The 136,772-nt window shown below is 44.9% G+C and overlaps 7 protein-coding genes across 13 annotated transcripts; 3 read left to right on the top strand and 4 right to left on the bottom strand.

The window, feature by feature from the left end:
• Positions 1–18,408: 18,408 nt before the first annotated feature.
• GSG1 (germ cell associated 1) lies at positions 18,409–26,913 on the top strand (the record flags this gene model as incomplete). Its single annotated transcript, XM_082056619.1, has 6 exons — positions 18,409–18,426; positions 18,566–18,884; positions 21,570–21,617; positions 24,395–24,547; positions 24,671–24,782; positions 25,850–26,913. The coding sequence occupies 6 exons, from the start codon at positions 18,409–18,411 to the stop codon at positions 26,163–26,165; spliced, it is 966 nt and encodes a 321-aa protein (XP_081912745.1). The 3' UTR covers positions 26,166–26,913.
• Positions 26,914–26,983: 70 nt separating this feature from the next.
• Positions 26,984–85,380, bottom strand: FAM234B (family with sequence similarity 234 member B). Of its 4 annotated transcripts, XM_082043170.1 has the most exons (16): positions 85,019–85,380; positions 84,517–84,654; positions 81,118–81,392; positions 64,556–64,663; positions 42,816–43,208; positions 41,754–41,852; positions 39,059–39,247; positions 37,614–37,744; positions 36,814–36,961; positions 36,327–36,468; positions 35,526–35,669; positions 31,947–32,028; positions 31,562–31,717; positions 30,845–30,962; positions 29,464–29,690; positions 26,984–29,047 (listed from the first exon to the last, which is right to left on the bottom strand). In XM_082043170.1, exons 4-16 carry the CDS (start codon positions 64,638–64,640, stop codon positions 29,042–29,044), a joined length of 1,920 nt encoding a protein of 639 aa, XP_081899296.1. In that variant the 5' UTR covers positions 64,641–64,663; positions 81,118–81,392; positions 84,517–84,654; positions 85,019–85,380; the 3' UTR covers positions 26,984–29,041. The 4 variants fall into 4 exon arrangements, with proteins under 4 accessions (XP_081899296.1, XP_081899297.1, XP_081899298.1 ...); XM_082043171.1 differs by lacking the exons at positions 84,517–84,654; positions 85,019–85,380 and having other exon boundaries at positions 81,118–81,671; XM_082043172.1 differs by lacking the exons at positions 64,556–64,663; positions 81,118–81,392; positions 84,517–84,654; positions 85,019–85,380 and adding an exon at positions 49,271–49,326.
• LOC309435204 (uncharacterized protein) lies at positions 56,534–64,651 on the top strand. Of its 3 annotated transcripts, none has more exons than XM_082043178.1 (4): positions 56,534–56,764; positions 61,600–61,732; positions 62,141–62,270; positions 64,047–64,651. In XM_082043178.1, exons 2-4 carry the CDS (start codon positions 61,630–61,632, stop codon positions 64,267–64,269), a joined length of 456 nt encoding a protein of 151 aa, XP_081899304.1. In that variant the 5' UTR covers positions 56,534–56,764; positions 61,600–61,629; the 3' UTR covers positions 64,270–64,651. The 3 variants fall into 3 exon arrangements, with proteins under 3 accessions (XP_081899304.1, XP_081899302.1, XP_081899303.1); XM_082043176.1 differs by having other exon boundaries at positions 56,544–56,764; positions 61,595–61,732; positions 64,047–64,643; XM_082043177.1 differs by lacking the exon at positions 56,534–56,764 and adding an exon at positions 59,357–59,517 and having other exon boundaries at positions 61,595–61,732; positions 64,047–64,649.
• Positions 68,262–74,135, top strand: HEBP1 (heme binding protein 1). Its single transcript, XM_082043175.1, has 4 exons — positions 68,262–68,412; positions 68,576–68,714; positions 70,258–70,438; positions 71,774–74,135. The coding sequence occupies exons 1-4, from the start codon at positions 68,335–68,337 to the stop codon at positions 71,943–71,945; spliced, it is 570 nt and encodes a 189-aa protein (XP_081899301.1). The 5' UTR covers positions 68,262–68,334; the 3' UTR covers positions 71,946–74,135.
• Positions 85,381–89,398: 4,018 nt separating the features above from the next.
• GPRC5A (G protein-coupled receptor class C group 5 member A) lies at positions 89,399–95,888 on the bottom strand. Of its 2 annotated transcripts, XR_014183128.1 has the most exons (4): positions 94,548–95,888; positions 93,526–93,578; positions 91,218–92,769; positions 89,399–89,425 (listed from the first exon to the last, which is right to left on the bottom strand). XR_014183128.1 is itself a non-coding variant. In XM_082043174.1 (3 exons), the coding sequence occupies exons 1-3, from the start codon at positions 95,485–95,487 to the stop codon at positions 92,677–92,679; spliced, it is 1,086 nt and encodes a 361-aa protein (XP_081899300.1). In that variant the 5' UTR covers positions 95,488–95,888; the 3' UTR covers positions 90,804–92,676. The 2 variants fall into 2 exon arrangements, 1 of the variants encoding a protein (XP_081899300.1); XM_082043174.1 differs by lacking the exon at positions 89,399–89,425 and having other exon boundaries at positions 90,804–92,769.
• A 21,411-nt stretch (positions 95,889–117,299) lies between these two features.
• On the bottom strand, positions 117,300–125,194 carry DDX47 (DEAD-box helicase 47). Its single transcript, XM_082043041.1, has 12 exons — positions 125,053–125,194; positions 124,244–124,337; positions 122,659–122,847; positions 122,392–122,463; positions 121,761–121,879; positions 121,197–121,268; positions 120,977–121,093; positions 120,642–120,788; positions 120,217–120,354; positions 118,756–118,826; positions 118,089–118,218; positions 117,300–117,994 (listed from the first exon to the last, which is right to left on the bottom strand). Exons 1-12 carry the CDS (start codon positions 125,143–125,145, stop codon positions 117,875–117,877), a joined length of 1,362 nt encoding a protein of 453 aa, XP_081899167.1. The 5' UTR covers positions 125,146–125,194; the 3' UTR covers positions 117,300–117,874.
• A 4,252-nt stretch (positions 125,195–129,446) lies between these two features.
• APOLD1 (apolipoprotein L domain containing 1) lies at positions 129,447–134,734 on the bottom strand. Its single transcript, XM_082074833.1, has 3 exons — positions 134,640–134,734; positions 134,283–134,454; positions 129,447–132,084 (listed from the first exon to the last, which is right to left on the bottom strand). Exon 3 carries the CDS (start codon positions 132,077–132,079, stop codon positions 131,339–131,341), a length of 741 nt encoding a protein of 246 aa, XP_081930959.1. The 5' UTR covers positions 132,080–132,084; positions 134,283–134,454; positions 134,640–134,734; the 3' UTR covers positions 129,447–131,338.
• Positions 134,735–136,772: the final 2,038 nt, after the last annotated feature.

Here is a 136,772-nt window from a genome sequence, read left to right on the forward strand (position 1 = left end):
CTGGCTGTGCAATGGCCTTGGGTGTTTCACATTGTGTTGGGTCTCTGGGACCCAAACGGGTCCAGCTACCAAAACTTTTAGTGTCAGACCAAGGTACTGTTGCACTCACATTGTATGCCTGTTGGCCTGGAAACATCTGCCTCAATGTTGCTGCTTCTATTGCAAATCTGAGCAGAGAGACTATATTATTCTGCGTTAGTATAATTTGGGAACTGTTTGTGGTTGGTTGTTGAATTTTTACTCTTAAAGTAAGTAAGCCTTATTCTGAGAAAAATAAATGTATGTGTGTGTACATGCACTCAAGAGGTGGAGGAATATATTATAAAAGAGTTGTATCCATTTTCTAGTTCTCAACCCCTGAGAGATTAAAGGCATCCATTCACATTTTTAAAAGTTAATTATTGCAGGGTGTGATTTATGCTGTCCTCTTTCACTTCACACTACTACAGCTTGTGCGTCTTGCCTGAGATGATAGTAATAAACTGCTAAACAAGAGTGACTTAAACCATGACACATTTTACAGGGACTTGTCTGAGTCAATTTAGCTTTCTAGGCTGCCCCATATAATGTAATGTAATGTAATGTAATGTAATGTAATGTAATGTGATGTAATGTAATGTAATGTAGTGTAATGTTCTGCATGTGTCTGGGCCTTATTCAACCTATATGCTACCTCAGTTTGACTCACATGTTGTGACTTTTTCCCTGAGAAGACTGCTGAGGAAACAAGGAGCTAATAGCTCTATGGAATAAGTGACTTGTTTTTTTTTTCCTTTTATTAAGCTAGATTTATTCTTTGTGTGATACAATCACCAGAATATCTGGAATAGACATGTATTTGGGGGAATATGGCTGCTTGTGCCTAGAGTTAAAGTGTCCCTGTGGCTCCATATACCCCAAGGAAAATCTTTGTAGTACTGGGATTAAATTTGCGCTGATGTGAAAGACAAGCACAGTGCTCAATACTCATACTGACACCTTATTTTAGTAGTTTTTAGGAAACAAACCAAACCAAACCATATCATTACTAAATATTATTATTGTTATCTCCTCTATGACAATGCTGAGAAGCTAGAGACCCAAAGTGTTAGGTGCTGGTCAGAAGTATAATGAGACACCACTGTGCTTAGAGATAAATCTGATGCCAAAATGCAATAATCATCACTGGTGTGGCCATGACAGAGAACTTGGTCCCTGTTTCAGAGTGCAAGCGTTGGTGTAGAACGAAGCCATTTTTCTTTTTATGTGCTCTTCTGTTTGGATACCTTGGGGAATATGTGATGTGACACTACATGTGTAATGCTGACCTTTGCAGATTGGTTATTTTCTTGCTGGTGACCACATGGATCTCATCAGGAGCAGTGAGACCTGCCTCTGGAGGCAACCAGTCCTGTCACACTGGGATTGTAGGCTCTTCACCTGCTGTGGGCAGCTGGAGATGGTCACAGCTGCTCTTCCCATAGACTGCTCTGGAATTGTGGTTTCTTATCACTTTTGAAAATCTGTCTCCTGCTCCCAGCATTTCAAGTGGTGTGCTTCCTTTTGGCAGAGGGGAGCCAGAACAGGGCAGGACTGGGTCAGGCAGTTCTTCAAAAAGACTGGACTTGCACATACAGTGATGAAACTTTGTCTTGGAAGGATGGAGGCAAGTGGAATACGATGCTTAAGGGAGAAGATCCTAAAGAAAACAGCTGGACGAGTGGAAAGAGTTTTAAGTGAAAGGAAATTTTAAGTAAAACATAATTAAATCTTTGCTAGCAACTGACTTTTGTTGGTGTGTGGAATAACTTCCCAAGGGAAATCCAGTAATGGAAGCCTAGCCTATCACTTCTGGTCTCCAAAACAGTGGAGAAGACACTTAACACACTGCAGGCCAGGAAATAAACGTGCTTTGGCTGGGACAAAGACTATGGGTGTAACCCTGCACCATAAAAACTCAATGCAAGTATTGCCAGTGACCTCAGGGAACACAGACTCCGACTAAACTGTAATGCAGGGCTGATTTTACATCTCTCTTCCACACTTGAATGTATTTCTTGTCGTTATGCTGGTGGTGGCAGAGTCACCAGAGTATCCAGAGCCATGCCTTTCCATTCAGTTTTGCTGCTCATTCCCTTCAGGCAGATGTTAAGAAACGATGCAAGAGTCTCTGAGATGCACAGAGCATTGGGAAGAGGGAGCCAGATCTACTTCCCACCTGCAGGGATGGGAGAGAGCACGTCCACTCTGTACACTGTGCACGTGGCCTGTAAAGCTGTATTTATTTGATTAATTTAAACTCACCTTGGCCTCTGATCTGGTAGGGGAAGGGCAAGGGGAAGGAATAGATGCCTTTCTACCAGGCCTGGTCTTATTTCACATGTACCCTCTGTTCCCCTGGGACTCCTCTGACAAGCAGAGGCATGTGACACTTTGTTCTCTCATTCTGATGATTGGTCCCAGTGGAAGTCTCTGTCTCTTGCCAGGTGTATCCCCGAAGACGCACCCTCCTAGTATTCTTTTGAGTCCTTCGAGGTGTTCCCCAGTTATGCTAAGGTGTGTTAGTGCTGGGGTGCACAGGGCAGCATGAGAAGGGTGGAGGCAAATAGCTGTGGTTTCAAAAGTAAATAATTTAAGCAACAATAACCTTTCCACCCAGGTAATCACAGTGAACAAACATTCTGCATGTCAAAGGTGTTTCTGGAGATAAGGTTAGCACAATCAGGCTGCTGCTTTCTTAGCTTTATCTAGTGCTCAGCACTTAATGCAACCTAGCTCTCTGCTGAAGATATAGCCTTGTCCCTTTGAGCAGCAGTGCCCCAGTAGAAGTTACCAGTCATTTTTCAAAGGGAAGTTTTTGTGCTGACAATAAGCTCTCAGTGACAGGCCTGGTGTTTTCCAGGGGGTCTGGATTTAACCCCTAAAACTTTGCCTTAGACTCTGAGGGAAGAGAGAAAAGGAGCAGATACAGAATAACGCTCATTCTGATGGCTGGAAAATTCAACTTTGTAGTTGCAAACCACGCTTGTGCTTGCAAAGCAAGCTGAGGCTTTTATTTTCCCTTTTTTCTTTTTTTAATGACACATGCAAATACTGCTTCCTGAAGAAAATCTCTGTTTCCCCAGCTACCCAGCAAAGGGGAGCTCTACAAAAGAAGTCCTGGAGATTGCTGCTGAAGTTTTGGCCTTGTGACCTTCCTGCTGTATATTGACAGGCCATTACCATGTTGTGATGGTTGCCTAGCAAGGTGATGACAGTTGTGCTGAGGCACAGTGACAGCTGTGTCACACCAGAGGGCTGGTGAGGCTGAAACTCTGTAGTATTTGTTTTGCAACAGCTCAGTACTTGCATCAGTGTATCCTCAAGTCATGAGTGTGAGCACAGTGACAGAGTGACACTGTCTACGTGCTCACCTAACTTCTATCAACAAGCGCCCTGCAGTGGCTCCCTGGTTTGGTGTTACTCACTACAAGAAAGACATTGAGGATCTAGTGCAAGTTCAGAGAAAGGCAATGAAGCTGGTGAGGGGTCTGGAGCACAAGTCCCATAAGGAGCAGCTGAGGAAACTGGGGCTGTTTAGCCTGGAGATGAGGAGGCTGAGGGGAGACCTTATTGTGTCTACAACTACCTGAAAGGAGGTTGTAGCATGGAGGGTGTTGGTCTCTTCCCCCAAGTAGCAAACAATAGGATGAGAGGAAATGGCCTCAGGGTGCACCAGGGGAGGTTTAGATTGGATATTAGGAAAAATCTATTCACAGAAATGGTTGTCAGGCATTGGAACAGGCTTCCCAGGGAAGTGGTGGAGTCACCATCCCCGGAGGCATTTAAAATGCGTATAATGAGGTTCTTAGGGATGTGGGTTAGTGCCAGTGTTAGGTTAATGGTTATACTTGATCTTGAGGGTTTTTTCCAACCAAAATGATTCTGTGATTCTGCAATTCTATGATTCTACTGACGTCACTGTGAACAGAAATGACTGAGCCTTGCTGTGCTGATAGAGACAAGAGGTAGAATGGCTGAGTGGCAGTTCATACACCTGTTCCAGAGCAATGCCTGACATACAAAGCCATCCTTTTATTTGTAATACAATTATATTTGTGTTATGACATAATGATCAAGACTGTGGCAGGTGAAAGTCCCTGGGCTGTGATATGGAAACCTTCTTATAGATGGCAGAGTTAGAGGCAAAGATAACCAAAAGCACCTCTGTTGCATGGCTTGAAAACTTATTGATGATTAGACTTCAGAAAGTACCTGCTGGAGGGATCCTGTTGCCAGCAAGTGCTTCTAGTGGGGTTCCTATGGAGGTAAATTTTTAGCCTGATGGTACTGAATTCATTTATCAGGAAAATTTAATTGCTGGCATATTTACAAGTCACACAAATAACAGCAGGGAATGCAACAACAGTAAGGTCAACTCATATTGCCCAGGCAGAGATGGATCTCTTGAGTGCATTTCAACAGCAAAATGACACAGCTACCTTTTGGTATCAGTGTGTATGTGGGGTCGGTGAGGAGTTTGGAGGCAGTATCCTGGAATACACTTCCACTGTAGAGGATATGGGAATCATGGTAAATAATCTTTAGGCTAAAAACTCCAACAGTTTAGGAAAGACATCACTCTTAAATGTATAAGGGGAATAGCAAGTGATACATTTTCATTTTTCCAGTCCCACTAACCTCTGTGTCCAAGCTGAGCAGCACAAGCATAACTTGGCACTGTTTAAAGTCCTGATCCTCTGATAGATCATGTTGGGGACCAGATTAGTGTATATTCCAATTGTCCCACACCTGTAGGATCCCTGACCCTGGAAATGAGGTATGCAGGTGAGAGGACCTGTGCCTTTTCCTGTGCTTATAAGGGGAAGGGAAGGTGGCAATGACCTGGAGTACACACATGGCTGGTGAGTTCATAATGCTGTACTGTCTTCTGCTTTCTTGTTTTTATTTTTCAAAGTATTCTGAAAACTGGAAAGCACTCAAAATTTAGTTTATATAAGAGAAAGTTAAGAATTGACTTAACCACAGTCTACAAATACTTCACTTGGGAGTGAGATTTCTAATAGTAAACAACACTGGCAGAAAAGGTCTTGTTGTAATCTAGGTTACACCTACACTAGTAAATAAAGTGATCCAGGGCCATTTCTCCGAACCTGAGAGGAATTGGCACAGCAACCCTCTCAACAAAATTTCTTCTCCCCAAGAAAGATAACCTTGCCCAAATCACCTGCTGGGAATGATGTCCTGACTTGTGGTGTCAGACTCAGTTCTTCTGTTGTTAGGAGAGTACTCACTGCCACAAGCCCAAACTTGCCATGAAGTATGGTAACACTTTACCAATGCAGAAAATTGCATGCCAGGGCTTGAGTGCATAGCCTGAACTGCATAGCTTGCTAATACAGAAGTCATCTCTGTGGCTAGCAGTTGAAGGCCACCTAGAAATATGGTGTGTACTCAAAATTGTGAGGCTGGTTAGCCAGTGGGGCAGTTTAGGGACAGTAAGTGCCTTGTCAACTGAAGTCTTTCATTCCAGTTTGGATGTTGTCCTAATATAACAGAGATGTAAGAGAAACCACAGCCTTAGTGTGGGCAGGAGAGAGCCTGAAGGTGAATGCTGTGCATGGGGTCAGAGCAGGTATCTGCAGTGCCCAGCAAATGCACCTGTATCCCTGAAGGGTGTGATCATTACAGGGAAAGCCTCTGTGAGAACATCCTAATGATCAAAAAGAAACTCATTATTCTCCATCACCACTGCTAGCAGCCCTAAGCTCTGTGGAAAGCTCTTCATTAAACTCTCCACCTCCAGGTAGGAGATGGAAGCATCACTCCCTGCACTGCCTGCTGCTCTCTTCTGCGGGAAGTCTCAGCACCTACACATAACCTAGTAGCCAAGAGGGGCCATGGGGGCTAAAAAAAAGAGAAAGAAGCTATTTGGGGGTGGACATTGCTATTCAAAGCCATGGCCATCTTCCAAGCAGTGATGTAATAAGGTGGCTGAGATCCTGCAGGCATCAAGTCACTTTCCCTGGATGTACATTTTGGTTATGTGCTAGTGACCTGGGCATCCAAGTCAATCCCTCAGTGAAAGCCTGGGAGTGAGGAGGTGGAGAAGTACAAGAATCTTATAATTTGAAAATACAGTAAAAAAGGCCAGATTAGAGGTATGTATGGCTCCCTTGACATTGGTGACATTGGTAATTGGTGCTGACTGGGACACCTCATGCCTTACCACATTTGATCTACGACCCACTGCATTTTTCTTTAGCAACAAAATACTTCAGTAGCTTTTCTCTCCTGGAGGATCTCAAAGCCTCTTGAGGACCCCATTTGAGTTTTTAAAAGAACAGTCACCAGATCTTCAGTGCAGAGGTTAAGCCAGCTGTAAAAGTGGCTATGAAGGATCATGGAGAAGTTAAATCACTCCAGAGTTTAATTTTCTTTTAATAACCATTAAAAGCATTTTAATGTCTCTAGAGGGGAACAGCAGTTCTGTTCTAGCAAAGCTGTAAAGCACACGTTTAAGGTCTGTAACAGACTATGGGTGGAAAGAAACACCAGTAAGTTCCAGAATGGTTTAGTTGAAAATCTTAGCAGTATTGCACTTCAAACATCATGGTCATCCCAAACCTGGAGCATGACAACTACAGAGGGAGGTGTTAGCCTGGACTGCTGTGTTAGCCCAAACCAAGAGGTGTTCCAAAACTGAAATAGTAAAACATGTGGTCCAACAGGATGGATGTACTTTTCTAGGGCAGACTGAGGATTGCTCAATACAGGTTGGACTTCAGGTACCCATAAGCAGTGTCCTGGGGCATCCTTAGGATTGCAACACAGACAGATCACCAAGGCTGTAGCACAGGCCAGTGAACTGCTTTGAGTCTCATGAAAGGAGAGAGGCTGACCTGTGACTGCAGCCAGTCATGGCCTGAAATGCCAGGGATTTTGAAAGTCAGGATTGTGGTGCATTAGTAAAGCTGCATGTGAGGCTTCAGGACTGATGGGAGTAATTAAGGATGTTTGTTGTGTCCAGCACTGGATTAATGAAGGAGTGCAAGGCCAGCTCTGCAATCTCTGTTTTAATCCAACCCTCTGAAAGCTGATTTCAAACCAAAGCAATACAAAACCCACTTGCTTTAAAAGGAAGGAGAGTAGGCCCTAATCAAATGTTCTGCGAACTCAAAACTCCTTTGGTGAAAACTAGCAGGGGAGAGTCGTGCAGAGAGCTAGAGCTGAGCCTTCCCACTTCTTTCCCAGTGCTGCAAACTGACCACTGGTGACGGCAATATGCTTAAGTAGGGTCGCAGTTCTTTCAAAATCACCCTCTTCACCACTGACCTAACCCCTAATCCTCACGCACAGTGTCCCCAGCATAGCTCACTTGTACAGGCATCTACCCCGTGGGAGCAGCCCCTCCAAGCCACATACCCTCCTGTTCTCTCCAGCCAGCCTTTCTAGTTTTGCAGCCTCTGTGAGGCTTCAGGCTTCTTATTCATTGCTTTTTTGTTTGGTTGGTTTGGGTTTTTGTTATTTTTGTTTGTTTGTTTGTTTGTTTTTGTTTGTTTGTTTTTTTTTGTGTGTGTGTCGTGCAGGAAGCACACCCACCTTTCTCTCTCTAGCCCCATCTTCTGCTTTGCTCAGAGATTCTGTAAATGGTGTGAAGGAATTTCAAGCAATGCCAACCACAGTCTTTTTGGTGTTTTTGTTGTTGTTTTTTTGTGTGTTTGTGTTTTGTTTGCTTGTTTGTTTGTGTTTTGTTTTGTTTTGGGTTTTGTTTTTTAATTCATAGGAACTGGAGATAGGAGAATCTTGCTAGCTCATCCATTCTCACATTCTAGCCCAGCCCAGTTCCTGCAAGATTCTTGCCTACAGTACATTTTTCAGTGCATTATCCAGTCTGGATGTACATGATTTAACCAATGGACAAGCATCACTTCCCATGAGAGACTGTTCCACAGACAACTACTTTTCACTGTTTAGAAGATGTTTCTGGAGTTTTCATTCTGGTTGACCTAATTTCTCTAAACTCTGCCTGTGGTAACACTCTAGCCAAATGTTCTCCTTTCTTTCTTGCTTACCCTGTTCAGGTGATGGCAAATAATTCTTGTTTAGTCAAGCTGTTCGGCCACAATGCTTAATACTTAGTTGTAAAGCTCAGCAATTATAATCCTTGGCTACCTGGGAAAGACTGATGTTGAGATTAGCATGTAAATGGGTGCTCAGAACACAGAAGACAGTTGCTAGTAGCTCTGCCTCTTTATTATAATAGTCACTTGACACATCTCATCACAAGGTCTGGCTTCGGTTGCTTTTCACTTTGCCAAACTTGGAGACAGCATTCTCTAGTTCATGTCTGCTTCAGTTGTTTTGTTGGTTTCTTTTTGGTTTTGTTTTTAATTTCAGTCAAAACCACTTATCTGTTTCTGAGAACAAGGCTGGCAGGAGAATATTCTGTTTATTCACATTAAAAAAAATATTGGCGGCTTCTTTTTAGAAAACATCCTCTGAGTAGTGTCTTGCTTTAAAATAAATCACTTTTATTTTTGTCAGGAATATGTCTTTTGCCATCTATGACAAAGTCCTCCCCTGACTTTGGCTAAATAATGAGTCTTTGAGTAATTGCAGCTCAAGCCTGCTCAGAAAAAAGTAATGGGGGCCAGGAAGGGCAGTCATTTGTTATTTTTTTTATTTGTGGGCCTGATGGAAATAATAGAGCATGATTTTGTGATTAGGGCCCAGGATACAATGCACTTGCAAAAAGGGCCCTGGCTGTGGCTCCACAGTCGCCTCGCCTCTGGCCCAGGATGGTGTCTCTGCTCCTGGACCCCTCCTGCCCACGGTCAGGGCCATCCTGGGGAAGGGATGTCCCCCACTTCACGCATGAGGCCAGGGTTGCCCAAGCAAGTGGAAACCTGGATGTAAGGAAACAGGGAGGTACGGAGAGAGGAGGAGGGGAGAAAACAAAACAAACAAAAACAAGCAACAGCAAAAACAACAACAAAAAACCCCACACAAAAACAGCAGAAGAGAGGGAGACGCCCAAGTTCTCTGTCATCAGTCTCCAAAATATTTCTCGTTTTGGTTTCCACTGACTGGGGCCCTCCCTTCCCCAGGGACATGTAGGAAAGCCCGGGTGCCCCGCACATACATGCTTTGTCTGCTCCCAGCACTGCCTGCTCCCTCTGGGCCTCCAAGGCATGAAGATGGGGGTCCACACTTGTGTCACTGCTGCCCTGTCCCAACCTGTCCCCTCCCCGGTGCTAAGGCAACCCCACTGTGCTGCCCGCCACAGTGTGCGGAGGCACAGGAGGCATGGGCACCCAGGATGGCACTTGCCAGCAGGACCACCTGTGAAGCCACAATTCCAAAATCATAGAATCGTAGAATCATAGCATAGTTTCGGTTGGAAGGGACCCTCAAAGGTCATCTAGTCCAACCTTCCTGCAATGAGCAGGGACATTTTCAACTAGATCAGGTTGCTCAGAGCCCCATCCAGCCTGGCCTTGAATGTCTCCAGGGATGGGTCGTCTACCACCTCTCTGGGCAAAATCCCATGAAGGAGGGGAAAGGAATTTGAAATCCTCATTACATCTCAGAATAAAAGGAGATGCCCTCAATCCTGACTAATTACGAGGACATCCAGAAAGATAAAAGGTGCAATTAAAATATTTAGCACCATTGTTTTCAAAGCACCCACTGTAACATAACCCTTTTGCACAGAGCTTTTAAGAAAACCGGTTTTATTATTCCCTTTAGACCAGCATATTAGACCTTATTTCCTCTGACCTGTGATAACTACTGTGTCTGCTCTGTCAGGGAAGACAGCCTGAGAAACTCTCTTCTGCCTTCTGGCCACCCCGGTAGCTGTACCTCTTGCCATGCTGCCTCTTTATTCATGAATTCTTCCCCTCCCAGTTTTCTCTCCCTCATTTTTTCATTTTGTGCCAAAGCAAGGAGTTTTTAATAGCTAAAGAACGAAAACACCTCCCACACCTCACCTCAAAAAAGCTAACTCTTTCTCTTACTCACTCCTTTTGATTTGCAAACCTCTCCTGCTAGCTTAGAGTCTTCCTTTGAAGCACCCGTTCCTCAAATACTAGTGTGTGAGTATAACTTCAGTAAACCATGTAGTTCCAATGGCCTCAAGGGGACAATCCGCGTGAGTAAATAATACAGATCTGGGATGGAGACCATGGCATTTAGCAGAGATGGAAAAGCTTTCTGTTGAATGTTGTGATTTGGTTGGAATCAAGATATTGCAAGAGAATATAGTGATTTCAATCCAGGATGGAGTTGTTTCTGCCCTGTAGAAAATGTTAACAGTAGACTTGAAGGTCTTTAGGGTGCCTCAGTCGCATCGATGCAGATGGATTGACTAGTTAATCTTTGGAGGCTTCCTCTAGCTCTGCTTATTCACCATAGCGAAATGGAGAAAAAGATAAATCAAAGCAAAGAACAATTGCTTTGAGTTACTCATTTCCATACATGAAACCAAGGTGCAGTGTGATTCAACTGTATTGTTTCAATTATTTTTGTGTTAAAACCAACATTACACATTTCTTTGATTCCAAGGTCATCGGCATATGTGATGTACTTTTTGCACAGAATTATTTTAGATCCTCAAGTTCTGTCATTATGAAATCAGAGTGTCTCTTTCCCACTGGCTTTGTGCTGATTCCAACATCAACAGGGATCAGCTGTGGTGTAGGTTTGTGTCTGTGGGAATGACTACAAAGACCCAACCTTATAGTGTAGGGCAACGAGCTATTTTTTGAACTATTAGTCCAGCCATGGCAGTGTGAAGTTCAAAACAGCTTACTCTACTCCCTTTCTAGACTGAGATTTGTACCCTACATTTTGCTCCATATTGCTGGAGCGAAATTGTTAGCAACACCCAATTAAAGCAAGCACTGAATGTTTACTCCCCATCACTGCCATTGCTTTGACTTCAGTGTAAATGCACCGCTAATGACTTGGCCCATGGGAGGGGAAAATTACGTATCAGAGCCAAGTACAGAATCAGGAATTTGGGCCATCAGCCAGCTTGTTAGATCACACTGTGTGCCTCTAATGAAATGCATTGATTTGCGACTCTTACAATAACATTTTTAGGAAATCATTTCACTGGCTATTTATTTGTTTATTGGAGCAGCCTGATGAGGTTGAAAACCAAAGTAGACACTGTGCTTACAAATCAGGAGCAAAATTTTAAGAATGAGGTCAATTCACCATTGAAATAATTTTTCTAAGGGTGTGATGGGCTTTCCATCATATCCTGTTGCACGGTCAGTACTAGTTATTTGTATAAAATATATGCTAAAGGTGCAGCAGGAGCTCTGTATATCACTAGAAATTATTGTCTGAAGTTCTTTGGGTTCTATTACACCAGAGGTGAGACTATGTTGCTGTAATGATCCCTCCTGATGATGAAAAAATCCCATGAGCTTGTGACAGCCATTGAATTTGGGTGTTTATGATTCTGTGGAGTAACAGACTGAGATCTCATAAGTGGTAGATTTAAAACTGGCAACAATTTTCATAAAGGGGACTACCAAATTACAAGACATATTCTGCAGAAGTGGACGCCCTGCCAATCCTGCGGCAGCTGATATAATGCACTGTGATGAATTAGCAAGCTCAGAAAGAATTAACCCATCAATAAAATGACAGATTTGGTACACTTCAAAGCATCTGGTCAGATCTCATGGAATTTCTTGCCTGCTACATGTTCAGTCAGAGAGAAAGAAATAGTGGGAGAGCCCATGATCACTTTGTAGTATTTCACTGAATGCTTCAGAAGAGCAGGTGGGGATAAGGTAAGCCTTTATCTACTTGGGGATTCATATGGACTCTTTCCTACACTGACTCCTCTTTAATATCCTTATAGATTTATATAAAAATTTTCTTCTTCTTGTCTGCTTACAGTTTATTGTTGGCTAAATTTCATATATAGCTTTTTTTTTTCCCTGTATGCCAGGTGAACACATCCTAGAGTTACCAGAGTTTAAGTATTCTGTGAAAAGCAATCTCCCTTAAGTAGTCTTATGTTGCCTATCTAGAAATTGAGGCATTTAGAATCTCTAGTGATCCTCAAAGTCTGTGTTGCTGCATTTGATTTTTTTTTTTTTAATTTCATGTCTGCTTTCTATGGGTTTTTTTGAATGATTCTTAACCATAAACATTAGAAAACATCTAGCCAAGTAAGACTTCTTCTAAGAAAAAGAAAAAAAGAAAAAAGAGAAAAAAAATATGAGAAAAAAGAGAAAAAGTATGAGAAAAATAAAGTAGCTAGGTCCAAACAAGCTTCTTTGTTCATCTTTAAGATACACTTGATTATTCCAATTCAATCCTTATTTCTGTTATGCCACGGACTTGATGTCTAGCAATGTAAGCTGTTCATGTTTAAAAACAGAATTCACCTTTAAATGTACTTAGACTAGAAAAAATATGCCTGGTGAGGTCATTTGCAGATCAAGAGTTAATGCATCATGCAAACAGCTAAATAAAGGTTACAATCTGAGTGGAATTATTCAGAGCTCAGGGAGAAATCTGGCATTTGCAGTCTGTCACTGAGTTTGAGAAGTCTGGCTCTCTTGGTGTCCCTGCTGCCCGGAGACACCCTGCTTTCTGTGTGGCAGCAAGGAAGGGACAGCGGCACTGGATGGTCTTCCTGTAAAACAAGCAAAAAACAGGAGCACTGGGAAGTGTGATGTGCGAGGAATGTGTGGAATGAGGGGTGAGTATGAGCCCGTCTTCGTCCAGGTTTCACAGAGTGACATTATGGGTGTAAATAGCTGCTCTCCCTCCCCTCTTTTTCCTCTTCAGGACAGCCTAGGAGTCACTGTCGGGATGGCATATGATTCCCAATACCCCTGGGTAGGAAGGCTGCATGGAGGGCTGTGAAGAGCTGTGTGTCTCTCGAGACCTGCTGGTTAATATTGCAATCTTTAGGCCCTATCTGGGTAAGGGCTTCTCGCCCTTGTTTTCCACCAGCCTCTTGGGGAGTTGAGGATGTCTCTTTGGGGCAGGATACACCCTATTTCATGTGATACAGCTGGGATGAAAATGCATCACTTGTAAATGCCCAGGCTTTTGTAGAGTTGTCAGTCTCCATAGAGGTGCTGCGTTAAGATTGTGGTTTGCATTTCGTTTCCTTGTTTTGTTTCTATAAGCCAAGCACTGGGATGATTGCACAGGAAATCAACTGCTATGGGCATTCACTTCAATGGGCAAACTTTAAACGAGTCACCAGGGACTGGCTGCTGCTGAGTTCAAAGAGAAAGAGACATCCAAAACCTCTAGCCAAGCCAAGTTATTGTGGGAAAGGTCAGATACAAAAAGGAGAAAACTGGAAGGCACAGGAAGATTCAAGACAGATACTGCTTGTTTTTTCTGTCCATAATTGACCAGATTAAGGCAAGATTGGAATGGGGATTAAAAAAAAAAAAAAGGGAAATTTGTTGAAAATCAGGAAACGTGCTCTAGTGTGTATGTTCCATGAGGTGTGTGCAATAATCTGGGGATGGAAACAAGCTGAGAAAGTTAATATGGTACTTGATGAAATACTGGAAAAATGTATTAGAAACAATAGTTCTGTGCAGGGAAGAAGGTGGAGCAAATGCCATGCTAAACTCCTCCATTTATTCCTTTATTTTTCCTTTCCTCAATGATTTCAGAAGTCTTCCCAGGCTCAGATAATTCAAAGATTACTCAAAACCCCACATCCCCAGATCGGGGAGTGGGGGAAACATAAAAGGAAGGAATAGAAACCTAAACTTGGGTGTTGCTTTCCTCCAAGAATATGTGAGCAGCAGAGACTCCCAAAAAGAAGACTAGAGAAGATTGCCATCTTCTGGAAGGATAAATATCTGCCATTATTCAGAATACTAAATCTGTTATATGTATGTTTTTGAAACCATTTCTGAAAAAATTATTTCAAAATCTGAATCCTTAGCAATACAAATCTAATTCAGCCTCACTTCATCAATATATATGCGGTGATCCCAGCTTTAGAAACTGACATAGCATGCTGGATTTTAATGAGACTCTCATCAAGCTTAAAATTAGGAACATGTTAACTTTAAGGATTATCAGTAAGAGATGGACTTTATCTATTCTTGAGCCTGGAAAACAGGCTTTTTTTACTGAGCATTTAGAAGCCAAACTTAAGGTATCCAGATGCAGAGAGACTGCATAATGAAAAAAAAAATCACTCTCCTTTTAAACAGCATCATCTGTTATTCTACCTCTTTCAGTAAACTGAGTATATCTGTGTCAAACAGAATCTTTTTATTAATCAAAAAACCTGCAGACAGTCCGTGAGGCACACAAACATTTAGCATTGCTTTCAGTTAGCCAGCCTTAGAAATGATTATCTACATTAGAGGAGCTTATGCAGTGAGTAGGATTAAAATAACTGCGGAGCTACTGACCATTCTGCTCGGGGCAGGAAGGGTCAGGAGCCAGTGATGGCACATTCCACATACGGCACAGTGAACCTACCAGATCCGTCTGTGCTGTGCAGGGGCTGTCACAGGATGTGTGTCACTCAGAGCTGTCCCCACATCTGCCTTCCAGCCTCAGGCTCTGGTGTTGGAGGTGGGGGATGAGAGCAGATGAACCACTGGTGTCCTCTGTCCCAACAGAGCAGCAGGCAGGCATGCAGGGAACCTGACTTGCTCCTTCCCATGCTGGTGGGAGTCTCACCCACTTGGCACTGGGCAGAGCCTTCATGGGGAAGATGGGCTTAGCATCTTTGGGATGCTCCTCTCCCTTGCACTTTGATTCAATGTGGTCCATGCCCTCCAGTGACAGTTTGTTCTCATGAGCAGTGATGCCATTCTCACTTTTCACTGTTCTGATACCAAACAAGGTGTATTGTCACCGTCAGGTATTGTGGGAGCCTTGAAACTTTCAGGACAAGAGCTCAGGGGGAACTTCATAGAATCATAGAATCACTTTGGTTGGAAGAGACCCTTAAGATCACTGAGTCCAATCATTAACCTAACACTATCACTAAACCACGTCCCTAAGAACCTCATCTATGCATCTTTTAAACACCTCCAGGGATGGTGACTCAACCACTTCCCTGGGCAGCCTGTTCTAGTGCTTCCCAACCCTTTCCGTGAAGAAATTTTTCCCAATATCCAATCTAAACCTCCTCTGGTGCAACTTGAGACCACTTCTTCTCATCCTATCACTTGCTACTTTGGAGAAGAGACCAATGCCCTCCATGGTACAGCCTCCTTTCAGGTTAGCAATAAGGTCTTCCCTGAGCCTCCATTTCTCCAGACTTCACTTTGAGTGAGTGTGAATCTTTCTATCTCTCCTTACTAGCTTCCCAAATTCATCCAATGTGAAACTTCTGGGAACTGGGATTCCTGCTGAACTTTGCACCTTGGTAAAAGCTGACACTACAAGGGACCCTGAAAATCTTCCTCATGCTCCCACCTTTTGAGTATTGGACTTCTTTGACTTGTCACTGTTTCATACACCTCCATCATGGTGGTGATGCCGTGGTTCCAGTCTACCACTCTGCAGTGCTTCTGCTAAGGGGCTCCTTTTGTCATTAAAATCTCCAGCACCCGTGGATTGAGGTCTTTTTAGGGCCTGAAATCCTCAGTTCTCAGAACAGATTCAGTTGCATAAATTTTCCTCTCCCCATTTTTTTCTTCTCCCCTTTCTATGACTGTTGGGTCTGGCCAGAAAGATACCCCAGGGCTGTGGGGACTTGCGGCCTTTGCCATTCTGCTGAGACTGTGTGCAGGGTGAGAAGTGACCTGACACCAAGGGTGCTGGTAGTGTCTGAGTTAAGGTCATTTGTTCCCGGAAGTGCTGGCCAGAGAGCTACCAGCTCGCTCCATACAAGCTCCCAAACAGGCACCATATGGAGACGGTTGGGATCTGTCTGTGTTTTAAGGAAACTTTCTGCTCAGTCAATACAGGTCACCACTTCTGCACTTAATCCTGGCCTGTGGCACCAATCACTTCCCATATAATCTCCCAGAACAGCTGTGCTGTGATTGCATTGTGGATTACAAAATGACCATTTTCCATAAAACAGCTGCTGGCTGGAGGGATAGCATTTAATAATCACTAGGGATGGGGGGGTGAGGAAGGAGGGGAGGAGACAAAAGAGAGAGAGAGAGGGTTTGAAGCAATTTGGTTTCTTGGAGTATCTAGAGATGAGCAAAACAGCAGACAAAGCCTAAGTCCCATTTCTGCATTGCTCCTCCAAATTAACAGGACTTCAAGGACTTGCTGCCAAGGTAAATTCAACTCTTCTTTCGGGGCTATCAGTGATTGTCAGTAAGTGCTTGCCTTTTATGGATGGAAACTTTTCTGACAATGTTCTCATGAAGGAGTAGCTCAGATTTGCTTCTCATTCCCCATGTCCTCTTCATCCTTGATCCAGTTCCTTCTTCTGACTCACTTGTTTCTTATATTTTTTTGCCTTTTTCCTTATCACTTGTTCTGAAATTATATGGCCTTTCAGCTACTATCATAAATCAACTGAAGAGAATATTTTTCCCACTACTGAAGATTCAAATTAAAAAAAATGTTTTTTGTCAATATTATGAGTGGAAAGATTTTCTCTTAAAAAAAAGCATGAGCAAACTGAAACAGAATGACAGAAAATCTTATAATCAAGCTTTGATGAAAAACTGAAAAAATTTGTGTGCTGAAGGTTTCTGGTTTTAGGTGAAATATCATGTTTTTGAGGAGAGTAATTATATCTACAGGGTGTTTGAAAAAGATGGACCCAATCTGAAATTACTGTATCTCTGCAACTGTAAACAAATCATGAATGAAACTCTTCCCACTTGAAAGGGTGGGGCATAGAGTTTCAAAGGATTACTAAAGGTAACTCATTAAACCCTTTGTAAGAAATATGCTACTTTGAGACTGGATCCATCCTTTTCAAACACCTTGTATAATTTTCTTTTCAGTCATAAGCCAAATTTTCCACTGAAAAAATTTCAGTGAGGAGTTTGCCACCAACCTTAGGCCGAAACCTTCGTATAATTAAGTGCTCCTAGTACATATCTGCTCTATGAAAATGGTGATATCCAACATGCTTCAGGTCATGAAGTCATTAGTTATGATATCACTAAGATTTTACCATCTCCAGGGTGCAGCATCTCCATTGCTGAAATAAATGCTCTGGTGAAAAGACAATAAAAGCCAGAGCATGAAATAATGCAGGGATTTTTCAGGACCTGGTATTTTCTTGCCTTCAATGAGGATATTTTGGATCAGGCATGCTTTTCTCGCTGTGAGGAGGTGCTAATGATGTCCTGCTTTCCAAGAGGAACTTCAGCACATTATTGACCACAATTTCGAGCTTGCTGGTTAGCAGAACAAATGCTTCTAACTGCACCACTTTTAGCTGCAGTGCAGTCACAAACAATGCAAAGCTCAGTCTCATATAATTTATTTATAGTAGTGTCCACAGTATGCAGGGCCTTTGTCACACATTGAACATTGTGTGAGTCAACCAGTTATGTGAAGAGGACTGGCAGCAGGCAATATCTGTACAAAGCGAATCTATCCATGGGCAAATAGATTTTGACAGTCATAAATAGGAAAGGGTGGGAGTATCTGGATGAAGTTGTGCCAAACATAGGGAGTGCCATGTGGGAAGAGGCATGCGTTGATTATATGTAAGTTGATGTGTGGGTAGATGACATCTAATCAATCCACGGAGCGGTAAGTTGGGTTTCTCAAAAGTCAGTGCAGGGTTTTGCATGAACCATAAAATCTTAAGCTTCCTTGTGAGTGAGAAAGACCACAGGACCCTGGTACACAAACTGCCTTCTGAATTACTTTTTCCAATGAGATGAAGCTGAGAAGAGTGTTTGTGACAATGTTTGCTCTAAAAAAAAGACCTTTGGCACTTTGAGAGCAGAGGCACTGTCATCCTATCACCCTACCAAATTTCTGAATGTGCAGAGCAGTGCTTGCTCAGGTGGAGGGACTGCTCTGAGGCTTGTTCTTGAGCTGCCAGGTCTGGATACCTGGGTGTCCCTCCTGTGCAGGTCACCGCTTTGATGTATGGCCTTCAGTGATCTGGGAGCATTTTGCTACCTTTCCCCACTGTGAAATCAATACAGTTGCTATCTCCCTAGGTATAGTCATGAACTTCTTGAAAGAGTGTTTTGGGATACTCGGCAGCAAGTACATTTAGTTGGACAGAGCATTCATCAGGACCCATCTAAAGGCAACAAATGGTATTTGGGGAAGTTGGTCAACAGTTTTTCCCTACCTCCTCTGAGATGGAGTGAATATGATGTCCTTCTCATTTTGCTCATGTGCTCACACACCCTTATTCACTCAGCCACACTATGTCTACTGGGTCACCGGTACAGATGTTCAGTGTACTTTGAAATGGTTGAAGCTGACCTATTTCTCTACCACCCTGGCTTTCAGGAAATGTTTCTTCCATGCTGGGTGAACTGCTGGGATGTTGTGAGGAGGGCAGAGCACTCATAATCCCTCCCCACGGGTGCACGCTGGGAAGACCTGGGATTCGTAAGGCTAGGTAGGACAAGCAGCTGGTGTGATAGTCCCTCCTGTTTGTGTATTGTAGATGGAGCTGCTGAAGGGATTGCCATGGCGCCGTGCTTTCCTGGCTGTCATCCTGAACCTGCTGGCTCTCACCCTCTCCACCACTGCCTTGCTTGGCAGCTACTGGTGCACCGGGACCCAGAAAGTGCCCAAGCCTTTGTGTGGGAAGAGCAAAGCCACCAAGTGCATCAGTGTCCCCATGCCCCCTGATGCAGAGGGTAGCAATGTTTCATCCCAGGAGGTGGTGCACTACAGCTGGGAGACCGGGGATGACCGCTTTGCCTTCAGATACTTCCACACGGGGATGTGGCTTTCCTGTGAAGAGAGCATGGAAGGGCCAGGTAGCATCTTGCCCAAGCAACCACAACTTCTGCCCTTATATTTACTCCACAGGAGTCTGGAAATGAAAGGCAGGAGGCTGACAACACTTGGGAGAACTTCATTTTCTTAGATGGCATCAGGCCTGTGCACTGCTGTGGTCATTATATTTCTCTCCTTTATTAGCATGTTTACAGAGGGGGACAAGGGAGAATGGTTGTCTCTGGTGTGCCCTTTGGCCTGAAGCAGGAGCTGTGAAGTGCAAGAGGTGGTAGTGGTGGCAGTGACTTTGTGACAGCATCATTTGCCCTGATGTAAACTGGGATGAGCCTCCTTTCCCTTTCCTCATATCTCCATTCCTACACACAGCTTACTTTATGTTCTCCAGGGCACATTTGTGCATGTCCCCTCAGAAACATAAGTGGTGTGATTTTATGCAATGCTGTCAATTTAATCATCACTGTGAGGACTGCAATAGTTGGTGTTCTCCTTAAATTACCAAACTGAGCAGTTTTGTGAATTGAACAGGGACTGGGCTTTTCTCAAAAAAAAAAAAAAAAAAAAAAAGAGAAGTACTGCCTTATAGATACAGAAAACCTCAAAACCTGGAAGATCTGAATCCAGAAGAACTAAAGAGTTTCCTTCTCTGGAGATATTCCAAACCTGCCTAGATGCAGGTCCTGTGCAACCTGCTCTAGGTGAACCGGCTTTAGCAGGTGGGCTGGAGTAGGTGATTTCCAGAGGTCAGTTCCAACCCCGGCCATTCTGTGATTCTGTAAAGCTCAGAGGCAAATTGACCTGAGGATTAGACCTGCAATATTGTAATTTTTTCAGTTGTTTTTGTGATATTGTAACAGGTTTCATTTGTGGTTTTTGACCATGTGGGACTGGCACTGCAAACCCTAGAGTGCCAGGGACCAGTCGCACAACCTGTACTAGACACCTTTGGTGCCTCACTTTACCCTTGAGCTGCTCCCATCCAGCCCTGCTGAAGTCCTGCTGAAAGCTGTGCCACACCAGCACAGGTGGATGCACTGCAGCACACAGATGCTCTTTACAGCCTGGCACACACATCAAGGATCAGAACTGACCCAGAAGGTGGCCAACAGGGAGATTTATATCTAAAGATACAGTGATGAAAGTTGCTTTCATCAGGCTCATTCCCCTGAGCCCACCATCCTTCCTTCAGCTCTCCCCCAGCACTAACATCTCACTTTCTTTAACTAAGCCGCCATTCTAGTATAACATTTCTCATTTCCTTATCGGTTGCTGTCAGAGTCTGAAAATAAAGAACTGGTGAATAAAAGCAGACAGAAGGGGGGTGGGAGCAGGAGTGAATGTGCTTGAAATTCTCGTGTCCTAATGAGAGGGCCGCTTCATTATGAGCATTTCCAGACGTGCTGTGGAAGGACATGTGTTTATTTGGGACTGCTTTCCATGGTGCTTGTGGGAATGGGACTGCATCCCTTGACAGCTTTCTCTGAAAGACTTGTCTGGTCACCAGGCAGTCCTGGAATAACCTTGAGGACTGAAGGAATATAGAGAGTGCATTACATCTGGATCACAGCAGAGCATGGGATAGAGCACATAGCCTTAGTCCACTGCTTCCTATAAATTGAGTGCAACCCAACCACTGCTGTGGGTCTTTGAAGCAAGAGACAATAACAAACAATAAGGAGCTACCATGAGAAAAAGGGGTTTGAGTTGAGCTGGATAAAGGATTTCATTATTGAGGCTAATCTCAAAATCAGTTTAGATGAGCCATTACTGAATAACCTCATTAAAGGTGAAGTAGCAAACCACAAGTTAATGAGGACTGCAGATGGCACTAAACCGGGTAGCATCCTCAGAGCTGTGGATGACGGAAGTAATACAGGAGATTGGGAGAGATTAGAACTGGGGATAGAAATTAAGAAAATGAGATTCTTACATGAAGAACAGCAGGCTGATACTTCTGGGAGAAAACACTGTGCCAAGGAGAGGAGAGGACCCTCAAATGCCGTAATGCAGTATGCAGGAAGAGAGACTTGCAGATAATAATGATGGACCCTCAGCTGAGACAATAGTTTGCATGTGGCCAATATAAAAAGCCAAAGCAAATATGAACACCATTTGTCCAAATAGCATGCCTAAAATCTGAGGACAGAAGACCATATTTCTGTGTGATTCTCTGCCACTTAAGAGGGACTCAACATCTCTGTCATGCAGCATTTCACTTGGGAAGATCTTTTTGTTGTTTTCTTTGGGAAGCAGTGGTAGAACTGCTCTGCTGAGGGTGGAGTGAGTGGGAATTCACATCCTCAGCAGAAGCCGGTGGGTCTGCAGTCTGTTATAAGCTACATCTTTAATAGGTGTGACCAACAGTAATGTTGTGAACAAGTAGCAACAGATTTTTATATTCACCAGAGTCTTGTGGGATTTACAAATTGCTGAAGGTTTTTTTTTGTTGTTGTTGTTGTTGTTGTTGTTTTTGTTTTTGTTTTTTTTCTGTAAAGACTACTTCTAGTTTTCCAGGCAGACATTGCCTTCTCCTACCTTGCACCAGTGAAGGTCTGGAAAGATGGTCAGAAAGAGAGTAGGGGTGAAAAGATCTGATGGGTAGACTCAGGGATGATGAGCTATGCAGTGAAAAGAGACTGAGAAGTAGAGATTTCCTTTATGTACCCTGCATCGTTTTACAAACTAATACCTTTGGTTTTGTGTTTCAGAAGAGAAATGCCGTAGCTTTATTGAGCTTTCACCGCCAGCAGAGAGAGGTAAGAGCAAATCCCCATACCTCACTGTAGCTGCCCAGTGTATCTCCTTGGAAGGGAAGACCTGCAACACTTCACCTGTGTGAGGACACCAGAGTGGCTCTCCAAAGAGCTAGGCATGAAATCCTGGCTTCATGGTTGCTAAAAGAGCCAAGATTTCCTTCAAAATGTTTGCCTAAACCACTTTCATCTGTGAGGTCAGTGCTGGAAACCTCAGACCCTCTCCCATATGAAGTGGGATTTGTCTCATATACTAAGTTGCCCAGTCTGAGCTTGTCATCTTGCTGTAGTCAGTGGGAAGGGGATGGATGTCATCTGAGGACAGTCCCTCCCATGTATGCTACATGTTGACTCGGGGCTTCAGTTTTGGGGTCTAATGTGGTGACTCTGGATGCTGAATCACCTCTTACTTTGTGGTAAGTGTTCAGGACATCTGAACACTTACACTTTCAGGGTGAAGTCCTTGCCTCATCAATGTAAAACTTCATTTGGGTTGGAGAGCTCACCCCTCCTGTCATTGTCACGTTCCAAATTGTGTTGGGGTTATCTTCAGCATACCTGGATGTATGTGTACATATGCAATGGAGATTTTACTTACTGAAAGCTTTTCAGCTGGTGTGGGCTTGTTAAGTATTGCCTGAGGTGGGAGCTGGAGGCAAGTCATTTCAGAGGATGTTCATATGTGAAGGGAAAGGTCTGGGATAAGGAACATGTGTCACTGTTTAAGACATGAGAGCAAGGGCTGGAACAGATACTGGACAATCACAAAAGCCAGCAGGGAGATGAGTAATTTGGGGGAGCTCATCTTCTTTTCATGCCTTGTTTCCCCCATTTTAAAAACACCAGTGAACTCCTAACCTGCTTTTATAAACTGATGTACATTCCGAGATGAGGGGTCCAGTGCGAGTGGTGTGCAGCGGCATCGCTCTGCAGATTAACCTCGGTCATTCTTGGCACAACAGCAGGGTAGAAAAGCCTCCTCTGCTCATTCTTTTGGGAAATAGTTTTCGCACAATTCAAATACTGCCGGTGTTACAAGACCATTTTGAAGTCCACTTTGTCATTAAATGAATTACTTAACTGTATTTACTGAATAACTCTTGCATTTACCATAAAATTCTGACTTCACAGGGAGTAGCAACACATTTTCCTGCTTTCTTACCTTGTGCTTCATTCCCTGCCCAGGCTTCTGCCTCTTTTGCTTCCAATGTCTTATTTATAGACTGTTTTACTAAGAAAGAAGGTTTATGCAACCAATTATGTGTCTTTGTAAATCTTTCTGTCTGTCCCCCTTCACATTCCTCCTACTGCTCCTTGTCTAATTGCAGCCCAACACTGGTAGAAAGGCCTGTAAGACATTGAGCTCCTGCAAATTAATTGGAAGATCACTGTGAGCTTAAGCATGACACTTATAGTGACACTGTGGTCTTAACAGCTCTATCACCTGCTTTTGCCCCTTCCTGCACATGGCATCATCTTAACATGACCTTGGCCTCCAATGCAGCCATCATTACATAGTTGAGCCAGCACTGGAGAAGGTGGTATGGCTACTCATTGCAAGCTGGGCTAGGTGTGTGCAGAGCAGCCCCACATTACATAGGCAGCATTACAAGTCCAGATTACATGGTGTATATGGTGAGCCTGGTCTCGCAGGGAAAGTGATGCAGAGAGCTCTGTGCATGTGTGCTGCCTGCAGCCTCCAGGACACTTTTGTCAGTGACCTCTAATGAAATATTGCTCCTGATGATGCTGCAGCAAGCAAGCCAGATCCTTTAAGCAGGGAATGCAGCTCATCATTTCCTGCTAAAGAGCTGGGTGACTCTATGGCACTAATGATGTTGAGTAGTCAAGTCAGTGCCACATTAATGAGGATTTTCTTCATGCTCCTTTTCCCCAGTTGAATGTCTCTTCCATGGCCATTAATACTTGCTAACCATAGTGTTCACAGTGCTGCTTCATTTGGCAGATTAACATTTCTTCATCAGTGAATCCTGTGCTGTTCCACAGCCCAGCATTGCAGAGTGACTTATTCTCTTCCAAGTCCTACTGCACAGTAAACTCAGATGAGGACCGTGGTGCCACAGTCCCACTGATAATCCTGGTATGAAAGTACTTGTGCTCTGTTCAAGCAGTAGGGTGAGTGGTGAATATTACTGCACTAGCTGGATATTGACCTGAAGGAATATAGTTTCGTTTTAATTGGGGTTTCTGTAAGAAATACAAGCCTGCAAATGGGATAACCTGGATTCCAGAGGCCAGGTCCTAGTCATTGCCACAGGATGCTCCATATTGTTTTTTTTCTTTACCAGTTAAGTTCCAGGTTAAAAGTCATTTGTTTCTACTGTTGTGTTTAGAAACCTACTGTGAAGGTCACTACACAAACAGGAAAGAACACTCTCACATACAGCTCAGATGTGTTCATAACCAACCTATGAACACTAGATCATGTGCTCAATAGCTTTCACCCTGCTTTTTGCCCATGGTGTCTTCCTTGCTGTTTATGAACAATGCTGCCTTGTTTACAAACAGCTGGTTTAGTTCCTCTCAGCTTTCCCAGTGCCAGACCAGCCAAGACATCTTCTGTGATGGACTTTCTGTCCCCTTCAGCATCCTTTAAGCCCTTGCTCAAAAGTTGGGGGGATTGCTGTTGGGTGTTCGTTATTTTCCTTCTTTCCCTTCTTTCCAAAGGATGTCCTTTCAGGGTTGGGTTGGGAAGTGGAAGTATTCTCCCTTGAACAAGCCCTCCTGTATTGATGTGAGGAGTTTCTGGTTCCTGGCAGGAATCCTGTGGCTGTCACTGGGATCAGAGATGCTGTATATTAGCTTGCTGCTCATCAGCTTCATCCTCCTGATGTCGGAAATGCTCCATACCGGCAATCCCGTCTGTGGGTTGAAGCTCAATGCCTTCGCTGCTGTCTCCTCGGTGCTGTCAGGTAAGTGTGTTTCTGCAGATTTGGAATCACAGCAGCAGGAGAGCCTCCTCTTCCACATAAAGCCAAACTATGCAGCTCTGGTTCCCACTGTAAATTCCTTGCTTTCTTGTCTTCTTGTGTCAGGTCTCCTTGGGATGGTGGCACACATGATGTACTCTCAAGTCTTCCAGGCAACAGTTAATCTGGGACCAGAGGACTGGCGACCGCACTCATGGGACTATGGCTGGGCGTACTAGTACGTGAGCTCTGAAGCCATCTTCACCTCCCCAGCCCTTTGAGTTTCATTCATGCTACACCCTGCTGAAACCCACCTCCTCCCTTCTTGACCTTCCGTGTTTCCAAAGACAGGTGTACTATGGTTTTCCTACTGCTAATCTCCTGTCTTTGCCTCATCCCCTGCTTTAACAAATAGTTGCTGAGTTACTTAAATGAGTAGCTACCAAGGACTGGAAAAACAATGGGGTCATACCTGAACAAGTGCCTGCTGACTAATCAGGTTTGCCCAATGCTGGTTTGCCCTGTTTGGTCTCAGCTGTTCCCTGTGTGCAGAGGCCAGTGTCACACCTGAGATGATGTTCTCAAACACACCTTGTTTTTCTGCAGTTTAAATAAGTTGCATGCTGGTTTGGCACCTTCACTAACCAAATCCAAAGGACATATTCCTGCAGCACCATACCTAGACGCATGCTTAAAGATGTGGACACTGTAACTAGGAAGAGCAGCTGCAAAAAGCAGGTGGCTCAGGGTTCCTTTTTCTAAAGGCTAAAGGAGCCATCTGCAGCTGTTATGCCATAACTGACTTGAAAAACAGATGGCTGAGCTTTGCAAGTGCTCATGGAAAGTGAAGGCTCAAATTGTAATGCTGTACTGATGGTGACCACACTGATTCTTAAGACTTAAACACTTCAGTGTCACGTGCCAGCTGCGGACATCAAATGTCAGCACGGTTGTCTGGTTATGCTCAAGTAGACATGCCTTGTGTCCACGAAGACACTGAGCAGCCCTGCAATACAGAACTTGGTTCCAAGCTGTGCAGTTACAGACTTTCCTGCTGCCCTTTTTCTTTTCCCTGCATCCCTCCCTTTCCTGTGTCAAGGATGACCAGTGTTCACCCCACCAATCTAAGCAGCATCTGCTATAACCCCTAAGAACTGTAATGTTATGAGCCGTAGTATTTCTAGTTCATGTCCATGCCCAACAGCTTCTGCCTGGCAAATCAGGGTGCATCACGGTGCATGCAGGTCAATTCCTTACCCTACTTGGCTTCTCACAGCATGTGCTATTCTTGTGTCTCTTCTGCAGCATGGCCTGGGCCTCTTTCACTTGCTGCATGGCCTCTGCTGTCACCACTCTCAACACCTACACCAAGACAGTGCTGGAGTTCAAAAGGACCCACATCAAGGGCTACAACGGGAGCTTCAAGGATCAGCCTCAGCATCACCAGTGCTTCATACAGCAGCAAATAAGCAGCTACTATGAGCCCCACAACAAGCCCCCCCGTTCAGTCTCTGAAGGAATCGACTTCTACTCTGAGCTGCAGCAGAGAGTGCTACAGCGAGAACCAGAGCTGGAACTGGATGAGGTCTTGGGACACACGATCGGGGAGGAGCGCTGTTAGGGATGAGTGCGCAGGGACAGAGCAGTGGGGTTTGGGAGGCACAAGAGCTCTGAACCAAACAGTAGCACCACTGTTAGCAAGTTCTTGAGGAAATTCTTTCCTCTAATGTTTGGGGAGTGAGAAGGTGGGCACAGGGCCAGAACAAAAGCAGTGCCAACAGTAGCAGGGTGGGTCCTCCCTGACTGCAGTTTGACAGGTGTCCTCAGCTGGGAAGGGTAAAACTGGAAGGACATGTTGCTGGTGCCAGGTGCACCCAAGGTCTGTCAGAGTTGAGGTAAATGTCTTAATCCCAGCAGTATTGCACCTGGGAATAAACAGACAGCACCATCCGGCTGGCAAATTGCTGTGCTGGGCCTCTTTGAGTGGTGTCACATTGACCTTCCAGCAACCCTCTGGTTCAGTGCTATGGTGAATGGCATTGTTGCTCATATTGATTGGCTGTAATCCCCTCTGAATACCCTATTTATTCCTCATTTCCAGGCCCAACCTCCTCTTCTCCCTGCCCCCAGATTAAAAGTGCTGCTGCAGCAGGAATGGGGGGTTGCTTTCAGACATATCTCTCATCTTTTCTATCTGTAATGATTCCCACATAATCCCTTCTTGCTTTTTCCCCCAAAACTGCCCATTCTGAGGTACTTCTTGTCTGTCTCTACTGTGCTTCTCCACAACCTTTAAGAATCCTTGGCTTGGCTTTTGCTTTTTTTTGTTCCTCTTCATCTGTCCCCTTCTCCCCATTGTAAAAATATCACAAACAATCCCCAAATCAAGCAAACTCATAATCTCTCAAAGGTGAAACAATGCTTCACATGACACACTGATGCTGTACACAGTATTTATTTGCTCCATTGCAGTTCACAGTTCAAATACATTTTTCCAACAATATACAGATAGACTCTTCATTCACAGTGGGGATGTGTCTGTGTGTGGGCAGGGTGAATTCACATTATGGAGGAGCTAACGTCACTGAACCTGAATATCAGTTCTCTCAGGAAGAACCTCAGGAGAATAACTACTTCACGTAACAGCCACTTCACCTTTCCCAGCAAGGTGGTGGCTAGACAGGAGGGAAGGGGCACTCCTGTTTAATCCTCATATGTTACTGGTCCTCACACTTTCAATCCCTATTATGCAGCTGTATTAACTGACTATATATTATAAACACTAAACCCTGCCCAGAGGAAAATGCCAGGCCTAGAGCCATTGCTACAGTTGTGCTAATATATACACAGCTATTTACACAAAAATACCATTGAACAGATACAAATTGTTCACAGGCTCTGACATTAAGAGAGCAGGGCCCAAAGACCAGCCTTGGGACTTGCAGCTAATCCTGAAGGGCTATCCTGGAAGCTTTATACGGAGATGCAGGGAAGGAGAAGAGAGAGGGTGGCATGGCAAGGAGAGGCGCCAAAAGCCCAGAAGAGCAAACCCATGGTAGATGTACCCATCTGGACAGAGTGTCAAAGTCCTGCCACCACCTTGCCACTCACAGGGAAGTGTGGGGAGACTGGAAGGGCATGTACCAGCAGGAGGACGGAAGAGTCCCTTGCAATCCTCATCTTAGCCTTGCTTTGCCTAATGTCAAAGGTCAGACTTAGAAAGGCATACTGGGGAAACAGTTCCTGTGTTGTTGACCTGCACTGTAGGGAGTTGCTGGGGCACCAAAGTGGTTGTTTTATATGTGCTCATTTTTATTAGAAGAAAATTAATGTAAATGTCAGCAACTACAACACAGGAGACTGGTGGCACACTCAGAGGTGTAGTTCAAAGTACTAAACATAGTGAGAGCAAATGTGCCCTGGGGGTAGTTTGTTCCTCCTGGAACCTAACATAGGGCTGGGCTGGCAAGAGAATGGTAAAGTTGAGCTCAGGATAGAGGTAAAATGCACAGAGAAGCTTTCCAATTCTGCTGCTGTCTGAGCCTCTAAACCCTGAAGCAGTGGTGTGAGAATCAGCTTTGCTGTAACTGAATCCAATGTGATCTTTACATTGCCAGTGGGGATCTGCTGGGAATCTATCCCAAAAGGGCTGTGGTGCAATTGTAAAGGGGAAATCAGCCCACTGGACTGCAGTGTGATGTTACAGTGACACTTCAGGTTCATAAAAAGCTTAGAGATGAAGAGGACATAGAAATAAGACGTGAACCTTTCAATAGCACATGACCTACATGAACCCGTCTTGAACTTGAAATTGGGAAAATAAATATACAAGAACTGGCAAATGCTGTGGGGATCATCTTTCTCTAGACCAGGCAATTCAGCCAGAGAGCTAGTTTGTTCATGAGTTTAGTGACAGAATGGAGAAGAGGACTGAGAGCACAGGAAAGGTTGTGGACATAACTAGCCCTGCAGGACCCAGAGAGAGGCTTCTGTCCAAAAATATAAATATTAAAGCAGGTGGTGTCCTTTAGCCACACCATTTGCCTTGAGTCATCATGGCCTGCTCTAGTCCTAGAGCTTGTTTCACTGCCTGGAAATACTGTTTGGACATAAAAAGGAGTGTCCTAAATCTTGTTCATAAATTAAACATACAAAAAATATACATATATTGTATAAATTGATACATATATATATAAGCGCCTTGCTTGACATATATATATATGTATATAAATTCTAAATTCACATTTCCATGTTACCTGGAAGGAAGCATGCAAGAACAGCATATGGAGGAGGAGATGCTGAACAAAGTTCTGGTGCAGGACAGGTCTGCCAAGGACTAACCTGCCTCCAGCATCATTCCTCAGAGAGCTGACGAAAGGGGAAATGCTTTTAGCCCCCATTTCCTCTACACAGCAGTTTCCCTGAAGATCCACAGAGCAGCTTCCTGTATTTCCCATACAGGCCACAGGTCCAACCAAAATCTGAGGAACCACCAGGCTAGAGCTGGAGAAAGAAAGGCAAACAAAAACCAAAACCTATTATCAACCAATCTGATAGAAAAACGTAATTCACAGGTCAGCAGCTGAACCTGGGCACCAGTATATGGAGGACCCTTGTTTGTCTGCGTCAAAACAAGCGATCTCTGTCCCACCTCTCTATTCCCTCTGTGAGTCTTTCAGTCCTTTATGACCAACACCCCTGGTTCTTTTCAAGATCCCCTTTCTTGTCCGAGTGCCAAAGTAATGGCCTCACAATCTGTCCAGCTTATGCCCAAAGGGGCAGCCAGTCATCTTGCAAACAGTCTCTTTGCATCCCACCAGTTTCTCTGCATCCCAAAGAGCACCTAGCTGTGTCTGTAGCGAAGAGATCAGATGTTTTCAAAGGCCTGGATTTCATTAGGGATTCCTGTGCAATCTCACCTTCTGAGGAAAGTCAACAAATTTCAGCCGGGCAAGAAATCGCCTCACTTCTCCACGGCTGATTTTGGGAGTGGTGGTGTCCTTGAGCCACACCATTCGACCTTGACTCATCATGGCCCACTTCAGGCCCAGCTTGCTGACCGAGAGAAATCCTGGCTGCTTTTCAGAGGTTGCAGTTGTTGTCACAGTGATATGAAATGCATCCTTCTGGAGATCATTAATTCCAACTGGTCCATCAGAAAAGGGAGAGAAAATATTGATGAGGAGTAAATGGTTACGTTTCTTCCAGAAGAAATCTTACAGTCTTTGCTCAATCAAAACATCCACTGGACTGGGGGTATACTCAGTCTGGCTTTACAATTGCATGTACTTCAGTTTATCAGGGAAAATGATTTTAAGTTAAACATTTTCCACGGAAATAAACTGAAATTTAGATCAGAAATTGAAGGGTTTGGTTCCAGGTGATGTGTTTGAGTTTGACATAAGACATGTACATATTTCAATAATGCACTTCACTTTCAGAGAGCTTTCCTTCCCACACCTATTAGCAGATATTGTTTTACCTCTATAGAAGGGGAAACTGGTAAAGCACAGGCAAGTCAGTTCACTCCAGTCACTGCAGAATGATCTGTACAGACTTCAGAAATCCCAGTTTCTACCAAACCTCTCTAAAAATTATATTCTCTTTGTTCTTGACTGAGCTGTTTTTTTGTTGTGTCCCTATGTAGCATCTTTTCTATGCTTCCTGGCCCAGTGGACTCAGTGCTGTATAAAACGATCTTTTCTCACATATTCCGCTATGCTCAACAGGCTGGATGTTGGTTGAAGTGCTTTAGAAAGAGCAAGGACCAAGTCCAACAGGGACTGTACAACCTTGTAGAGATATTAAACCCAGATTTACTTGTTCTTGAAACACACATTTAAATATTTTGGATTCCCCTTTTCAAAAAGAAAGAGGAAGAAAAAGCACAGCTGCTATCCCAGAGAGTAGAAGAAGATGGCCAACAAAGGCAGAAGTGTACCTGAGGTGACAGAGGGAAGTTTCATAGTGATTCTTCATGCACCACCTTAAATCATAAATAGCTCCCTGGAAAGCCAGGGAAATTCTAAGGTGTAGGACAGGTGTGAAACCAAACTCAGACCTTTCTTCACTTAAACATGTGAAGAAACTTGGTGGGTCTTCTACTTGCAAAGTAGGAGTTGGACAGAACCCTCCTTCGGGAAGAAGATGAACCTTATTTCCCATTGCTAGCCTATGTGTGGTGAACCTCAGGTGCTACCTTTAAAAGCACAGCTACACGTAATTATTACACAGCTACCTCTCCCTTCATATTTCTTTTTTTCTTTTAACATAGGTAGTTTCTCCTCCATTTGTACTCACCTGCTGAAGCGATGACTTTGTCTGTGGCATTGGTGAGGTCCAAAAGGACTGTAGGAAAAACAGGATGAAGGAGATAGAGGTGGTGCAGCCCTGGGTGCTCAGGTCTGGGACCAGGTTGCTGTTGGAATGAAGGACAGACAAAAACATTGCAGCTGGCTAGCAAAGAGGGTTTAGCTTTGCCAAAGAAATGAAGAAGTTTTCTGTCACTGTGCTGTCTTTATGTGGATCAGAGAATCAAAAACTCTACGGTTTTACAGAGATGAAATCCTGCTAAGCTTTTTTTTCTAAAACAGAATCTGTTTGGTGTGACTGAGATCTGGCTCTGTCAAAGCCAGCTTGATGGGTGAAGCTACAGTCCAGAAGTGTGAGTCTCCATGCTGACTTGTGTGCCTGCATGCACAGAAGCAGCACTCAGGGGCTGGGAACAAAACTGCAGTAAAAACATCTCAGTGTTGCAGAAAAAATTAAATTCACACAGAAAGTTTTCGTTTTGTGGATGCGAACATTCTGTCAATAAAACTTTCTGGTGAAGAATTTGCACACAAAAACTCCAGTGTTCAGGCTCAGAGAAGGCAGTGTGTCAATGCAAGAGGAAAATATGTCCCTGAAAGCCTTCTTGTATGGCAGGCTTAAAGTTCAATTACATTAGGAATAAAAGACAGCGACTGCATGTGCCTCACAGAGAAACCTCAAAGCGAAGAAAGGATGCTTGCTCACCAGACTTTGTAACAAAGGTTGTGCTTCATCAGCCCAGAAGAGAAAAACAGACTTCTTGTCCAAAGTCATGACTGACAGTGCATCAAGTTGTTGCTTCTGCCATGGAAGTTCCTGGTTCCAAACAGGGAGGCCAGATTTGCCATCTACCACCATCACCTCAAGGCAGAAGAGAGATTTAGCATTAACGAGTGTTCAGGTGTGCGTGTACAGAAAGCCTCCTTGCAGTGGCATGGACTGTGCTGTTCCCTTTCATGCCTGTGGCCACAGTGTGACAAGTGTCAGGCACAGAAATGGGAAGAGCAAAGATGGGCAATGACTGTCCCTTTCTACCCAACCTCCCTCACTCCTACGCTGCCACTGCCCTCCTTGCCTTCACTTGATTTACCTTTTTTTTCCCATCGCCAGTCTGTGCTTGCAGCATGAAGTCCAGAGTTTGGTCAGCACCGAAGTAACCTGGTACAGGCTGGCTGCAAATTTGGAAAAAGAAACACTCAGCCCTATCACAGAAAAACAGGGATTTCAGATGGAGGCAGAACACTTACTTTCATTCTCCATTCTGCCTCTTAAAAAGGCAGGATTTGGCATGCTAAATAGGATCTTTCATACACTCAGAACTATTCTGACTGTCAGGAACCATTTGCTGGTGGATCAGAAAAGTGAAAAATCATCAAGCAGCTCATGGTGCTTGTTAGCCATTCTTCAGAGTTATCTGTGTGGAGGACATTTCTTGCTGGGCTGTGTAGACATCTGTTTATCACCCTGTGACATTAATCTGCATTGTTATTTGCTTAGCACGAGAACTGCGCGGTTTTGCTATGGTCATAAAAAATTACCCAGCCCTTTCAATACGCATCGGCAGATTTGACCTCCTGCTGAAAGTGCATTTCCCAGGCTGCCTTAGCTGCGTGAGACAGCTTTTAATATACTCACCATTAACGTCAGCTCATGATTCTTTGTTTTCTTACTGCTGGCGGTTTTACAAGCCTTTTCATAACCTTCAGCAGTTTAAATTAAGTCCCCTCTCATCCTCTCCCTTCTGAGTGACATAACACTATTACTTTAATATCTCTTATTAAAACTATTTTCTAATCATCTTGCCTTTGGCTGAGTCTTATCTCTGTCTTCCTTACATTCACCACAGCTAGAAACAAGGTTCTAAATATGCACAAATGATTCCTCAAAATTCACAGAATGGGAGATTTTATGGGAAGGCAGGGTCATCAGAAAATTTCATCCCTCTTCTTGTTGATGATGGATTGCTGTATTTCACCCAATTAACCAAGTATCAGTGGGCTGATTTTGACTAGATCTACCAGCCATGCGGCTTGCTACAGAAATACAAAGATGAGATGAATTCATGGACTTCTCATGACAGTCAGTTCTACTGATTCATCTCACTCAAAGAAACATGCCTGCATTTTCATTTCCTTGAACATGAATGGCTAGCACTCCTAGGCACTTGTTCTTACTATGGCAAGATTAAAATGCCTGTTGGTTCCCATTACTTGTACATGCTTATGAACTCACCTTTCAGGCTTCTCTTTGGTTATATAAATCCACTGACTTAAATCTTCCATGCTAAAACAATTTTTTCCATCCCCTTTCTCCAATTTTTTCCAGCTCTCCCTTTAAAATGTGCATAAGAGAATGGTTCCTGACCAGCAATGCCACAGTATAGTAGTGGCTTGACTTCTTACTTTTATACTTATATACTTATATACTTATACTATTTATACTTACTGCATCAAACAATGTCATTCGCTTTACAGACACCTTTGGCAACCAGAACCAGTGCTTTCAAGGCAGTATCATGGGAGACTCTTACAGCCTGAAGGCTCTCCAGTAGCAAAAGGAAGTAGTTGGTAGTTCTATCAGCATAAACTTAAAACCTCTCCTAAGGTGCCTCTTCTTGTGTCCCTTACAGGTTACAGTCAGTGACAGATCCCACAAACTGAATGCAGGCAGGCATGTGTATTTTAGATGCTACCAATCAACTGAAAAATCCCCTTGGCGCTTTCTCAAATGAACCAGAAGGCTAGTAATTATTCCTGCCAAACAATAATCCCCACAGCAACCTGCCATTAATCCTCTCTCATCTGAAACATCCATTTACAACACAATTTTCAACTGCTTACTCAATTTCATGGTCTCTGAACTTCGCCCTTGTTTTATGATTACTGATTCTCCTTTATGGTTTTCCAGGGATCTTGTCAAAAGCTATATGGAAATGCAGCACATCTGCAGTGCCCAGGTTGTTTTTATCAGAGACTGTTCCCAAAGGGCTGGACTCAGTCTGCCTGGCTGGAGTGGTGTGTCTAGGGGCAAGTCTATCCAGAAAAAAAGGAGCTCAGCTAGCTCTGTAATCTTTGTCTTATGAGGAACTGAGCTTGGGTCTGTTTGACTATCTGGTGATACCCCTGAGCTGAATTAGTCCCCCAGCCTGTGTTTCTCAAGCAGAATTTCTCTATGTCCTAAAAAAATACCCTCTTAAATAAAAGCTTGTCCACAATATATTCAGTTTACTAGATATCATCTCTCTTAATTCCCAGAAAACAGGCAGTCCAGGACTTCAGCACAGTGGCCTTGAACAATAACTGCTTTCATTATTTTTCAATGCCTAACTGGCAGCCCCTGTACGCATGCTGAACTCTGTCCCTTGGGAGGTCACAGAACCAGAAGAAACAGGGCTGGAGTGCAGCAACTTGGGATACCAGTTGCCCAGAGAGGTAGTGGAGTCCCCAGCCTTGCAGACAGTTAAAACCTGACAGTGCATAGCCCTGAGCAGTCTGCTTTAGCTGAGCCTGCTTGAGCAGATAGATTGGATTAGGCAATCTCTAGAGGTGCCTTCCAACCTCAGCCTGTGATGATGTGAATGGAAGAGGTAAAGCAGTTTTCAACCCTTCTTGATTTGAACTCATAGAAAATTTCCAATTAATCAGTTGGTCCATTCAGAAATTTCTTGCATATCACTGAAGTTACAGCATCTATGGACTGGCTTTGCTTAGTGAGTACACAGCCCCAGACACATCCAGAAATCTGCAGACTCTGGGCCCAAAACACTTTTAGTTTGTCTTCTTTCCCCATAGCAAGATCAACTAGCCATAAGCCATTCCTAAAGCCATTGCTTATGTTACCCATCAGCCCTCAAGAATGTGGACATTAACTGAATATCAAACCTAGCTGAACACCGATTTTTTTTTTTTTTTTTGCCTAATGAAGTTCCACTGACTTCTTCCTATTGATGTTCTTGACAGTCAGGTAACACTGCACTGAGAGCTGCTTTCTTTCCTCTAGACAGCAGAGCAAGCAATTTGTTTCCCACATAATTTCCCTCAACTGTGCCCAACAGCCCTTTGCAAATATTTCATACTGGGTAAGCTGAAATTGCTGGTTATTATAAGTCCATGAGTTCTGGCAAATTACTTCATTTCCATGTGTGAAATTAGAGGATAAGCAGTATTACTTTGAGATTTACATTTAGTATAGATGGTGTGCTGACTGCCCTCAGAGTGCTCATTTTCAGCTTTCAAGGAATATTAAGATCTGTGACCCATACTCAGACACCTTCTCTAAATACTTAACATCTCGAATGCAACTGGTCCCCTCCACTGAGCTGGCAAATGGCAGCCCTGAACAGCAGGTGGGCTGAACCACACACCAGTAATGCCCTGAATTCCAGTGCCACAGTAGTCATGACAACAATGTTGGGTACCTGAATCAAGCCCCTAATTTGTGATCACTCACAAGCACACAGCTCAGGTTTGCAGCCTCCTGTTCCTTGCCTCCCCGTTCCTGCCCTCCTCACTTGTTCAGTGATGCATTTGCACACCTCCAGTTCTTAGATTTCTCTGCAGACATGGAGAATCCTTCTCAATTGCTTTCTAAGGAGCACATACACTTAAAAGTGAAGAGCAGAAAATGGTACAGGAAGAACTAGGACAGAAAAATGTTTCCACTATGTAACCTGCTGATGTTCTGCAGTTCCAGGGTCCAACGGGGCTCCAGGTCCTGCCCTCGCAGTAGGATCAAGCCCTCTTTGGTTGTGATGAGCAGGTTGCTGCAGTTTGTGTCAGGTGTCTTCACTGTCTGGAGAAAGTCAACACCCCCACTGGGACAAATGGAAAGCAGAAAGGAGATTCTGAGTCTTGTATCTGCATATCTTAGCACTACCTGCCTGTCCACATGGCAATTCATCCCACCTAAGATTTGAACTGTTCTTGGAGAAGCCCATCTTTTCCCCAGAGATGGAGCTTAGCTTCCTTTGGGGGTTCCTGAGTTAAGTGGGTTAAATTCAGGTGTGGGCTCTTCTGAACATCTTGAGCTACTATAAAAAACATGGAGTGTAGGGGTTCACATTTGCTCCCCTCCTTTTATTGCCATCCAGACTGATCTTGACCACAATTTGGCAGCAAAGAAGGAGCAGCTGAGAAATCCACGCCCACAATGCTGGACATAGACTGAGCTTCCCAAATGAAACTCCATCAGCTGGGAACACCTTTTTTTTTCCTCTAGGTATGCATCACGAATTGAAGAAAGGAAAAGAGCAGGAGAAGCAAAGGATTTCTTTTTTACCATACTCTGCACTTCTTCTGCTAGGACAACTGCAGGACAGGGAGGAAACAGTGGGTTCCTCAAAGTACTGTTATCAACTGAGAAATGAGAAGGACAGTATTGAAGTAGGAGGGACCATCTCTAGGAGCACTAAGAAGCGCCCATTCTCCCCATCCTCTCCTGGCAGAAGCAAGATGATAAGTCCATCTCCTACCTATAAATGTCAATGAGCTCTGACAGGTTGACAGATCTGCGCTTCTCCCACTGTGGCTCCTCGTGCTGCAGCATTGCAGGAAAGCTGTCCCGGTTTCTGGCTTGGGTAAAGATATCCCTCAGGGCAACTGCTTGAACATTACCTGCCAGGAAGAGTAAAGATGAAGAGTCCTGCCTGCAAAAGTTATCTCCCTAGTAGCATGGAAGGTCCTTGGGACCACTGTGGTTGTGGTAGAAGTCAAAGAAATGCCCAGAGTTGGAACTTTCTTGGCATGATGTGCCTTTGGGAAACTCCAAGGTATTTCAGGCTAGCAGGTATTGGTGCTCCTGTACTTTTCCACACCATGGCAGTGAGGCTTGTTCCCGTGCCCCCTACTTTTACAGCAGAAGGCATGGTAGAGATAACCCAGGGATGCTCTAGCCCATTTTAGGTAAAATTAATGTTTTCTTAGTAAGGTGAAGTGCTGGAGAGGCAAGGTGCAACTTACCAAAACCAAATAGGATGTAGATGGCTTCCCGGCTGGTGATGTGGACTTGGGGGCCAATCACTTTCCCTTCTCCATTGGTGCTGTACATCACAGGCCCACCCAAAGCAGTCCCAGTCTTTCCTGACACCAAGATGAAAAACACATCAGGCTGCAGAGAGAGAGATGCAGAGATTTTTAGCAGTGCTTTCATCTTTCCTGGTCTCCACAGCAGGAAGCTCCACTGCTCTTTCACCCACAGCAAGGTCTAGCACGTGGTCTTTTTATCTTTGTTCAGTCTGAATTCCTGGGACTCTCACATTCATGCTTTTCCCTTGACTGCAAGTACATCAAAGATGGAAGGGACTTCAAAAACCTGAACTCCTCTAACAACATTAATGCTAGATTTGTGGGGAGGGATAATCACAGAGGAAATCTGCATCTGAATTAATCACATAAGTATTTCTTTCTTTTGGATAAGCTGAATGGTCCTTTCTCCAGAGATCTGTCTCAACACGGCTCCCTATGCTGCTAAACCTTCACTTCAAACCAAGTCTTCACTGAACAAAAACAGGTAATTCTGAAGTCTCAGAAAGGGGTAAATAATGACCCTTCTGTTCACTTCCAGCTGACAAGAAATGCAGGTAGTGTCATTATTGCTTGATCTCACTGCTTTGAAAGAAAAAGGGGGCTTTCCAGGGAAATCTAAGGGAATGGATATTAGGGGCTGTTGCAGCTCCTGTTACAGTTTTCCACATCAGTCTCCCTATTCTTCCTCTAGATAGTCAAGGTCCTTTCAAACCCCAAACAGGGCTATGCTGTACCTGTGTCTCTTTCAGAGCCAGAACAACAATATCCATAGTCCCGTCTCCATCTACATCCGGAAGAATTGCAGCCGGTGCAGCCAAGAACCCACTTGAAAGGTGGATCAAGTTCAGCGTCCAGATGGTCTTGCCTGTGGGAGGAACAGGATGAAAGAGACTCACAACACTTGGGCAACCAGTGGGCATCCCCAGAGGGTTCCAAAAAACCTTCTTGAAGAAGGAAGCAAGAGACGTTGTCTCCCTCATTCTCTGAGGAATAGAAAGACAAGCCTACAAACTGGGGCAAGCTGCAGTGGAAAGCAAACTTCTTCTCCCAGCATTTCTTCAGATTGTCTTTTAGTCATGCCTCAAATCCTGCTGTGCTTGTTGCTTAGAATCTCTCTAGAAAGACCTGAAACCAAAACAATTCCTGAAACAGCAGAGAATATTTGTGGTTCACTCTTGGAAGCAGAACCTAAATGAGAGTGCTGCTCTGCAGGACAGCAGTTGTTTTCCTCAGCCAGCAGTAAAGCCTGTAGGTAGATGCCAGGAAAGGGAACAGATGGGCAGTTCTGATATTCAAAGAGCAAATCTGTGTGTCAGTTAAATTCCCAGCAGCAAATAGCCACTCTAGCATGGCATGCTTGCTCTACCTCAGGGTGAAAGCATGTTAGCAGACATAATGTCAGTAAAACCTGATTTGCAAATTGGCAAATAAACACCCAAAAAAGGCAAAATGAAATTCAATGCTTTTACTTTTCTATGATTCTTCTGCCAACACTTCTGCTTTTTCAATAAGAGTCTAAAAATGCCTTTCTGCTGCTGCTGCTGTGTAGGATAAGGTTTGCCCTTGTGTGACAAAGGAAACCAAAGGCCAGACCTGCAAACACTTGCACACATTAATAACACTACTACTGTTGGTAAAGGAGACAGTTGATGGTCCTGACCATCAATGAATGTACGTAGTAGAACAAACAGCAATCAGAGAACGGAGATGCACGTGATCAAGTGATTAAAAATGCAGTATTCATTCACATCTAATCAATTCTTCTATGGGTCTAATTTCTCTTGAAGGTTTCCTGGCTGTAGCACGTCCTTATATAACTTTTCTAAGGATGGTGCTCAGCTTTTCAGTGCTGTTAGATAAGTGCTGAGTTGTACTAACAGCTCAATGGCGCTGAGAACAGACCTCACATACCCTTTATACCATGGGGATGCTACAGGATAACATGAACACCTTTAAATGTTCTGAGATGGTAAGATGAAGATGCTGCCACAGAGCAGCAGCAGTTTGGATTTTCTTACCCTGTGTAACTAGAAACTCATTAGTGTTTTGACTCCTTCCTGTGTGTAACTAGATAACAGCCACCACGAAGGGCCAGCAGTGAATCATTCATTCTTATCAGTCCTTTAAAGAAAACAAAACAGTAATAACATATTTCTAATATGCTGGCAGTTGACTCTACCTGTGGAGGCACTGAGAAGGCTGAGGAATTTTGCTGTTCCTGTAACAAGGCAGACGGGCTCTCCAGGTGCCCCCAGTGACAACCCTTTGCACTGCACGCTTCGAGTCTCCTCTGGAAGCTGGATGGACCACAAGGTGCTGCCATTCATACCAGAAAGCGCCACCACAGTTACGGAGGGCCTAGAGACACCTGGAAGAGGCAGGAAAGAGAGAGTGAAATCCCTTGGCACCACGGGCTATGTTCACTCTGCCTTTGGTCTTTGTGCTTGAGTTCCAGCTCTAGCTCCTAGAGCTGAGTGGCTCAAGTCAGCCACATTCACACTGTCTGAAAGCAAATGTCAAAACCCACCCCACAGGCGAGTCTCTCTGCCTACAGAGCCCAGCAGTGATCTCCAGACAAGCTCTGCTGTCAGTCAACAGTGCAGACAATCACAGAGGTTGGACCTGAGCTCACAGCAAGAAATGTGGTCAGCCAGGCATAGAGGAACCAAGATCCTGGGGACAACCTGCTCAGTTGTGCTGAATTCCTGGTGTGAAATGTACTGCTGTCAAACCAGACTGATCCTTCTGATCCTCTCTCCCTCCAGATCTCCCTCTCTTGGCTAGCATCAAGGAGAAACCTCACATGACTCCCAAGACAGATGCCACCTCATGTCAAAGTCCTGGGTGGTTTGTCATTCTGGAGCAGTAGAAAGTGACTGGCAATCTGAGAGCTTTTTTCTTTGTCTTCCAAAAGAGTTTTACTGTGAAAAACAGATTGAATGCAACCAGCTGGTGTAACTCAGGGTCCTTTTCCTAATTCACTGGTTAGCACAAAGTAGTTGCAAAAAAAAAAAAAAAAAAGTGCTCTGTGCTGTTTTGATTGACTGTTGGCTCTGATTCCAAATGTCAACAACTGACCACAGACATAACTGCGGTTACTGTAATCTCCACTTGGTATGCCCATATCACAATTTAAGATGAACACATTTCAAAATAACAACAGTCCCAGCTGACTCCAGTCTTACTATCAAAACAACATGTAATATGACTACACAAAGGGTGTATCTGGGCCACTAGCTAAAAGCAAGTCTGAGCCCACTCTCTAAATCAAACTCTCTTCCTAAACTGAAAATCATCTGACTTATGCTAAGGGGCTGCCTGAGCCCTAGTTCTCTTCATTGGGTTGGCAGGGACTAAGAAAAACTAATTTCTGAATGCAGCTCACAGCTGTTGTGTGTACAAGCTGGAGAAACAGCTAACAATGTCATAGCTTACTCCATTAGGTACCTATCCTGACCTTATCTCTACTTGACACTGTATGAGTGCTCTGAGCACAAGCTATGGGAGGGCTGATGTGCAGCTATGTGGTTTTAGGATTGTGATGTGTTTACACCTGCTCTAGTGTCTGCTTTCTGTCTTCCGGCATAGCTATAGACCAGGACGAAGCTACGCATGACTAGTTCTATTCAGAGTGTGCTGACAGCTGTACATATGTCTGCGATGAAAGATAAATACAATGCAAAGGAAATATATAGAACACAGGGACAACCTTGGAGAAGCGGTATTTTCCCTGTCCACTAACTATATTTTTATTACCCAACTCTTCGAACAACCAAGGCATTCTGCTCTCACAGGAGTTGTCTTCATGCTGTGCAATGTATGCTTGCTATCTGAATCCATCTCTGAGACTGAACAGATTCATGTAATCTCAGGTGATGCCAGGCTGGGCAGAGGCCACACAGCAGTCAGCTGGGAACCTCCAGGACTTCAGAACTCAGTGCAATAGGATGTCACTGGACTTGGCAGCCTCTGTGTAACAGTGGCTAGTATCAGCAGGTTGCTGCTATGTTACCTGAGGGGTGTGAGGGCTAACAGAGAAAGCAAAAGCAGCCAGAAGGAGGAAGCAGGGCTAAACAGCTAGGCACAGCAGTTTACCCACCATCAGGCAGTCTATTATCTGTGAATTAACAATGACTCGAAGCCTGGAAAGTATATGGAGTGACTTGGAGAAAAAGGCAGAAAGGGGAGGGTGTTTCCTGCAATGCTGACCTAAGGGGCATTAGGGCAGAGCTGCACTAAAAAAACTCATAATGTTTCCTGTTGGCAAGCAACTGGCTAATTCAGAAGAACCAAAGTGCTCCAACAGTCAGCTCTGCCATCACTGTCCCTGTTACCAACTACCCTTAGTAATGACCAGGACACTAGACCACAGACGAGGAAAGAGTTGAGACTATCACTGAATCTCATTTGTAACCTTTGTCAAGTTGCTTCCCTCCTTTGTGCTTCCACCTCTGTGCCTGTAAAATGGAGGGAGGTAGCCTGAGCTCTTGTGAAGGGCTCTGAAAGATAACAAGAGGGGAAAAAAACCCCACCTTATTTCCAATTGCTATTTGTAGAGCAGTCCTTTCTGATTGCTTTATCTCTGACCACAAGCCAAGTGTGCACAAATACAGGAGAAAAAGATGGACTTGCCCCAATAAGAAATAAGGGGAAATAGATTATATTGACCCAACAGGTATGGAAGCACAGGCTTGCAATGAAAATTATGAGCAACGTGACAAAGCACAGACACAGTACACCAGCCATTTTAAGGAACTCTGAAAAGAGCAATGAAGTAGATTTGCAGAGACAAGAACTGTTCCCATGCATAAGACAAACAAAGGTCTGTACTGACATGTACAGAAAGAGGAATGGAAAGGAGCTGCGGTGCTTACCCCTGACGCTAGCATTCATCAAGGCAGTGAAGACTACAAGGATGTCAGGGAGCCCATCGCCGTTCACATCACACAGTTCCAGTGGGGATAACACACCACCTGCAACAGTCACAGAGAATCACCACACCGTTGTCAAAAAGGCCACCCAGCCCATCTTCCATGCTGGGAGGGGAGGGCCAGCCCAGAAAAAGAGACTCATGGACAGCCAAGCATCACGGAGTCTACTAGGGAACCACCAATGTCAGGCAGCTCACACCACAGCAAGATGTTTCATTGCATGGAAAGGCAGAAATGTAGCATCTGGGTCAGGGAAATGAAAGGGAAAAATGGAGGAGGTAACAGGAAAAGATTTCTGCATTCCACTTCACGTTCTGAGGTGATGTGGGAGCCACATATCTTACGAAGGGCTAGATCTGGAAGCCAGTGGTAGAATGCAAGGAGGGAGAGACATATCTAGACCTGGCAGAAATTATTTCACAAACCACTGTTACTTTACTGCAGAAGTCAGAATAGGAGATACTTTAGAAATGTTACCAGTGGCTTGAATAGGATGACAAAAGATCACAAATGTTGATTTATGGATTCAAGCAGAACAAGAAGACAAAAGAAATAAGGTTAGTTAAGCCAGACAGAAGACACAAAGACTTTAATCCCTCTCCTGCTGAACACAACCACACACTTCAGTGTGGAGGTGCTGGTGAAACACAGGATGTAGAGAGGGAGGTACTATGTTTTAAAGTGGGCTGGGCCATGTCCATCTGGAACAGAGCATACCATCTGAACAAAAAGGCAGGATGGCAGAAGAGTCAGAATGTTTTTTTTGGTGTTGACAGAAACAAGATTTTGTAGCACTGTCATCTACTGATGTCAGATTTCACAGGCCTCAGCTTGAAGAGGGAGCAGGACACAGTTGCTCATTTACTATTCTACTAGGAGCATCTGCAGTGGTGAGGAAGGTCTTCTGCTCTGACCTGGCTCTCCCAGATAGGTCTCTCCCACCGATACCCAGCCTGGGAGCTGCCACCTCCCCCATGCCAGATGCTGTTCCTGAGGCTTTCTCACCTGCTCCCTGACCTAGGTTGCGGTTCCAGGTGTTATGCAGGTCTCTAGGGGGACAGGGAATTAGAAACGCGCACACCAAGACAAGAATCATTGAGACCACCACAGTGAGCAAAAAGATCGCTGTGCGCAGGTATGGCATGAGGGAAGGAGCAGCCTTCTGCTCCAAACTCCCAGCCGTCTCTGCAGAATAACCCTCAGGCGTGCTCTCTGACGTGTGCTGCTTTGTCATCCCAACCTCCACATCAGAGTCAGGGTCCTGCACCTCCTCAGGGGGGCTCTTCCCATTCTTGACCCCCCCATTCTTCTGGATGTTGAGTACCAGGTCATCTTCACTTTCATCACTGTCAGCCTGAGTGAGGGGATCGTATTCCCCAAGGTCTGGGCTCTTCTTTCCTGAGGAAAGAGATGGAGAGAGACAATAAAGCATGAGTTCCTTGCTTTTGCAGCACCTCAGTGGAGAAAAGGCTGCAGTGGAGAGTGATACAGAAGGAACAATAGCGCAGTCCGTGTTTTGCATGGATCCAAGTGAGAGGTACAAGAGAAAAGACAGCGTCTGTCCATGAGTAGCAGCTGCAGGAGAAAAGATGTCAACAGTTTATTTTCCCAAGATAAAGGTGTATTTATATCTATATACATATCCATAAACACATGTATGTATGTATGTATGGAATTCACAGCTGACTTAATTCAAATACTTTCCTGTTTGGTAATGAGACACATTGACGTGAAGTCATGCTTAACAGTCTTGAATACCTAAACTGCAGCACTCTCTTGACTTCAGGTTCTGAACTCCTTTAGCATTTGCCAGCCTCTAATCCCGACACAGCTCCTTTTCACTTGTAGTCTGTGTTCTCTGAGGAGTCCTCTCTCTGCAACTCATTTTTCCCCTGCTCCTCCTGCCTGGTCCAAGTGTACCATATCTGCTGTCCTGTTTCATGAGGGACAAGAGGGATAGAGCACTGCACATGGCTTCTTTGTAGTGCTGTTAAAAATGGGTATTGGCTCCCTGAAGATGATGGCAAAGTGATTTTCTGCATTTGGGCCAGTAACATGCAGGTGTCTGAAGGGATCAGGGCTGCCACTCTAAGACACCACGTCTCTTCATGGCTCAGCACTGTGAGAGGGAGTGCTCCAGCCCCGCAACAGGAAACCACGGTGCTCCTGCTCTGTTGCTGCTCCCACCGGAGCCGACAGCTTGTGCTTGGCCTTGCCAAGATAGATAAGTTAGTACTGATGCCTTCAGGTGGTGGTACAAGAAAGTAGCTTAGCTTTAGGTGTCTCCCTCACAGATGCCTGGCACATGGACTAATTCTCCCCCAAGCCCTAGACAGCCATGGGGAGTGCAACGAGGGCAGGTGCAGAGCCCGGTCATACATACTGCTGCAAAGCCAGGGCCATCTGTTTATGGGGGCAAGGAAGATCACGCACACTCACTGCCCTGAGCTACGAGTAGAGGATCACGTCTCAGGGAGCTGCTCTGAGCCACCAGGCTGGGCATGGAGCCATGGCCCCTGCTCCAATGTTTGCAGGGTCTCAGTCTATTTCTCTCTCTCTCCTGTTCCAAGGGGGGACTTTGCTATCCCAGATATCTGCCTTATTTCCCTTTGTCTAAAGTTGACCTGAGACAGAAGCTAATTTGTGCCCAAAGATGCTTCAAGTGATACATGCAAGGCATAAATTATAAGCAAAAATATGCAAGCTGCAACCACTCTCGGACACTAAGATGATGGGAAGGCTTTACAGAGTGGAAATTTAAGAGCTTTTATGATTATTCTTCCTGCATAAGATAATACATCCTACTTTTGGTTTTCCTGTTAAAGGCACACTCACAGTTACAAACATTGTAGTATCTAGTTAGTGCAACACACCTATTTTGCATCATCTAGAATCCATTTTGCAGCACGTGCATCTCATTTCATTCTCATTTCTCACCCCACGAAAACACCTTCACTTCCCTTTCCTGTACCACTTATAAATGGCATTCAGTGTAAATTTTACAATTAAAAAAAAAAAAAAAGTCAATCCTACTAAAGGCCAAATGCCCCACACTAAGTAGAACAGCCAGGACAACTCACCCCCACTGAACAGAGGGAAATAAAGATATCTGAGATAATGTACATAAATTACACCCTCCCTTTTTGAGCTAGGGGTTTCTACAGAAGACTCACATCAAAACAATCTGGTGCACACACACACACTCCAAAAAGCTGTTCCTTGTGAAGGTAGAGCACCCAGCTAAACAGTATTACATTCCTATGGGACAGTCAGGTGTATCCCTGTGAGACAATGCATTATTTCGCATTGATCCGTTCGAAGTGTGGGCTTTTCAGAAGTCTTCATAACCTTGGGTCCATCCTGTGAGCAGCACAGAAGGCCACCAAACTCAGTGGCACACAGCTCTCTGCTCAGAGATTGCAGTGACAGCACTGTATGAATTTCCCAGATGTCTATACAGTAGGTTGTGCTGATAAGTTGCTGAAGGAGTACTCAGCAAAAACAAGAAATTCCAGAGAGTGGACTCACTGGCAGGGTATTTGCAGCTTCTCACTACAGATCCAGATGTGCCAGTTCAAGCCAGGTCAGAGTGGTATGAAAAGCAAATGCTGCTGGCCCACGAATAAATGGTATTTAGCCTGGGAAATCAAAGTTGGACAGTTATGTTAAGCAGACTGCTCCCAGTTTTGGAAACTGCTGTGCTTTGAGTAAAACAACTCAAAAGCATAATTACATTTCAGATACACTGTGATTTGTTTAATTACCTTAATTTCAGACAGTCAATCCAGAAGACTGAAACCTGCTGTTCATCCTTGGGGCAACTAAAAGCATTGGCAGGAATGAGCTTTATCTTGAACAGTTTTGTTTCAAATCTCTAGGAGACAGAAAGGACCTCGAAACTATGGCTTACCATGGATGGAACTGAGATGTTGGGAACATCAACAGTGGTGTCAACCACCACAGACAACCTGTAACAGGAACACCTTTCCTGCTGAGAACCAGGTAAGAATCCAAATCTACTCATCAGAGGCTAGAAAACAGCTGCTACACAGTAATGACTTACAGCTTTTTGTGATCTACACAGCAAAGGATGTTTTTATATGTAAGAAAGCTATAAAGCCTGGCCAGTTATAGAAGAGCTATAAAGCCTGATCAGGAGGCAGAAACTGGCATTCCTTCTCCATAACCTTCCTCAAAAGGTTAGCTGGCACTCTTGCAAGGCACAGCCACTCAGTAAGGTCTGGCATAAAATGCCCTGATGATTTTTGGTTTTAAGTCAAAAGGAGGGAAGACACTGTCCTTTAACAATGGCTGTTGGAGCACTCATGTAGCACATGGGAAACCCACTTGCATATCTAATCTCAGAGGATTCAAACACTCGTCTCCCACCATTCAGAGAGCCCTAACAATCAATCTGTAGCTGTTTTGGCAATGTTTCTGGAGGGGTGGTGAGGACACGCTCATTCTGGCCTCCTGAGCCTGTTCTGAAGTGCAGAGAATATGTAACTCATGATTCACCTGGCTGGAGAGAGAACAGATGGAACATGTCTCCTCATCTGGGTTTCAGGTCAGTTGCTATGGGAAGGAGGGATACCACATCTTACTTCCTGTAATTACTTCCAAATGCCTTTCCAACAGAAAAGCATAAATAGACAGGAAAAGCAGTATGAAAACAATGGCAGTCTCACACCATTTAGAGAATTCTGATTTATTAAGAAGTGCTCTAGAAGTCAAATTCTTTCCTTTCTGGTCAAGAGCAAGGCTCAGGCTGGGGAAAGACATTTTGTCCATCAAGAGAAAGCTAAAACTGCCTCTGTTGCAAGTGATCAGCTGTCAGAAAATCCAACACTCCCATGCAGTTTTCAACTTTCCATCGTGGAAATGGAAATGCTAAGACCTGAGTTGGCCTCTTGGTGAAACTCTCACTCTGTCTCCTGAAACAATAATCACTGCATAACCTTAATGATAAATTGGTCTCTGCACTAAAGAAAACAGACTCTAGACCTAAGTTGAGCAGCTCTGTGGCCTTGCATAACTGTATAACTCATATCTTATCTGTCTCTTGCATAGCATCTCTAAGTGGTATAGACTTTGCATTCACTTTATAGGGGACAGAGTTAAATCAGTTTCCATGCTGCTCTGTGCTCTCTCCTACAGGTATAGTAAATAAACTGTTTCTGTTCTGACCTGCTCGAAATTGTCTTTTGTTTTCTTCCACAGCGTCAGCAATAAAACAGAGGTTCTCAGTCAGTGGCCTGTGGTTACCATCAACCTGAGGAACTGTTGCTCGTAGTCTGTGGCTAAATTACTGATCATGTTGCCCTAGTGTTTTTTGGTTTTGTTTTCTTTTGCAGCCACTGGAAGAAAAAGCAAATACTAAAGAGAGAGGTTTTCAAAGGCAGAAGAGAGAGAAAATGCCCCAAATGTATCAACTTTCAAAGGCAGCTGGACTCTAAACTGCACTTTAATCCCCTGTGCATTCTCCTAACAGTACTTTCTGCATAGGCAGCTCTTGCGACTATTGCAGAAGAAGAATGTGACCTCTTATAGAAGATGAATCATGTGATCATGATTTGGAAAGGAGGCATCTGTGAGGTGATCTGTGATGGAATCAGGTCCCACTCATAATGAAATACTAATTTCTAGTGCTGATGGCTTGAAAGATATTAATTGTAATATTTTTTTCTGGTTTTGACTTATTGGAAAGGCTTCTTTGAACTCACTTTGGAGTGAAAAGGGCCACTCTTGGACTTTAGATAAGTACAATTTTCATTGCATTATTCCAATGATGACATGCTGGTTCCAGTATCCTTTGTACTCACTTCATGTTCTGTTTATTTTTCTTTTTCTTTCCCAGCTGGCAGTTGGCAGGCACAAGTCACTGGGTACTGCAGACATATCTCTAAGCCCGCAGGGAGATAAGTTGCCACATATTGATGTAATTAATTTAATGAGATGGAGCAGGAAAAACCAGCTATAGCAATAGGCTCTCTGCTTTCTCATTGATGTTGAAAGCTACATTTTTCAAGAGTTAACCACACAAACAAGGTATGATACATGCAATTTAAATGAAAGACTGATGCAAGAACTGTATTCTTAACTGCAGTGGCAAGGCCTGTGCTCTGTTCAACATCAGTGTGTCCCAACAGCAGATATCAAATATATCACGCTGCTTCCAGAGGTCCCAGAAGGTATCTGTACATGTTATCATATAGTTCCCCAGTGGCTACACCCCAATACACACACAGCCACCAACTCACACTTTTTCTAAACTTAATATAAACTGTATTCCTTTCAATTTAAACAAATATATATATATATATGTATATATAAAACCTGGAAAAAATGCTTTGTAAACAAAATGTCTTTGAATGACATCTAACAGGCACTACATAAGCTAAAAAATAATTACTCCACGTATAGGTTACTAAAAGCTGACAACAAGGCCCCTGAAGACACTACTGTGATCTTTATGGACTGATGGTGTAGAGAAGTATGACCTGCCCACTGAGTGCAGCTTCACAGAGTGGTGCACTGCAGGACCACAGTGATGTGTGGTGCCGGGGAGGAGTCCCATCTCTGTCCCATGGCTGTCCCAAAGGCAAGACATGGTCAGGAGCAGACAAGAGGCACTTTCCCCCTGGGTTAATGCAGTCAGGTGCATTGGCACCCTCTCCAGTCCACCCCACAGCAGCTAGCACGCTCTCAAGATCTGGTTTCCAATGTGTTTTCATTCCCTTTTAATCTCCTCGCTGAATAGAACGGTTGTTGGACTGCTGTTCACTGCCTAATCTTAGAAAGATCTGGTTCCCTGACACAATAGTCCCTTATGCTTGAATATCCTTTCATCTCACTGAAGATCTCTGGCTGGAAGGTATGCAGGGTTGGCAAGCAGGCTTTAAACATTTACCTAAGGTAATTGCAGTGGCACAAGCAGTGGCTTGGCTTTTGGGGGCAAAACCCGGCAGGAGTGGATAAGAGAGGGTCTAACACTGTTCCGCGGTGGTGGCGGCTATCTGGAGCCCTTCCAGCCACAACCGTTCTGTGATTCTGCGATTCTGTGCCCGCTTCTGCGCGGCCTGCGGGACCCGGCGCCTCCTCCCGCGCACCCCCGGGCCCAGCTCCTCAAAGCGCCGGGGCCCCTCGCCGCCATGCAAGACGCCCCCGGAGCCCCGAGGTTCTGCCCCGTCCCCTGCAGCCTTCCCTTCGCCACGGGACCCGGGTGGAGGCCGCCGGCCCCCTCACACTCCCCGCGCCTCCAGGGCAGCCGGGCCTGCCCCTTCCCCCCAGCGCCGGGCCTCGCCGCACATCGCCACATCACCATGGCAACGCACCCTACCGCCCCCGGGGAGCGGCAACCGCGCCTCCCCATTGCCGAGGGCTGCCCCAGACGTGGCTGCCCCCGGCCCTGCTCGGCGCGGCCCGTCACTCTCTGCCCGCCGCGGGTGCAGACCCCTTACCCGGCAGCTTCAGCGCCCGGGACAGCACCGTAGCCATGCTGGAGAGGCGCAGTGCGCATGCGCACCGCCCACCCCCTCCCAGCGCCTTTCCGCGGCCTGCCGGGAATTGTAGTTCTGCGGCCTGAGGCTCCCCGGGAAGGGCGCCCGCCCCCCCGCAACCCGGCCGGGTCCGGGGACGCGTCGCTCCTCGTCGGCGAAGCCTCGCTCTGCTGAGGCGGGGGACAGCCCCGCAAGTTCCTGTCATGGGGAGCTGCGGGTGAGAGCCGCTCGTGGGCAGCCAGGGGGTGCGAAGGGTACGGGCCGCTGGCCCCGAGGTGTTCTCGCCATGGGGCTGCCCCTGCGGGCGGGGCTCCAGGTGTGATGGTACCCGGGCCATCACCTGGCAGGTGCCGCTCTCCCTCAAAGGTGGCCATCCGCCTGGCATAAACTTTGGGATTCCTATCAAAACCGAGGCTCTTCGCTGGCTCAGTCGTCCTTCGTTTGCTCCCTTTTGTTTCACAGGGGCAGAGACTCACAGGGTGGTGGGGGCTGGTGGCAGCGAGCCATGGCCAGGGACAGCCCAGCTTTATACAGCCTGCGTGACTCTGCTGGGCACACACACGTCAAAAAACACACTTGTTGTCCTAAGTGGTTTATGCAGAACATGCCAGTCCTCCAAGTTATTCTTGGTATAAATACATGCCTTCATTCTTAGGAAGTTTTTGGTTGGAAGGAATCTTATTTGTTGATATGATTTTATTTGCAACTGTGTGTTGTTTTTTGTTTTGTTTTGTTTTGTTTTTCTTAATTACAAAAGACCACCAGGAAGTTTTCCAAAGCTGTCCTTGATCTTCACCACAGCTTTCCGAGGCAAGTGAAGAAGTGAACTCTCCCTTTCCCACGATGGGGAAGTTGACCAAGGAGGGTTTTGTGGCTTCCTCAAAGCCACAAAGTTTCAGCTTCTCAATTCCCAGACCCGGCTCAGGCCACCTAACACCACCAGTTCTTTGAGTCATGATTTGTGTGAGAACTCTCAAATCTGACTCCTTTGTCACAGAAGAAGGGAAAGGAGTATTGGCTCCATAATCAAAAGAGAATCCCATTGGCTAAAGAGCACATCATGCTTCCTCAGCATCTGCTGCTGCTTTCTCCTGTTTCAGGTGCTGTTCCTACAAATAATGTACTTACTCTTGCCTTTCAGGTCTGTCCTGAAACTCTTTAAGTAATAACAATAAAGAAGGAGCAGAAGAGAGACACCAAGTGGTCTAGCTGGTGAATTATTTTTTTTTTTTTTTTCAGATTCAAACAGGAAAAAGAGTAGTTCTGATCCAAAATCTTTTGGTACCAGAGGGACTTTTTCCATTGATGTCATCAGGCTTCAGATCAGGACTGTCCGGAGAACACAACACTTGCAGGTGGCAAACTCTGGAGAAGCCATTAGTTTCGTCATTGTTCTTTCCCTTCCAGGTCTTCCTGAATACAGAGTCTTCCTCTTTTTTATGCCATTTCCTCTCCTCCACTTTTTGATTTAAGCACAGTGATAATCCTATATCTATGTAAATATTTACAGGAGAGATCCCGGATCATTTTCAAGCCTCAGTTAGCAAAGCCCGTGATACACAGGGACAAGAGCTGTCCAGCAGAGTGGTTCTTTCTAAGAAAATGTTTCTGGCACCAGTTAGAGCTGGGAGTAAAGGTCTGGCAGAAATCAGCCAGAAGTGGGGACTGGAAAATCTGGTGTCCTCATTTGTGATCTTCTAATATCTGGCACACACACATGCACAGCAAGAGCCCATAGTTTACAATGCTGGTATGTTTGCAGTACAGTGCAACCCACTCTTAATTTCAAGCACCTCCACAAAAATGGCTCATTCCCCAAGCCCTGAGATCTCTATGAGGCTAATGGATAGCAAAGACAAGTGTTTTGTGGTGAAAACTGATGCTTTTGAGGAACATATGACTAAGCACAGTGTTCAGAGGGTGTAATGATTTGCAAAGCATGAGAAATGAAATTTTCCTTCTTTACATTGTGAATGTAAGCTGATTTGCATATAAATTGGACCTGTCAAGTGTACTAATATCAATCAAAAAGCTGTGAAAATAAGACTGGAGTTGCAAATACATCATTCATTTATGTGAATGCTGCTGTTCATTTTATTTATTTTTTTCCAAAGCAGTTTGAAAAAGCCAGATGCTGAAAAATGAGATACTTGGGGTTAAGCTTTGAAGTCTGAGAGCTTTGGGTTGGCAGTGTGGTTGTTTAGAAAATGTTACAAGCCAAAAAGCATGAAAATATGCACCTACCAGCCCCTTATCAGTGAGTGCTAAGCCTGTGCAAGCCCTCTGTACCCACCCTGACACCTGATGTCCTGAGCAGGGAGAAGACCCTGCCTGAGGTAAAATTGCTGTGCCCCGCTTTCTGACCTGACTTCTGACCTGACACTTTGAAATGCTGGTCTGTTGGAGTCGCTGTATAAGTACTTAATATTCACCTAACATACACAAATTGTAGTGATATCCAGGGTCCACCTAATAGGGCCAGGGCTCAAAAATGGTGGAAAGCACCATAAGGAAACTTTTCCAGTGTCACTTCTTTCAGTAACTCCTCGCTGTCACTCCACACAAAAGGAGGGGGGTGATGTCCTAGAACAGCAGTAGGAACACAATATGTGGGGACAGCTGCCTGGTCCAGAAATCCCAGATAACACACTTTAGCCCTGCCCCCAGGTTGCAGCTATTTTCTCTTTCCTCCTCCCTTATTTCTTTCTGGGACAGGTCACGCATAACACCCCTCATCCCTTGCAATCATTTTGTTCCATGGCTTTAGCCACTGGTCCAGCCTACACCAAATAGCCCACAAGTGAAAAGTGCTGCCCTTTTTGTATGGTGATTCACCCTATACAGGTGCCAATCCCTTTGAAATGATGAGGCTAATGCAAACAAATGGAGAAAGAGGTTTAAGTTGGGCTGCAGTGGGACAGGGTTAACTGGTGAGGTTCCACATCTCACTGCCTTGCTTCTTTGCCACCTTTCTGCCAGAAATTATAACCTTTTCCAGGCTGCCTGTGCAAGAACACCTGTTTGTTCATTGATACAGAAAGGACTCACATTAAACACTGCTGTTGAAGGTTCTCAAGGTAGAGCAGGTCACTCAGGCAGAGCTGCACAATGGTGTGATTGCACATGCAGTTCTGCCTGTAAGATCAGAGAATCAATTGCCTCCTGATGAGATACTGGGACAGGGAGCTATTCTGAGCTGTCCTTTCCTCCAGGTGTCTGGAGGCAGAATTAACCTGCATCTTTGCACTCCTACTAGTGCTACTCTAATGCTTTTACCTGTTGTTCTTGTCCTGCCCTTCTTTGCATGGCTACATGGAGAGGGTCAGGAGCACCATTCTTTCCTCCCATGCCTGGCTGAGTCCCTCCATGACAGACGACTCACACAGGAGCAGATATTGCAATGAATAGGAAAGTAAGTAAAAACCAGTAGAATAAAACAGTAAAAAAAGCAAGTAAAACCAGGAAAAGTTATGATAACATTTCTAGAAGATGCAAATCACGCCAAGTTTGCTTGTACCTACAGCAAGCACACGTCAAGCAATTTTAAACAGTGCAGAAGACTGTAGCTTCTAATGAGCCCAAGGAGTAAACCCAATGCCAGCCCTTTGTACACCTCAGCATGAGCAAAAGGCCGAAAGATGGTTGGACCTCTTCAAAGGTTTCAGCTGTGCAGTCCCCAGGCTGTGTGGTGTGCCCACATACTCTCATGGGGCAGGCAGGGCGTATGTCAGCTGAGGGCGTTACTGTGGGGAGCTGCCCCAGCCAAACCCCCAATGGGTCCATCTCCAGAGACTCTTCCAGTCCTAGTGTTGTTCTGCCAATGCTGGGAGTCCTGTGGCTGTGAGCCTGGAGGGAAGTGCCCAGTGGTGCGTGAACTGAAGAAACAATTAATGAAAGGAAGGAGAGGGTAGATACTAAAGGGATGTGTTATGCACAAAGTGGAGGGAGCATATGCTGCAAAATCCTGCAAACTGTCCAGCATCAAGCATACATCTTGATGCACCCTTGGGAGTTACGCTTTTCCCTCTAACCAGCTGGATCTGACAACTTCAGGTGGATGCATGCTATGAAGAGCTGTGTAGAGTCTCAGTGCCAGAGCTGTGTCCCCTGTTGTTCTTTGTGGCTTCCTCTGATGGCCTCATCTCCCCATGTGACCTTGGGGTGATGCCATGGGAGATCTGAGTCCTCCCGCAGGTGCCTGCGCCTGGAGCAGTGACAGGCAGAAAGCCCTTGCTTTCATCCCAGTGGGGCAAGGGAGGAAGCCTCATGCAGCAGAGATGTTTCACTCACAGATTTGCAGCAGACCAAAGCAGGCATGAAGTGGTTCTGAGGAGAGAGCAGCACTTTGTAGGTGCTCAGCACTTCCCTTGATCTAAAGCGAGAGAGAAATGGCTGCAACTACATGGGCAAGACCTCAGAGCAGTGATGTGGTTTGTGCAGGTGCAGGCAGGAGAACGGGCACAGCGGTGATGGAGGTGACTGTTCCTGTAAGCCAGGCTGGGGAGAGAGGGACTGTTTCAGGCAGGCTGCTTTCTGGCTTGTGTACAGGGCTGAGGCAAGTCAGAGTCCAGCAGTGGCTGGCTGGCCCTGGGGCATCTCCAAAGATGGATGCTCTTAGAAATTTCACAGGAGCATCTATGACACTTCAGAATTCTATTGAAATCCCTGGTGGCTCATGTGTGGACTTTTAAAAGGTCTCCAGCTCTACAGATGCTAACATATTGGAGCCAGCCTGCCCTCTGGTCCCTGGAAGATATCAGGAATTCCTCTGCATCTCCATCTCACTTACAGCACCCAGTTTCTGTGCTCTAGGGGTATTTTGTCTCAGTGTGTGCTTGGCAGCCAGGGCTAGACACAAGCAGCAGCACTGGGGAGACCCTCACAGCTGCTGGTCTCCCACATGGCCTGGGGCGCAAGTACCCTGCAAGGCACAGGGGATTACAGAGAGGGTTTGAGCCCTTTTTGCCCTCAGCTTGCTAAATCTGCACCTGCCCAAAGGCTGCAGGTTAAACCAACATCTGGGGAAATTAGCATAAATGTTTCTGCAGATGTTTTTCTTGCCTGAGGGATTTTGCTGTCTTGGCACTCTTGTGTGTCCTCAGAGACCCACAGACAGGCACATGAAATAGCCTGTTCGCATGTCACAAGCAAGCTTCATGCTGAGGCTATTCAGGTTTAGAAAACTGACTGCAAGCAACAGTTCTCATGCGAGAGAGCAGATCAAACACCTTGTAGCTGCTTATAGTACAGTTGCAGAGATGTGGCAAAAACAACAAATTTAAAAAAAAAAAAAAAAAAAAGAAGCTCCTAATTAATTGGTTGTATTAAAGTTCCCAATCTATGCTTAGTGTGGTCCAGTGATGGCAGAGGGGTGCTAGATGTCCCTATCTGAAAGCAGCCAAGGTAATAATGGTGGGCTGGGCAGCGCTCCTTTCACATCACTGGGAATGTGGATGTCAGGAGACACGGAAGGGAAGTGCTACAGGTCCTTCCTGTCCTGCCTCCTCCACTAATCCCCAAGGAGGCACAGGGAATGGGGAATTTCTGATACACACTCCTGCCAGCGGAAAGCCATGCTGAGGTAGCAGGCTGCTAGCATGAGACCAGAGCATTGGGCACACACGCTGACCCTTCACCAGCCCAGGCTGGATTTGAACGGGGGTTTCGGGAGTGCGTTGCTGTGCCTGTGTGGGTTTCCCCATCAGGTGTGCTCAGCTGGTGTCTCTGTGTCATGCCATTGACAGCTTCTCACTCGGAACGTTCCTCCATCCACCATCCCCATCTTACACCTGATCATCAGCAGTTCATTTCCTCTTTCCAGGGCGATGCTACAGCAACATAACAGGGCTGTGTTTGATGCAAGCTGAATGAGGAACAGCTGGAGACAGATGATTGTTTGGGTTATTTGCCTGTTGCCTGGACATTTTGTTTGCTTGTTTGAGCCCTGAAAAAAGTAGGTTTCCAGTTCCTCCAGAGGCTGGTCTGTGTTAAGCCTGTGTATTGTGGGCAGCTTTTGAAAACCGGTGTTTTATAACTTTGCAAATGAGTGTCCTGATGCTTCAGTGGCAAAGCTCCCTAAACACGGCAGTCTTCTCAGAAATTTCCCTGCCACAGAGCCAGCGTGACTGGGGAAGCAGGGACAGCCAAAACCACATGATTCTGGTGTCAAAGAAACAGATATGCCTGAGTGTGGTCCTGGTTTGACCTCTCTCTTGAGTGGATTTAAGTGGCTGACTAAATGATAGTGCTGGCTGATGTTTATAGACTGTGCTTAGAAGGATGCTACTCAGCTTTCCTCTTGATCGGCTCCTCACCTGGGGCAAACCAGCATCACTCTTTTGCAGTCATAATATTGTGTTTTAACTGCCCTGTCTGTAACACTTGCACATATCCTCTGGCTCCTTACTTCTGGGTGTTTGCTTTTATTCTGAGTGGCTGGACAGTCCTTTACCCTCTGAGAAAACCAGCTTTTCTCTCACTGCTGAGTGCAGACATTTTGGCTGTGGGAAATGGAGTTAAATAAGAATAGGCTGGTCAGGAAACAGAGAGGGTGTTGTTGCCAGCTGATACTGGAGAAGTAATATCACGAAGAATGCAGATTTGGCCAAGGCACTTGCAAGCAGTGCCATGGGTCTAGTCATGAGCCTGGGTGTGCAGCCATTGTGCAGCTTCAGGCTGTGGCGGCAGCACATCCTCTCAAATCACAGCAAAATGTCAGTCTGACAGGGACATGGGACCAGAGTAAAGTGTCCAGCTCCTGCTTCACAAAAAACAATCCCTTTAACACCATGTGTTCCTTTGGAAGTGTCTTTATTGAGTACTGACCAGACCTGAGCCTGTTTGATTTGGCAGGCATGGACCTGGGGGAGGGGGGCAGAGGAAAAAAAAAAATAACAACACTGCAGCCGATTCATCCCTCCTTGTTTATTCCACCAGAAATAGATTTGGCAGGGCGCATCAGGAATGAACTAATCAGCAGAGAATTAATTGGCATGTTTGCTAAAAGACAGGAACAAACGCGGTGAACAAATTAATGGCCGGATGACCAGAGGGTTCAAGCAGCCAGAGAGAAGCGCTGCACCGTGGAAACTGTGACTAGTAAGAGAAGTCATACAGCTGTGCTGGGGAGCCAGCAGTTGAGAGCTGCCCAAAAGAACCTGGGGCAGAGATATACGGGTGTCTGCAGACAGAGCTGCTTTTGATAGTGGCTCCATTGCCCAGGCTTTTCTTCCATAAGGCTCCCATGTGTGGGGGGAGATGGAAGAGTGGGAGGGAGGGGTAGGAGAGGTACAGCTGGAGGAGTCTCCACAGAAAGACTGTGGAAATACGGAAAGCGTGGAAATGAGGAGGGACACGTCACTCATTGCAAGCTGAAATGCAGAGGGGGTGGTGAGGAGAAGAGGAGGCAGAGATTTGGAAGCCTTGTCTACAGAAGGACTGGCCTCAAGAGCACAGGTAACACTTGTATGCAATTATCTGCCTTCTTTCCCAGGAATGTTTTGTTTCCTTATCTGGAGGAGACACATCCATCCACCTCGGAAAGAGCTTGTTGGGTTGAGGGACTCCAAAGGCACCTGTGGGAAGGGCCAGGAGAGAAGGGAATGTGCAGACTGGCATAGACTTGGAGGCTGGAGGTTTGCTACCTACATTTCCAGAGAACAGGGGCATACAGAGTGAAAGAAGGAGGGAGAAAGGAAGAGTGAGCAAATCCTTAGAGACAGCCAGACAGGCAGAGATGGAGAGTGCAAGGTCTGTGGATGCCTATCAAGACAGAGAGAGGAAACTTTTTAAGAGTGTGCACCAAGCTCTAAATGAGGAAGAGACAGAGATAAAACATATCCTGGAAAAGCAGGTACACCTGGAGAGGAGGGAGAAGGTGTATATTATCTCCTCAAAACTACCACTACTTTCCTAATGTTATGATTTGCAGTAGATGTGTGCTTTGCACCTGGATGGCTTTTTTTTTTTCTTCTTTAGCATCAGTATGCCTGCCTGCTGACAACAGCATCATCCTACCTGTCAGTCATTGGAGCTGTCAGTCAGATGCCTTTGTTTAGCAGGATGGTCAGGCTGTTTGAGGCATTCAGGTGCTCTTTGCTTTCACACAACCTCTGGGCAGAAGATGGGCAGTGTAACTCTTAATTACATGCAGAACCACTCAAATATGTTGCCAAGCTTTAAAAAGTCAAGATATTGTTATTCCTACATGACCCAAAGCTGGGTGTGCACATGTACCAACATATGCCCACACACATATAAACCAAAGAGTAATACATTACAATGGATTTTTAACAAGGACTTTTGAAACAGGTGATATTATAGCTGTACCACTGTGGCTGAGTTAATATTGTAGGATTCAATTTTTAAAATTGCTTTGGCAGTTTTTTTGATCTTTCCACCATTACATAATACTACAAGCATATGCTAATATTTATATTACCCTGATTTTTTTTTTTGCTTGGGGAGCTACAAATGTCATCCGCTTTGCAAGTAAAGCTTTCAAATTCTTTGATTGTTCTGGACTCAGAGTCTTGGCAGCTTTCTCCTCTAAAGGCTCAGAGTCTTTTCAGGATCTCAGTCTGGGAGCTCTGGCAGACCTGGCATTAACTAAGAAAGTGTGTGCAGCTCCTATATTTTTTTTTTATGTGAAGCTGTTTAGCTTATAGCACTTAAACCTTCTGTGACTTTATACATAAATCAGAACATTTTAGTTTTGTTATGTAAGTAATATAACCTTAAAATATTCTTAAAATATTGCATATTGAAATAGAGAAATTTCAACAGTCTGCAAATATACCTTTATTATCTATTGAGATCCTTTACAAAATGGAGAATCTTAAATTTACTTTGATGTTTAAATATCCATTATGATTGGAGTGAGAACTACATTTGATGTATTTATGATTTATCTGAGATCAAACTCCCTGATTAATTTAAAAGTATATTTGCTTTCTCTGCAAACAACCCCAAACCCAATATCACTCTTCAGCTTTAGTCTGAAAGTAGCTCAAAGGGAACTTGGGAAAAATATCAGAGGAGAATGGGTCTCAAATGAAAACCACAAAGCTAATTCACTTGCATTCCAATATTGCCACAAAAAATCCTTCATTTTAGGTATCACTACCGTGATTGCTAACTCTAATCAACAAAATCTTCCTCTCAAAACAAACACAGGCTTGAGCTAACACCCTGGGATACTTATATGTGACATCAGGAGAGTGTGTGTGTTTAGAGCCATCCGAAGCACAGGGAAAGGTTTCAAGCCTTCTCGATATACAAGGGGCAATCACGCTCTGAATCGTAATGCAACAGCTCACATGTCTGCAGTAGGAACAGTGTGTTCTCAGACTTCAGGGGAGAGAGGGCTCTCTGGAATGAAGCTGCGTTTGGCACTGGGAGAGGATAACTCAGGCAATTCTGCTATATCCAAGCAGGCAGCACAACCCGTGGGCAATAGTGAACTCAAACCATCTGCTTTCCCTGAGTTTGTCAAAATCTGGGGCAGGTACCAATGTAATCTCAGTGCTCTGGTGTCATTCCCCACTGAGTAATATGGAGTATAGTGGAGCAGCAAGAAACAGAAAGGGTGAATGGGAGAGGAACAGAGATAGGACTTCAGATCCTGGCAGCGCTACTTTACTTTGGGGCAGGGATTCAGGCTTGGATGGCACAGCCGCTGATCCCAGCAGGGCTATGCTCAGGGTATTGAGCCAGCGGAGCTCTTTTATCATGTTTGAGTGAGGAACCGAGAGGTTAAAAGAAGAAAAATATATGTTGTGTAATAATGAGACAAATATGTCTGTCTTCATTGCTTGCAGATGAAGGGACTGTCTGGGGAATATCTAAGCCTTCCCTGCTTGAAGGGCAGAATATGATGTAATTGTCTGACAGAGAGCATGCCATACTCTTGTAATTAATGGTAACAATAAAAAAGCTACTGTGTTATTATTGTTCTTCTCTGGATTTAGAAAAACGCTTCAATCAAAGGATGTAAGAAAGTTTTCCTTGGTTGTCAAGCCATGTTTTACCCTGACAGTATTTTCCAGTGCAACACTGCAACGGATCTGAAGATATATTTGCAACAGGCTTGGGAACTGCTTCCTATTACAGATGACTCTGCAGACTTTTTCTGCTAGAAACCTTATTAGTGAATAACCATTTGCCTTCTACAATTCCACCTACGAGAGGAAAGATAGCTTAATTTCTGTGTAAGTGTCTGAGATTTGGGAATCTACTTCAAAGATTATTGTAACCTGATGTTTAGTATGACAATAAATTACAGTGGGTCCTCAAGAATGCAGGGAGAAACGTTACAAAGAAACTGGTCCATAAGGGGACCTGCAAATAGAGCATGTGGGTCTTGCGATTCATTTGGACACCTGATGTTTTAAAAAGTTTGAGATCAAGTAGAGTGGATTTTCAGTATCAGATGTAGATGGAATTTATCACCAGCCTTCTTTTAACAAATACAGAAAGATCAAAGTATCCCAGCACGGGGGAAATGAAAGAGGTGGGAGGTGCAAAGGGTAAAGAATGAACAATCTCTTCAGGATGTTTTAAAATGAGCTGGGAAGCCACACTGCCTCCTTGATGTTGACAACATTTGCAAATCACTTGCAATTAGAGATGTTGGTGTCTGGTAAGTCGTTTCCCATCAGGGAAGATTAAAAAGACATGTGCAGTGCATAATCATCAAAAGAAAGAGAAAAAAAAGGTCTACACACTGAAGTATTTATCTGGAAAAGCAGAGAGGCAGAGGAGCTGTGGTGTCAGTGCAAATAATTTCAAGAAGGTCCATGAAGACCTTTCCATGATGTGCCTTGGTGATATCATCAAACCGTCTTACAGATGTTCATTTTGGCAGCTCTGGGCTAGGGGGAAGAAGAGGTCTATGTATGTGCAAGGTAGGAAGAAGGTAATTTATTTTTTCCTTTAAATGAGTACTGCAATTAGAAGAAGAATACTGAGTACAAAATACATCCTGACAGGTGGAAAGTAATATTTTTTAAGTAGCATGACATTTTCCATCAGTATGGCTATATTCATACTGCTATTTTAAATACATGGAAAAATAAATGCAGTTGCAATTAAAATATGGTAGTGACTGAATGCAAGAAAGGCGCAAAGTAAAAGGATTTATTTATGTACGGCTTTATCTGCTACAGCTTCTAGTAGGTTTTGAGGTTGCTGAATTCTTCCCAGATGGTGAGGAGATGAGGTTTATATGATATTCAAAAAGCAATTTAATGTTTTCATATTTTTCAGTGAGGCCTTAGACTTTTGAAGCATGTACCTGAATAGGGGAATAATTTGGATTTTGTGAATGTGCCTACTTCTCACATGAGCCCCTCCATCACTGTGACTACAGATTACTGAAATCATCACTAAACCCGATGACTTTGGCAAAGCATTTTTTCTGTTTGCTATGTGCAATATGTGCATAATTGATATTTCCAGCAAGTTTCTACCAGAACAACTGTTCATGACATTAAAAAAAAAAAAAAAAAAAAAATCAGATTCAATACTGAGGGACTACTTAATTAAGACAGAGTAACAAATTAGCAGGAGTAAATTGTGGAAATTTAGAGAGTTTAGGGTTGACTTCTGTTGGCTTGGGAATTATGGTATATTCAAAAAAAGACAAGGAGCTTAGGTAAATGCTCCCATCAGTTCATGTGCCTGTCTTGGCTACTCTGCAGATTTGCTCAAGAGGAACTGATCTCCTGATACCAGGGCAAGGCAGAGAAAATATGTGGCAGCTGAGGTTGCATTTGAGGCTCCATGACTGGGCAGCATCTTACTTATTGCCATTGTTTAGTGTATCAGATCCAAAAGAACAATGTTTTATTCTGGCTTCTGTTAAATCCTTGATTAATTGCTTCACTGTTTTGAATGTTGTTTTCCTCAATTGCAAAGTGAGGATGCAGCTATTTCTATACCTCCTAGTACCTACTCCTGACATTGATAGAACATTAACTAAAAGGTGTTATCCCAACATGGCTACATAAGAAGCAAAGCTACTTTCCTAGCTGCCACCCATTGATGAAACATCTCTGTAGCACTCAATAGCTTCAAAAAAAAAAAAGTAAGGAGGTTCGTACTTGTGAAAAAGAACAGTTCCTGTGCTTCTGTAAAAGTTAGGCTGACCAACTTGAACATTTTAAGGAAACAGATCATCAGAGAGAAATTTGGTATTGGGGTGAAAAGTGGGAGGTGGAGAAAGGAAAGAAAGGAAAGAAAGGAAGAAATGAAGAAAGAAATCAGCATGATTTTTTGTCTCCACAGAGCAGGGGGAAGTCAAGATCCTATGAAGAACCATCATGGTGACCCTTCCTCTTTTCCTCTTCTTCATCCTCTTGCCCTGCAGTAAATCCCAGGAGGACTTTCTGGATGAGCATCAGAAATGGAACTACAGAGAAGGCGGTAAGAGGTGGTGGTGCTGGTGGGTCAGCCTGGGAGGCATTTGGTAACTCAGAGCTGAAGATTTGCCTGCTTTGTCCTTGGACTGAGACACACAGTGCTCATTCATGAGTGTTCTTTCTTGATTCCTGGGTAGCTGCTGAGATTTCTGGAGAGAAAAATGGTTTTAGAAATAATCAGCTGGGGTATCCAGCGACAGCAGAAAACTTGGGTACCTGTAGGCAGAGAATTACACTGTGAGGGAGAGTTATCTGCTTTTTAATTTAGCTCCTCCATATGTTTGATACTTGGCATTTCATTGCAACTCAACACAAGTCATGGGGAGTGGAATCAAACTGAGACCACTAGCTCATGTTTTCTTGTTCTGTCACATTTATTTTCCCCTTTTCCATGGACATCCTGCTAACCTAGCTGACAAGGTCAACATAGAAGGCATTAACAGCATTACTCAAACACTCGAGAAATGGGGAAACGGCATCTTCTGGCAAATGAAGCACACCCTGCTGAACGACCCAAACGCTTTACTGCCCGAGTTCTCCAGGTAATTCCCTTCTTCTGGAGGTGGGAATCAGTCATCTCCTGGGTACCCTTCCTTGAGCAGGATTCATCTTCTTTACCTTCCAGATTGCTCAAGTGTGGGGAGATGAATCCCATTGTCTTGGTATCTGTTGTGCTAGCCACTCTGATTACCCTAGTAAACTGAATATTCTCCTGACTATTTCTTGTGAAATATTCCCAATTGCTATTACTGTATTATAAGAATTATTCTAAGTAAAATGTAGGCTGTCCTCAGCACCTCACTCCAGTGACAACAGGCTGGAAAAATGAATTATGCTACAAATCCACACATTGAATTGGTCACAGGGCAGGATGAAGAAGCTGATTTGGTCTGTGGTATTTTTTATGTCAGCCTCTGTATCACCCAGGTTAGAGAAAGCTGTTAACTGGTCTATGTTCTCATATTTCCTTCTGCATTGCAGGAAATATTAATGTTTGAGTACACTTGCAAAATTTACTTCAAACTTATATTTCCAGAAACACAGTGGGAAAGGCAATGAAAGAGACAAGTAGAAGGGAATACTGGGAATTACTAGAAACCTAATATCACTTTAATCAGAATTGTTCATAAGGCAAGTGGTCCTCTTTCATAACCCAGCATTCTCTTTAGGGAAAAAAAAAATCTGTATGCAACTGCTATACATTGAACAAGTCGAAGAGGAAAGGCTAGAAGAATAAAATGGCACTGGTCAAAAGCTCACACAATATCTGTACAAATTAGGGTTTCAGGAGGATATAGTTGATAAATTACATTGGTCTTTAGCATCAAATAGATTTCTCCCTGGCTGTACATTGGCTGTTGTTATTAGCACAGAATTCATCACAACTTCCACACTGCCAGTCCTGAAATTCTTTGGTGCCTAAGATCATCAAGGCCGATATTAAGTCATGTATTTAGAAAGATCTAACATTAGTCCACGAAGATGTAATGAGACTATTCAGCCATATTTCCTGCACAGAACTTTGAATTAAGAGTTTCCTGTTAAGGACATAGACTGGTCAATTAGAAATGTTGAAGACTGACAGTAATCCATGGGAATCACTGGCCCAGCCTCCATGTCTGCTCCTGGTTAACAGCAAGACTAATTAATATCTGGTAAGATTAGAATGATCATCAGAGCTTCCAAACATCCAAAGGGAGACTGTGAGGAATCCTTCCAAAGGAAGGGTCAAGGATACCCTCAAGCATATTGGTACATCAGCGCAGCCCTCACCTTGCCAAATCCTGATGTAAAATCCATCTCTTCCCTCCCTCAGCTCAGACATAGGCACAGCCTGGAGTGACCGGGAGCTGTGCAATCACAGCTGCACGACGGCACCCAGCAGCCAGCCCTTCATCAGGAAGTCCTCATAAGTCATCCTGCACATTACTGCTCTCTTCTTCTCTAGCCCTAGTAGTCCCAACCAAGCAGAATGGTTTTCATCTCCCCCCTTGAAGCAGGAGTGCTGTGAAGAGCTTCTGGGAGCTCATAAACCAGCTGCAATGAGCCAGCTGCACTTTGGTGGCAATGGAAAGAGTGTGCCACCTGTGCTGGTCCTAAAACTCATGGTTTCCTGGGCTCAGACGGGTGCATCTCAGATAAATTCCCACCACCCAAGGGAGAGGGTGGTTTTGGAAGCATCTTTTAATGGTTGCTTGCAACTCTTTCATCATGAAGGGTCCTTTTGCAGCACGAAACACAAGGCCATGGGAAATTATTTTGCATGCTCAGGAACACTCCCCACACTGAGTTATTCTCCTGTATTACTCTCTCTGTAGTCTTCGCCCTGTCTCTGCAGCTGTGGACAACCTCATGAGGGAAGTCCAGTCAATAAGAAAAAGGCTAGAAGAACTGAATGAACGGCTCAATGTCATCAGCAAAACTGTCCTTCCCATCCGACTGAACGCTTTGCAGAGCCAGAGGCGTGGAAATACTCAGCTGCGGAGACTTCCGATGTATAGGAGAAAGTTGCACGCTCGCAGGAGACCTCAGGGGAATTAATTCTGTACCAGAAAAAAAGGAGGGATTTTTTTTTTTTTTTCATCTGCTTAAACCTTTCTCAATGGGGCACTGCTAAAAAGAATGAAGTAAAGGACATACAGGTCATCTTTATTAAGGAGACTGGAACTTCTACATTTATTTGCTGCCTTTCAAACCTAGGTCAGTAGGTGAAATCTGACCTTGTTCTTCAATTATGGCTGTTTTGTGTCCCATGCAAAATGAGTGAAAAGCTTGGTTTACTTGAGTGTGAATACTTTCAAGCTATACAGTCATTCTTTTTGCTTACCAGAGGAAGTTCTTTCCATAAAGATCAGGTGAATTTCTTTCTCTGTCTTATCTTTACACCACTCCATCTGAAACAGCTGAGACATTCGATCTTCAAAAGTGTTGAATGCTTGATGAAAGCAGAAAGATAGGTTAGTGCTTGGCACTTCCACCTGGGCGGGGATGGGGAGAAGCAGCTATGTTTTAAACTACAGTCTTGACCTGTACTCTATCAGTGCAAAGAATGCCCCATTCACATGTTCCGGTCATGGGTATGGTTGGATAATCTTGTCCCTGCATCATGTTTCAATACTGAATATGAGTCATATTCTTGGGACCAGATTTGAACATCTTCTGCAAAGTAGTGGGTTTTTTTTTTAGCTACCTGGAACTGTGCACTCAAAACCTTGCCATTCAGCAGATATGTTCAGAATTTCCAGCACTCTGAAAGACATTGCACTGACTTCTGTCAAGACCCTTAGAAACCAGGGGATGTTTTTCCGAAACTATTTAGTTAACTAATGGCATAGATAGGTGTCTAGAAGGTTTTTCCAAAATAGCTGAGGCAGTTCAGTCCCCCAAAATCACAGATAATAATTCAATTGATGTCTGATTTGCAGAATGTCTTCTCCACATGCAAGCACTGACCTCCAGACATTTCCCAACATCCTTTAGCACAATTAAAATCCGTAGAAAAAGAACAACTACGCACCCCAGGGACTTTGGTGCCTCGGGGATCACCCAGAATACCATGCCTTCAGCTTGTCTGTGTTGTGGCTTCCTGAAAATAAAACTGGTGATAAAAACCAGTGAAGAAATCAAATTATGCACTAAACAGAGGACAGAGTGGGCTTGCCCTTCAGGTCTCTAAAGGGAAATCCAATACAGAGATTCCCATCCAGTGTTGCAGCCAACTGCATACCTGAAATCTGTTGAAACATATGCAGAACAGTTAGAAAGGAAAATAAACTCTTTTTTTTTAAAGGTCTGGATGGAGCAATTTATAAGAAGAAAAATAAAGAATTATGTCTAAATGGTTGTGGGGGAGGCTGGCATGATGGTTGTTTTGCAAACTCTTTCCAGCCATGAATAGTGAGGATGCAGACCAGCTATTTAAGGATTCCCAAGACCTGGGTTTATGGAAAGAAGTTCAGTGACACTGCAATAATCCCAAGAGGGAAAGGAGAAAAACTAGTTTCATATAAAATCTTTCAGAAGGAACCAGAAGTATTAACACAGGCAGGATTTTGGCTGCTACCTGGGAGTTGAGTAAGGGAGGTAGGAAGAGTCTATGAGACAATCTGATAAATATTTTGCACATCAGAGTCATAGAATACTCAGCTGGAAGGGACCACAAGGATCATCTGGTCCAAACCTTTAGTGTTTTTAGCTTGGAAAGTAGCTACCTTTGTTTGGGCTAAGCTCTCAATAAGATGTTGCAAAGTACTCAATAGCTGTATCTGCACTGATGAAATGACCTAGAAACTAGAGCACAGATAAATACCATACTTCATAGAGTGTTTCTCCTCCAGGAGTGAATGAAGTACACTACTCTCTAGCAATCTTTGCCATAGCCTTGAGGTCAGTCAAAGGCCTTCTTTCTGCAACTCCATATTTCTGTAAGAGGCAAGTTACAAAGATCAAGTTTAACAAGATACATCAAGTCTCCAGTACCACTTCCAACGCAAAAATCTCTTAACAGCTTTGTTTTCTTGGAGTTCAGGTTTTCAGAAAACAACAAAACTCTAGCTTGGAAGGTCTCTCCTTGGCTTTTGCTTGGGAATTTGAAACACTGCTTAGCTAGACAAGGGAAAAATCAAGCCTGTGAAAAAGCTGATAAAAAGATACAGTTGTGCCTTTGGTGAAGTTGTCATCATAATTTCTCAGGAAATGTGGAGTATTTTGATTCCAGAATATATTTACCTAAATTACAAGGCATAGCAGGAAATAAAGGCCCCCTCCTCCTTGTTATTTGCACTCAGAGCTACCAGTCTATGCTGCAGCATCAGCTACATGCTTACATAGACTGCTGGTCCTGCCGGGCGACGCTTCACACACTTTGCTTGTGGCTCTAGGAACTGCTGCTCAGTTTGGCCTATCTGGAGGAAGAATACAACATAAATGTCAGCTTTAATGTTCGTATTTTAGAGATAAGAACTTTATCAGGCAAGCTGAAATTGTATAAAATCCAACATGAAACAGAAATATGAGACTTCTGGCTTGTGTAAGTCCCTCAGTCACAGATGGATGGAGTTGGGAGGCCAGACCAGATCACTGCATGCTTTTACTTTCTACCTAATGTCCACCACCAGCTTCTGCCAGAGAGAGAGGACTGGGCAAGATGGACCTCTGGTCTGACCCAGTTCATGTATTCCTATACTAATATGTGCTAGTTGGTATTCCTGGCAAAACTCCTCAGCTCAACAGAGAAACTCACCATTTATTTTAAAGAGAACAAGTAAGCTGCAGCACACAATGTATATTACAATTTCGCAATTTCTTGCATAATGGTGAATGAACCTAATTATATAAATGGTTAATAAATTACTAGATCTGTGGCCTTGTCACCACTGATAGCAGCATCTGTCATTGACTCTGTGAAAGTCCATGTCAGGCTCCAGCTCTGCTTCCTGACCTGAATGGGGCCGGTTTGATCAGACGCCCATGGCCAGCTGCTTTAACTGCTTTGCCTTTGTACCACCCTCTCTCTCTAGATGGAATTGCTTTGATGTCTCATTTCTTTTATAACTTTCCTTTTTGCTCTCTAAGAGTATAGGAAAATTATGCATCAGCCTGCTTCTGTGTCACTCACCTTCTATCTGAGGAGGCAGAAGTCCAGCTGACCAGGCACCTCAAGGTGTCTTTGTTTAAATCTGCGTGGGGAGGCTGGTCTGATCCATGGCTGCCCAGGAAATCGCATTTGATTCCTGTCTCAGCTACCGTCCTCTTAAACAACCCTGGGCAAAGCCACTTTGTTTACCTGGCACTCAACCTTTCACATGACTTATAGAACTAAAATCCATTTGTTATCATGAAGACCTAAGTCCTCCATGCACATAAAGATATCCATCTATAAAAGGCCTTCTAAGCCCCTTGTTGTGTTCATTTACATGTTTCTGAGAAGGGATGTGGCTGGATTTTTAAACAGAATTGACCAGCTGGGCTGTGAACTCTTGCAGAGGTCAGTGGAGGGAGAGCCAATATCATCAGCGGCTTCTAAGATCTACCCCTTACCTAACACAACATTCACAGAGACGTGGAGCACTGCCTTGAGTTCAGACTTAAAAGACAACTGTGACCACCCTTAGTTCCGTTTATCAAACAAACAAACAAACAAACAAAAAAACCCCCGTTATTATTGTGCAGTTTCAGGAGAGCTGTGCCACCCCGCGCCATATATTACACACTTTTGCCAGTACTTTCCCTCCCTTGTATTTTTATTTCCTCCAGATTTCCTCTCTCTCGGATGAACACCACCTGCCCCTGCACCCTATTTACACTTCACACTTCTCAGAGTCCTCCATGACTTCACCCCCGGGGCCGCCAGCTTTCCACTCCCAGAGCCGGCCGCAGCCAAGTCTCGTCCCGGCCAAGTCCCGCGTCCCCCCGCCCGGCGCCGCGTTCCCCCCGGTCCCGCCCCCCGCAGGTGGCTCTTGGGCGCCTCCCTGGGGGCGGTGCGCGGCTCTGCAGGCGGCGGGGCGCCCGCCGGGTCCTCCCACCTCGTCCGAGCCGAGCCGAGCCGAGCGGGGCCCAGCCGTGCTGAGTCGAGTCGAGTCGAGCCGAGCCGAGCCGACCGGCACCATGCTGGGCATGATCAAGAACTCGCTGCTGAGCACGGTGGAGCCGTGGCCCTACCGGGTGCTCAGCAAGGGGGAGAAGGTAAGTGGCGGGTCGGGCTGCCGGGCTCGGTTCCTCCGAGCGGTTCCGTGGCGGCCGGGACGGATAAGGCGCTGCGAGGGGGAGAGGGTGACTTCCGGGCAGCTCTTTCCTCGCAGCCCGTCCGGGCAGCTGCCAGCTTCCCTATGCCCGTCCCCTTCCCCAGGAACAGCTCAGCTACGAGGAGAGGACTTTGGAGGGCGGGTGGTTCGCGGCGGTGGAGGTGGTGGGGAAGCCGTTCGACGAAGCCTCGAAGGAAGGGGTGCTCAAGCTCCTCAAGTACGTCGGAGGAACCAACGACAAGGGTGAGAGACGCTCCCTGCCCTGTGGGGCTTGGCCGATGTTTGTGGCTGACTGCTGCTAGCAAAGGCTTGGTGAAAGCTGGATGTCTGGAGGCAATGGCACTGTTGGCCCAGCTGGCTTGTGGCTCCTGGCACTGGGGGTTTGTGGTGGGGATGGCCCCTCACTGGGAAGAATAAACTCACCACAGGTTAAAGCATGCCCAGCCAAGTTATGCTGTGTGTCCACTCTTAACCTGTCTCTGTTTCAGGGTAGAATCTCAAAAAATATTTGTTTAAGCAAGACCGGGTTACCTTGTAGCTGGGATAACGTGAGGACAGGCACACGTGTATCTATGACAGCTCCTGGGGATGGCAGTAGCTGATGAAATCTAGGGTATCTGGGGCACTTCGGTTCTATGATGTGCCCTTGTAGGCAGTGAAATAACTTTTATGACCTTGATATTTTTCACATACTCTGGCTATTTTTGTTCATGAAAGGATAATGAACAATGAGCTTGCTTTTCAATGGTACTTTGTAATGTTTTATAATGGTGCTTCCAGGTGATTGCTTCTAATTCTCAATTTACTAAAGTATGCGCATCAGTAATCATCTGTAGCAGGAAGAGAAGACCACAGGGTGGTTCTGAGGCATATACATTTGCTCATACACTTTCCTCAGGCATCTGGTCAAGGGACTTGTATAGTGTGTACGGGGGTAGGAGCTGGATGCAGAAGGAAATGGCATTTATACAGCATGGAAAGCTGATGATTGCTGTTGCTGTAGGAGAAAGGGTACCTTCTACAATACGTGCCACAGAGAAAGGTATGATATCAAAACAAAATAAATGAGAAGGACGGTTTGCTCATAACTGGTTCTGTGGCAGCGTAATCCTGATGTTTGGAAGTTCCCTTACTGCTGAAAGAAGAAGAGAGAAGGAAAATGTTCTTCCATGTCATGTGGTACCTCTCAGCAGTAATGAGCAGAAAAGAAGCACGCTGGAGTGGTGGGCAGCATGGACAACCCTGCTGAAAGCCAGAACAGCACTGAGTTTTGGGGCACTGGAACTTATAGAATGTCTGGAAGTGTTTGAAAGTGTTTATGAGATACCTAACACTGAGTGACAGAAGCTATGGGCTCACCACTAAGTGTAGGTGATAATAATTTAAATACTGATGTGGATTTACATGTTCCACTGACCTGCCCCAGAACTGTAGACCCTGTTGTGTTAGAGGTGATTTGTAAGAGGAACAGAGTGCCTTGGTGGCATGAGCGATATAGTTGAGAGCCACAAAAACAGGACCATTAATAAAACGCCATCCAGAGTTCACCTGGAGCCCTTATCTCCCAGAGTCCTTGTGTAGTCAGTGGAGAGAGAAGTTTGGCCCAAGCAGAAGCCTAACATGGCTCTTCTGCATGCCTCAGAGGACTGCAGTCTTGTCTGACTGTGCAAGGAGTTCAGTATGAGGAGTTTTCCTACACTAAAATTAGCTGTTGTGAATCCTCTGTTAATTTTGTGAGTTCCTGAGAACCTAGATTTCTTCAGTAATGTCTGTGTGCCTCTTTCAGGAGTTGGAATGGGCATGACTGCTCCTGTCTCCATCACTGCTTTCCCTGCTGAAGATGGCTCCTTACAGCAGAATGTGAAGGTCTCTCTGCGGATCCCGAGTCAGTTTCAAGCCAACCCTCCTTGTCCTAGTGATGAAAGCATTAAGATTGAAGAGAGGCAAGGAATGACCATTTATTCCACGTAAGGAACACATCCTGGGATTTCCAGTCCCAAGTGCTGAGGTCTCTAGCGCACTTCGAAGGGGAGTGTTGGTTTTACCAGGTGACTTGGTTGGTGGAGAGTGGGTGCATGTGGTAGAAGGGGATGGAAGGGCCTTTCCAGACTGAAGACAGGTGGTTTAGGACATGTCTTATCGTTGGTCATGCTGCACCGGTTTGGAATATGGATTTTTTTTTTTTCACTGGGAAAACAAGTGTGAAGGTTAGCCCTGAAAGGCTTTTGGTTTCACCTGGGGAGATAAAGAGCAGGGGAGGGTGAATATGAAGGTACTGAATAATTTCTAATCTCTGAAAAGTATTATTTTCCCCACCTTCTGGGATCAAGATGGCTCTTGGTCATCAGGAATGTTCTTTGGTGTGGTTTGCATCAAACTACAGGTGTCAGCTGAAGCCTCATTTGGATGGACTCATGCCAGAGTCCATAATGGAAACAAGCATTGCATTGCTTCAAATCACCTTTGAATGTCTTCAGCTGTTGACTGACAACCCAGACTCCAACTAACATCACAATAGCAATAAGCTCTTCATTTTGTATTTAACTCCTTGGAGGTTCCCCTGTCTCCTTGTTTGAACTATCTTGGCTGACTCTAGACTGTCTGGCTCCTCCCTGCCTGTGACTGCTGCCTGGCCTTTGCTGTGGGCGTGGGCCACTTTTGCAAGAACAGGCTGTTTTTTCTCAAACCTTGACCCCGAAACAGGGTAGTGAGGTGCAGGCTGATGTGGACACAGTTCCTCTTCATGGGAGGTCAACACAGAACAGTCCAATTCCAGCCCATTCCTTTCAGATAGCATTGTGGCATGTAATTGCTAATATCTCTGCTCCTACCTCCCCTTTTCCTTGAGCTAGTGAGAGTTTGGCTTCCATTCATGATCTGGAATCCAGCAGATGGCTGTTCACACCACAGTGAACATGGTTGTTAACAGCACTGGTGTAAGGATGGCAGGCTGAGCAGACTTGAAGATAACCTTGTATTCTAGGAAGCTGTTCCTCTGATATGGCATTGTTTCAAAGGGCAGGGCCATTCTGCTGACTGATATACATGGGTGTGTTTGGGGGGATCTGTTTGAGGTCTGCCAATGGATGACTGGGCCCTGGCTGTGTAACCCTTTGGACTTAACCTGTCACAGGCACAGTGTGCCAGTTCACAAATAACAGCACCTGCATGAGTGCATGTTGGTGGGATCTGGACCAAAATGTGTAGCTAAATATATTGTGGCTATATATTGTTTTCTCTCTCTTCCTTTCTGTGTTTTGCCAGGACTGCTCAGCACCTCTCTTTGTTTGGTTTCTTTGCAGGCAGTTTGGTGGCTATGCCAAAGAGGCGGATTACGTCAACTATGCTGCCAAGCTGAAGTCTGCTCTGGGGAGTGATGCTGCATACCGCAAAGATTTCTACTTTTGCAATGGTTATGATCCCCCTATGAAGCCTTATGGGCGACGCAATGAGGTCTGGTTTGTGAAAGAGTGAGCATCTGGCTCCCTGTGATTCTGGCTTGCACTGGCAACCTCTCCATGCTATGTTTCTGTCGTCTTCAAAATAAACTGATAATTTGGCAGAGGCAGAAAAGCATCATTCCCTTCCTCCACTCCTATGTCTTGGTCTTTTACAGACCAACCATTTTAGAAAGACACTGCAGACCTCCCTCACAGTCCTGCTCCGTTGTTCAAGACCAGGTCCTCAACTACACAGACTCTTGTGATCTCTCCGTGGTTTGCTTTTATCTCTCTTGTGCTGCCGGAGTTCAATGCTGAGTAAGCCGAAAGTACTTAATTAGCAGGAATGATGCCTGACAGGAGTTGCATCCAAGTGCTGGCAGAATATTGGTCTCACCTGAGGCAGGCAGGGGAACATGACCCAAGTGCATACAGGGATGTTTTTATCTTCTTGAGCTTTCTGCAGCTGTAAAAGGCTGCTTTTATCTGTGCCATTCCAAAAGCAGTCTAAAGGGACATGGGCATTGGTACCAACACAGCACAGTGCATATAAGCATCTTTTACATTTGTCATCTGACCGAGCAATCTCATTTAGAGGAAGATACAGGTTTCTGTTTGCAGCTGTCCTTCTGTTTGAAGTGGGACATTTTGGGGTGTGTTAATGTGCTGATCTCAACTCACAGCTGGACAATGTGATGTGGACACCCTAAGATAATTTTCTCACATTCCTGTTACTTGTATGTAAAATTTCTTTAAAACTAGCCTATATAAGGGCCAAAGCTGAAATGTGTATGATAATCTAACTGAATTAGAAAAATACAGGCTGCGAAAAAGCAGGTGCCTATTACTTGTGATCTGAGGGCGCATTTGAAGAATGGTGAACATCTAGTGGAACTACTGTGGGTGCAGATCTTTAAATAACATCTCTTAAATTGTGTTAGTTGCTGAAGGGCTGCTTGGAGCAACTGTCTTTAAAGGAGGAGGAAAACCTGGCTGTTCTTGAAAATAGGGATTTAAGTCAAATAATGAGTAGCCTTTTGGAAACTTAAAATGAAATAGTAAGGGAATGTCTTGTTTTAGGAAGACCGGCAATGTTTAACCATTAGGCATCAAAACAGCATTTTGGCTGTTGGCTCTGCCAGGGAGGCAGCAGGATGCCTGCAGTGGGGACATACTCACACACCATGCCACTGTGTCTGCCTGTATCATTTGTTACCTCTTCTAAAAGAGGTGTGCTCCTCTGATGCTACAGTGCCTCAAAGTTCAGGCACTTTCCAAAAACCATTTTCCTTCTGGCCAGCCAAGCTGTTTGACATGTACCTGCTTTCTGAGAATGAATCTCAGCAGTAAAAGGAGAAAACCTGAGGTTCTGATGTGCTTTTATTTTCTCTCTTGCTGAGCTGTGTAAGAGCTTTGCTGTGGACTTCACAAGAGTCATCTGTGTGCAAGAGCATCTGCTAGATGGGTAAAAAGAGCAGATACCATTCAATTAAAAACAAAACAACTACCACCAAACAACAAGGGAAGAGCTTTTGGCTGCAGTTCGTGACTGCAGTGCAGGCGAGGAGGAATCAAAAGAGGGAAATCAAGGCAAACAGAGAGTTAGGCTTTTGAAGGAGATTTTTAAGGAGCAAAGGCCCTTCTAAGGCCATCCCTGAATCCAAAGGGACCTATTCGTGTCCCAGATTATTTTTACCTGTGTGGGTGAGGAATAGCGGGACTCAGTGCTGCCTGGTTTATGCATTCCCAAGTTCATTTTGGAACTTGTGTATAGACTGTGGATACAGTCCTTTCTGGCTACCAGTGATGAATGTCCTGCAATAATCAAAATCCTGAAATTTCTCAAAATTTCTCTGGTAAAATCTCAGACATTAGGAAGACCAATAATAAACTTGATGTGAACAGAGCTGTATTTTAGCAGTGTGGTTTGGGTTTTTTTTTGTTTTTTGTTTTTTGGTTTTTTTTTTTTTTTTTGTAACATGCATACACTCTGAACAAAGTGCAAGAGCTTCTGAGAATAATCAAATCTATAGGCTCTACCTGTGCAGCCCTGCTAAGGCCTTTTGCATGTTGTAGGCAGGGTACAGTTTCATAAACAGTGTTAACTGGTATCAAATCTTATGCAAACAGTTGCCTTTTCTGTATAAGCAAAGATGCCTGTGTTCTGTCTGCATTTTCTAGTGTTTTTAAATAAAAGAAAATAATAACACTGTGATTTACAATTTTTGTGCTGCTTGTTGACTTTATAAGCTCAGTGGGAATCGTTGATTTGAAAGAATTTAGGTTGATGGTGTATGTTTCTGTTTGATGTACTAATCATGTCGCAGCATCTATCAACAGTCATAATGCTTTTTCCAATAAATTGATACTTTAGGTATCCTGATGCGGCCCTGCATTGTCTGACTGTGTGAAATGGGATCTGATGGAGTAATCTCCTTCTCCATTGGTTCCAGGCACTGAGAGGCTTTGACTGATGCATTTGTGTTAATGTAGAAACTAGGGGGGCTGCTCACCTGAAGAAAGTTCTGTGTTCACTTGTGTCTTCCTGTGGCTGGGGTTTATGGATGGTGTTCAGGCAAATATTCATGACCGATTTTCAACATGACCTGCTATCTGGAAATGTTACACATATTGCCACATTGAGGTCCATCTATCTCAGTGCCCTGCTGCCCATGATGGACGGTAGTGGACACCTGAGACAGATTACAGGATCAGTGCCACTGTGGGCTGGTGTCTTCTCTAAGTATTCTCTCATCCTTAGCACAGTGTGGCTCATGGATATTTGTTATTGTGCTTGGTAAACCCTGATAGACTTTATCCCATGCATTTGTCCAGTTGCTTTTTGGACTAGGTAAGCTTGCTATCCATGGCATCCTTTTGTCCTACGGCAAGGAGTCCCTTGCATGGGGAAGGGCAGAAATACTTTCCAACAGGTTGTCTCTCTGCTCTGTATGCAGCTGGGTCAGCCAGCTTTTTGATAACACGTCTGTCACTGCAAGTGCATGTTTGGTTGGACAGCCAGAGTCACGAGTGACATTAGAGGGTTTCCAGGGACCTCTTTGTGTTGGGGACTGGAGGGTCAGAAGTACGCTCTGGATTTAGACACGAGGCCAGCATGGTCACAGCCACTTCGTTACTCACAATTGACTCCTGAACTAATGTTAAAAAAAAAAAAAAAAAAAAGTTTTTTCTCTGCCATCTCCAGTATTTCTTCTCCGAGTAATACTAGTGCAGCAGGTGGCCTAGAGACCTCCTTGCTTCTCTTCTGAGCCTGTACAGAGCCTTTGTCTGTCTGAAGCAAATGCTGAAATTGAGACATTTCGGTGCTTTTCTGGTGTTTGACAGGGAGTCATGACGTTAACTGTTGTGCATGGATTTAGGAAGACTATGCTGGGGAAACTGGTAGGAGGACATTTCTTCTTGCTTAGGCACCTTGGTGTTGTCAGCAGCTGCCTTGCTGGGTTGTTGGGGTGCAGTGGGTGTGCACAGCAAAGGCTGCATCGCTGCCTGGGGCCCCTCGCCCCACCTTGGTTTGGGCAGGGAGCCCCTCCATGACTGCCTGCACTGCCTGCTGGGCTGGGTAGGCTCGGTGGGGTAACAGCCCTGGGAATTATCTCTGCCTTCCAGAGACAGGAGTGGCCTTGCTGCTAATTAGCAACTGGGCAGGTCCCTCCTGACATGATGCGAAACAGCTGTGTGATGGTGAAAGGGCCCACTACAGGCAGGGCCACATGATCTTTAAGGTCCTTTCCAACCCAGGCCATTCTATGATTTAAATGGAGACAAATTCAAAAGCATAATCTTGATGGGAATTATATGCATACCCTGTAGATTTAGGTGTACTGGATATACTGTCTTCCTAAGCTGCCCCACTTGTTAATAACATAATCTGTGAGAGTTTTCCTGCCAGCCTCAACAGTGGCAAACCATAAATATTTATATGTTTTTATATATGCACATATGTACCTGCATAAATATGTGTGTATGTACATGTACGTGTATATGCACATGTATAGATGTAGCATATGTGTAGGGGCCTCCAGACCTTCAGCTTTGATCTGTTGGTTGGCTTCCGCTGTCAGTGAATACCTTGCTAATGTGAACACAGCCACAGGGTGAATATTTGCAGACTGAGATTTTAAGTCTTCTAGAATAAGCTTTGTTAGCCTCAAAAAGAAATACTTTATTTTGTAGACACACGCCTAAATATATCTAACACTGCATTAAGAAGATGACAGCCTTTATAAAAGACCTAATTGGTTAAGTTGTCTTTATAAATCTGGCCAGACTTAGAATACTGTAGTCACTTTGAGGGGATGAGTGATTTATGGTGAAAGGGGAACTAACATTGTTATTTCCCCATTTTCATCCATCACTATGGCAAAGGGTGCATGAGCAGATATTGTGCTTGTGGTAGCAAATTTTCAGCTTTGCAAGGCCGCCCGAAGGCGATGGGACAGGGGAAGAAGATGGTGGCTTCTAGCTCACATTGTCCCTCCTGCTGTAATTAGAGTAATACTTCTTTTACAATAGCACTCTGAGCAGTGACTCTCTTTCTTCTATGACAGCATTTCAGACACACTGAGCTAAAAAAGAAATGCATCTCTTTTAACGGGACCATAAGTAGCTTTGGATGTACAACGCCTCTGTAAAACTGCTAGGCAACATGATTTATTGGGGCAGGATCAGTGGTAAAAGTGACTTCTTTGACGGTAATGGATGAAACACTGCCATTGTAGCTACTCTCTGTCTGCTTAGTGCCTATGCCAACAGCAGGCTGGTTTTGTCAGCTCATTCATAATCTCTGTTTCACTCCCAGCAGAATCTGTTGCACAAGACAGGCTTCAGCCATGGCGGATGCTTTTTTTTCTAGTTCTCTGTAGGAGCTGCTGCAGAAGATGGGTCAGTGCAAATGCTGCCTGATTCCCGAAGTGCTGTTTGCGTAATTCCACATCCAGAGCCCATGCCTAAGTGAGAGTTGGCTGCATGCTGCTCCCACACCCCTCACTGCTGCCCACCCCTTAGTTTCCATAAGGGGAAACTTGAGTGAATGGGGTGGAAGGAGCCGTGCTCTTCTTAGATTGAGTGTGAGGTCTGGCTAATCAGCAACCCAAGGTCCTGGCGCGGCCTCAGACGTATGTTCTGTGCAGCCCCAGTGAAAAGACTGTGTTGATGACCCTGAATTTTAGGTGCAGATTTTTCAAAAGCACAAATGGAAGCAAAAAATCCCAGAAACCACATCCTGAAAGATACCACTGGGATTTAAGTGTTTCAATGTCTTTGAGGATCTGGATTCTCATGCGTACAGATCAACTCACTGCCGTGTACCAAGCCCAGGCTGGTGCCTCATGTTTTACATCCCCTGCAGCCTGGCCTGCAGTGTGGTCTTGCAAGTGCCATGGCCCTACTCCCTCTCTGTCATCCCATGAGCTGATGCAGCTGAACACAGTGAGCTGTGAGCTTCTTACCAGCCCCGCTTGCTTTGTGGGACCAAGAAGCATCAGAGATGCTCTGGAGCTACAAGGCCATCAAGAGGCAGCTGGTATGGAAAAGCAGCTCCTCAGCCATGTGCTGCAGTGCCCTGACTTGTGTGTCATGACTTGGGCGACAGCGTGGTGTTGTGTGCAGAGTGACATTGGCAGTGTGACCTGACGCTGGGGCTCCCTGTGGTGGGACAGCAGAGCCCATGTCTGTGCTCTGTGGTGGCAGCTGCACTACCCACCCTGCCCATGCCTGGAATTGGAAGCTAAGTGGGTTTGGGTCTAAGTGAGGTGTGTGTTGGAGAAAACAGAGAAGCATTTCCATGGCAACTATTCTCCCTTGAGCATTTTTCCAGAGTTTTCCAGTCTTGTTTTTTTTTCTCTCTCTTTTTTTTTTTTTTTGTATCCCTAGTGTTTAAGGCCTTTCCTAATTGGAGTCCAAAGAAGCAATTGAAGCATCTTCTGCCATTAGACAAAAAGTTCAGTCACCTTCCCACATGACTGATAAAGTACAAGATCAACGGAATTGAATGTTGCTATGAGTAAGAGAGGAGAGGATCTGAAATTTGGAATGCATCATACTCAGACAAATAAAAGAAACGAAACTGTTTACCTAAAGCAAAACATTGGGTAATAAATAAATAAATAGTGAATAAAAGATAGTGTGCAGCATGACAATTTTGGGCACACTTTCCTGTTGTCAGATCTTTCTAGTTTAATCATTGATTGCAGAGTTTCTCAATCCTCTGTATGACTCAGCTTTGCAAGGAAGCGTCTTTCCAAATCATCATGTGCTGGCTCGTCAAAATCTGTTTCATGAGCTGTAGTATTATTTAGCCACAGTACTTTGAAGGTGTTGGTTACTGCAGTGGTGTTTATTTTGGGTAATTAAACTCGTGTAAAACCATGCCTCTCATTCTCCAATTTCTTGCTTCCACCTGCACACTGGTACCCCTGTGTGGGGAAACCCAAGCTGAAGGGGGAGGAAAAGTCCTGTGGAGATGCAGGGGGGTAAAGACTGATGCCCTGGTTGTGCTGTCTAACAGGAGGGTGGGTCAGTTTGTCATAGCGCCTTGGGTGCCCCATAACTCATGTGCTGGCCCTTTGCCTTGGCAGATGTTGTTGGGAAAGGGGAGAGAGTTGAACCACTTCTGATAAGGATTTATGCTGTGGTGGCTGCAGTACAGTTAAACATAGAAGAAGAACCAGAGATGCATCCCAGCTTCTCCAGGCCTGCCTTGAGTCAGATCTCTTCTCCTACCTACACCAGTGTCCAAGGAACAAAGATCTCCCTGGAAATCCCAAGCACAACTCTGCTCCTGCTGTGTTGCCATCTGCTTTCTGCAGGACTTTGGTATACATCTTCACAGACAGCAATGCTCTTTCTTTGAGGGCATTCTCAGCACCGCTTCCCAGAAGGGGAAAAATCCTGAGCCATGAGAACAGCTGAGACTGCTCTGAGCACCCCTCCCTGCCTCAGGGCAGGGAAAACAGAAACACTGACTTTAAAAGATACTCTGTCTTGGAAACCTGGCCTAAAACACCCTCTGGTTGGAAACCTGCCTAACTGATTTCAAAACAATGAAGGCAGTACTGCAGGTTTTGGACTGTTTGCTTCATTGAAATGAGGAAACAGGGTCTGGAGCAACTAGAGCTGGAAAGAAACAGGTACAGTTCCAGGCACACAAGGTGCCCAGGGGTGCTTTTGTTCCTGATGAGTGTATTTGTTGGTCTGACAATCTGTTGATCCCAGTGTAGCTTCACACCTCCCTTCTTCCACCTCCCTCTGGGTCCTGCAGTGCCTTTTCCTTGCTTTGGTCCTCAGATGCACACTCCAGGCATGATTGCTATCAGCACAGGACATCTCTCTGGATCCAGGAATGAAGGCCAGATCTTGAGCCGGGGGAGTTGTTTGGCTGGAGACAGCTCTCCACAGAGCTGTTTTTTTTTTTTTTTTTAACAGACAGTAGGAGTTAGTTTATTTTACATTGCAATGGTTCTATTTCTGAACAAGAGAGAAAAATGTAAGATTTTTTTTTCTGTAGCATATGATTTAGGTTTTGGCTTTTAAAAACTTGTTTATTTTGAATGGAAGCCTAGAATGCACAGAACGTAGCAAAAATGGCATAGATACAGAAAAGGATTTTTGTTTCACCTTTCAAGTTACTTCCCCTCCTGATGCTAAAGCAGTAGCATTTGAAAAGGCTCTGGATGTTTTCCATTTTCCTGGAAATAAATATATGAAAATAACAATCCTGAAGAAACACTGGAGGCAGCTGCTTCCAGATAACTTTACTGAAAGGAACAATATATTACCAGGCACATCAGGGAGATGAGGAAACTGTCCTGAGAAGTGCCACCCAACAAGAGAGTTTCCCAGTGACTGCAGCTGCCTGTTCTGGGAGGTGCAACAAGGGGATGAATGGGAGCTCCCCAGACAGTCCTGAAGTGAAGATAAACACAATGGTTTCCCAAAATGTTTGATCCCATAATCCATGAATCCATTTATCATAAACAGCCATTTCACAGCCCACTGTTATGACAAACTCTTCTGGAATGAATCCAGTTCCAGAATTATGACAAGCTAAAAATGATGTCTATTCCCATGGCTATAGACAGCTGCTACTCAGCAACAAATGTACCACCAAGTGCCATAAAAATAGCCCCTTTGGAATTATTCAGTGTTTGAGACTTGTCATTTCAGTGGTAAAAATGGATCTGTTTTGTCACAAAATATGCATGATATGTATTCACAGCTTTATAAATAGCATTTATAAAATTATGTGTATAATTTTATCTCAAACTGATGCTGAGCAAACAGACAAAACAATCAACAAGAACTTAGCACACAAGTTTTGTTCTGAGGAAAAATCTTGGTTGCTGATAATGACTTAGATAACTGTTAGACTTTTGCCTTAGAAATGCAGATGTCAAAAGAGACCTTCTTCCCCCATTCCTTTCTTTAAGACATCTTTATGGAAAAAAGTTGAAATTACTGCCATTATGGCACAATGTGATGACTGTAAGCCAAAGAGCAGCTTGGGCCAGAGTTCTCACCCCACACAAATTAATTCCACAGTTTTAGCTATTCTGTAGGAGAGAGGTTTCCAAATGCAGAATAGTATATTACTTGGGGTCCCAGCTCTTGCAAGTGGAGTCACAAGTGTGATGGAAATTCAGTTGTTGAAATGGGGCTCTGAGCCAGAGCTGGGGTCAATAGCTGGGACATAACTTGAATTGGCTCTTAACGGAGCATTTGGTGACAGTGCTCTTTGGCTTCCTCTCACTATTCTGCTTCCTTTCATCTCATTTGCCCTTGCAGCACTGGTGTGGGGACAAATAATTTGTACTGGTGGGTGAGGAAGATGAGGTCTCATTGGAGGTTCCTGCTGTCTTTCCTTTCCCACTTACTGGCTCTGTCAAAAGGGAGCAGATACAAATATGAAGCTTTACTGCTGCCCTGCCCCAGGCTTTCCTATCTGCCCTCTCCCCTCTGGAGCCTGGCTGCAGGCTGAAGGTCCTTCTTATCTCTAAATGTGCTCAGTCCCATCCTGTAGTGGCCAAAGCCATAGGGAAGGGTAGGAGCTAGAGGTAGGGAAGGAAGTATCCACAGGAAAAATATTGCAACACGGGAGTGATAATGCAGCAGAACAGAGTGTGAGGCCTTATAGGAGAGGATGAAGATTTTGTTTGAAAACAGAGCTGGTTTCATTCACTCACACATACCTGTACTTGTCAGCAGCTGGATGCCGGGATCCAAGTGGTAGTTTACTCTGTGTCAGATTGGCACAACCATCACTGATAGTCGTGGGTGAGGACTTCTCTCCAGATGAGTGACCTGTGGCCTGCCAGGAAGTGCGGGGTGAAGAACTGTATGTGTGTGCTGGAGGATGCCATCCCCATAAAACATCATGCCTCAAAGCTGTATTTATATTTGTGGAGTCTTATAATATAGTGCATAAACAGACTTGGTTGTCCTGTCCTGACCAGGGGGTGTAAGGCTGTTTCAAAGTGAGATTCAACAACAGAGGGGAAAATAAAATGGGTGTCCTAGAAAAGTGCAACAGCACAAGAAAGCAACTTCACCAAAACTCTGAGGTCATTTAAATTGTGATGTATTTCTTTAGAAATCAGCATTAAAAAAAATCCTTTTAACAAAATATGACATTTTTTCTTTTTAAAAAGTCTTAGAATAGTACATTTTTAAAGAAGTTTTTCGATTTTTTTATATGATTACTTAAAAGTCGATAAATATTTTCTGGGGAAAATTACATCCCTCTTACCATTTTACTGAAATTATGAAATGGTTTCCAGGACAACTTTCCAATAGCACTAGGCTTCACATTTCTACTTCTTGAGGGGTCAGGGAGGTCTTGGTCAGAGAAATCAAGGGATAGACAAAAATGTCAGAACTGTGCTTTGATGTTTTCCTACCTCTTGCTAAAGCAAGAAATATTGCCTGTTAATGTGATAAAAAAGAGTGAGGCTAGCAGGGGATTTATGCCCTCCTGGAGACATGGTGTGCTAGCTCTCCTCCAAGTTCTCTCATGCTATTTCCATGGCAACTCCATATAATGGTAACCCCCACTGATTTTCTTCTTTTATCTGTTATTTTGGTCCCAGATAGTGATGGAGCTGAGGCATACATTTCTTTCACATCATTTGATGCCTGTCGACAGCCAAAAGTAAATAATGTCCTCATTCTTCAGACCTTTAGGAAGAACAGTTAGTTCACAGCACTTTTGGGAATTCTCCTGCAGAGCTGGACAGAGCTGAGATGGGAAGATCAGTGCCACAGAAGCTCAGAAGAAGCCACAAAGGATGAATGATCACTGTCAGCACAAGGTGACAGGATTACATCCCACTCCTGCCTTTCTCTTCCCCTTGGCTGGGGTACTAGCTGGCGTCTAAGTAGGAGGCCACAGTGCAATGGGAGGATGGATGATTTGGGTGAAGGAAACTACATCTCAGCTGTCCTGCCCATGGAGAGGAGAGGTTGCTCTGCCTGACTGAGAGATACTCCCATCCCTCCTGCTGTCTGCTTATGATTGCAGATCTAGTCCAGCTCACGAGACAAGGGACAGCAGCTTCTTCCAGGCAGAGCTGCAGCCACAGAAACCCTTGACCACGTGCCTGTAGCCCATGACTTCCTCCCTCTTACAAAATCTCTGCAGCATGTTGCTTCTGGCCAATTTTGCATATGATAAGTGGCAGTCATGCAGCTTGTTCTGGGAAACCTGTGCTTGGTTCATCTAGCTAATAGGACAGGACAGGACAAATTGTCAGGGCTGGGTGGGAAAGTCTACAGAGAGCCTTGAGCCCAGCTGTCAGCATGCGCTGCACCCAGCTTCTGTGCTTGGGCTGCATTTCAGTCAGTCCCAGGGACAACAGGACAGTCTGAACAGGGAGGCCTGTCCCAATCATCCCCTTACTTCATCTGGTGAGAGCATCCAGGTGTTTTTGCTTTCCTCATATCTTCCTACAGAGATTCCCTTTTAAGCAAATGAACAATGCCAGCTGAAAGGGCATCCTTCTTCAGGAAGGGACCTTAAACCCCACTGGCTTACACTTGATAGTAGTGCCACTTCTGAGTAAGGCTGCTGATCAGAAAAGCTGTCTTGCTCTCTTTAGTCATAGAACCATAGAATGTCCTGAGTTGGAAGAAACCCACAAGGATCATCAAATCAAACTCCTGTCCCTGCACAGGACAACCCCAAAATTCACACCATGTGTCTGAGGACATTGTTCAAATGCTTCTTGAATATTGTCAGGCTTGGTGCCATGACTACCTGTAAGCCTGCTGTTCTTGAGAGCTTTTCTGGGGCTCAGGTTGTTTTAACAGATGGAGAGGATGCAAGAAATTATCCAGTTCTCTGCATGCAGAGAATTTTGCAAGGGTGGGAGAATGTCAAAGATCAGTGCCTCTCTGCTGCGGTAGTGGTCAGAGCAACTGTGTGGAGTGGTGGGGAAGATGGCAGTGCACCTGCAGGGACCATGACCCCAAGTTTGAAGTCACTTGTGATTTGTATTGCCCACTACCTTGAAGGGGTGAGACAAGGGGACACACATAATCTCCCTGGCTGGCTGGCCACCAATCTGCTGGGTCCCTCTTCCTTCCACCCTTACACAGAGATCGGCATATTTTCAGGTCTGAGATAAATTGCTGCTTAGCTTCACCTCATTGATGCCCAATGACAGGAGTTAATCCTAAGAAAAATGGAAAAGGAGCCAGAAAATCAGTGCTGTACCTAGCCCCTGCTCCGCAGTTAGGCAATGTACTTGCTAGTTTGGACTGGTGTCCGTCACTGCCCGGGTAATGGCTCAGCTGTGAACCCAGCCTGTGTGTATGTGAGAGGGTGTTTATTTGCAGGAACTGGTGTTGCTCAGCCTCTAACTGCCCTGCAGTCACCTCTGAGTCAAGCCAGGGGGCTTCAGGCACATGCAATTATCCAGACACTGTCTCCATTAAGGGGGAAAGAAGGAGGACTCAGAAGCATGAGTCTTTGCCTGGAAGCAGCACAAGTTTGGACCGCTTCTCTGAATGACACAGAGCAACTCAAATGGGCAAGCAGCCACCTAGGCATGGTGGAAATCTGCTCTTGACCTCATGCTCTGAATGTAGGGAACACCATTTCCTTGTCATTCCGGCAAGATGGAAGAATAAGCACATGAAAGATCTCCTGTAGGACTCTTTAGGAATTCCACAGACACATCAAAAACACAATAGGAGCATTATGAAAATGCTGTATCTGAGGTCACCAGCACAAATTCAAGCCCAGCACCTTGTCCACATGTATTATGGTGATCCCATCAATCACAAACAATTCCCCATTCCCCAAGGACAGGACTGGGGTTGAGGCAGTGGGGTTAAACACAGCAACAAATCTCTGCTAAGAAGGGGGACACAAAAACTTGTTTCTAAACTTCTGTATAAAATGTAACCAAAGTTCATGTTTTTTGTTGTTTTTTTTTTTTTTTGTGTTGGGTTTTTTTATTATTATTATTATTTCTTAGGATGTTGCTAAGACACATATATACCCATAAAAATATTCTTCACAGACTTAGAGATAAAGATGCCTCTAAAGCGAGAACTAAAGCCAAAGAAACTTATGTCATTGATCTTACCAGCAAGTATTTAACTTTTTTTGTCCCAGATTCTCCCTTCAGATGTATCATCATGCTTCTATTAATTTCAGTGTGAGCATTGTATGCACAGTTGGAGGCAGAGCATGCTCCAAAAGCTGATTGCATTTGAAGAGTGCACTGTGAAAGAGAAATCAGGCAAGACACTATGAAGGGTTTCATCTCTTGTGATCCTGTAAAGGAGCATACAGCTTCTTTCAGCATTTCCTCATTCATCCACTATAGAAATAGTTGCTTCCACTTTTAGAGATTACCACCAGACAATAAAGACAGATGATATTCAAAAAAAGACAACATGCATAATGAAATTTGCAGATAAAGGACCTTCGCCTCATCTTATCCCAGTTGTCTCCAGGATTTGGAGAGAATCACTTGCAGCTAGAGTCAGGGCTGTACATCTTGGGAAATATGGCTGTAGGACTTCTGCTGGATGAAAAACGTGATGACCACCAAGACACGAAACAACGGTCCTGTGTGAACTCACTTGAACACTTCAAGTAGCTTAAAAATGGTTCATGATCTATCTTCGTGCACCCTGCTTAACTCAGCAGAAAAGCGGCCGTGTGTCCACGGTGGATGCAGGTCCCGCAGTGCCACCACCTGGTTACTGAAGATTATGGAACAAGGGCTCGATGTTAGGGGGAAAACGAGACAGTTCAGTATTTCAGGTCCTCACACAGCGCAGGTTTTAGCTCGTCTTTCAGGGAATACGCTGAAGCACAGCGGGTGGCAGAGCAGGTCTCCTAGGAGAAGAGTAGGGCAGCAGCGAGGGTGACACTGAGATGCTGTCAGAGCTGCGGGGGCAGCTCCCAGGTCATTGGAAGCAGATGCCCCACAGCCCTTCCAGCAGCTGAGCAGCAGCCCGTGCTGTGGAGAACTAAGCATACCCTGGTGAACCAGACTCCTGTCTCACAACCCAATAGCTTGTCAAGCCAACAGAAACTCACAGTTGTGTCTGTCGTGCTGAAAAAATCTTGTCCATAGACTACCCAGTAGAGCCAGGTAGATAAATCTGTACATTTCCCCTTCGAAATGGTGCACACATCCTTGCATCAGTGACTACATCTGCTTGTGAGGTGACCTGCACTTAAGAGCTGTGCATTTAATCCTGGCCCTGCGAAGGTCTCATCTCACACAAATAATTTGCCATTTTAAACATAAGAGTCTAGATGTAAAAAGTGGAACAACAACACAGCTTTGATACATAGTGATGATGGTGGTGATGGGTAAGGACGGGAAGAGACACAGAGAGGGCGGGTAGACAACATTGTACCTCCTTGCAATGTTATCTACCTGCTGCTTCTCTGTGTAACAAAATTGTCCTGCCCACATCATTGCCAGACATCTCTGGCTCTGCCACTGGGGATCTCCTATCCTACTGACTGGCACAGTCCCAACCTAGACAGGCACAGGAGCTTGGTGGCCTCTATTTGGGAGGCCGGACAGGATGGGATGTAGAGCTGGTGAGCTGTAATCAGGCTGGACAGCCAGGCTGCCAGAAACATGCCTGCTTGCCCTTTTCCTGCCTTACCCAGTGACTGTCCATCTCTTGGAGCCCTGTGGAGCAACAGGAGTCTGTGGCCCAGGGTCTGGGAACTGACTTGTCCTCCTTACCCTTGGATGCCTCACCAGAGTTGGGCAAGACACCCTCCACGCAGCCATTTCTCTCCAGCAGCTGAAGTGCAGCCGGTCAGGAAGAGGTTAGTTGAAATCAACCCAAACTGTGCCTAAAATAAACTGAGTTCAGAGACAAGCTTTTTGTGTTGCTGTGTAAAAGAAACTGAACGTCATAATGGGAAAACATCTTTTTTAGGATGGAAAGTTTTTAGGTTTTGTTTGTTTGTTTGTTTGTTTTTTCACTGAAACACATTGAGTCAAATAATTTCATGCGAACAAAATTGAAAATTTTACCAAAATTCAATGAAAGACCATGCAATAACTTTTTAAAAAATATTTTTAATGATTTCATAATTAAAGCTTTATTGAGATGGGGGGATGTTTGTTTGTTTGTTTTTAATTACGAGGAGTCCAGCGTGTTTTGCGTTCACCCCGGGTCCGTGGAGAGGCCTCAGCCAGCGGCAGGAGCAGCTCCCCCGTGCCCCCCCCGCGGCTCGGCGGGGACAGGCGCGGAGGCGGTGCTGGGCTCCGCGGGGCGACGGCGCCACCAGGCGGCTGCGAGCGGAACGCCAGGAGGAGCAGCCCCAGCGGGTTTAAATTCCGCTCCCAGGCGGCGCTGCTGGCTCTTTGCCTCGCACCAACTTTCTTGGCTTTGTTTCCACTTCTTTGCGGAATCAGAAACCTAAAAGCAGTCTCCTCCCTGGTTTTGAAGGGGTTGCTTTCACCTCTGTCAAAATTACACAGAATCACAGAATGGCTGGGTTTGGAAGGGATCTCTGGAGATTATCTAGTCCAACCCACCTAGCACAGATCGCACAGGAGTGTGTCCAGGCAGGTTTTGAATGTCTCCAGAGGAGAAGACTCCACAACCTCTCTGGGCAACCTGTTCCAGTGCTCTGGAACCCTCACTGAGAAGAAGTTTTTCCTCATATTTGGGTGGAATCTCCTATGTTTCAGTCTGTGCCTGCTGCTCCTTATCCTATAATTGGGCATCACTGAAAAGAATCTGATCCCATCCTCTTGACACCCACCCTTGAGATATTTATAAGCATAAATAAGGTCCCCTCTCAGCCTTCTCTTCTCCAGGCTGAACAGACCCAGCTCTCTCAGCCTTTCCTCATACTAAAGATGCTTCAAATCCCTCATCATCTTTGTAGCCTGCTGCTGGACTCCCTCCAGTAATTCCTTGTCCTTCTTAAACTGGGAAGCCCAGAACTGGACACAGTGGGATGTGGCTCACTGGTCTAGAGACCACCATGAGACCAGGTGGGTGCTGAAAGCATCATGGACCCTGTATGTCTCATTGCTTCTTTGGCACTAGTCTCAGGCAGATGGGTTAGGGGCTGAGGGTCACATCTGGCTCCTTCCAGGCAAACAGGCAGTGAGAGCGGTTCAGCACTGCTAAAGCCAGAGTACCTGCAGGAACAGCCTGTCTCTTTACTCTGTTCACAGGGGTCCTGGGATGACTAAGTGACACTGAGCAACACTGAGATGCCTAATTTCTGAGATTCAAACAGGTTTGTTCAATCTGGCGCAACCAGTAAAGATTTGCAGTAAAATGCCAAGGATGCTGTCCAGGTCCCTTTCCCCACAGGACTATAGATCTCACCCCAAATTTTCAGCATTTCTTCAAATGGGGGGAAATAGGGGACCGTGATGTATGTTGGAGATATGGCATTCTACTTCAGCTCTTGACTAACTCATTACATAACAAGATGACTATTTTGTAAGCCACAGCCTTTCCTTTCTCCTCAAATGTACATTGATGGGAGAAACTCCTCAGCCAGGCAGAACCCTGGTTGACTCCAGAGATCGATCCAGATAAGGTCAGCCTGGCCAACCAGGAGAGCAGCTCCTGCTCCACGCCTGGCACTTTGGAAAGCCTTTTGTAGAAAATGGCACTCATATCTAGCATGGTGTTTCACTCATCACCATAGCAAAGGCAAAGCAAACACCTGTTTCCCTAGAAACTGCAGGTGGCAGGGTATGTTGGCTAAGGAGGGAGAGGATCCCACATAGGACAGCTCTGGGTACAGAAGGATGGGTGTGCTGCAGGTAGGGAGAGGGAACAAGACAAGCCCCAGGCACACAGGGACCAGGGTGACCAGAGTGAGGCAGGAATCCCCAGAGAAGACTCCCATGGCCACTGTCCTGCGTTGCTCAGTGCAGCAGGAAAGACTGCCTTGGGACAGAGCGGGACAAGACCCTGTGCTTCAGTGGTCTGGTAAGGGCACAGATTAATCGAGCGCAGCTTACCACCAACAGGTCACCAACCCCAGCCTGTGTGGAGTGATGCAGACCAGCTAGTACCCAAGGGCTGGGCTTGCTGCTGCCAAGGCACACCTCCACTTTACATTCAGAGGTCCCCAGAAAGCAGGTAAATGTTGGCCGGGGCCCTTGGACTTCTTTTCTGAGGGCTCCCTGCTGAGAGAGGCAGCTGCTGCTGTGGCCCTCAGCTTAAAAGCAGCCTTGGGTGCCGTTTCTGGATCCTACCAGAAATGACCCGCCTTAGAGACAGAAACTCAGGATTGTTCAGTCCCTTCTATTTATAGCCACACAAGCTCCTCTGAGGCAAAGGGAGCAACTGGTGCTGGGGAAAGTGAACCTGAAGAAGGCATTGCCCAGAGATGCGTGCTCATGGCAATGTACACCAACCACATACCAGGCTGCATGAGTAAGGGTGAAGTCAGCATGGTGTGGCAAGTGGTTATTCCCCTTTATTTAGCACTTGTGGGGCCATATCCGGAATATTGTGTCCAGTTTGGGCCTATCTCATTGCAACAGAGCTTGATCAAGTGGAACAAGTCTGGCAGGGGAGCCACTGAAACATTTGGGGGCTGGCTGGAGCATGTGACCAGGAAGAGAGACTGATCCTTGCTTGGGGAGGGTGGAGCTGGCACTGACTGCCAAAAGAGGAGCATTTTTATCAAGCTGGGGAGCATCTGGAACATGAACCCAGCAAGGTCCTTCCTCATGCCAGATCCTGGCACTGCTGGCCTGTGGCTGTGCCCCAAGGATTTACCGCACCCTTCATGCCCAGGCCTGGTTGGACACACAGAAACCTACAGACCTGGCAAGCCTGCAGGATGGTGACCCTGAAAGTCCTTAGATCCAAGTTGTGACTCTGCCCTTCCTTGCCCTTTACCTGTGATATTCCTGACCTGAAGTTCATCTGAGTTCATCCCGTCTCCTGGTAATCCTGGCTGCTTTCATAATCCCAGTGTGTTCCCTGCCAATCCTTCTCCAGTGTATGCATTTCTGGTGCTCTGATCTCCTTGATTAGGGAAAAGATGAGAAACTGGAGGGTCCTGCAGGCAGTGGATCATCAGCCCCCACCAACAAGGGAGCCCTTTGCAGAGGAAAGGGTGGGCACAAGCCTTACAGGGTTTACTAGACTTCCAGTGGGCAGATTTTAGGAAAAACAACAACAACAAAACCAGCACAAAAATCAAGCAACATTGTGCCTCCTCCACTCACTTGTTCCTTTTGATTCTGGCCGGTCTGGCTCCGCCAGTTTAGGATTTCCCCAGGACTTGTATAGATGTGACAAACAGACAGATACATATACAAAGTATCTGTCTGGTTTGGTTTAAGTTCAGTTGTAAAAGAGGAAACTGCTGCTTTCCCGAAAGCATCTCCAGATGTGTGAGAAACCTGCAGAGTGCCACCACCCCTTTCCTGCCAGTGCCAAGTTCCAGAGAAATTGATATTTAATTTGGCATTTAAATCAGCCCTCATCCAAATATTGAATAAGTGCAAAATAACTTTGGGCAGATTAGTATTTGTGTCATTACAGAGCTTTAAAAAAGTACTCTAAAAGGTGCTGTAAATCCATCGAAGGAGATTTTCACTTTCTGCTGAGCAGCATGCACCATAACAACCAAATAATCAAGAAAATTGCCATGCCCTGCATTGATGGGAGGGCATACAGTGTCCCTCAGCCCTCCTAGTTCTGCTGCCTCTGGGGACAAGGTGCATTTGGGAGAAACTTTCTGGTCTGTGGCCATCGATGAAGGAGTTGGTAAGTGTCTGGGATGTGGAAATCACACATGGTAAGAGCACGCTTTGCTCTTATTTCTCTGTTAGCCTTTCCCTTTGCTCCACCAGACCCCACTAAAGCAGTCAAGCTGGCTTTGTTTTATTTGACACATTTTTGGCTCCTCCTGTGACATTAGCTATGTTTAAGCCATCAATGGTACCACACCAGCTCATAAACCTAATTTCTTGAAATTCTGGTATTGTTTCAAGCACATCCCTCCTACCTTCAGTCTGTAAGTCAACAACTTGCATCATGGCTTCACATAGCCCCTTCCCAATCTGCTCTCAATGTCACATTAGTACCCCTGAGTTTTCTCTCCCATTCTCTGTGTTACACATATGGAAGTGTGTAGGCAGAGGGGAGAGGAAGGTAAGCAGAGTTTCCACCTTGAATTTACTAGAAAAAAGCAAGATGCCCTATGGCACATTTCAAACCAATGCCTAGGAGGGCTCTTTCTCATGCCAAAGGATTCAGAAGACCCAAATATCTCTGTGTTGCCCTTCAGCACTGGTAGGCAGAGTGGAGAAAGCCCAGCCTGGCATATTCTAGTCAATACTGTGCCTGAGGAAGGGGGTTGGCTTGCCAGGAGCACCCATACGCGGTAGCATAATATGTCATGTAAAAACTCAAGAGAGAGGAAACCTCTAAAATTGGAGACTACAGCCTCATTAAAATATATGGTTTAAAAAATTATCATCATCCTTATTTTGCTTTGATATTGTTTCTACTTTCAAGTAAAAATTACATTTGTTCAGAATATCAGAAAGATATATTTTTACAAGCTGAATTAAATACCTACAAGCTCTTTTCCTGTTCTTGGTTATGTAAGTACCCAGCAAGACACAAGCAAATAAATACAGGAATATAGATGCAGCAGACACAGGCAGGTGCAGTGATGGAAAGATCACAACCTTCTTCCTGCATTTGCTTGCTGTGGCTTGGGTTTCTATTTCTTCATTTCTTAAGCACCTCTAACACTGAATCAGCTTGCTTTATTCAAGAAGAGTAGCATGGAGAAGCTACTAACCCTCTCCTGCGCCCTTAGGCAGACGATCTCTGGTCCACAGTGACAGCTTCAAAGAAGCCAGCTCTTTGCCATTTCTCCCCCAGCTGCAGTCTCCAGGTGGCCCGCTCTGTTGCTGTCACCCCACCATCACATTTCCGAGGAAGAACATGTGTCTCTCCTAGTCAGACTGTTTGGGTTTTTATTAATTAAATATTACACACACAAAGTACTAAATAAATACATAGCTGCATCAGACGCTGGTGTACCATACACACCCACTTGGAGAGCTCTATGTATTTATATATGAAATATCACGGAAAGCTATTTACTAAATGCAAAGCAGGCTACAGAATGATTCAGCTTTGCAGATTTTTTGCTCATCACCAGGGTGCAGTCCACACCGTGCACACACACACACATGCACACACATGCACTTGCTCACGCTCGCTCACTCCTGGGAATAAGGGTGCCCACCCTCCATAAAATGGCTGCTTGGGAAATGTTCATATTAATATCACATATACACTTGGGAGGAGGCAGATCTCCAAGGTGCATAGGGTTAAATTCCACCAGGCTATTGCAAGCAGCTGCATGGAAAAGGTTTTGTCTGCAGGGACCCACAGCCTGGTGTGGCAGGGGTGGGGAGGGAGGTATTTTGGGGTTGAGCTCCCCAGGGAGCTCAGCTGGGGCACATGGTCAAGAGCTGGAGTTGGGAGGGAGGCTGATGCTAGAGTGCAAATCAGAAAATGTGTCAGGGTAAATAGGTGTAGATATTTTTGTGTCTTTAAATTTTTTTCCTGCTCTCCACTGTGGTCTCTAGGCAATGAGGAAGGGGTTGGAAGTGAACATGAAGAAGAAAAAAGGAATAATCTTGCTTTCTCTGTCTTTCTCTGTCTCACCTCCACTGATCTCTGAGAGAGCCAGGCAGGGCTGGGAGTGGGCACAACATTAAGAGTGGATAGATAAGGGCATCCTTGGTCATACCTGAGATGTGTTCATGGGTAGGCAGGAGTGGGGATGTGTAGGGCTGGTGCTCCTGCTCCTGCCTTTTCTCCTGTCAGATGTGGGGTGCAGGCATCCCCACAAGCTGATCAAAGCAAGTCCTGGCTGGGGTAGAGCCAGTCACAGGTCCAGCTGATGATCTTATTGCTGCTCTAGCCCTACAGCATTCCTGCTGAAAATAGGTCAGGACAGGCTCTTGCTAGCATGTTCCTCTGTCAGAAGAGAAGAGCTCCATCCCATGGAGTAATTGGGTTAGCAGGAACAGGTTGGTCAGAGCAGTGTCTGAAAGCTGTATTTGACAAATAAGAGTGGGCTACAAAGATGCCTGTTCAGGGAAAAGAGGACTCCTCTCCTTATCATAAGCATTGCCATTGTGGGTTTGACTCTCTCTTCTGTAGCATCGAGTCACTTGTCACCACATGGCCCATTCCTCATGCCTCTGCTGACGGGGGCTTAATCTCTGCTCCCAGTAGAGCTGCTACATGGGGCCTTTCCCACCAGTGTAGTCATGGTATGGGCTTGTCCGGGCGTTGGGCCGAGGGATGGAGAAATTATTTTGGGGTTCGATGTTCTGAAAAGGAAGCAAGAAAGTTTTTATCTTTCAAAACTGGACAGAAGGAATAGAATAGATCTTAAAACAAAACAACAACAACAAAAAAACAAACCAACCAACAAACAAACAAAAACAAAACAAACAAAAAAAAAGAAAAAAAAAAGGGGGGGGGGAGAGATAAACAGAGCTGAAGGTTTCCTGCAAATGATGTGATCAATGGGCTGTGGAAAAGGATCCTGGCAGAACAAACCAGTCATGGAGACATGTCACTAGTGGAAGTGTGGGGACATGATGTGAGCTACTAGATCTGGCTAGGCTCTGGTATGAAGTAAGACTGGTGAATGGACATAGGGACACTCAGACTGCCCACCCTGGATCTGCACTGCAACTTTCAGTGGTTGCTGGTGGGAATACATTCAGGGCATGGGCTGGGGAAAGGAGTATGATCTCCTGAAGGGAGGGCATAGTCTTTTACAGGAACTGTGCCCAAAAAGAGGACTTCTTACATTATATCAAATCCAGAATATTGAAAAACACAACCTCAGACTTTGCCTTGGGTCCCTCTTGCCTCCCCATGTCCCTGGACATGTCACAGCTCCTCCCAGCCACAAGTATCTCCATGAACATGTGTCGTGGTACCACCAAGCTCCATGAGAAGCACCTGTCTGCCTCCACAGAGCCTGCTCTAGGTCCATCTTGACCCCTTGTCCTTCCCTTCACCATCTGAAAAACAGCCTACATGTGGTGAAACGGGTGATGGGGGGGTGAACATACCTTCATCTGAAAGTGAGAAGAGTATGGGTTGTAGCTGAGATCTCCTGTGTCTCCTGGGTCACAAGACAAGAGAGGGGAAAAGTTAATGAGTTAGTGTTATATTCTAGCTTGGAAATACCATGACAATGGAGACTCAGCAGCTGCTTTTAGACTGACCAAACTCTATGCAATATACAGGCAGGAATGGGTTAAAATCCATAGATAGGGGACTTATTAAGTATTTCCTTATGAAAGCAGGAATTAATAGTATTGTAAATAATAAGACGTGGGTGTCCTTGGAGTTTAGACACCTCATTTTGCCTCACAAATACTGTCATCATCACTGGCCAAATCCCTCCCACTTGCATGCACAAGATCCCCTCTGGCTTATTCCCTGGGAAAGCACAGCCTTTCTCATCTATTCTTTTACAAACTTGAAGGTTTGACTCCAGCGGACAAATGTGATCTCAGCAGCAGATCCATGGGGAGTGTGGCCACATCTCCTACCCATAGCTTTGGGAAGCCTTAACTGATAAAACATTTTGCTTTGTCCAAGTAGGCATGAAACTCATACTGAAACGTAAGACCTCCTTGCCTCCTTTTTGGATGATGAATTTATTTTTCAATGGATAATGAGATCCATATCAGAAATAAAAGAAATACTCTCCAAGGTATAACCTAGAGAGGTCTGAAGAGCTGAAGCATTGCTAAGAGACGAACAAAAAACTCCTGAATTTCTATATGGACTTTCTAGCCATAACAGAATCATAAGGAGTTATGTCTCAGCCCTGACACCCAATAGGTCTCCTACTCAGCTGCTCCTCCTACACATTTTTGGCTTTTGCATTGATTCTAACTCTTTTCCCTCCTGTCTGAAGATTCATTTTAACTTGCATTTTTTCATCAGTCTGAAACTTTTTCCTACCTCTAAATTATCCATTATCTTCAAATCTTTTCTTGTAGCCCTTCTAACCCTTTTAGCTCATGAGTGGTGCATGAGTGCTTAGGGCTGGGGGACAGTGGTATTGTTCACTTCATCATACCTTGCACAATTTCATCTTGGGTGTAGGCACGGTTGTCCACTCCAGTCGTCTGCTTTATGAACTTGGGTTGGCAAAAGTCATTTTCTGGAGGGTAGTCCTCCAGCTTTGGAGGGGCAGTGAGGAAACAAATTTCAGGGATGATATACATTATCAGGAAGATCCATCCATTGGACACCAGAGCAATGGCCACGACAGGATCGTCCCAGCTAGGATTATTTAAAACTGTGTTGCCTTTTGTGAGCATAGTGATCCACACTACCCAAATGGCAATGGAGAACAGGATAGTGACAAAGATGTGTGCCCCATGCCTCTTCCACCTTTTGTATGAGCCACAGAATGTGAACATGGAAACCAAGAAGGTCAGAGCCATCAAGAAGAGCACATAGATCAAAAGCATGACAAAGTCTTTGTTGGTCTCCTCTGCAGTCATACTCAAAAAATCGTCTCTCTGGTTTACTAGCATGGTGACTAAGTACTCAATGCTGATCACAACTTGTACCAGGGCAAAAGAAACAATGAGGAGCAGCAATATTAGCCAGGAGAAGGGCTTTCTTCCTCTCACAAGTTTGTTGAGGTTGAAGGCATGGGTGAGGAGGCATGAGAAGCAGAGAGCAAAGATGACTCCAAACAGGAAGAAGCGAGTTGGACGAGTCCTGGAATTGAGTTTAATGATGAAGGCAAAAGTGAGGCCAAAAATGCCGAGTGTGCCTAAGAGAAAGAAGAAATAGATGGAGATCATGTGCCGCTTGTTGTTGTCTTGAACTTTACAGATGAGAAAGAAGAGTGAGCAGATGAGGAAAATGGTGACGAGGACACCAGCTGCAGCCAGTGACTCCAGGACAATCCCCCAGGCCTTCTCCATATCACAGAGCAGGTAATAGTCAGCATCGATGTTGCCACAACCTCGGGGAGGCGATGTTGTCGTTGTCATCGTCGCCATCCTCTTGCCTTCTTGAACAACCTCCCTGTGAAATGTTTCACCAAAACTGTAGAAGAAGAAAAGACACAGGCTGTCATATCAACCACTTGGGTACTGCAAGCAGGGGGGAAAGAGAGGTGGGATAGATGTCCATCCCCACCTCACTGGGCAAGGACACTACAGTGCTAAGGACATGGGGAGGTGGAAGCAGAGCCATCCTCTTATGTGGCATTGGCTCTCGGTCAAGGGCAAGCCAAGCCCCTCAGCAGGAGGCCATCCACCTTGTATGTCCTCTACACCATGCCTGGGGTTGTGCAATGTCGTAGGAGGATGGGGAGCAGGAAGAAGGTGAGGCGCTTTCACAAGCCTTAGCTTGATGCCCTGCAGCACAAAGACTGAGCTGCCTTATCACTTTTTTGATACAAAAGCACCTGTTAGTCATAACACAGCTTACACTCTTTTGACAAGTTCAAACAACATCAGTACTTCCTACCAGTGAGGTTCAGAGATGAGCAATACAGAACAGGAAACGCATTACTTTGTTTCTTTTCCCTCTATTGCTTTCTCTGGAACACTCTTGGCTTTGGTTTATGCGTTTGAATGAAGGGGAACTTTAACTGCCTTTTACTCTGCAGATAACTAAGCTGGGCACTTCCAGCATATTTCTTCTCATGCCAAAATAATAGCAAATAAAGGCCACCAAACATGAGCCCCAAACTCATATTCCTTCTTCTTCATGGCAGCTGGGCAACAAGAACTATCTCAAAGATCACGGACCCCTTGCCAAGATATTGCCTTGTTCTGGCTGGAGGCCTGACATGTCAGAGCTAATGCTGTTCATTGCACGAGAAGTAACCACCACGTTACTGCTTGAGGAGTCCACAAGTCAAGGACGGACAAGGTCTTCAGTGTACCCAGTACATTCCTGCTGTCTTGTCACAAGTTCAGTGCTGTCTAAGCCTGGTTTAAGCCTGTCTCGCCAGGGGATAAAAGGCTGTTTAGGTGAGCTCTGCCTGTCGCCAAGGGGTATAAAGTTGCCTACTTCCTTGAGAGCCTGAAGCATGTGCAGAAACCACTACATGAGTGTGTTGAGCACTTCGTGACCCATTATTCAGACATTGAGTGAGTTTAGATGCCAGGGGTCAGGTACTGCTTTCTAGGTACCGAATTGCTCAGTTAGTCTCAGGTCTCTGAAATCTATCAAACAGGAGTTTAAATACAATATTGACATGAAACATGAGGGAATCTGGCCTTAATGGTGACCCCCACACTGGAAAACCAAATGCTTTCTTTTCTGAGATAAAAGAAAAAAGTTCCTCTTGCAAAATTCAGAGTTGAGTGCTCATTATGCCATTTGCCTTCACTTTCCCCCTCCAGAACAACACACTGCTGTTATGAGGTTGGTTCTAAAACCCTTTCAATAGATTTTAGGGAGGGGAGATTGAGTCTTCAATAAATGGCAGTTGATCTAATCAAAGGATGAATGAAGGGAGAAAATATCACTGACTCACTCTCAGCCCCACATTTGCCTCAATGTGACCTGCTTATAAATGTTGGAGTATTTTTCCAGCTTGTAACCTCACTGTGTAAAAGGAGATGCGCAACTCTTCAAAAAGCTGTCTACAATAAAACATGAATTATGCAAATATGCAGGAATTTTGGACTCTCATGAAAAGAATGGAACTGGTGAACAACACATGTGGGAGTTTTTGCAAATCTGGAGAGAAAATGCTACAATTTCAATCACAGAAATTTACTGTTGATCAGATAAGCTTATCTATTCACAGGTCTGGGAGATACAACCTGCTGTTGAGGCAGGTGGAGAGCCAGCCTGAGACCTCAGGGCAGCACAGAGCACACCCATAGTTTTGGGTGCTTACTGCAAGTGGTACTTGACACCCAGTCAGCTGCCGCGGCCCTTGCAACAAACAGGGTGGAAAGAACATTGCCACCTTGGAAAACCGTGCCACTTGTGCTGATTTTTAGCCCCTTTACTTTTTTCCAGGGTAGATGGCCTGTGAGGCACGAACAGTCTCTACCTTGTCTCCTGGGTGAGTGTTGCCCCCCAGAAGCTGAGTTTGCTCATTCAGCACCTACACAAGGGTCTGGGATTTCCAAGGGGCTCCGCAGTCTGTGCAAGGGAACCTGTGCCACAGTCACTTTACTGCTGGGTCCACATCACAGCTCACCCCCAAATCATGGTTCTAACTGTAGTGATAAGTCTTCTCCCTCCAGTCTGTGCCTCCTCTCTCATTAATGCCTTGTGCATAAAATATACCCATCCAGGCACAAATTTCAAATAATTTCCCAAGAAAGTCTGCAGTAACTCCCCCAGCTCCAGATGGAAATTCTATGTTAGGGTCAAGGGTGGGAGGCTGTCTCTGTTTGCTGTGGCACCCCATGCCCCTGCTCTCCCACCCGCCTAGAGCCATGATCCTGAACACCATCCCACCCCAGCTGTAGAATGCAGGTCCGCCCTGGATTCTGTAGGACATTGCCTTGAATTACCTTTCTGGGTCTTGCCCGGAGAAGGCAGCAGGGAGGCTCCGCTGGAAGAGGCAACTTCCCAGTGCGCCAGTAACACAGTCACCTCTGCTCCTGTTAACCTCAGCCAAGCAGCAGCCCTGCGCTTGGCGTCCTTGGGAGCTTTAACAGCTGGAGGAGTGAGGAGGTGTGGCTGAGCACGCCTATTCCAGTTCCACCGCCTCTCCAACAGGACACAGTTATGAAAATACGGACCCCGCGTCAGGAAATGAAGTAAGGCCTCCTGACGTCAGCAGGGCACTCACCCCTGCATCGGGGTGGAGATGGAGCCACTGCCTGTCCCAGCTCTGGGATGGGATGAACTGAACGCTGCTCAGCCAAGCACCTGATAAGATGCTCCCCTTGCACTCCTGGCACCTGTGGGTGGGGACCGTGGCTATGAATAGCAGTGTGTCCCCTCCCTGCTCCAAACCTTTTGTCTCTTTGCATGCTTTCTTGCCAGATGACTGCTTGCTAAGTGGAAGGCTGTGGCATACAAATGGTTCCACAACACCTGGAGGGAGAGCAGCTGCAAGCGTGGCTCCAGAGACAGTTGCCTCAGGGTGCTGGGGCTTCTTTCCTGAAAAGGGCAGTTTGTCTTTCCTGGTGTCTCACTCAGCCCAGCCCTGCTCTGTTCTGGCGCAGTTCTGTCTGCTTGTGAGCAATGAGTCACTTTGTCCAAATTGCTGGCCCAAATGGTTAATGAATGAAGGCCATTCCCCCTTGCTCTTCATTGTGCTTCTGGCCTGACACACCTATTGGTGCAATCCCATCCAAAGTCCCTGTACCTCCAATGTGTTCATAACTTCATCTGTTATTTTAAATATTACTCACTGGGGCTATTTTATTATTCTGATGAAGGATTTAACAGCAGGGCCTATTCACACAAAGGACTCTGTCCCTACACACAGCCCCTAAGCCTGGGAATCCCTCCCATCCTGTGGAGGTTGTGCTCCTTCCCAAAACTGGGGGAGCAGCTGTACATGCCTGTGCTGAGGTCTGACTGCCCATGGTTGTCTTTTCTGCATGTTAAATTTTTTTGTTTGCTCACTTCTTGGTTTGGTTTGGTTTTAGGGCCCCTAGCTTATTTCTGGGTGCTGATCCCTTTTGAATGTCATATGTGCAGACTGCCACAAAACACATACAAGAAAGTCCTCTCTTGCACAGTCCCTAGAAGCACATGAAGGCCTGTGGGGATGAGTGGCTCATTGCAAGGAAACGCTTGGTGCAGTCACTGCAGGGTGGGCCAGGCTGAGCCCTAGGACAGTTCCTCATGTCCTTCCTACTTACATTTCAGCATAAAATCCTGAGGCGTCTTAGGAAGAGACATGCCAGGTTTCTTTACATTAAATTAATCTTAAATTTAAAGTAGGTTCCAGGCTTAATAAACTAGCCAAGAAAGAGGCAGCTGTGAAAAATGAGAGGAGGAAAGAAGGAGTGATGGAGAGGAGTTCAGGACCAGCTCAGTGGGATGCAACTTGTCTAGGAAGACATTGAAAGAAGCTTTCAAAGGTCACTGGTCATTGCCAGCCAATTTGCATCTTGTCAGAGCACATTATGGACTGCAAGCTACTTCCCTGCATTTACAGAGACATACAAAACCCCATGGAAGGCAGTGTGTCAAATTATATCAGGTTTGGGGGAGGGGAAAAGAAGAAAAGATAAGAAGAGTAACACTGACACTTTCAGAATGCCTGAGAAATCCTTAAGAATCAGTCATCAAACACACCCTGTACTATCAAAAGACTAATACATGGGGTTACATAAAAAAAAAAAAAATCCCAAGTGACTTAGGAGCCCAAGTGCTGATGACTCGTGGTAGGTAGGCTGAGAAATGGCAACCATGGCCCTCATGCTGTGCCAAAGGGTGGAGAAAAACTGCTAGTCTACATGGGTGAGTACAAATAGCATGAAGATCACACCAGAAAGGGGATACAACTGCCATCTCACTTTAGGTATGAGATGAAATTTGCATATATAGTCACCTACATTTAGATGTCTGAATGTGAGATGGTATCTCAGCTCCCAAGCAGCCAAAAAGCCAGGACTGTCGCAACCGATTTGATGCAGGTGCCCATTTCTGTGTGCACTGAAGTGCTCCCAGGTGTGGTTGGCTGGATTGCCAGGATCCTCATCTTAGTTGCTTGCACATTGGCATATAGTGATGCCACAGGGTATCTTGCCCAGCTTCCAGGGACCGCTCCAGGAACACATGGGTCTCCCACACCTCCTGTATCAGATCTGGCAGTCCTGTGCAGATGTTTTGAATACCCTCAGGCATCTCAAATCACCTTTGTAAGAGTAAATGGACTGAGTGCTGAATCTCCACTGGATATTTCAGAGCTGAGATGCCCATCTTATATGTAGGTACCTAGATGTAGGTGTCCACTACACAGATTTCATTCTCACAGAATCACAGAATGTTAGGGATTGGAAGGGACCTCGAAAGATCATCTAGTCCAATCCCCCTGCCGGAGCAGGAACACCTAGATGAGGTTACACAGGAAGTTCTCCAGGTGGGTTTTGAATGTCTCCAGAGTAGAAGACTCCACAACCTCCCTGGGCAGCCTGTTCCAGTGCTCTGTTACCCTCACTGAGAAGAAGTTTCTTCTCAAATTTAAGTGGAACCTCTTGTGTTCCAGTTTACACACATTGCCCCTTGTCTTATCATTGGTTGTCACCAAGAAGAGCCTGGCTCCATCCTTTTGACACTCACCCTTTATATATTTGTAAACATTAATGAGGTCACCACTCAGTCTCCTCTTCTCCAAGCTGAAGAGATCCAGCTCCCTCAGCCTTTCCTCATAAGGGAGATGCTCTACTCCCTTGATCATCTTTGTTGCCCTGCTGCATCAGCATAGACAAATAGTCCATTGAAGGTACTTTAGCTCAGTCATCAGCACACAGATGGTATATAAGATACAAGAGCGTGGGAAACTACCCTTCTGGGACATCAGCTCACACTGAATAACCCAGAGGATCTCAAATGGTCCTAGGCACCAGTGTGTGGGCAATTGAATTGACTCCTAGATATCTACCCTGTTTCCCTGAAAATAAGACAGGGTCTTATTTTTGTTCCAAAAGATGCTTATTTTTTTTACATATATAGCTACCTGGACACTATTTAAATTGACTTTTCTAATGAACTGTAACTAAGGCTTATTTTTGGAGAAGAGCTTATATTTCAAGCAACCTCAAAAATCCTGAAAAATCATGCTAGGGCTTATTTTTGGGGAAACAGGGTATAGAGCAGAATTCCTTCATCGGAGTCAGTCATCTGGATGGCCACTATAGCTGGTGGAAAGAGGCACTTCCAGTGGAGTTGTAGTTGACTTGCTTCATGACTAACCAAATCACCCCTGAGAAGTACCTGTTTCTCTCCAACAGAGGTGAAGGGAGACAAGATAATGAACTCAAATACAGACCTTTACACTTGTCAGCTGAATTGCATAGCAAGTCTCCAAAATAAATTCAACACAGTCGAGTAGCAAAATGCTGATAACATTGGGTGGGAGGCTGCTGGTAGCAAAGCAGCTTGCTTTGGCCATACCACAACCCCAGAGAGGCAAGCTGACTGCTGGTGAATGGGAAGGAGCAGTGGCTATGGCTGACAAGGAGTGGCAGGGATGGCAGCAGGGACTGATGCCTTCAGGCAGCAGTTACCCACACTTCCCCTTCCAGTTTTCAGGCAGCAGGATGAGGTGGAGGAGGAGGGCTGGACTCTCCCTTTGTGTCAGCTCTGCTCCTTTCCTCTTCTTGTTACTGGCATTGCCTGGCCCTGCTCTCTCCTGTGGAATGCCAATGCCCAGTGCTGCCCACGCTGTCACCGGCCAGCCCTGTAACACTGGAGGCAGTGTTGTAGGGCTGAGCCTCCAGCAAAGGGCAGAGCACTGCAGCCCCTCTCAGCTCAGCCAGGTCTGGGGGAGAGAGCATGTCTGTGAGGTTCAGGGGCTTAGTATTTTTTATTAAGCCAAGTAATAAAGCAAGTAGACGCCCGGGGAGAGACGGTTCTTGGCGCTCTGGAATGTGTCTAAATAACATGTTTATTTTTGGTCACTGATATTGGCTGTGTTGTGAATATCCTTGTGTCATTCCTTCTGCTTAGCTACCTGTGCAGTACATCGGTAACACGAGAACAGCCTCCCTCCCTGAGAAATGCCCCCTGCCAGCACTTATCACAGTCATACTGAGCTAACATTACAGCAGCCTCCACCCTGTCCTGCCCCATCAATTTCCTTCATCTTTCAATATGTTAGAGGTATAAACATTATGACACCCTTGGAAACAACGTGGCACAGAGGTGACAGGTCCTCAGTCCAGCCAGCCGGCTTGGAGCACCTCTGCCTTGGAGAGGAGCAAAGACAAGGGCAGGTGAGGGTCATTTCTGTAGAGGGACAAGTGGCACCTCTGCATAGCACTGGGCTTTTTCCTGGGGGCCCTGTCCCTGAATCCCCTGTGTTGTGGTTCTGAAAGCATGTATCCAAAGATTAGCAAAAACCTCATCTAAGGCTCAAATCCTTTTCCATTGGAAATGCAAAGGTGTGGAAACAAAAAGTAAATGTTTTCTAAAAAATACTGCAAAAAGCCCTCTCATACTGGTGTCCTTCAGAGCTGTTACTTCTCTCTGTGGCCATTAGCTCTTCTAAACTGCATGCTGTGCTCCCTGCCATTTTCATTTTCAGATACTAAATAAACATTTCCAGTATGTAACAGTGATGCGCTTCTTTGCCAGGGACTGCTGATTGCTGCCTCTGAAGGAAGCTTCCTTCTTCAAATGAGTAGGTTTTGGCCAAGCCCTTTTTCTTCCTGGCTCCTAAATGCCCTTATTTCTGTTACAGAGTGATTATTTACCAGGAGGTGGAGAGATTTGGGCAAGAAAAGGGCAAGGAGACTTGTTAAAATATTGAAATCTGTGTTTCCGAGTATGTCCTATAAACAGAGACCTTAAAATCTGTGAATTGTCTGCCAGAGCATCTCTAATTGGTGAGAAGACCCTGCTTCTGGAAACATAATAGAAATAGGCTTGCTGGTCCTCCACTAGGAGCACAATGTTCTGCTGTGCTGCAAACGGGATCATTTCTGTATGCAATCCTAGGTACAGCCAGCCTAGTACCTGGAAACCTAGAGACAGGGTGTGGCTCCTGGAGCACCTGCCAAAACTGTCCTGAGTTCATGCCTTAGACTTGCTCCTATCCCACAGGGGCAGGTGTCACACTGTCTTTCATACTGCTCAAGTGTGGAAGGTGGAGCAAGAACAGGCAGAAATAAGTGGAGAGCAGCTAAGAGCACCTGTGGCTGTTGAACACTTTGTCTAAGAAGAGGTTTTCTGATGTAACAAAACAGGAGCTCTTGAAGGTTATGAGCAAGTTAAAAAGAAATAGATTTATCACCTCCTTTAGGGCTTTCAACAGCATGCTGATACGACAACTGAGCAATTCCTCTAGATGTAGTTTCCTGGAGGTATCCTGTGCCTATCCACTTACCAGAGCAGCTAAGAAGGTTCCAGTCTTCCTTTATGGCATTAACCTCACCTGATTTCATGCTGATGTGTTCCTAAAACAGCAAGTTGCACTGACGGATGAGTGTGCGTGGTATGTACACAGACGTTTGTGGATAAGTGTATAACTCTCAGGAAACAAAGGATCTGAAAACATATCAACTGGTGGAGGTGTTGCTTGATAGCCCCAGAAAGGAAGACATGTCAAGGGAGATCCAGGAGTACCTGTATTTCCTCTCTCCCAGCAAGGCTGACTCCAAAGCTGGGGAAATTATTTAGGAGAGAGGGGATATCTGGTGGCATCTTTAGCTGGTGAAACCTGATAGAGAGACTTACAGCAAAACACTCCAGGAGGAGCCAACCTTTGCTTTTCCTGTGTGCCAGTCCTTGCTTTGGTACCCTTGCCCGGCATCTAATGGCATTCCTTTCGGTATTGCTTGCCCACTGTGCCTGGAGCAGTTTTCCTTTTTCTCTCCCCTTCCACTCCACACTGCAGGGCTGAGAAGAATGGCTGAGAAGAATGGCTGAGATTCTTGCTGAGAGAGGATTAGGCACTCTCTTGCATGGGTGGCTGCTGGCAATAGATGTTCTGAGACAGCCATCCTGCCCTGGAGTCTGAGGCTGATTTCTCCTGCCAGCAGCGCCTTGGGTAAGAAGCTCTGCAGAGGACTGCTGCTGTGCCAGAAACATTCCTGGGAATCAGGTTGCACACAAAATCTCCCTTCTCAATGATACAGAAAATTCTGCTGTACTGCTCCTGGATCAAACACCACTGCAATGACACAAAGCAAAGCTGAGATCCAACATAAATCTCTCCTCCCTTTTAGACTTCACCAGAAAAAAAAAAAAAAAAAAAAAAAAAGTGTTCATAAATTTTGTTTTTCTTTTTGTCAACAAGCTTCATGTTGGTACAGATCTGTGTTGCCACACAGCATAAAAGCTGGCATAAACTCAATATTGTCTGTCCTGGCTAAATTATCAAAAATACAATTGTATTTACATATTTAATCTTAATCAGACACACCCTATTGAACAATATGGCTGTACCCAACTCTGCTACTGACTGCAGAACTACAGCTTACTGACAGCTACTGACTACAGAACTACAGTTTTGGTCAATATGTGCTATCCAATGAAGGCTAATCATTAATCAATGCTGTGAGTTTTCTTGAAGGAAATGGGTGGCGGGGGAGAAAAATATAAGGAATAATTGTAAGGTAAGGTCAAGTAATTGAGTTCACAGCCTATTACTCCTGAATATTTTCTTGCTGTTTAGAAGAAGTCCCCAAGGCACGCAGCTCTTGATCTCTGGGTGCCACAAATCCTAGTGTCACCTCTTGGAGCTGGAGAACCGCTGAGGAGTCATGTAGGTCCCTGGTAAACCCAGTCAGGCTTCAAGGAAATGTAACTGAGGAACATGATAACACACAAAGCTTTGGTGCTAGCCCTGATAAAAGAATGTCTTACTACATTCCTGAGAGAAGGAACTTTTCTTCCACAGAGTTTCATCTTCTGGGGTGTCAGGTGCTTGGTGGCAAAGCTCAGGCAGACAGAGGTGGGGGCTTCTAGCCACAGACAGCCTTTTCCCAGCAGCCACAGGCATTACAGCCTGTGGGTCCCTGTGATTTGAGATCATCTGTATTCCTCCGGGCTTGAGTTGGAGACTGCTGGAAGTGCCATGCCAGTGCTGACCTGGCAGAAATGCCAGTGAGTAATAGTTGCCAGGTTATAACTATAAATAGTTTATAAGGCCAGCACCTCAGTTCTGCTTGCTAGTTCACCCTAGATAAAGTTTGTTGCTTTACCATGTTTATATATAACCATAAAAACTCCTCAGATGACTTTCAGGGCAGCCCAAGCCCTCATGTCAGCAACCATGAGGGGAGTTTCATCTCAGCCCATGCTACCTTCCCCAGCTCAGTACACATGTGCCAAAAAGGCTGATGGAGCCTTGCAAACATTCAAAGATGGGATGGGAATAAATCAGAATATGCAATTCATCAGGGTAGGGCTAGGGCCATGCTTTCAGCATGCACAAAATGCCTTTTCACTCAAACCCTCAAGTCTCTCCTCCCTTTGGCAACCCAGGAGCCATGGGAATTGCTCTGCAGACAGCAGCAGCCTAGAAGCACTCGGTTTCTGGCACAGGTAGATGGTGTGCCCTGGGAGCCTGGAGGTCAGGTGCTCCTCAGGCATGCACAGATGGCAGTGGGTCACACCATGGCAGGGGGAATGCAGCTGGTAGCCTAGGACACTCAAGCTGGGTGGAGGTTATGGCACTAGCTGGGCAACAGAACTTGGTGCCCTTCATGTAAGAGGCCAGCACATTATTGGGTACCTTTCTTTGACTTGGCACAAGAAAACACATACAGGCCTCCTTCTACCACTTCTTTCATCATGTAGGTTAAGGTGAATGGGTTGCTTTTCTAATTTCAAGGAGAACATGGGCACATAAGTGTCCTGATGCTGCCTCAATAGAGGCCCAGGACTGCAGTTAAGCTCTTCACTCCTCCCACCAAAATCCTTTCTTAAGTGATTCTCTAAGTGCAATATTTGCCAGCAGCGATCAGTTGTTGCATCAACATGAAGGCCTTTCCAGTTTCCTCCTTCGTACGTGCTCATCACAACTGATGCTTGATGACATCTCAAACTTCCTAATATCACCAGTGACATTAAGCTCCCTAATGGACATAACAATGTCCATTTGGTGTACGTCTGCTGCACCTGGTAGTTAAGCAGCATAAAAATCTATGACATAATGATACACATTCAAATACCTGTACTTAGGGAAAATGAGGGTGGAAACAGTGCCTTACTCTATCTGCTTGACTAAGGCAGACATTTAAATGGGTGTGTTTAAGAAGTCTGATAGCATTCCTGCTCCAGCTGCTTGCATCTGTAAATTGATGCATCTCTTTGCAGTTTCTGCCTGATCTGGGTGGGCACATAACCACACACAAACACACATACTTGTGTGCAAGCACACACACACAGCAGCCTGGCTGCACCCAGGCAGGCACTGCCTGCCACGTTTTTGCTTCTGTTGCAGTATCTATTAAAACTAGTTAAAAATGTGGGACTTGCAAGCTGTGAATTGGTGAAAGTGGTAGCCAGCAGGCTGAGGTAGAGAGAGGGCAGTTGCAAGCCAGGAGAACTACTGAAAACAGTTTTCCACAGAAAATTAACTGCAGGATGTTTAGCACATGCTGCACTGTGATAGGACACCTCTGCTTTCTTTGTGAAACCAGATTTGAAAGATCTGCACTCCTTAAATGCTGTCTAGTTGACTGGGTGCGCTTTCTAAAGATGGAGCACTTGAGGCCATAGATTTGAATCCTAGCCAGGGAGATTAAGTACTTGAGAACTGAAGCTGAGGCCCTAATGTAATCCATTATTTTCTCTTTAATTCTTTTGCAATAAAGAGTGGAAATCTCAAAGGGAGAGTTGATTGGAAAATGCAGCCTGTGCATAAAATTCCTACTGTTATTGTTTTAAGTCTTCTGATTAATGCAAAGAAAAAATAACTCTTCAAATATGCAGTCATAAACACAGTCACATATATACAGATAAACACACTTTTCCTCACTCCTGTAGCCAAAAATCCATTATTCCATTGAAAGTTCAAATGGAAATTTCCACTAATGATTCAGACCAGCTGGTAAGACTCAAAGTGTCTCTTGATCTGCTGCTGGGATAATTTCTCTGTCTCACCTCATGCCTTCGTTTAACTTCCCTCATGATTTCAAATAGGACTGTGGGGACATCTGCGATCTCATTTGATGGCCACTAAAGAGATTGTAAACTTGCCACATTTGCACAGATCTAAACAAGCAGTGATGCTGGCTTAGAAAAGAGCATTACACTGTCAAATGTGAAGTAGAAACTTCCGTACTCCAGAAACTTCCAGCCTGGATGCTGTGCTGGGAGGAGGTAAGGTCTGAACTATACAGAAAATAAAGCTGATTGCCAAGTCTCTGACTATTTTTCTTCCAACCTTCCTGACAAGCTAGGGGGAAGAATGTCATTGTGCAGCCATTGTTAGTAGCCAAATGAAGAGGACTTGGTTGGAAGGAAGAAGGTTTACAAATCTTCTGTCTTGCACTATGGAGAGAAAGAGAGCATGTGCTTCAATTTGGACCAGTAACCTCAACCTAAGGAGCCCCTTTCTGTCCCTGCTGTGCTCCTCTCCTCCCACTTAGCTGGTCCCTGGGTGGGAAGGACCAGCAAGCTCTTCCATGGGAAGGCCCTGCACTCCCTGCTGCTCTCCAGACCCAGCATCCCTGGCTGTTTTGCTTGGTAAACAAAAGTGACACCCTCTAAGTGACCGCCACGACCCAGGAAAGGGTTTAATTGCCAGTTAACCTCTTCAGAAATGCAAATGAAGCTTCAGCTAATCATATGAACAATCCAGGAAAGCTTCAGAGATGAGAGATGACTCTTGGTGTGTGCATGACATGGCAAAGGAAAGCTTCAGCCTCCCCACAGCAGGTTCTTCTCCTCTTGCTGGGTTGTTGCATTGCCTGATAATCCCTTCTTCGTTCATTATTAACAAACTGCCATAACAGACTTTCATTTGCAGTAACGAAATACCAACTGGCACATAAGCAGCTCTCCCCAAAAGGCTATAAAATGCTTTTTCCAGGAATCCCTGGCTGCAGACGGAATCTCACCCCAGGGTAAAACCTAGCAACTGCTGGGCACCAGACAGTGCCGCTACATTTCAGCAAGCACACAATACCCCATCTCCAGGACCTGCAGGGAGGTTCATTTAATCAGACAGAAAATTCATTGCCTTTGTGCTTACATTTTAAAAGGCAAAAGGAACCACTGCAAATTTGGGCTCTGACTTACTGCTTGGCACACAGCACATCCCACCATGTGTGGGATAAACTAAGGTATATTCTTGGGAAAAAAAAAAAAAAACAAATGCCTATGCTGTATGTGAATGAAGGGATCTCACACGTGCTATGGATTTGAGCAATGTTATTGCTACCTCCAAGGACTTTATCAAGTTACAGGGCCATGATATACATAGGGGTTGAAGTTACCATAAGATCTTACATTACATGGGGTTAGCTTTTCCTCAACCAGAACTGAACTGACACAGTAGATCTGAAGCTGTGTTGAACTGGAACTGAACTAAGGCAACTTCAGTTCTTAACTGACAACTCAAACAAGAACTAAATCCAACCTATAATGATTCACCTGCCTGATCAGCACTGTGGTTTTACTAGTGGTAAAGACAAAGGAAAGTGAAAATTCACGTGCATGATTCTGCCAAATGAAACAGACATTCTGGATGGATTACATGACTGTCTGGCTTCTTTAGCAAACAGAGCATCTGTTGCATTCCTGTTCCAATTAAAAAAAAAGTCTGCTATTACGTAACAGTTGATAATCCCCAATCTCCGGAGTGGTTAATCTAGATTTACATGGTTAAAACCTCCGCTGGCCAATTGAAATCTGACTTTCCTAACTACTCATTTACAATCATCAACCAGAGAAACGACATTGTTTAGTCTGTTACTGGTTGAAATGTATCGTAACCTTCCAGGACAGCACAACATTTTGACAGGCTTGCCCTAGATCTAATCATCCTTCCCTATACTCATCAAAAGGATTTAAGACAAATACAATTGCGTTGAAATAAGTTATTGAATATAAATGAACCGTCTCTTCCTAACAGGCAATCCTACAATATTAAGCAACGAGAGACTTGCCCATATCTCCCAGCAGAATCTCCATTGCTTTCTATCATTTACCTCATTGCTTTGTAGGACTAGTTACATTTATACAGTCATAAAATTACTTTTGGCCCTTTGAAGGCAACTGCAAGACTGATGTGGCCCCCAGTGAAAATGAGTTTGACACCCCTGTTCTAGAGCATCTGTGAATGCAGATCCCAGTCAGTCCCCAAATGGCTGAGGTGGGATATGCCTGCAGGTGTGCAACGGAGGGATCTCCACCTGCACAGGGGCTGTAGTAGCCTCCTCTGGCAAGAGGTTTCAAAGCACAGAGGTGTCTCCTAAAATGACATCAAGTCTAGGAGAGCCATGGGTGAACTGCTGAGGCAGCTCATATCTCCCCTGCACACCGAAAAACACAAGGAAGACAGCACTGGAAGCAAACAGCTTGTGCAAACACCTGTCCATCAGCCAGGAGAAGCGCCTGTAGGACCATATTGCAATGCAGCATGAACAGCAAAGCAAAGAACCAGCCTTTGGCCTGTTTAGGGACCTGGTTGCAGGCTGCTTGATGGGGCAAGGACGGGGAAAGGTGAGCAGGGCAGAGTGCAGAAGGTGCTTAGAAAAGGGGATGCATGCACAAGAACTACTTGGTGAAGGCTGGGAATCAGACACGTAGGAATAGCTAAAGGTTTGGGGAGAAGATGAGACAACCCAAAACAAGCACTGAATAATGGAAGCTTAATAATGCAACACATCCTGGGGCATGCTAAGCACAAGGAAATCTTGCTTGTGGAGGATCTCAGCAGAAGTCAGCAGGCCTGTGCCAGCTGCAGGAGTTGAGCACAGTGTTGCCGGTTAAGTATATGAAAGGAGGCCTTGGCTGATGCTTTCAAAGGAATAAGTCAGTCCATGCAGAGGCCCGAAGGCAGGGAGGGAGGCTGCAGCCAGGCACTGGTGGGTGGAAGGAGTCCCCTGCACCAGGCCATGCAGGGAGATTCCCTCTCCCTCAGCCACAGGAGAGGTGGCTCCCAGCTACGTGCCCCTGCAGACATCACTGCCCCAAGATCTCCGTCACTGAATGCTTCCAAAGGTTAGTGGAGTCCCTCAGTCACCTTTATCTGATCAAATTATGGGAGTGGACTGGGGAATGATGCAATTCTGCAGACAATGCAGAAGAGCAAGAAAGATGCAAACTCTGCCTACCTGGGCAGCAAGATTTTGCTGACATGCTGAGCAGACAGGTTAACCTGCTCTGCTGTACCAGTACAGCCATGTACGTCAGTCAGTCCTGGCTCCTGCTGCGGAGCTCAGCCCATTGCCCAGTTCAGTCACAGAGAAAAGCCTGCCGGCTCATGCAGGACCTGGGCCAGTGCACAAGCTCACAAGCAGTTTCCTTCCACCCAGGATTCATTTTAAGGCTCAGCACAGCTTCTGGTGCAGCTATCTCACTTTAGGCAAAGCAGACAGAAACTGGCATATTTGTCCCATCACTGTGAAGGCCAAGGAGATGAGAGTCCAGATCACAGAAGGCACTTTAAGGCAAGGTCACCCAACCATTTTTACTTTGGATCTCTACTTGTCAAAGGTCTTTCCCCACTGAGAGAGATAACACCTTCCTGCAACCCCTCATTCATGTGTAGAGGGACTTCTCCCCCATCAGTCTTCCTCTTTATCCCCATATCTTCACATGCCAATAACTACTGCAAAGACATCATCCTATTTTTGGATGTTGAGCCACAAACTCTTTGAGGCAGAAAAGCATCTACCCCCTGTGCATTTTCTGGGCTACCCATGTCAATTGTTAATACACGGTTTTGTAGTTCTCAGGTGATCAGAGAAGCAAAGGGCTGACATGGCTTTCACCAGGAGGCTGCCCTGGCCCCAGCAGGAGTGGTTAAAGAACATGGCAAAGGAGGAGAGCTCTCAAAGTTTTTATCTGTGTGTCTGGCTTGGCACAGGACAAGTGAACACTGCTGGTTCAGAGGCTCTGCCTTCCTCTCCAAGAAAGCACAGAGCAATTAGTTTTGTTGTCTTTAAAGAAAAACAACAAAACAAACAAACACACACAAAACAAAAAAAAAACACACACACACGCATAAAAAAAGAAAACCTTATTTACTGAGTAGGATACAGAAATAAAGACACTTAATAAAGATTTCATTTATACTATGCCCTCCAGCAAGCTGCCTTCCCATTGCACAAGTTTATCAACAGAAGGAGGCTAACAGGGCCCTGCACTAGCCACATCTTCCTCTACATCTCCTGCTTCTACTGAATTCAAGAGACTCACAACTGTCTCCTATAGGGTTTTCAAAGGAACATGGCAGGCACACACTCACAAACCGTCCATGCAAATACAAGACCAAGACCAGTAACAGCAATTCTCTTTCCACCATCTTAACACAACCCTGATGGAGAGGAAGATTCCTCACTAATCACAAAGAGCTGTTCATCAGCCAGATTGGGTGACAGCATCTGACCTGTAAAAGCAGTGCTGGCATTTTCAAAGACGAGAGGTAGCCTGGCATTCAGAGGATGGATATTCGAGAAGTCATCCTTTGAACTAGATAGAGGCAGAGTAGCTGGAGTAAAAGAAGTCATATCTGAGTGGGAGTGTTAGAAGAACTAAAGAGACACAAACCACTAGCATGCTTCAGAAGAAATGGCGCTCTAACACACTCAGCTGAGATGAGCCAGCCTGGCTGCTGCCAGAGAGCTGAGCAGAGGCAGAAGCAGGGCTGTCTTAGAGACAGAGCAGACAAGCAAATATGTTTCTTACATTTCTTCCATAGGTCTTTTATAAACATTTGTCACTGTGTTATCTATTTTAGAGAGCATAACCAATACTTTTTTCTGCAATTTATCTAAACTTTTCTTGAAAATTGGAAAGGCAATTCCAGGATTCCTAGTTAATACTAAAACAATTTTAACAACAGGTGGAGAGAGCCTAAACTATGATACACATACATGATTTCAGTGTATTCAAAGAAAAATAGCCCATAGCTCTACAAAACCTTTAAGAGGCATCTCAAGATCCGCAATTGCAGGGATAGAAAGCTGATTCTGCTCAAGCTCTGTCAAATGAGTCTGCTAGGCTGTCTGCTTCATATTGTTGACTGTGTTTGAAGAAGACTAGTCCTTAAAAAACAAAGAGAGGCTCTGACATGCACCAAGATAAAGGCTTAAGACACCTGTAAGCATGCACATGGGCAGCAGTAATAGGAAATCACTCACTAAAGGCAAATTTATCATTCTGATTACATATTGAGAGAAAAGAAGTATTACTTTCCTCCTGATGATACATCAAGCACAGAAGCTGGCAAGGACAGATCAGGTTTGGTATCTCCTGTTATAAATTCCCTTCAACTAAGCTACAATAAAGACAGCAGAAGACTAAGTATATCAAATTACATGCTTGACTGGGGTACCTTGATTTCTGTTGCTTTAAATAAAATTGAATGAGCCTCCACACATTCTCTCCCAGGCTTGCTCCACAAATCCTGGGCCCCCTTACATTTCTACTGAAGGAAAGAAGGTACTTTTGTGACTCCAACTCTCTTTGTGCAAAAGACTTTTACCTACACCAAAGCCAAGAAATTTCATTTTTAGTCCTGTTCATGGCATACAAAGAACCACACAAAGGAATCCTTTTCTTCTGGAAAGCCAGCACAACCCAAGCAATTCAACCTTATAAGGCAACCCTCCTCTAACTCAGACAGACAACTTGCAGAGCAACTTTTACTATTTGCCTTTCTTTACACAGAGATGTGTTTTGTGGGTGAAAGGCCTGAGGAGGATTAAAGGGGACTTAAGTCAGTCCAAATAGGAAACGTGTCAAAAAAAATGCCTTCCTCGATAATATCAAATAGGGAGATGGAAGTGATAGATGGAACAGTCTCTGCGAGAGGCCTCTCAATGGGGTTCTTTTTCTGCCTTTGCTAGGACTTGAATGGAAGACAAAACATTTTCCCCTTTTTTGCACAGAAAGCCCGCATTGCCTTCCCTTTCCTCCAAAACCCTTAGCAACCACCAAGCCCAAGAGAAGGCAGAAACTTTTGACAGATTCCTACCCCTAGACTTTGTTTAAGGGAGAGGCAACATAGTAGCATTTACACCTCTGCAACAATGAGGATTCTCCAGCAGAGAAGGCAAAGATAAAAATAGTCCTCTTCCCTCTGGGCATGCAAAATTACCCTGTGTTAACCTCTAGTAAACACAGCTTCAGGCTTCTAGATGCTTCCCTGAAAAAGCTCTGAACAAGCTCCAAGGGCATCCGCCCTTCCCTGAGTACCTACAATGTCAATAGCTGAAGACCGCAGAGTGCCACTGTCTCCTATTGCACAACTGGGCACGACCTTGGCTCAGTCCAACACACATCCTACCATGAAACATGACATATACTTGATCATCATGTTCAGCAAGGCATGTGTCCTGGGTGGGCATTGGAAGCTGAGTCAAAGTGCTATTATCATCATAAGTTCCCATTCCTGAAGGGTCCTCAGGAAGAGACAGGGCACTGGAGGCATGGCTGTATTTATCCCTGGACCAGAGAGCAAGCAACCATTCTCATTTCTTAGGTGCAAGAGGAATGAAACTTCCTTAGTTCTCCTTTTTAAATATTGTTAATCAGAAGGAGTTTTCATTGTCAGACCAGGAAATAAAAAAAGCCATTTGAAGACTAAGAAAGAGTCTTAACTTTTTTTTTTTTTTTTAAGAGCTCAGGAGTTAACCTGTCAGAAAGTCATATTCTGATTCATGTTTACACAGTGACAGTACTTTTCCCCAAAAACTCTACTGGTAAGTGCATAAACAAGAGCAGTAAAAATTCAGAATGACTACATGGACTACTTCTGGCACCAAAGTTGGATTTTTACAGCATTTGCTTTGCAAAATTTACAGGAATGAATTGCTCACTTGAATGTTTACAGAAGCTTCTCACATGCCATTGCAGGCAAACCACAACTTCACATTTATACAATATCAAAATACTTGGTAAATGCCTGTGTCTTTTTTCACAGGTCATGCTATTAATTCCATTCCTTCTTAAGTACTTCCAAGTGCTTTTAAGTATGTTGGATGTTTTCCTATTTCTATGCTTGGCTAAACTAGGAATGTTTACTAATTTCAGTCCTGCTTTGTAAACTAAGGCCCTCTAGATTCCAAATCACTTCTTACTCTGCGAGTTCCCTACTAAACTGAGCCTCTCCTCAGCACAGGTTAATGTGTTTCTATAAAGTCATCATACTAAGCTCTCCCCCTTGGTGATCTCTACTTTTTTAGGGTGGGGGGAAGGTGGGCTGCCAGCTCCTTAGGACAAGCTGTGTCCCTTGTGATTATTTTAAGCAGACTTAAGTTCAGCCTGCTACCACAAAAAAAAAAAAAAAAAAAAAAAAAAAAAACACCAAACAAAACCAAAAAACCTGGATTCCCCACTCTGGTTCCCAGTTGTGCTTTCCTGCTCATGGCTTCCCTTGCAGCCCCTGGGTAGCAGGTGCATGGCACTGGGGAACTGAGATGGCCAAATCCATTTCAGACAGGGCAGCTAAGCCCAGCTTCTGCTCTGGACCACTGTGTGGTTGCAAAGACTGCTATCCACACTTGAAGTCAATTATTGACACTGACATCAATGTTTAATTTTACTTCTCCAAAGGACTGTCCCACTTCTCCTAGCTCTAGATAATTTAAATGAAAGACACTATATCCCCATTCTTTACTGCTTATGCAGTATTAAAAATCAAGACTACAAAACATTATTTAAAATACATATTACAAGTGTATAAACAATCACCTCTCATTATGGACTTGGGAAGCGCAGAATAATTTCAAAACAAACATCCCCACTGAAAATCTTTCAAAAACACAGCTTTTGTCGAAACTTCACTTGAGTTTCAGCTGCAAAAAAATGAGAGGTTGTGTTAGCCCAACCTTACCTTACGTCACACTGAAGTTAATCCTCCACTTCAGCTCCCTGCTGTGCAGAGAGGCGTGCTTCAGAACTGTCCCTCAAGAGTCCTCCTGACTGAACAAACACGCTGCCATCAGTTGTTGTACAAAAGTATGCAGCCACACACATACCAGTGCAGGTATTTTCTGAACTTTCATGCAGAGAAAGACAGGTCTCGCTCCATTCTTTTCCCCTCATGTTTCATTAGATCAGCTACAGATCTTGCCTTAGCCTGGCTACAAATTCTGTTTTGACCAAATGTATCTTCAGACACTCCCTATTCCACTTCAGTTATACAAACACACTCTGACCAAGCCCTCATGGCATAGTCACTGTAAGAATCTCTTTCCTGCCCCTCCAATCCATTGAAGTATTTTTAGTTGAAATTGAACACACATACCTGTGGCAGGTGAGGCAGCAGCGAGAATATGTGGGTGTGGTAAAACCCTTGCTTTTCTAGTGCCAAGTGTTTCTACAGTTTGCAATTCCAAATCAAGGGAGGTGGCCAGCTGTCTAGGAGTTGCTCATCTCCAAGGACATTCTGCACCCTTTTACAAGGAGCAACTCTACTTCTCTGTTACTCTCGGAACTGCAGAGAAAGGATAGAGAATCTCTGATCCTGTCAAAGGGCAAGACAGACCCCCTCTGCTGTTGCAGCCTTCCACACATGAAAGACTGCAAAAGATGCCAGTGACTCTACCAGTCTATTAAAGAAAGCCTCACAATACTTCTGAAAGGAATGATGCTGCCCTACATACACCTCCAGCAATAAAGTAGCCCCTTCATATCACTTGACAAGACTGGTTCAGGGCTGACTCTGCACGCCACCTGTTACATAGCTGGGAATAACACTGAGAGGTTTTCCTGAGCCTCAGTAGCCTCAGAGGGTTTTAACCTTCATTTGCTGATGGTGCAACCAACCCTGTCTTGCTTGTGAAGTATAAGAAATGTTGCTCAAGCATCCAGCAGGACAGATCAGTCAGGAGAGTTCCCATGCTCCACAGGGAACAATCATTTGCATCTCCACCCATACACCCACTCATTTTCTTCCTCTCCTTCTGGTGCATTCTAGGGCTATTTCCTCTTACTTGTAGGGATTCCTGCCAAAGGGCCCTGTAGAATTAACATGTTCTCATTATGGGGCTTCCAACCCTGCCTCTCAGCACTAGGACCCACAGAAGATGCAAACTCTCTTCCTGCTTCATAAGAATGCTTCTAGCAGTCAACACACCAAAGATCTGTACCCTTTCCTATCTACAACTGATCTTAGGCTGTTTTAGAGCTATCAGACCTGAAGATGAGTATTTGGGAGACTTAAGTAAATTGCTGAAAAAAAAAAAAAAGAGAAAAAAGGACAAAGTAAGTACTCTGTCACTCTTCTCAGACCAGAGTATGTTTGTTCCTTAAGACAGAGCTGTTTTAAATCAAAAAAGAAAAAAAAAACCAAAACATGTTTCCCTGTTAAAGATACTGTGGTTTTTGTAATTTTGCAAAATGTACTACCCCAAAAGTATAAAAAAGAACATTCTGACCAACATACACGCATATATTAGATTTATGCTGACACTACGAAGTAACCATCATGCTCACCTTGACTACTGCAGTAATCTCTGCTTTCCGTTTAGAAAAAGAATTTCCATTTAGAAAAAATAATTTGAGCATTGTTTTTCATGTAGCAGAAAATCTAGTGTATGAGTGGTTCTAACAGACATCAAAGGTTCTCAGCCTTCTCTGCCCACCAGAAGAAATGTCCAATGTGAAAATTTTTATTGCCAATGGGAACTAGCACTAACCTTCTGGTTTGATATGAAGATAAATACATTTATCTCATTCTTGCAAGAGTCTACTTATATGGCACTGAACTCTGCCTAAGACAGAGAAATAAATAGGGAAACACAGACAGAGGCTATATGAGACCTGCTTTTCTTCACCACACAGCTCGTGAGCTGCTCTTCTATGTAAATACCACCCTCTTGTGTTGGTTTGTAAGTAATACACGAATCAGCCACAACAAAAAATCCCCATAACACAGACCTCTCCTTGATCTTCCCAATCATTACAGATTCTGGATCAAACTCCAGGTTGTGAACAGCCTAATCCTGCCACAACAGGTTCTCTCTGTGCCGGGCCACTGTTCAGATGACACATCTAAGGTACTGATGTCACACCTGAATCACTAAGATTGACCTAAGAAGAAAACTTTCTGGCAGAGCCAATATTCAAAATGAGCAGAATAGGTCAATGGTAAGACAAAGAAAGCCAGGCAGCTTTAAAATTAAGCAAAATATATTTGGAGTTCTTCATATCACATCTCTTCACTAAGGCAGGGGCATCATCCATCTGCTGTGGAAATTCAGTCAGTTCTATTAACTTTTTCCTCTTTCTTCTGACAGACCTAACTGACCCCAGATGCACTCGTTGAGTTTGGGCAACGAGACAGGCTGCAGCAGTGGGAAAGCTGCACTCACACTGCACCTCTCTGTGAATGAGCAGGGCCAGACCACAATGGCTTTCAGGTCCATAGGTGATGGTCTGGTGTCTCTGAAAGGATGACTGGTCCCTGCGTACCAGAACGGGCCAAGCTTGGTCTGTAACCAGTGAAGCAGAAGAGAAGTTGTTGTTTTCCAGGTAGACTGCCAAATTTCTTAAGTAGTTCTCAAAAACAAACAAAAAACCATTGAAGATGGCTTGGTAGACTGTTTTTGCCAAGCTCATGTAGCCATAGAGAAAATTTTAAAAGTCTGTCCAAATAATGCACTAGAAGGCTTTCCTCCTCTTCTTTTTCCCCCCTGCCACCTTATTCCTGACACCAATAGCTTCTTCTGTGTCATCATCATCATTCCGAGATCGCTTCTTCTCCCCTTGCTCCCGCAGCTCCTGCAATGCAATCAAGAGGTTGACCAAGAAGTTCTAGCACCTGAGGAAATTCAAACTACAACAGCAAGTAGAGGGACAAAAAGCCAGTGCCCACCATTCGAGCTAGTCTCTGGGCCTCAGCCACACGCTCTGTCAGCATCATAACTTCTTCCTCTTGCATGGGGAATGCTGGCAGCTTCTTGCCAATCAGGTGTTCAATGCGCTGGAACAGCTCTACATCGTACCTGAAAAAAAGACATGACACCAGCTTCAGTCAGTCCTCCTGAGAATATTTTGGCTGTCACCACCCACAGGTATCACCCCTTATCTCCAGCCCACAGATATTGTTAGCTTATGCTGATGGTCTCACAAGCAAGTTTTAATTTCATCCAAATGATGCCATTGTTTGGGATGGTTTTACTGATTTATTCAGCTCATCTTGGTTCAGAAGTTATTCGGCAAAGACTTTTTTTAGACAAATACTTCAGTATTTATCAAAAACACATATTTAACCTGCATTATATATTATAAAAATGTATGCATATTATACAATCAAGTTATAAACACCTACTTCTGCTCATTACATGCATACTTCTAGAATTTATCCTAGATCTTTCTCCCTCCCCACCCTGGGCCTTGAATTCTCTCCTCTTTAACCAAGCAAATCTAGCTGGCACCTCAAAACAGAAAGTAGTATTTTCTTCTCACCCAGGATGAGGTCAGATGTTTTCTGCACTCAAACAGAGCTGGAAAGAGTAAGTCTTCCACATTTTAACACTTACTGTGTGACAAAGGTGATAGATTTGCCAGATCTGCCAGCTCGAGCTGTTCTCCCAACACGATGAATGTAATCCTGAAAACAATTTTCTTGATAATCAATAAGATATGTGCACCAAACAAAGTAGTTACAGGAAATCAGTCCATATAATTTTTCTTTAGGAAAGAACAAGAAAATGGCAAGAAAATAAAGCCACAATTAAGTACTCAGGACCACGTGCAGCATTAGGATTTGAGAAGATGCTGGCTTGTGGAAGCATTTCTTTGGTTTTAACATTTGAAGTCTTCTCTTGCTAAAGGAGAAGACCACCTCCACTTATTTAAGACTGCAGGACAAAAGTGGTGATACAAGACTTTGCTAATGAACTATCACTTCCTTGGAAAGCTAATATTTAAAGTGAGCCAATGCCTGCATTTTCAGTTTTGGGATTTAGTGCTCTTATATAGTCTGTCTTCCAGACAAACTCTCCGGCAGGTAGATTTAAATTTGGCAAGCACACTGAAAGGAAGGATGAATGAGAACAATTTGGAAGCGTCTGATCTATTGAGCGTCTTCTGTTTATGTGGTTCTAGGCTGCTTTCCAGCTTTTATACTGCATTATGGAAATTAAAATACTCAGTTCTCCATGCAGGATCTGTGAAGAAAGGAAGCATCATGAAAAAGGATGCATTTGGTGACACGAACTAGAGGTAGGGGAACAAAAAACTGTAACATCATTCAAGATGCTACTGCCACCATTATTTTTTTTAACTTACATCCTTTAGCAATGTCAAAGACAGTATCTTCAAAAGAACCACGATACTTTCCTCTGTCTGCAATGTGCAGTATCTTTGATCATTATAAGGAACAATAGCAGTTCCTGAAATGCATGTTAACGGTATGCTTTCTGAAACTAGGCTGGGAAACAAAGTCACACACCTAAGATAATACTATACTTTCTACAAAGTAGAGAGTTAGTAAGTCACTTTTTTTTTCAGTTCACTGCACTTTTGTGATAGGAAGATGAAATGTATCAAAGACATCTTTCTTGATCAAATCCTCATTGAGCATAATGGAAGAATTTTAACTTTTTTAAAAACACAGTTTAAAATGTGAAGGCAGGCCTGGATCACAGGAATAGAGATGACTACCTGAAACTAGTACTATGTTACGACTGTTTTCAAAGTCTAGAAGCCCTTTAATGTAATATGGCAAAACACATACTCTGAGTAGAAACGCAGGCATAGAACACCCCATTTCCCCTCTTTGCTTACGGGATCGGTTCTACAGTCCAGATGAGGCCACCCAACCAAACTGAGATACCAACTCTCAGTTTCAAAGGCTGAACTATGTCTTCTAATCTACAGAAGTGTAAACTAGGCTTCCAGTCAGCAGAACAGAGAAAAGTTGTCTTTGTCCCTTTGTCTAGCTTCACTATGCCTCCCGGTGACCAGAAGTTCTCAGCCAGCACACAGACTGAGCTCACCTTAGAATGCGTAGGAATATCAAAGTTTATCACCACATCTACATGTGGGATGTCCAGACCTCTGCTTGCAACATCAGTAGCCAGTAGAATAGAACGTGCCTTTGCCTTGAACTTGTTTAGAGCACCCAAACGTTTATTCTGGAAAAGAGGACAAAAAGGGAATGAGAGAATAATGCTCATTCTGATTAATATGCTCTTGTTGAAATGCTGGTACAGAAGAACTGGAGGAGAAACTCGAAAGTCTAGACTCAAAAGTCTATTACACAATCAGTGGCAGCATTCACAATAGTTAAATTTCTAGAGATCAGTCCAGTCCACTAGCTGTGAAATACTCCTTCTTCAAGGTAGTTGTCACTTAGTATGGTGCAGCCCACCCCCAAGCAACGCATCTTCTGTCTACTCCACTCTGTGGAGTACACCCGTACCTGACTCATCTGCCCATGGAGAGGAATGGCAGTGAACCCCAGATTGCGGAGCAGTAGAGCAGTCCTCTGGGTATTGTTACACGTACTACAGAATATCATGAAAGAGTTCCCAGCTAATTCATTCAAGATATGAACCAGGTAGCTGTCCTGGAAAGAAACAGAGAAGAAAAAAAAAGAACAACAACAACAACAAAAAAAAAAAAAAAAAAAAAAAAAAAATCACATATGCCACATTGAAAGAGTAAGTATAAGAGAAGATGACAAGATACCTGGCACATGTTGGAACAGCAAGACAAGACACGATCAGAAGCAGGAACAAACAGAAGTGGCATTACCTTGAATTTGGAGGGGATGAAAATGTAATACTGCTGTAGTTTTTCAACTGTCTGATATTTGGAAGAAACAGCGCATTTAACAGGATTCTTCAGAGCAGCACGCTGAAGTTTTTGAACCTGAGAAGATCAATGTAAGTGATCTTGTCAGAAACCCATCTCATACAGCCTAAACAGTATGGGCTGATGGAAGGACAAATAAAGCAGAGTACTCTGCTCTCACCTTCTTGGTCATCGTAGCAGAAAACAGGAATGTCTTCCTGTCTCGAGGAATCACTTTTAGTATCTTATCCACCTGTAAAAACAGAAAGAAAACGGAAATGCTGAACACAACAGTAATCACAACATAAGCCACCTCCAAATACAATGATCATCCAAATGAAGAGTAATGCACTTGTGTAACTTAGATTCAGAGCAGGAACAAATTTCCCCTCTTCTAAAGCAAAATCATAGGCTGATAGCTTGTTGACAGTTTGGCAGTGTGAACTCCAGAAGTCTAATAGCAGTGCAGTTTTCCTGCAGGAATGTGTGTGTGATCGTGTTCCTACAGTAACTATGTCAACGTCCGGCAGTCCAGAGAAACCAGGAGACATCCTACTGTCTTGCTAGTGCTCTGCAGAACTCTGCTAAGTTCTGCTCCTACCATAGACTTCTGTACACTTATTAGATCTTAGTAAGTTTGCTATTCACTTCTACAGAACAGCTCAGTGTTTACTATGTGACTGTAGGAAGCAATTTTAAAGGGACTCATCTGCTGTTACAAACTCTTCTTTTAGCAGTTTCCTACCTCTGTCTCAAAATCCATGTTAAGGATCCTGTCAGCCTCATCCATCACTAGGTACTTCAGAGCTCGTAAGTTGAATCCCTTTGTGTTCTCCAGATGATCAACAAGACGTCCAGGGGTTGCTACCAACAAAATCCCGAGAGCCAATTTAGAATGAAAGCAAAGGAAACGATCCAAAGAGGCAAGAGAGCCATCTGTCACAGAAACAGGATTCTTTGCCCAAGAGAAGTAGAGGCAGATTGCTTTATGGGAGGACTCTTTCATGGAATATTTTCAGAGTATTTTGAAATAAGACTAATGGAGTCAGACTTTCTGAAGAATGCCCTCCTTCCCCCCCTGAAAAAGCCCGACTGTACATGAGCTGTACTGAGAAGGATGAGACCAGCATTTAGAATACTAAAGAAGAACAAAAAGCAAGCCAAAGGCATTCTAGCAAGAATGCTTTGGAATGAGCTTGTAGCAACAAGGTTACTGGTATATATTTAACAAGCCAGTACTTCTGTCTCAGGACAAAAACAAATGAAGGATGTACTCACACTTCTACTTAAAATGCACAAAACCTTTTGGCACTCTTTCTTTGAACAACTGCAACGTGATAATATTCATAACCCATAACCCCAGCACATTAACTTACCAATTATAACATGTGGTTTCTTGGCTAAGGCCAGAGATTGAGACATCGCGTCAATTCCACCCACAATAACCGCTGCAGGACAAACAGAACATAGTGAATCTCAGCGTAGCACCAGCCAACCCCTGGCACCATAGTGCCTCCTCCTACTCCCTGTCACCCACAACAGCTCTGTACAAACAAAAGGCTACTTTATGAGAATTTGCTTTATTTTAGCACATCTGTCCTTCCCAGGCCTCTTCAGCCATACAATCTCACAAAGCTACTTACTAGTGTGGACACCAATGGAGGATCCAAGAGCTTCAAACTGCTCTGAGATTTGGAAGGCGAGCTCCCTTGTTGGTGTGAGGACAAGAGCAAATAATCGCTGAGGGGTTTCCAGCAGTGCTTGAAGAATTGGCAAAGCAAAGGCTCCTGTTTTTCCAGAGCCAGTTTCTGCCAGTCCAATGATATCTCTGCCTACAAGGAGCAGCAAGGAGTACAAAAACTTATACATCCAGACCACAGAAAGAAATCTTTAAAGCACTGTGCAATAAAGCACAAGAATTTCCAAAGGAAAGGAAAAAAAAAAGGAAACACACAAAGGGTAAAGAAGCACAAAGGGCGAAAACAAATTATTTCAGAACATCTTTGCAGTATTTTTAGAGTGTGGCTTCATTTGTTTAATACAGTCTCAGTCCTTTCCATTCTCTAGTCAAACTTCTGTCAACATACAGGTCTGCGTACAAACTTCAGGTTCAAAAGCAGCTTTACTTTATTATTTCTCAAATTTGTTTGTCAATTTACAGCTTATTGCTTTTATCTGGGTAAGTATCCTAAACCAACTGTTGTCTGTGTTTGAGACTTAGGTCATACTAACTACAAGACAACAGCACTACCAAACTCACAGGATCAATTTTGTGCCATTAGGAGTCATCTAAACTGGTTTGTGGCAGGAAGGATTAGGACAAAGTTCTTTGCCCAAAACCAGTGCAGGCAACAGTGTAGAATTCAACACTAGAATCCATTCTGGCGTCCTAAACTTCTACAGCAGAGAAGAACACTCTGACAACAAGACTTAAACTAAAGACAACTTCTCAGGAATACAATCTTTTTATTTTTCCTCCAATAGAATCTTACATGTGGAGTAAAAGAGTCTGACAACAGTTAAGTACCAGGACAGAGTGACACTGAAAGTTTATTCCCATTCTGTCACATCGTTCTGTTCCTTTTTCAGTGGGTTTGTTTGTTTAAAAGAAACAAACTAAACCACCAAATATTCTAGAAGCAGAAATGTTTGCTGAATTCAGTAATTTATTTTCCTGTAATTCCATGATGTTTACAGAAAGGCACTGTGGTTCATTTATTACTCACTCCAGAAATCTAACTTCAAAGAATTGCCAGCTTAGAGCAAGGCAGATTATACAGGCCATGTAATCAGTCACGGCAATCTCCAATTGCAGACACACACTGAAGGTCTCTACAAGAGGCACAGTCCTAAATCTATCAGAAGTTTTCTGTGCATCCTTGAGTATTTCAGAAGTAAAATGGTCAGTGCAGACTAGCAGCTCAAATGATTGACAACAACTCTAGTTAATGTGGAGTGTCAGAACTACACAACAGCAGTGAATACTTAAGAACTCAGGTATGCACTCAATGGAAAGATTGCAGTTACAGGCAGTGTTACAGGAGAAACTAGCACTCCAAGCTCCCCCTGGGAAGGACACAAGAATGAGCACAGAAAATAGTTCTAGACAAAGGCCTTCGATGATGAAGCAGCAAAAACTCTCATCCCTGCCACTTCTCACTCAGCAAAATTAATTCAAACAGAGCTTCTGGGGCATCCCCAGATTTGGGATCAGAGCACACTGCTCACCTTGGAGAGCCACTGGAATAGCCTCAACTTGGATCTTTGTTGGGACCTTCCATCCTAACTGGTCACAAGCTTCACACAGGACATCTGTCACTCCCTGAACATTAGTGAAAAGAGAAAAGGGAAACACACATCACCAAGGAGACCTAAATTAAATGACAGGCTTAAGTTAAATACATGCTGCAACAGAGCCATGCTTGTCTCTAGCAGAGACAAACCCCATCAGGCCCTCAGTGCAACTATATGAAAGGGCAGGGTGCTCACAATGATCCCCACCTCCATCGGTAACTCTATAGATTCCTTCAGAACTGTAAGCGGTGACTGTGATCACTAAAAAACTAGTCACCTTTGTCCTTAGTTTGCACAAGCAACTTCACACACACAGCTGTCTTTCTTCCCCTCCGGGGGCATCCCATTAGCACGAAAAAGGGAAAACACCTGGGCAAACTCACACAAGTGAAAACATGCAGCCGTCTGAGGAGCGTGGATGGGAGCGGAAACGCCACCCGCACTGAAGCAGAGGCCTCAACGCCCCGGACCTCCCGCCCCAACACAGTCCCAGGCCCGCGGGCCGGAGCAGCGACGTGCCTGCCTGCCCCCCGTGCCCCGGCGGCTCCGACGGGCCCAGGGTCGCAGCCCAAGGCCGCGCCACGAGGGGACAAGCACGGCGGGGCGGCGTGGGGCACGGCCCGGCACACGGCGCCGTGCGAGGAGCGCCCCACGCCCGGCCTGGTATGAGGATGAGCAGGAGGGTGCTCCTCGGGACAGGGGAGGGAGCAGCGAGGGCAGAACCAGCTCCCGGTCGGCCTCACCAAGTCCTTGAAGCTCCGAGGCTCTTCCTCCGCTGCCTCTGGCTCCGCTGCCTCTGGCTCCGCCGCCTGCCCGTTCTCTTCTCCTGCCGCCATTCTGGACCGTCCCCCTCTGCGGCAGCGCAGCGCACTCTGGGAGTTGTGGTTCCCCGTTCGGAGGAAAGAGCCAATGGGAGCGGGCGGGGCTCCAGGGTTGCCCGTTGGGGCCGTTTCTTTCGTGGCGCCTGGGAGCGGGCGGCGGTGCCGTGAGGTACCGGCGGCCTCATTTTCTTGAGGTCAGAAAGTGTCTTCTGCATCCGGAGTTCTTCAGAGCTCAGACCTCTGGGCAGGGTGTAATGCTTGGGGTGCCAAACGCAGACATTTTTTACTCTCTTGGTGTAGGGGAGGCGATGTCAGTGGAGTTGCCGTGTCTGGGGAAGCATCCTGACTCAGCACAAGGGCATTATTTTTCTAAACGTGTTCAAGGCTTGTTTTCTTTAAACTCATTTGGCTTGTGCTTCTGCACGGCAGAGCATTTTATGTGTTAAATTAAGAACTCTGGGTAGGTTTTTCACTGAGCTCTGGAGAATCACAGAATCACAGAATGTTAGGGATTGGAAGGGACCTCGAAAGATCATCTAGTCCAATCCCCCTGCTGGAGCAGGAACACCTGGATGAGGTTACACAGGAAGGTGTCCAGGCGGGTTTTGAATGTCTCCAGAGAATGGGACTCCGCAACCCCACTGGGCAGCCTGTACCAGTGCTCTGTTACCCTCACTGTGAAGAAGTTTCTTCTTATATTTAAGTGGAACCTCCTGTGTTCCAGTTTATACCCATTGCCCCTTGTCTTATCATTGGTTGTCACGGAGAAGAGCCTGGCTCCATTCTCATGACACTCGCCCTTCATATATTTATAAACATTAATGAGGTCACTTATTTCTCCAGGGAAGTGGGAGTTACGGAGCTACAGCTGCCTGTACAGGGCTAAGAGCACACTGCATCGGCTGTCTGAAAACCTGCCTGCTTGGCAGTAACTGCAAATGGCTAGACCTCTGGTCTGCCGCTCAGCGGTTACGTTTCTCGGGCAGTGTGCGGGATATATAATTCTTTCGTACCCATAAATTCTATGGTTGTGAAAGAACAAGGGAAAATGGGCTATCTGATCACAAAAATACAAGCATATAAAGAACAAACTAGCTTTTTCAGAAGTGCTGGTGTGAAACATTTTGATGTACCAGTGTAGGAAAAAAAAAAAAAAGTCAAGAACTGTCCACCTTGTTCTCCGGTCTATGTTAATAGCCGCTGCGTAATACTGAAGTGTTAGAAACACATAAAATAAACTGAACTGTGGCAACTCACAGCATGAAATCAGAAAACAGGAGATGGGAGTGGATGCAAACATCCCCTACCTGTCTCTGCTGCTGTTGTGACCTGGGCAGGCAGTCTGCAAGTGCACAATAAGAGGTGAAAATGGTGATGGATTTAATACCATTGAAGTGCCAACAGTGTCAAAATATTACGTCATGATGATAGTTTCTGAGCTCATTTTTTTCCATCTGGTCTTGGTGTGGCCTCTTTAATCTGCAGTCACGATACTGATTGCAGAAGGGCAACCTCGCAGCTGGATGAACACCCTCTGTTTTAGTGGAAAGGATGCTAATGCATTGAAGAGCCTGGGCATCAAAAAGACAGCAGAGTTGACTGCAAAATGGAACTTGTGACTGCATTTCTGAGTTGGGAAGCCTGCCTGGGTGTGCTTACAGTGGAAATGCTGACGTACCTGAGCATCTGTCACTGGATTCCAAGCGTGCCATTTCCTCTGCTCCCAGAACAATGAGGAAAGTGAGAGGAAATCCGAACAAGCTCTCTGCGTGACAGGGAAAGGAGAGGAAACCTGAAACAATTCACTGGGCAGCAGTGGAAATGAAACCACTGCATCCCACTGTGTCCAGCAGAAATTATTTAAAATAATAAATAAATAGATAAATAAAAACAAGAAACACCCAATGTAGATGCTAGTTATGACCATATGTCTCAAAAATTACAGCAGTCTGAGCCATGAGCTTGCTATATATCGTTAGTGCTGAAGGTTAAGCCTGGCCAGTACTTAGACATGAACCCTTGTAAGGGCCACTGGGATGCCTCAGGAAATGGAGTCAGGGATGTGACAGGAAGTCACTGCTAGTGATTCTTTGTTGAACTCATTGTCCATATAATATAGTATGTTCTGTATTCATGGGGAGCAGGCTGGAGCAATTCATACTGGTGAAAATCCAGTTTGGGTAATTCCCTTTTGTCGGTAGATGTATTTGAACAAAAGTTCCCTCCTGTCCTAAACTGCTGTTGGAAAGCACTCACTTCTAAATGGTGATTCCCTTTTTGTGCTTTTCAGCACAGGACACTGCAGATATACTGGGTTTAGAAAACTTAACTCCCAGGTTTTTAGACTTTGCTTTTGACCAGTTATGTTCCTAACGCTACTGCATGATACAAGCTCAGTCTTCCTTAGAGGGGACAGGGTGGGACCAACCAGCAGATGAATTTTACTGCAGCTAATGCCAACTGTTTCATAAGGGATACATAATAAGACAAGATGGACAGTGTGTATGATAGGTCACAGTTAATGAGAAATGGTCCTGTCTACTCACTGGGATGCCCAGAAAGAGGTTACTGGGATATCCTGACTCCCTGACTGTATTCAGATTCCTTTGCCATAAGCATCTTTTATTATGCTTTCAAAACATACAAGGGGACTTTGTGTTAAAATTATGTTTGTATTGCTGCTTCACCATTGAATCACTCCTCCCTTCAACTGTTTCAATAAAATGGAAGTAAAAATGGCCTCAGGAGGCCAGGCTTCATATCTGCCAGTCCAGACTAAACATCAAATCACACATGGACCTTTGTCCCCACTTTGCTCAGCAACCAAGGGAAGGGTTCCACCAACACATCTAATTTGAAGGGAAAGTAACATAACTGCTAGGAAAGAAAAAAAAAAAAAAAAAAAGAAAGAAAGAAATAGAAAAAGAAAAAAATATGCTTATCAAAGCACTCCTGCCAAATGTTGCTTGTAATTCTAAGGGAGTCACAATATTGGAACTAAGGCAATACTGGAGTAGGTCCACCCGTGTCCCAGCTTTGTGAAGAAGGACATGACACATGCTTCTGGTGCTTTCTTGGTACTAACCCTGGTGCTTATCTGACCCATCAGTGAGCTGTTTCAGGGAGAAAAAAAGAGTAGGAATTGAATCTTCCTCCCAAATATGGTAGATCTCTGCCAACACAACTCCCAAAGCTGTTTCTCCAGGGTGTCACATGAGATCCAGTGCTGGCTGCATGGGTGAAACAGAACAGCATGCCTGGAACTGGAAAGGAGGATCCAACCAGCTCCTGCCCTGTCTGTTAGCTCCTAGATCAACGAAGCTGAAGTATGAGGGTGCAGACTTGGATTCACAGGACCACCTACCTTAGAAGGTGGCCAAGAGCTTGGAGCTAACTCACACAGCTCCTGTGTCTTGTATAGGGTTACAGATCTTCCAGCCTGCAGTTCCCACTCTCTGCCTGAGCCTCCTTTTGCATTCCTAGCAAAGAAACCTGGAGAGGAGAGTAGCTGAGACCTGTCCAGAAAATTGTGGTATGTTGGGCTCAGTCACACTTGCACAGCAGCACTGCACAGCAACCCAAATCCTGACCTCAAGTGAAGGGTTAATCTAGGGAAAAACAGGACTGAATCAGGAGGGGTTTTGCCTGTGTGGCTAAGAACAGAAGGAAAAGTTTCTGTTTTGTTCCAGTGGCTGAAACAGTGGCTGTGATTGCAGTGCAGGGCTGTGCTGTGCTGAGCAGAGCAAACAAGCCCTCATGGAGCTCTGGACTACTGAAGTCAGATCCTTCTGCCAGTCAGGTCAGTCCATTCAGATCTGTTGTTTTCCCTATGTTGTTCCCTGTGTGTGAGCGTGTGGACAAAGCTGCATTACTAAAAAACTGAAGAGGAGGTAGGAGAACTACGTAAGTTGTATAACTTTCTCTGTGATGGTAAAACCAGCCATCTCAGAAGTATGATGAAGTCATAACTCATCTGGTAGAGTTAGCTGTGCTATACTGGATTACTAAGATAAATTTACCATCGTGTCTGCCTTTGCATAGTGTGCAGTTCACATTCCAAAACCACACTTATGTGCTCATACACATGCACCTCCATGTTTGCACAGTGTACATGGGCTAATGTGCATACCAGGGTATGCACTCACAGAGGCATAAACATATACACTCATACACAAAGGCCAGCTGTGTGGCACAGAACTAACAGAACTAATGACCTCACTTTTCACTCTCCCATTTTGAACACATCCATTTTCTACCATCGACTCCTTGGCTTCAGTGCCTGGAACATGAAATCAAGCAGGGTCAGACAGAGGGAACGAATGTGATCATATGCAAATATACAAAGAGACACTGACACAGAAGTGCTTCATATTCATTTAATCAAATCAGCAGTGTACTTGCTCATTTCTGGCAAACAGGCATGGATGGGCATTACAAACATCTGAGTCACATTCTAAGGGACCAAAGCTTTTGTTCTTATGTGCAAAAACAAATGTTGATGTCATGAGGAGAGAAAAAGGACAAGGATTCAAGCTTTGTGAGACAGAGTGTTGCCCTTCCCAAAAGTCCGCTCGGTGTTACAGAATTAGACTGGGTTTCTGATGATTTTGATTCATGCATCTGCAGGGAAGTTTCCCTTACCACTGGAGCATACTTGTGGAGGTGGAATTAGCCCTGCAGTAACTCCTCTAGTTGTCTCAAGACAGTTTCCGGGGTCTCTTCCTTGTACCTCTCTGAGGTACTGACTTGATCCCCATCATCACAGTACTTGAGCATTTGCAATATTTGTTCCAGAAACATCCTTGTGAGGTAGGGAAGTGCTACTATCCCTGTTTTTAGACAGAGGAGAGACACCAAGGCATCAAAAATCACAAAGAACATATTTAGCAGAACAGTCACTTGAAACAGGGTCCCAGTCCTTCTTCCTGTTTTGTAAGTGCTCTGTCACTGCATCATCCTACTCCTCTGCACCCCTCCTGAGTATTAGTACCAGTATATGTTTTGCTAACACAAAGCCTTCTCTGGGAAGCATTGCTAGGAGTATGTGTAGTTCTCCATGTATGCTGCCTCCACTCTCACAGACAAAACTCTGTGGGTCTCACAGGCTGCTCAGCTGCATGGAGAGCAGCATATCCACCAGGTGTGCTCCCATCACAGCTGGGCTCCAGCTCAGGCCAGTAACACCAACATTCGCTTCCTTCCCTGCTACCAGAGGTACAACTGTTTTCTTCCACCAGTCACCGAAGGCAGGCTCTGGTACTAGAGTCACTGATGTGTCCTTCTCCCTGTTTTGGTTCCTAAGATCTGTCACTGGTTGACCATGTTTAATCTATTTTATATCTACCAGCATTCAGGTCATACTTTCCTTCTCCTACAGGGACTTGCCCTCCCTCACAGCCAAAGAACAGGTAACTTGCTCTCACATGCCACAGACTTGCTTTGCCTCTAAGAACAGCTGCATTCCTTTGGAGTCCTCCTTTTTAAAAGAAAAAAAATATATACATCTTTAAATACAATATTAATAAATGTAAAATAATCCTATGTAAATAAATAGAACACAAACATCACAGTTCTCAGCCTGGAGAGTTTTCTTCAGAAGGGTTAACAATTTCTGGCCCCACTGTTTCACCCTGGGATGATGAGCCCTCCATACAGTCCGTCATATCTGGAGCTGCTTTGTTCAACAGCCTTTCCAGATGTACCTTTGTAATGGGGCTGTACTCTACTGGAAATTGGCAGCTATTGGCTTTTTGAGAGTACCCCAGTTCTTCTAATATTCATAAGTTGGTAAATTACTTACAGTCCGAGGTCAGCACCAGGACTGCAGGGATTCAATCAGCCTCCTGCCTTTGGGAAACAGAGATGGGGAGATGGCTGGGGAAACATGGGTTTAAGGAACATCCGCATAACCCTGCCTGCAGGTTCTGGGATCTGCTGCTGTGCAGCCAAAAGTCCATGTGTCCATCATAACCTCCAGCTCGAATCAAGTGGCAACTGTGAGGTGATGGGGGGTATGTACATGTGTAAGCTTTAGCTTCCTATCATGAAGGAGTTTGTGTTCAGATATAAATAAGGCACGCGAGAGATGTGCACACCTGTGTGGGTGAGCACCACCAATATCACAACAGCAACAGGTAACAGTACTAACAGTGACAATTAATACTGTAAAGTCTCCAAGCCCAGTTTTAATTAAGTGGCAAACGCTGTTTCAGCTGGATGCTCTGGGGGACTCAGCAGTGGTTTTAGCACCCAAGTTGAGCCTCCTTGTCTGTGGGGAAAACTCTGTCCTAGATTCAAGAAGTTCACAGACTTCATCCATTGCCCTGGTGCAGGTCTCAAGGTTGGCAGCCAGCTTCTGGATTTTGGCCTTCAGCACAGCCTGGCTCACTTTTGTGACCTCCTTTGTGTATTCTGGCACGAGGAAACTGTGAGAGCCACAGAAGACCATGAAGCAGACGGAGTTGTACAAGGAGATGGAGGCTCTCTTCTCTGACTGGCGCAGCGTGGGGTCCCCCGGGCCCTGACCCCGTCGGAGGAACTCCAGACAGCCAAGGATTTCCCTCATCTGTTTCCGACAAGTCATTGCAATTTCCTGCACCTTCCTCACCTCTCGGGAATTGCAGAGCACTAAGGACAGATCGGAGCTGATGCTGATGGCCCCTCCAGCAGTGGCCAGACCCAGACCCACAGCCGACGCCAGGAGAGAGGCCCCCAGCGTCGCCGGGCTGAGGGACAGCCCCACGATGGCTGTGACTGCTCCTGCGGCAGTCAGGGTGCTCCCACTGACGTTGGCAATCAGGGACCTTTTGCGGAGCTTGTTGAGTTTACGAGCTACCTTGTGAAGGTGAGCAATTTGACCACGCAGCTTCCGTCTCTGATCCAGTAGCTCTATGTGGAAGTGGTGCGTGGGGTCTAGTGTTTGGGGAAAGGCAGCACCGTTTCTCTCCATGGTTTCTGTCCAGAAACAGAAAAAAATTGGTTGGGATTTATGTTAAAAAAAACAACAAACATGAGACGTGCTAAATCTGGACCACCCTTTCAGGGATGGCATCCAGCCAATTTTTTTTTTTCCTTCACCCAGCTTCATGAAAGGTTTGATATCTGCACACACTTACACACTCACGTACACACACACACGTGCACATACATATGTGGACATTTAATTACCATTTTCCACGGTAACTTTCAAACAGAGCAACTTCTAAATGTTTTTCTTGTTCCCTGAGAAAATTAAAATATCTTAAGGGCTGGGGTCAGAGGTACTGTTGTTATTACCTCTGTGAAGACACAAAATGCCTCTTCCAACCTTGGGGACAGAAATTCCTTTGAGATTAAGTGACTCAGTGCCCAGAGTAGAAATGCTGCGGGAACTAATGTGTTGTCCTTATGGTGGCATTCAGAGGATTTGCAATATTCAAGGGCATCTTTCACAAGAAAGGCCAGGCTCTGAGGAGGTGAAAGCTACCCATCCCAGGTTTCTATTTAGGGGTCATTTCCCATTAAAGGAGGACAGAGGGAAGCTGAAGAGGGGAGTCAAGGTCTGGCTGTTCTATCTAGGAGGTGAGAAGCTCATTGACGCCTCAGATGGGTATTGTGAACATCCTTCCTTTCTTTATGCCTAAGGAACTCAAGGACCTGCCACATTTTTTTCCTATTGTAACCTGGCGTCAGGATCTGGACAAAGATGGGAATCATTGTTCTGTGGTGCTTAGTCCAACCTCTGGTGATGGATCCCCAGTGACAGGGAGACCTATGGACCTTGTTTAAAAGGTTCATGAAGGGCACACCAGAAAAGCAAGCCCACCTTCAGTACGTACTCCCCTGAGCATGAGAGAACAGAGGAAATACAGGGGGTGCTGTGAATAGAAAAGGCTTGAAAACTGCTGGCTATGGCAACCTCCCCTCGCAAGACAGCAGAAAATGTCTTTCCTTCTAGAGGGTGAATCTACAGGCTTTTGGTGCTAGGTGATCTCTCTTTGCTTTCTCTGCTCTTTGTCACAAGGGTAGAAAGAAAGGTTCCAACTTGAAGGTTACTCTAGGGCTGCGAAGTGCATTACAAAGGAAGGCAGCATCCTTAATCCTGCTTACATATAGGGCAACTGAGGCAAAGGAGGCAACAGGAGTGATGTAGCATCACCAATTGTCTAGTGGGAGCAGAGTTTTTGTGCTCCACAATACTGCACTGTGCACAAGGCTGTGCTGCCTCTGCACCTAGCAAAGTCTAGACATAGAGCTAAGCAGCTGTTTGCAGTCCATAATGCCCTCATAGCCAACAGAAGTCTCTGTAGCAGACAGACCCTGTCCCAGAGCCAACTAAGCAAAACTATACATTGCTGCAGCCACCTTTTCTAAGTCTTTGGTACTGTGTGAACTGGAGGTGCCCAGTCCCTCTCACAGGCATACTATATAGTTAGGATCCTTGGGGCTTTCATTCTGCAGAATCCCTATGTTTCAGGAGGAAACCTCCTACCAATAAGGGTCTTTCCATTCTAAAGTGTGTATGAAAATAATTCTCACTGTAATTTTTCTCCTTTCTATTTGTCTTAATCCATTTCATGCAGAATCCTTTAGGACATCCCTCTATGCCCTTCAGAACAACAACCACAGTCTTTCTCGGTATCATTGCACCATTTGTGCCACTTAGTACATTGAGCTTTTAGTAGCTGGAGGCAGTGTCCTCTGATTTTTTACATTATAGTCAGAGATGAAACCGAAAGCACGAGGACTAACACTAAACTAAATGCATACTGGCATTGAAATGAACAATGAGCATTTCATCAATAAGTCAACAACAGATCAATATGATGATCATTAAATATATCGATTCCTGTAGCCTCTTAACAATTTGTTCTGAAGATTTGCTTGCTGAGAACAGTCTCAGCTAATAACAGTGGCCATCTCACTGCAGTTAGTAGAACAGTCATTCAATATATAGCATAAACCATATAGTGATGCATGTCTCTTGTATACACTGATTTATGTCACCATAAACAAAAAACAAAACAAAAATAAACAAAAAAACAAACCCCAACAACTCTCGCTCTTAGAGAAAAAATATCCCTGACAATAAAGGTATACATTAGTCCAAAACTTGCAGACACTTTCCTAATACAGTACTCAGAGAGACTCCAAAAATACTGGTTCAAACTTACCTTTAGTTTCCAGCAGACCTCCCCAAAGACAAGTTTTGATCTGTTTCTGGAGGAGACCAATTTATAGCTCCTGTGGACCAATTGCTGCGATGGGAATGCTTTGCCTCATACTGGGAGTTTGCCATTTCCTGCTCTCCCTTGTGCAGAAGGATGTGACACACTGGAAAATGACCTGCGGGACAGCGAGCACACATCATGTTCAGGAAACGACCCCTGTGAATGAACATTGTGTGTTCGCTTTTCCTGAAGTGTAGGGGGAAAAAAATTGTAAAAAAAATCTCAGCCTATTCCTGGCGCTGAGCTAGTGCAGTCATTCCCCCAAGGGAACCATTGCCTTTCCCTGAAATAGCAACTGACTTTACTCTCTGCTGAAGCCGCCAATTGCTTGACGACTGAAGCTTCCCCCCATCACACGTCTCGAGTCAGTGGAGCATCAGCCAGCCAGCTACTTCATTCACGGCTAGTGTACTTTTAAAATCCCAGCTCTTTGGGACAATCAAGTATGTGACTGGCTGGAGCACAGCAGTGCTGTGTGAAAGCTGGAGCTGTGCTCCGCGCCATAAAAGGGAAGCAGCAAGACGATTGCTCTGAATTCCCATCCCTTCTCCTTTTGAGTAGATAAAACTATACAGCATCCTCCAAAAGGAGTGGTTTTGCTCTATTTCTTAACCATGTGCACCATGATAGTTGAGAAACAATCATGTTGTTTTCCTAAGGTGCCTGCCCAGCAATCAATGATTAGAAAGAAAGAGTCATTGAGATTCTCTTTTTTGCTGCCTGCTGTTGCCTGGCAGTTGTGTCCACGTACAGATGCGGACAGAGGGAGGAAGTGATGAAGGTGTTGGGGAAGAACAGCCTAAGTGACATTCCTGGCTCTGCCTTTCACACTGAGTGAGGAACAGCTTCAATCAAAGACAGATACTTTGGACAGCTCCAAGAAAAAAAGGATTATTTGGTGACACTAAGTGGTGTCGTCCACCTCAGACCCAAGCAACATGTGTCCTTACTGACTCCAGCCTGTGCTGTGAGGGGCATCTGTTTAGAGTAGCTGTGCTTGAAGATGGGTCATCTACTTTCTTGTTTGGTGGATTCTTACCCTCTGGGTCTGTTTGTTGACAGGGAACCTCTGATTGTGCCCTGGTGTACCCCTGGCCTGGCTAGTCTGAAAGCTACCTCGCTGTCACTGAGTTCTGAGTCTCCGCTATTGAATGTGTGAGATGTATATTCATGCAATTGCTGGACCTGACCCTAGGAAGGAACAGAGAATACAGAGAGAGGAGAAGGCTGGGATTGTTCATTTCAATGACAGATCAGGTTTAGATCATCTTAAAATGACTGTGAAACAGTATGTCAAGTGTATTGTCAGAGTGGACCTGCATGAGATGGGACATGAACAAATGAATAAATAGCATTAAAGAGCTACTTCAACCTGCCACAAAACTGAAAAGATAAAATATTGTTTTGAAGACACTTAAATAAGCAATTTTGGTCTGTTACACTTTGTACATATTGCACATTAACAGGAAGGTGCATTTTGACACTGAAGGAAATTGCACTTTAGCCCTTCCCTTTGTTTTAGCAAACATGTGCTTGAATTGGAGCCTAACTGCCTTGGCGAAGGTTTGCAGTTGATAGACATAAGAGTTCTTTTACACATTCCCAAATAGAATAGACTTTTTTATGTAACTGCATCTAAATTCGGACTTGTGCCAGCAGAGATGTCCTTGTTAGAACAGTGAGTTTTGGTAAGAATGAAATAACAAAGAAAAGAAAATTTTTAAAAATGTCTCGAATGAGCCTGAGAAGATTACAGTGTTTCGCTTATTCTTCTCCCTTTCCCAGGGCTCTTCTTTCAACACATTCAGCTGCAAAAAGTTGCCATAAACCCTTGTGAGGCTCAGTGTGTGGGTAAGGACATGTTTTCAGTGCAGAAGATACAACTCACTTATTTTATAGTATCCTCTCACAGAGTTTCTTGCCTATTGAGAGACTTGCACTTCACACAAGACAAGATATTGGATTCAGGCTTAGATTATTTTTCACAGGGATCATTCCTGAGCTCCTTCACCATCCAAAGGGAATGTTTCCCCATAACCCACCGCATTAATGAGATGCATATTGAGAAAATAAGGACATCCCATGAGGAACTACAGATATCAACCTTATTTTTTAAAATAAATGTGTATTAGAACAAGAAACATTATTACCTAGGAAGTTACCCTACAGCAGTATGTTGTGATTCATTTTTGCCCCTGTTGACACTCTCAGAGGCATCCTTATGGTGAGAGTTCTGGTCTTCTCTTCCACTGATAATTACAACGACCCCCTCCAGCAACGTGAGCAGGTGGGAATGGAAACAGGATGGGAGAGTAGCATCTTCTCTGAGCACCTCCCAGGGACTAAAAGGCTTTCCATGCTTCTAGCACACACACACAGATGTGAGCACATCTGCCAAGTCACCAAGTAGGTCCCGGGGGCCCGCTTAGAGCA

This window comes from Streptopelia decaocto, assembly GCF_964273445.1.
Source record: "Streptopelia decaocto genome assembly, chromosome: 1".
NCBI lineage: Eukaryota > Metazoa > Chordata > Aves > Columbiformes > Columbidae > Streptopelia > Streptopelia decaocto.

Excerpts from the sequence above, each read along its gene's own strand:
- LOC309435204 (XM_082043178.1), top strand. The coding sequence starts at position 61,630 with ATGGTGACCCTTCCTCTTTTCCTCTTCTTCATCCTCTTGCCCTGCAGT. Across the intron at positions 61,733-62,140 it reads ATGGAACTACAGAGAAGGCG|CTGACAAGGTCAACATAGAA; the intron begins GTAAGAGGTGGT and ends CTGCTAACCTAG. Across the intron at positions 62,271-64,046 it reads TTACTGCCCGAGTTCTCCAG|TCTTCGCCCTGTCTCTGCAG; the intron begins GTAATTCCCTTC and ends CTCTCTCTGTAG.
- APOLD1 (XM_082074833.1), bottom strand. The coding sequence starts at position 132,079 with ATGGAGAGAAACGGTGCTGCCTTTCCCCAAACACTAGACCCCACGCAC.
- GPRC5A (XM_082043174.1), bottom strand. The coding sequence starts at position 95,487 with ATGGCGACGATGACAACGACAACATCGCCTCCCCGAGGTTGTGGCAAC. Across the intron at positions 93,579-94,547 it reads CCAAGATGAAATTGTGCAAG|GAGACACAGGAGATCTCAGC; the intron begins GTATGATGAAGT and ends CTTGTGACCCAG. Across the intron at positions 92,770-93,525 it reads CTTCTCACTTTCAGATGAAG|AACATCGAACCCCAAAATAA; the intron begins GTATGTTCACCC and ends CTTCCTTTTCAG.
- HEBP1 (XM_082043175.1), top strand. The coding sequence starts at position 68,335 with ATGCTGGGCATGATCAAGAACTCGCTGCTGAGCACGGTGGAGCCGTGG. Across the intron at positions 68,413-68,575 it reads TGCTCAGCAAGGGGGAGAAG|GAACAGCTCAGCTACGAGGA; the intron begins GTAAGTGGCGGG and ends CCCCTTCCCCAG. Across the intron at positions 68,715-70,257 it reads CGGAGGAACCAACGACAAGG|GAGTTGGAATGGGCATGACT; the intron begins GTGAGAGACGCT and ends TGCCTCTTTCAG.
- DDX47 (XM_082043041.1), bottom strand. The coding sequence starts at position 125,145 with ATGGCGGCAGGAGAAGAGAACGGGCAGGCGGCGGAGCCAGAGGCAGCG. Across the intron at positions 118,827-120,216 it reads ATATTCCTACGCATTCTAAG|GATTACATTCATCGTGTTGG; the intron begins GTGAGCTCAGTC and ends AATTGTTTTCAG. Across the intron at positions 118,219-118,755 it reads TCTATCACCTTTGTCACACA|GTACGATGTAGAGCTGTTCC; the intron begins GTAAGTGTTAAA and ends TCTTTTTTTCAG.
- FAM234B (XM_082043170.1), bottom strand. The coding sequence starts at position 64,640 with ATGTCTCAGCTGTTTCAGATGGAGTGGTGTAAAGATAAGACAGAGAAA. Across the intron at positions 43,209-64,555 it reads TATGGAAAGAACTTCCTCTG|GAAAGAAGAGCCCAGACCTT; the intron begins GTAAGCAAAAAG and ends CTCTTTCCTCAG. Across the intron at positions 30,963-31,561 it reads AACCTTTGTTACAAAGTCTG|CAACCTGGTCCCAGACCTGA; the intron begins GTGAGCAAGCAT and ends TCATTCCAACAG.